The following is a 131,101-nucleotide window of genomic DNA, read 5'->3' as shown; positions in this document are numbered from 1 at the left end:
AGGAGCCAGGATTTGAACAGAGCAATATGCAAACGGCTACGGGGTTATTTTCAAGGACAATGACATTTCTTAAAAGAAGAGCTACCTTCCTGTGGGAACCAACCTTACAGGACTGAGATGGAGAAAAGAGAGGAGCCACACCAGTGTCAGGGAAGTCGACCTCACCACACCCTCTGCAGTTGAGTGTGGAACAGAGATATCTGCCCCTCTGGCTCCCTTCTTTTATATGAAAACATCACATTCATCTTGCAGTAATCATCTTCTCAGAAACACTTGCTCATCAAACTTTGTGCATCTCCTACTTGCTTCTTCCAACTCAGCAACAGCATTGCCTCTCCATCAGGGCAGCATTTCACAGATGGCCCTGGGGATGTATTCAGATGGTTCACAACCAACAGGCCAAAGGCATGTGTCTGAATGAGTCGGTTTAGTGGTACTGTTACAAAGCATCAGAACAACACTCCTCGAGAATGAACTCCCTTTTATTATTCATGGAACAGGGCCACAGTAGGCAACAGCAGAGCAATTAAAAAGATTCTGGGCCTGTCAGCCAACATGGTTATTTTCATTACACAGGACAGCAAGGGAAGAATCCAGGACATCCTGAATCCAGGACACCTGATTCCAAAAACACAGTGTCTGAGACAAATTCCAGCTCAGGTAGTTGCATCCTGCTTCCATTAAACAGTTTCGGTTGGAGATGCTGTTCCTCAATGCCTGTCTGAAGATATGTGATGCCACCTTGTGCTCTTAACCACGTTGCATCCAAAAAATAGCTGTGGTTTAGAAACATTTTTGGCAAGAGAGAGGTCGCAGAATGTCTCTGAATGCACAGACATATGCGAAACACATGCTTTTAAAGCAGATCCATTCTGTTCAGTAATTTTGGAGGCCTTACTATAGAGGAAGGCATTGTCATGATTGATAATTGAAACAAGAAGTCAGGTCTTAAAAGCTCTAGTCAAAGCCGCAGCTTTTTGCATTTATTGAAATACAGTCATTGTATTCCTTGCCCATCTCCCAGCAGGTGTCATACATAATGTCGGTTGAGATCCCACATGCAGAGAACATAAGGGCAGGTAAAAGGGGCATTTCTTTGTCTGAAGTTAGATACATACTGTTCTTTACCTGCTGCTCTTAGAGGCATCTTTGTGTGTCAGCAGCACATCTAACATGCAGGCAAGATCAGGAGGAAACTGGCAGTGCTGTAACCTGTGATAAAAAACATGAAACCACATGTTAGCCAACACAAGATGATTGCAGCACAAAAGCCAAATACAACATAATGGTCACTGTTGGGAGAAAATCTTGCCAGGGAGGAAGAAAAAACAAATGACTGTGAACCCTGGAGAAAATCATGGTTTATGTTGCTTACGAAACAAAGCAATTTGATTTGTGCTAGAAGTCAGCAGCTAGCAATTACGGGAGATGGAGCGCACTGGAAAAGAGCAGGGTACAAAGAGGATGCAGAAGCTTGCCAGGTCGCTTTTCTCAGTTCATAAGCAGACTGTGGAGATACATTGATAGAGTAAACAACAGCTAGGGGAAGAATTATTTAGGGTGGTACAAGTGCAGAATAACACTGGCCCCCGCTATCCCCCAGCTGTGGGATTTGCCACAAAATCCAGTCCTTGCTGCAGCAATCTCCGTTTCCTTTCAGCAAATTCTGCTAACAGCTGTGGTTCCAAAGGAAACCTTGAAAACACGACCCCAAGGGAACTGGTCCACATTTACCTTCCTGAGTCTGCAGGGAGCTTGAAGCACTAGTGCTGAGTGACATGAAAAGTCTGGCTCAAAAGGAAAGAATACGGGTGTGAGGGGGGCTGAGGGCTGATCTAATACCCACTGATGCTTCTGTTGGTTTTGTTTGACTTCAGCTCAAGCCTCAGATTCTCCTCTGCTTTACTGTAACATAATCCTATGAGAGGTACGTGAGGCATGTAGATAGATCCCTTTCTGGCTCAGGGTACTGACTTCCTTATAAGAAATGGATACAGGAAAAAGTGTTAAAAAAACCCCGAAGTATGATACACCCTGGGAATGCAAATAGTTCTCCAGCCTGATGCTGGCTGGCTGCAAGCAGAGAAGGGAGAAAACTGGAGAAGCTCCTGGGGGCCTGGGTAGAGAACAGGTTAAATAGCCAGTAGCTGGCTTCATGGGGCAGGTGCCTCCAGAAAAGAGGAAATGAGAGAGATGAATGACCCATTGATCTGCTTCCTGGTAGAGGGTAGTGCTCCGGATCTAAGTGACTCAGAGATAGTGCTCAGCTGAACCCTGCCCTTGCCTACGTCGCTGGCTGGGAGCCACGTCAAACCAGGAAGAGATACCTCGGAGTTTGATGAAAGGTCCCAATCTCGGCCACGTGGCATTAACTGAGCAAGGAAGATCCCCGCCCCCCCCAATCAAAGCAGTCACGCTGCATGCTTTCCTCCCTGACATCACGTGGACATATAGCTCTGGGCATGGGATCAGGAAGCACATTGCCTCAGGAATGGTATTTTATAATAGGGCAATAATATTCACCTCCCAGGATGTTGCCAGGCTTCATTAATCAGTGCACATGAAGCAAAGTATGAGGGTGCCTCTCTGGAGCATGTGGCCTTTGCATCACTTAAAACTCACACAGGCCTTGTTTGGTGGTACAGGGGATCAGATGATGCCCATACCCAGCAGGGAAGGCCTATTTTGCACTGAGAAGTCCTTGCAAAGAACGCATAACAAGCAAGGAAAGCTTGAAGGAGGGAATCTGTGCTGTGCCGTGCATCAGGGGATCCTGATACATGGCCTCATTATGACAGCTGGGTGTGTTTGAGCCTTTTTTCTGACTTTCTGATCCAGAATTATGAGTTATCAGAGTAGCAAGTATGATGAAGGGATCATTAGAGCAGTGTCATAGCAGTTTAGGGATGTCTGAGCAACTGGAAACAATGGAAAGCGTTAGAACAATGAGGGTGAATATAGTGAGCCGGCATGCTTACGGGCTTGACTCTTCCGAAAACGAGATCATTTTCTCCTCCCCAAGGTCCTGCTGCCTCTTTTGTGAGTTTTCATTGTGAGCGGAGCATGTGCTACAGTTCAGCCAGCTTCAAATACTGCATGGCCACCGCTAGAGAGCAGCGCAGCCCAGCCTTCCACGTACGGGGCCGGGAGCAGGCCAGTCTCGGCCCGTATTTAGCAACAGCGCAGAAGGCATCAGCTCATGCCAAGGCCTCTGAGACTCAAAAACTTAGAGCCCCGGAGGTGGATATTCATCAGGCTATGATAATGAATACCGTTGATCTCATGTCACAAGTCGTCGCTTCCTTCTTTTTTCTTTTTTGGACCATGGAGATTCAAAAAAAGGTGGGGAATGTGAAGGAGAAAGAGGTGGGACCCCATGAGTGACAACCCATCCCGTCCCCCCTCCCAGAATCCCCACCACTCCTGGCTTGACCTAGCGAAGTGGGCGGCTGCATTAAAATTGGCAAGGAGACGGCTGGAACAAGAGCTCTTCTGTTGTCAAAGCCAGCATGAAAACCCCCCTCCAGGCCTCTTCGCTAGGCGCAGCCTGGCAGCTCTGCACTCCGCAGCGCACAGTGTCTAGCTCTGAAACCAAACAAAGGCAGCTTCTTGGAAAGCCGGCTGATTAACGATCCCATCATCCCAATCTCAGGGGATAACTGCAATAATGCAGAAGCCAGCCCATCCACTCCGGCTGCTTTCTGCTGCCTTATTCAACCTACGTAGGAAGCGGCAGAGGGAGAGGGAAGGCCACGCGCTCAGTCCTGAAACCAACCTGCTTCCCGTTTCCACCCAGAGGAAAAACCTCTCCACGTGGCAGCTTTGCCCTGGAGGTTGCCTAGCACTGCCTGGCTGAACACCACAGTCATGGAAACAACTGATTCTTAATTATTATTGCTTTGCATTTCAGAAACACCCAGATGCTCCATCCAAGGTCAGGGCTCTTTTTCTGCTCTACAAATGCATAAGAGACTTGTAGTTTCACAGAGCTGCCAATCTCAATAGACCCGACAGATAAAGGCAGACAGAAAGGTAGGAGTATTAGCCCTATTTTCTAGCTGGGAAGCTGAGACAATAGAACAACTTGGTTCGCCCGGGGAGTCTGGGGCAGACGGCCCAGATTTCCCAGTGCCAGCAAAGTCTTTGACAAGAGACCTTCCTTCCCTTAAAACTGAAACTATTGTTTTTGTCATTCCTGAGTGGGTTAAAAGCAAGTGACTAATAACAGCTGTCAGCTGCGATAGCCACATCAACACAGCCTCAGCACAATGGTGCCAGCTGCAGTATTGCTACCAGCCGTGTACCCAACACTGAGCCCTGCCCCACCGCCAGCTGCACGGCCTGTCCGTGGAATGAGCCTCCAGGTTTGGGGATGTACCTGCAGGGACGCCCATTGCTCCTCTCCTGCAATTCAAGGAGCGCACAAAATACCAATCTCACAGAAGAGACGGAGGGTGGCAGCCAGAGTTGGGCACTTATTACCAGGCAGTAGGACTAAGAAAATGAAGAAAGGGCCATGAAAGCCGTGAGATATGTGGATGTGTTGAATGCACCCATGAGAATCTAAAGCAGCGGTTCTCAACCTTTTTAGACCCCAGGCACTCCTCGTTAGACTTAAGGCCCCCCTTGCAAAGTGCCAGTTCTTAATTTTCACTCATTTGTTTAACACCAGCTCTCCTGTTGCAAAGAACTCGGAAATACTACAACGGGGACACACTGTCTTTAACACTATGGATGCCTATTTGAAATCTCAGGATTTATCCTGTGAACCATGTTTGTGCCCATAACAGTGCTAACAGTGTATGGCACCCTGCGGCACCACTGAAAGGATTTCAGGGCAACCTAGGGTGCTGCAACACCCTGATCGAGCATCCCTGATCTAAAGTTACTTTTTGTTGCATCAGTCCATGGCACTGAAGGCCTAGATTTATTTTATAATTTTGCCAGCTTGGCAGCACTCCTTCCACATTTGTGGTTGAAGTCATTTTTTTTCCAGACTGTCTTGGACAAATATTACAAAAGCAATAGGAAAGGGAAAGAGAAAAGGAGAAGGAAACAAGCAGGGTGGGAAAGCTAATAGGAAACCATGCTATTTGTATGAGATGTAGTGGGTTGGGGAAGAGATGCACTCGTGACCCTGTTCACCCCCGGCAAATGAGCTGAGCTGAGCTCAATGTATCTCTGCTGGAGATCTGCAGGAGCAGTTCCCCAAAAAACTGGGTCTGACAGGATTTCTTTGAAAAATACTCCCCTAGGACCAGGCCCAGAGAAAATGTCTAACTTAGGTTTTGTTTTGCTTCTGCAGTTTTGCTAAGATGTTGGGGGCCAGGAGCAATATCAAACCTGGAGATGTTTGCACCTCAAGAATTACACCCAGAAAGCTCTTGGCCAGGGTGCTTTGTAAAGACAAGTTTTGATAGAGGGAAGAGGGGCTGATTCACAGGTGAGTTTAGGCACCTCGTAGCTGCAGCGAGTAAGCAGGATGTGTGCAGGAGCAGGCTGTGATCATCCCAGTCAGGGTGTGAGTTAGTAATAGGTCCTTGGGAAGCCCTTGATGCATTGCCTTCCCCAGTACAAGAAATAGGTGCAGGTAAGGAATTGTTCGGCACATAAGTTCTCTGCCGCCTGACTGGGGACAGTTTCAGTCCACTTTCTAGCATGTAGCTAGGTGGAGAATCTGGCCGAGAGGGAGGAACACAGAAAGATGGAGAGCGACTCAGAGAAATGAAGACAACTGGGTGCAGGCAGCAAGGCTCAGTCTTCTGCTGTCTGAGCCTCAGAGGTTTCAGTAGATACGATAGAAGCAGGCACAGAAGCTGTGCAGAAAGGAAAACCAAGCTGAACATAGCAGCGGGGCTGGTAGTGAAGAGGGGAGGCTGGATGCACTGGGACAGAGTCTAATCCTCTCTTCTGGTATTGAAATAGAAGGTAGAAACCCTGGGGCAATAATGGCCCTTTAGCAGGAGCTGGGATGACATGGTGGGTCCTAAACAGCCCGTGTGGTGCAAGCTAGTTCTAGGTCTTTGGGAACCTTATGCCAGTTCAAGATCACCTGTGACAGACCTCTGTGGTGTTGTGCCCCACATGTACACCCCATACGTGCAGATGTGACTGAGCAGCTGGGATGGCTAGGCAGCATGAGACAGGTGAGAAATTCAACCAGGGAAAGGCATGCAGGGAGAAAGGGTTAATTAATAGGGAGCTGGGTGAAGTGTGTGAGAAAAACAATCTCACTGAAGACAAGGGAGAGAGCAACTGAATCCGGGACAGTGAGAGCAAAAAAGAGCAAAGGGCAGTAAAAGAAAGCCAGGCAGTGCTAGGCATCCAAAAGTATGCCATGCTCCCAGCTATAAGAGGCTGTCTTACTGCGTTGAGGTTGTGTGAGTAATAGTAGCTCAGGTGCATGGATGGGACTGTACATTTACTTGTATTGTACAAACATTAACTACTGAGTGAAGGGTTTGTCCAAACAGCACATTCAGTATAGACCCATTTGCACATTGCTGATTGAAGCCAAGTGAGAGAAGCACAGAGATCTGGGATCTGTCACCTGCTGGCATCAAAGTTTCTCCTTTATGGGCTCTTTCCCCAGCTGCTTCTATTCAAGGGGTGCTTGTGGCAGAAAGCCACCTTGGTTTCTCCCCAAAAATCTCTGCCCTGTGACACTGTGACTAAAATCTCTGGGTTGCAACCATTTGATTAGGGTGGGCCCTGCACACAGGGGACCCCACCCTCAGCCTGTCTCTTTAGGTAACCTGAGCTGGCTGCAGTCCTGAGGGAGGGGGAACCTGCTCCCTCTGCCTAGGGGACTGGCATCAGCCACCTGGGTGAGGGGCATCTACCTGGGGAGCTGGAATCTGCCCGGTAACAGGTGATGTATTTCAAATTGGTTGGCTGACAGCCAACTGGGGCTGACCCCCACTGGCCCAGGTGAATGAGGTCATAGGGGTATATAGGTTGGGGGGGGGGGGGGGGGGGGAAGGAGGAGGGCTCTCTCTTCCGCCGTGAGGTGAAGTAGCAGCCATGCAGGGGACACAGAGGAGCTTTACCATCTGAAACTAGCTCTCTCTCACCCCAAAACTCATGAGCAAGGAACTGCCTGCCCCCAAAGGGAAACTTCACCTGCCTCTGGAAGATGCTTGTGAGTAAGCTACTCAATCTGCTTAGATATCTAGCTGGCAGTAACACAGATGCGTAATCAAAAGGCTACCTCAGCCACACTGTTTGTTCTTTAGGATTCCTAAGATATTGCTCAACCCTGTACCCTAGTTTCCCCTACCCCTTGTAATCAATAAAGTTCTCCTTTTTGACTGGTGTGGGAGACTTATTGAGGGGTGGGTCTAAATTATGCCTAAGAGACCCCTTAGGTCTGTGGACTAAGGGAGACTTTGCTTTTTGCCCCCTGACTGGGGGAAGTGCCCCAAGTGCCTGTACCGGGTCGAGTACCCGTCGGACTATTAGGCCTGTGTTTCCCTGAGGACACAGGGCCGAGACAGTCACTTCTCGGGGTGGTGGTGGCGACGTTACCCCCAGACTAGTGAGTGTGCTCCGGGAGACGGGTCGGCCGAGGGTAAGGCGCCCCTAGGGAGGCATTCAGAGCCTGGAAGGTAGTCAGGCGCAGAGAGGTGGGTGGCTTAACGCAGGAGCCCACCACAGTGCTCAACCCCTGGCCTGCCAGCCAAATCCAGCCCATAGACCTGTGACATCCTGCCTACAGGGATTTCTGCAGGTTGGAAAAAACTGGCAGCTGGGGAGTGAGGAAGCTTCATGCAGTGGGATCCAGCCTTGCCCAGGCCATTGCCGCACAGCAGGATCAGGGACACGCCTGCCCCTTGTGTATCTGGATCTGGCTGGGCTGCTCCCTGCCCCCTCCATGCATCCAAGTAGAGGCCATTCCACCCCACTGGCATCCAGATCATGGCTGGGCTGCTCCCCACTCCCACCCCCGATGTGTCTGGATCAGAACCAGGTTGCTCTCCATCCACCCCTCAACATATCCTGATCAGGACAGCTCCATCCAGCTCCCCCACACACACCCCCAGATGGGGACTAAGCTGCTCCCCACCCCCCTGCAGATGGATCTGGGTTAGGCTGTGCAGTCCCTGGGCTGGATGGAGTTGCTCCACCAGCCCCATGTGCTGGATGGGTCAAGCCCACCAGCCTGATCCAGCCTGCAGCCAGATATGGTACTGCCCATCTAGCCTGTGGGGTGAACATATTGGGCACCACTCATCTACTCCATGCTTTAGAGACCTGGCTGAAATATAGTTCAGTCCCAGCTACACCAACAAGACTCCTACCATGAAATCAGTCCTGCTATCAACAGAAGTCTTTTGGATTCAAACTCTGCCTGTATGCAATATGACAAGTGCAGGCTCTAAGGGGGCATGTCACTTAAGACATTCAGAGATCAAGAAACTTGCTTTCCTCAAATGAGCTATGTTCCCGTCACAAACTGATGGAAATAAAAATGTAGAAGATTCAGTCTCCCTGCTTTAGGACATAAACGGATCTATGTGTATACTACTTGTATACACTCTGGGACAATGAATTTAACCTATCACTTATTTTAACCTATCACTTATAGCAGCAGTTTCCAATCTGTGCTACGGGTACCACCAGCAGTACACAGAGAACCTGTCGGCGGCACGTGTTAACCATGGGCGACTGGTGCTGCCTGAGTCCGGGGAGGGGCACACGCAAGCATGGCCTGTCAGGGAGTGTACCCCATACGCATTGTCACTGGTGTTAACAGATTATATGACAAAAATTTGCTGCTGGTACTTAAGGTTGCATTGTTTTAAATTGATGGTGTGCTATCTGTCAAGAGCTTGGGAACCACTGACTTATAGGATAATTACTGCTGATGTTGACTTGGCTGCCAAGGTCAATGCCTGGTGGCCTTCCAAGTGAAGGTCAATCCTACAGAGCATCCCTTGGGGGAGCTTTCTGGGTGTAATCAAGATTTGCACCGAGTGATCCTCACATTAACCCGGCCCCCGGGGCTCCTGCACAATGCACGCACAGGGCGGATTTATAACCAGTGCACCCACATGCTTCGTGTGGCAGTATCAGCCATGGGAGGCTTGCATGTCAAATGTGCTGCAGGCTTTCTGGCAGGGGCTGGTTGAGCTCCCAGGCAAGCAAGGCCAGGCCTGCTAGTGCTCAGGAAGGGGAGCATGAAGCCAGGGCTGGGCTGCTTTGCTCCAAATATCACAGGGTCTAACACTTACCCCAAACCAGGGCTCCATGCCCCCCCATGCTGGCCAGGGCCAAGCCAGGCAAGGCCCCGCGCATGCGCACAGCGGCAGCCAGGCCATGCCCTGGGCCGGCAGAAGACGCACATGTGCGTCGAACGGCGGGGGAGGGGGAGGTGCTGTAAAGAGCATGCGTTGCAATCGCTCCCAGACGCTTTGTTCGCCCCAAGGCTGCGATTGCGCTTGCGCTGTGTAGCCCCTCCTCGTGGGCTAAGACTGTACGCATGCGCACTGGACCCCCTCGGTACTTTTGTTCTCGGCGGAACGAGGCAGGGCCGCTGCATCTCTGCGCAGGCGTAATAGGAGGGGGTGCTCCATCCTTTTTTGTGCCCTCCCGCTTACTGCGCATGCGTACTCGAAGGCCCTGCGCAGCGCTTCTCAGCCGGCGCTTTGTTCTCGGCAGGTGGCCGGAACCGCGCATGCGCTGTGGGGGGGCGGCGCAGGCGCGGTGTGCCCGGAGCGGCGACGGCGGCGGAGCGGGAGCGAGCGGCTAGCGCTTCCGGCCCCTTACTTCCGGTCCCGGCAGCCGCGGCCCTCGGTGTGGCAACGCTGTCCGCCCTGCGCCGCCCGCCGCGCTCCGCGCCCATGCAGCGCCGCGACGACCCCGCCGCCCGCCTGGGCCGGCCCCCAGGCCCCGGCGCCCGGCCGCAGGCGGCGCAGCCCCCGCGTCGGCCGCCCCGCGGCGGGGCCCGCGGCGCCGCCGCCGCCCACCCGCCGGGCTCGCAGCCGCCGCCGCTGCTGCCGCCCGCCGCCACTGCCGCCGCCTCGCAGGCGCCCGCCGCCGCGCCCACTCCGCTGTTGCCCGGCGCCGCCGCCGTCAAGATGGAGCCCGAGAACAAGTATCTGCCCGAGCTTATGGCCGAGAAGGACAGCCTCGACCCGTCCTTCACGCACGCCATGCAGCTCCTCACAGCAGGTACGGCCGGGGGGGAGGAGGGGCGGCCCCGCTCCCGTCCCCTCGGTTGGCTGCCATGGCAATGGCGCGGGGGGGAGGAGGTGGGAGCCCCCCTCCGTGTATGAAAACCCAACAGGATTAGGAGTCCCTCTCCCCCCACCCCACAGTGAGTCGGTGAAAGGCAGACGGAGAAGTTTCTCGGGGCACAGCCCCCTCCCAGGACCAACCCCTGGGCGAGATGGAGAAACGGCCGCCTTTGTTCTGCGCCTGGCGCGGTTGCGGGCTGCATGCTGGCTTGGCTGCCCCGGGGGCAAACCCCTGAGGTGGGGGGAGGGGAGATTCGTTAAGCATCTGGCAGGGATTTCACCCTTACACCTATTAATGAAAACAGCGCGCTTCTTGCGAGCTGCCTGATGACGCCCCAGTTCCTTTCACGCGACAATGCTGGTGCTGAGGCGGGGATGGGTGTATGACATTGCCTGCCGATTCTAAGGGAGTTGCTGCAGTGTATCAGTAATTGCTGGTGTACATCTGATTCCCGTATCGAATAACTTTAAAACCTTATTTTGATCCAAACTTGATTGCTTTTGCTCCCTGCCGTCTTCAGCCGCCTGATGTGCAGCTGCGCTCTGCTTGCTCTGTGGGGCAAAGGAAATGTTAGGAACTTCCTATTCTTCCTGGCAGATTGGTGTCCTCAGCCCACTCGGCAAAGATTCGGGTGCCGAGTGCTGAGGTTTTACATCAGATGTTTTCTTAATCCGAACAACCAGGCTTGTGAATTATATAGGTACACTTACCTGTGCAGTTAATCATTGCTTATCATTTAAGAATCCTTTGTTGTTTTTCCTGTGCTGCAAAATCAGTTTGCTTGTTTGGATTGCCTTGAAACGTGTGGCATCTAGGATGGCATTAGTCAAATTTTGAGGTCAGATGAGCAAAGAATTCTTGATGCAGCTGTTAAAAAATGAATTTTACAAGATCAATTTATAATTCTCCTTGTGGCCGCCTCCTCCCCTGCCCCACTGCTCTTTGGTCACTCAGCATATCTTGCTCAATCAAGAGGTGCTGTATAATATCAGTGTTGAAAAAGTTGTTAGCCTTAATTTGGAATTTTAGGTTGGGGCTAAAGAGACTGAAAAATGTAAATATGGCCAGAGCAGGTTTCTGAGGCAAAAGGGTTTTTCAAGCAGACTCTTAAAATAGCTGTGGTTACTGAACTAGAGCTGTGTCTGTACACTCTAAATTGGAGCCTTACAGCTAGCTGTTTTCAGACAATGCATGTTCTTGCCTCTGCTTGCATTTCCCAGAAACTCCCCTTGGAAGTTTTGTCCTGAAATGAGAACTGTTGGCTCAAGAGCAGTATTTTGAAGTACTCTAAAATGCACATGCAAACTCCAGTTTTACTTTAAAAATATTATCAAGAAAATCAGCAGATTTAGAGGACAAATGAATGGTCTATAATGTAATTGGTTTCCTGATCAATGGACAAGAGAGCTATTTTCTCTCCCCACATGAACATGGGGATCCTGATACATGGCTTAATCATGAGAGCTGGGTGTGTGTTAGCCCTTTTACTGACTTTATAATCCAGGATTATGGGTCATCAGAGCAGTGAGTGTGATGAAGGGATCATTAGAGCAGTGTCACAGCAGTTTAGGGATGTCTGAGCAACTGGAAACAATGGAAAACCTTAGAACAATGAGAAGGAATATAGGCAATAAAAAAGTTCACTGAAGAGTGGGATGGAAAGGAGGAGGGGTCAGAGCTTTGCAGTGGCAAATGTTGAGGAATAAGGTCTCTATTGATATCTTAAAAAAAGTCCCCACTGATACTGTCCTAGTCCCCGCACTGTTCTGTATCCTCTTCCCAGTTCCTCAGCCTATAGGTGGGTCCTGTGCTGATGGTGGTTGTTCTGTGTGAAGGAAACCTGTTTTGACATGCAGAGAAATAAATAAAGGGAACACAGTTTAGGAGAAGTAAACAGGATATCCCAAGCCAGGTTTCCCTATCTGCCACCTCCAGCTCTGTGGCAGTAGTTACCCCATAATTGGATGGAATAACTACTGTCAAGGACCAGAAGGGGAGTAGGTCAGTTGGAATGAAGTACATGGGAGCGATGAAAAGCTCATAGTGGAAGGGACAGCCCAAAACCTTTGTTAATGTAGCGGTACGGTTGCCTGGTACTGCCTTTTGCCCTTCCAGAATGTGGACAGTAGTAGCTAAATGTAAAACTTGGAGAACCAGGAAGGGAAGGACTTAAGGTATCCCTTCTTCCCTCCCCCCCCCAGCATGCGTTCTTTAAGACAAATCTTGGGTTTGTGTCGGGTGTAATGAATGGGAGCAGCCTAGATTCCATTGCAGATGTGGTTGTTGCCCGTCACTAAGCCCTGGAGACCATAGAAACATATGTCTCTGTGCAGCTGACAGTCCCCATGGCAAGAAGGCATCCTTATGTACTTCTGCAGAAATTGGCTGCCACATTCAGGACTGAAATGAGGCATGTTTGATCCCTCAAGGTAGGCATGTGCTGTTCCTTACAGCTCTGGTCCAGGCTGTATTGCTCCACTTCGCACTGTGAACACAGATGGGGTGTGTGCAGATAAATGCTGGAATTCAGCTCTGTAGAACACAGCACACTGGCACATTCTTAATCCTTCTGCTAATCGCTATTCATATATTCTGAGATTTTTAAGGCAGAAGGGGATCATGAGGTCATCTTATCTGACCTTCTAGATAACACAGGTCAGAACATTTCTCCCAATTACTCTCCTGCTTTACCTAATAATCTGTTTCTTTTCCTAAAGCATTTCTTTGAACATTGTTCAGTCTTAACTTGAACATAGAAATTACCACTTCCATCATTAGATGAATGTTTTGCACCATCTTTACTAAAAAGCCCCCCAGAGGCTCTTGCCAGCTTAGCCGGAGGCAGAGTAGAGGTGTTATTAAGGTGGCATGTATCTTAATTCATTTCCTGACTTTAAAGGGTTTAAGTTTAGCCCTGTTCTGTAAGGGTATGAACCACCTCTGGGTATCTTTAACTCTTATTGTTATCCTTTGGGCATTGACCATGTTATTTAAGAATAGACTTGCCAAATGAGCTAAGAATGTCTTGTTAAATATCTGCAGCTTTTGCAGAAATAAAATGCTTGAGTAGGAGTCCCACTGCCTCAGTAGAATCTCAATAGTTCCCCCTCTGTGTAACGTTCCTAAAGTAGAACTGTTTGTCACTTAATCCTGCAAATGAGACCGTACTGCTTTTCATGCCATCAGTGTAGTCCTTAGATGATTATATCTTATTTTCTTATGCAATTCAGTCAACTTCAAAAGCTACAAGTCTGGAAAGAACTAATATTTTTCCATAGTTTAAAAAAAAAGAAAATCAAGTTCTGTTGTGTTTTGACTGCTGGCCTTTTTTTATGAATCTGGCAGCCTTTTCTATAGTTGATTCAGTTATTGACCTACTATATAAAAGGGTGATCTATTATAGGTGGGAATTTCCTTTAATTTATCAGTTTTAAAAAAAGTGGGAGGGGCTGGCTCTTTAAAAGCTAGCCCCATTATCAAAAAAGTTGCTGTAATTCACAGGAAGAGTCATAAGTTATCTTCCAGAACTACTTCCTTGCTATCCTAAATAATCTGCATGATATGTCACTTCTTAATATCTGTATCCAGATAAAACTTTTCTTTTCTTATTAAGCTGATGGGTAGCTTTTTAACAAATTTGGCTATTTTGGAAAATGTTTTGCACTCGTACATCAAGGGGAAAATAGTTTTACACGTTGGAATGAATTTTTTAGCAGTATATACAGCCCAGAATTTCTAGGTCATACTCCTGAAATTCTGTTATGCTAGTGTAAAGAAGCCTGCTTAATCGGAGAAGTTGCTTTAATAATGCCATCATTACAGTTTGGTTTGCATTACAAAACCAGATTATTACTAGGTTGGATGATGTATAAATGGTATTGACGTCCTAGCTTGACAGAGTGACTAGTGTGGAAACTAAACTAAATCCTGCAGTGTTTCTTCTGACATGGGCTGAAGTCACTAGGAAAACTAAATATTGCAGCTGCCTTCCTGAAATCTCAATGGCAAATAAACAGAGGTATTAGGTTTCAGCACTGGCGTGCAACTTTCACAAGATTATATATATTCCTAACTGGATTAAAGTTATCTTCTGCTGTTGAGAGACGTGAGAGAGGAATGTGTGTTCAGAGTAGCTCTCACTTGGTGAGTCACTTTTATAATTTTCAGTATTATGCATGTATGATTTCATCCACCAGTATGAAATGAAAAGTGATCACTTTTTTGTGATGTCACCCAGCAAGCAACTGTCACATTGGTTTGTAATGTCAGCCTTTAAGTTCTTCAGATGAAGTAGGAAAAAGTTGCATCTTATATTTCCAGTGGTGGCAGGAGGAAGCGCGGAAAGAAATGCCACTGGACTCCGCTGTTCACTTCTTAGGGTCCTGTAAAAGAGGAGGACGACTCAGATTTGGGTTTGAGAGACAAACTGTCTTCAAAGAATTGTACAGAGTTCATTGATCCACGTAACAAAATTTTTCCAGGAGGTTTCCAAGGTTTCTGCTGGAAAGGGTTCTAGACCAAATTGTCAGGCGCAAAGCTCAGATTATCATCCTTCCCACCTCCCAAATTGTTTTGTATCAATTCTCCTTCTGCACTAAATGCCAGGAGGCCTGTAGTTCTTCTGGGTCTAAAGGTATTGCTGGGGTTTTTTTCCCTCACTCTCCCGCTAAGTAGGTAAAATTCTGCTGTAGCTTCATCACAAAGAGCCTGACTCAGGCAAAGAATATCTGCACCTTTCAGCATCCTCCTGGACTTCTCCCAGCTCTGAATTCAGTGTAGCATTTTCTCTACATGGGTTGATGCATCTTGTGATAAGAGTCAAAGGTTGTCTGTTTTCCATGCATTTATCGTCCTGTAATCCTGATAAGAGAGTTAACATTTCTGATACCTCTGCTGCTTCCAACTGATTTCTCAGAACTGAGGATGCTGTTTGATGTGGGGCTAATGAAAAGTACCCCTCATTCTGCATTGTCAGCTAACAAATGCTTTGAGTCTGTCCTCACTTCAGATGATGCAGGAGCCTTTGGGAGTTAGATAGGAACAAAAATATGACTGTTTTAGTTTTAATATCTGTTGCCTTTTGTGGGCCAAGATATAAACTTTTTGACTCCATGAAACTCAGGGAACAGAAAATATTTTCCATTATTGAAGTGTTGTTGGAAGTGGAGCAAAAGATTGGAATCTGTCCCAAAGGCTCTAAAGTATTTAAGACACAAGCAAATCTGGGATGCAAGTGAAAAGTTGAAGAGTTAAAATGTGACCCTTAATGGGAGTGTGCAAATATGTAGATGTCCTGTGGGAGGGTAAGAGTAAACGCTGCATTGAGTTTAGAGCTGAGAGAAGTCCAAGAGGATGCTGAAAGGTGCAGATACTCTGTGCTTTAAACCAGGCTCTTCATGGTAAAGCTACAGCAGGATCTCACTTACTTATCTGGAGAGTGAGAAGATGAGAGTAGTGCCTTTAGAGTCAGAGAAACTATGGGCCTCCTGGCATTCACTGCCGAAGAAAATGTAGCTCTGTCTCAAGGGGATGGTGAGAGAGTAAGGGTTCTTTCCCCCCCGGGATGCTTATGTGGTATATTTCGACCTTGACTTCCTGCAGCTGATAATATGGAAGCTGGTTTTCTAGGGCAGGTTGTTTTTTTTTTTTTTTTTTATGCTCATCTGATGAGATTGAGACAGTTCAGTAGGAGTCCAGAAAGCAATTCCTGGTGGAAAGCTATGTTGCTGCTTGGAAACAGACTTAAAAGGACTGCTTACATTAGAAACATGCGCCGGTTTTCTTGTCTATCATCAAAGCGATCTCTAGTAGCAAAGTATGTCTTTTGAATTGTAAGTTCTATCTCTCGTGAAAAGAACCATGTTTTAACATTCCCTTCTGAAAATTTTCTTTAAAAAAAATTTTAAATGTATTACCGTCCTTCACTTAGAAACCTGCCGATCCTTGAGACCCAAGGAAGAACCGTCTGAGCAGGTTTTCTGTTCTCGGATTCTCGGTGTTTCATTTCACTGGAAGTCTCACCACTGTCCACAACCAGGAGAGTCTAGAAGTTCTAGTTCCTACTTGTTCTGTTCATAGAAAAGCATGTTTCAGAGAAACTTGGGATTCAATCCAAATCTGTCTAAAACTTGAAACAGTTTCAGTGTCCCCCCTCAGTTCCCCACCCCCAACATATTTCTCTGTCTTTTTCCCAAGGCTGTGCATTTATAAAGTATAACAAGTAAAAATTAAACTGCGCTTGGTTAAGGTTGACAGCATGTTTCCACTCCCATTTTTTTTGTAGGCTCTTAACTTGTTAAACCGACACAACTAAAAGCTGTACTTCCATCTGTGCGCAGTATCTTGTGGGGGGCACTTGAATTTGGCTTGGTTTAACTGGATTAGGACTCCATTAAAGTTAAATTGGCACAGCCATTCTTAAGCTAAAATGGACCCATCCATGTGGGTTGACATCACTTGAACTAAACCATGGAAAAATGCAGCTTCATGTAAAATGGTGCAACTTTTTCATACAGGAGGCTGTAGACTAACTTTCTAATAAACTTGATTCTCATGTGGTTGCAACCCTGAAGTGGGGTTTGTAGAACCAGCAAGCTTGGGACTGGCTTCTTCTAGGTGCATTCAAGGTTTCAGGTGGGTGTTTTATTTGTCACAGAGACAGGTTGTATTTTAGTGGGTTTGTAGGTAATGGAGGATATTGCATAGATTTGTACTGCAGATATGGCCTGTAGGGAGCACTTTGTAGATTTATATTGTACTAATGCGTTGAATTTGAAGGGTTTGTGCTCTTTTCCTGCTGAGGGGTGCTTATAACATACTCCATCTCTTGCTTATTTTTATCTAACGATGTCCTGTGGTCTTGCCCTCTGGCCTGAGATTTTTAGAACAGATAAACTTAACCAGGATAGACCAGGTCAGCTGTCTTATTAACACTGTCCTAATCCAGTTGCTGCAGTTATCATTGTGAACATATTCACAGAGAATTTAGGGTGGCGTAGCCTGTCAAGACACAGCTGAGTGTAGCCTGTTGGTTCAGTTTGGAGAACATAAATTATGCTATTTTTATCTCATTTAGAAATTGAAAAAATTCAGAAGGGTGAAACGAAGAAGGATGAGGAGGAGAACTACCTGGATTTGTTTTCCCACAAGAACATGAAGCTGAAAGAACGAGTTCTGATACCTGTCAAACAGTACCCCAAGGTGAGGGCCAGAAAAGAACTGGCGTATCTTTGATTTTCACATAAGCACATCTTCCACATTGTGCCTAGCTTTTGTGGGTTGTACATCTGAATCCGTCAGCAGGTAGTGGCTTTGGGTCAACATAAGTTATGCTAGTCCCATGCTCTCTGTGGAATGCCTCCTATGCAAGCTTGGAGTATCTTATTTCTAATTTTTTGCATTCCTGAAACGTCTTTAGGATCAGCGTGTGAAAAGCAATGAGTAGTTATGATCTGTCGTAGCTAGAGTAGTGTTTCACCTGTAGATCTCTCTACATATTTTAAAATTAAGACAACCTCCAACTCCAATTTTGCTGCCCATAAAAGGGTGGCAGTATAGAAATGAGAACTAAATAGATTGAACTAATTTAGCACAAGTTTCTGGCAAAATTAATTTTCTCATTAAAAGAATATTGTGGTCAGTTGCAAATTTTTCCCATAAGACTTTTTTTTTTTCTTCATATCTTCTGCAATGTGAAGGCAAGTATGGCCTCGTTAAACTTCGTGTGTGTACTGCATTGGACATGTGCATGAAACCTGTGCTGTACTAGCAGCAGCCCTTAACTGCACTCAGCTTTAAGACTAAATTCTGCTTGTCCCCTGTTAGTTTAACTTTGTTGGGAAGATTTTGGGACCTCAAGGCAACACTATCAAGAGACTTCAGGAAGAAACTGGTGCAAAGATCTCTGTGCTTGGAAAAGGTTCAATGAGAGACAAAGCAAAGGTAAGGGCAGCAGACTTGGAACTAATATATTTGTGCACGTTGCCTTTCACTGAGGGGTCAAAGCATTTTACATGATTGGAAATGATTAGAAGTCCTGCGAGAGGGCTTTTTCCCTGATGGGAGGTCCTTGAAGAGCTAAAACAGATGTGTTTTTGAAGGGAGGAGACGTAGTTAAACTTCTTGCAGTAAATGTGACGTGTAGAAACCATTAATCTCTTATTGTTCTGTGTGTCTTTAGGGTGCACGACTGTTTCTTTTTGAAGATGAACTGCAAAGATAAAGTAATCAAATAAAATTCTAGTTATCTTTACTTGGTGCCCCCATTAACTGAGCGGTGGGAAGAAAGCTCACTGAAGAAGCAAATTATTTTTAAAAACGTGAGCACACAAGCAACTTTTCCCCTCTGAAATCCTCTGGATGTATGCCAGTTCACTGAAGATGTCAAAGACTGGTGCATTCTAAGTGATGTTTAGAGAATCAAAATGTCAGGGGAATTTCAGAAAAGAAAAATGAAAGGAATTCCTCTTCTGCTTGCCCCCAAAGTCTGGTTAATATGGGCTGTCAACATTGAATTAAATCACAGCTTCTATTTTAACACTCTGCAGGTCACCTCTACATTTTAGACTTTTTTTCCCCAACTTAGTGACTGCTGAGTGAATTTAGGCACTTAACAACAACGCCTATTTGGAAAACCGCAAGCATGTTTGATGTGACTACAGTTTTTCATTGCAAAGGCAGTGCCTAGGGGAAGAGTGTGGTACAGAAAGGAATAGTCATACCCACATGTGGCTATCTGCTGGAAAAAAAAGTGGTGCATCAGTGTATTAGAAGTATTACCACCACTTCTTTCAGGCTGATATGAAGTTGTAGACTTGTGGGTGAATAGATTAGCTGCTTGTGATAAAACTACTAGATAGGAATATTGTTGCTGATGTGACTTGAGCCCACCTGTGCATTTAAGATTGGTGACTGTATTGCAAAGATATAGAAAGCATTTTCCCCAAAGAAAATAGGAGTAGCTGTTAATGGTAAACCAAAGGGTAAAACCACTGACTAGTATAGCAAGCCCCACAAATCACGTTATACAGGAAGAAGCAATAAAGCTAACCCAGACTCAATTGGTGAAATCATGTATAGCCTTTTAAAATTTTATGAGCTGACTTTTCAGAGGTTCTGAGCACCCACAGCATACGCTGCAGTCAATGGGAGGAATAAATGTACAGCAGTCAAAAAGGTCTATTAGTGCCTTTGGGGAAGACGCTTTTTAAATGCTCATCTGTATTAAATTATCTGTTTTGTTGTGGGAAGCTAGTCCATTCTTGTTGTACCTCACATTGTCACTGGTATCTTCTGTTTGCCTAGCCTCTTTTACTTCATTCATGTACCATATGCCTTAATTTTCTCTAGCCCTGCTCTTAATACTAGAGTTTCAATAGGTCAGCAATTAATCAAATTCCTTGAATAGAAAATTTGTTTTAACTACTGTCCCACATCAGTAACTGTATAAAAGGGCTGGGGTGGGTGGGGAATTAACTGCAGCATCACACTAGATTCTTGGAATTTTCTCTTCACTCCTATGATCCTAAGATCGGGAAAATCAGCTCCTTTTACTTTACTGCTCAGATTAGAGCTTAGGAATTTGTTCTTCCTGTGCAGAACCAGGTAGAAGAACATGAAGTGGAGCAGAATTATTAATGACTACTTGGATAGGATGGTAAAGAGGTTGAAAGTCAGACTGTCTCTGAACTGGTACTATTAGAAATACAACTGACAGCATGCTGTGTGTCAAAGCAAGAACTCTGACTTATTCATCTGTAACATATTGATTATTATTGAATGGCTCGTTGCCGTTTATCTTATGCTTCCATACAGACTTTTCTGTCTTTTAACTGAAATATTCACCCAGGCTTGACAAGTGGCATTGCATAATCACACCCCCAAATCCAGTATGCAGTTATCTCATGGCTGTCAATTGTCTCATTGGAGACCAGAACACCTTGTTTATGTTTTTTTTAGTAGGAATAATACTTAGTGCTCAGTAAGCAGTAGGCCATTCATGGCAAGACACGCCTGAAAAATGTTCCTCTGGATGGTCATATACTGCTAGTCAGGGCCTAGTTAGCAGGTTTATAGAGAGAAGATCTTTTTGCATTTTATACAGCCTGATGAAATTGAAACATATTTTTTCCAGGAGGAAGATCTGCGCAAAGGGGGAGATCCCAAATATGCTCATTTAAATATGGATCTGCATGTTTTCATTGAAGTCTTTGGACCCCCTTGTGAGGCCTATGCACTCATGGCACATGCCATGGAAGAGGTCAAGAAATTCCTTGTTCCGGTATGTACAACTTGGCTCTTTTCAAAGTGGAAGCATGTTTTTGAGGGGAGGGGTTACGGTTTTTATTATTGTTTTGGTTTTTTTAAGCTGCCTCATGGATTTCATAGACATTAGGGCTGGAAGGGACCTCGGAAGATCATCGAATCCAGCCCCCTGCCCCAGGGGCAGGAAGTCAGCTGGGGTCATAGGATCCCAGCAAGAAAAACATCCAAGTTTCTCTTGAAGGCATTCAAAGTAGGTGCTTGAACCACCTCGGGCGGCAGGCCGTTCCAGACCTTGGGGGTTTGGACAGTAAAGAAGTTCTTCCTTATGTCCAGCCTGAAACATTCTTGCAGGAGTTTATAATCCTTCAACCTTGTAATCGCTTGGGGCGCCCTGGTGAACAAATATTCCCCCAGATCCTGGTGAACACCCCTTATAAACTTATAGGTGGCCATCAGATTGCCCCTGAGCCTGCACTTTTCCAGACTGAAAAGTCCCATGGCTCTCAGTTAAGAGGCTAGCTGTAAAGCTGGTATGTCTCTGGCTTCTGTGTAATGCCCTAACTACAGTGGATTGGAATATAGGTTTGGTAGAAGTTACTTCATAATTGGCTTCTTTGTGGTTTCTTGTTCTGTTTTTGGAAGCATAAAGGACCAATATTAGACTGGGTATTGCAGCAGATGGGCTACTCTCCTGACCCCATATGGTAATTTTACAAAGAGAACAGTCTTAGTTGTGACCTACAGAAGACAGACCTTCCAAGGGGCAGGATTAGGAGCACATGGCCTTGAACTGCAGCAGAGGAAATTTACACTGTAGATTAGGAAGAATTTTGTCACTACATGGGTGGTCAAGCACTGGAACAGGGTATCTAGTGAAGTCATGGACTATCCGACCGTGGAAGCTTTCAAGAGCAGGATGGACAGGTACTTGGCTGGGATGGCAGTCTAGGATGATGCTGCCTTGAGCAGGAGGGCTGGACTAGATGACCAAATGAGGTCCTTCCAGCCCCACATTCCCATGATTCTACAGGGAAAGAGGTTTCTTGGATGAGTACCACTCATCACTTGAAATTTCCAGGGAGATCTCTAGGTGAAGCTTCATTAGCTGGTCCCAGATGCACAGTATGTGGATGGGCTTGTAAGGAACTTCAAAGTTCTGGAAGAAGAGCTAGCAACCTGTTAGCTCTCACTAGTTTTGATCTGGACTTCACTTCGTAGGACAGAAGAACATCTTAATCTATTCTGACAAAGACACAAAAGAGTTTGGAGGGCAGTAAACTTAAAGACAAGTATAACTAGCATGGAAATCTGGTCAGATTTTAAATCCCAGTAGCTCTTAAGTCAACTCTTCTATCTTTTTTAATGGGTTTGACATAAGATGATTCATGGCAATTTATCGGGCATCTTATGAACATTTTTTATTCCTTTGGAGATGTTTCTTCCATTGCCTGAGCTTCCAAGACCCTTGCTTTCACTTTTGGCATTTTGTTGTTTGGATGTAACGTAGCAACTCTAAAGCTTCGGTTTTGACCAGTCCCACGCTTTTTGGGGATGGTCTGGGCATCTCGAGGCAAAACTGCGACTTTGGTAGAAACGAAAGAGGGGAGCAGGCATGTAGAGCTCATGACATTTGATTAGCAGAGCTAGAGGTTCGACCTTCTCTAATTCCCTGGATGAAAGACCCGAGTGATGGCAGAAACAAACACAGCTCTTTTCCTTATCCCCCTGTTCTGTGAAGACCCAACTGTAGGAGATTTTTTGCTTTGCAGTGTTGCCCTGGCAGCTGTAAGGGATGCCCTCAGACTGTTATTGGAAACTTGAACTATGTCTGGGGTCGGACAGGCACAACAGCTTCTGTTGGGTTAATAGACTCTTCTGCCAAATCCCAAAGTAGTATTCCCTGGGGAAAGGAATATGTTTGAAGCAGAGAAGCGCTGTGTTCACAGAAATGTGAGAAGGCACTATGGACGGTAGTGCCAATGGGAATTTCCTCTGCATCAGGCTGCATCTCATTCTGTCTGGAGCATAGCGGTGCATTTTCACACAGAAGCATTTTGCTGACAGTGAGCTGACATGGCTTTAAAATGGGACTGTAGACACTTCTGGACCTCTGCTGTGGCTCTCTGTAGCTCTCTGGTGAGGATGCTTGGAGATGGTAACCTGTGACCTTGTGCTGGAAGTTGACTTTCTCTTTCCCTGTTCTCCCCAGGATATGATGGATGATATCTGCCAGGAGCAGTTTCTGGAGCTGTCCTATCTGAATGGTGTGCCAGAGCCAGCACGTGGTCGAGGGGTCCCCGTGAGAGGAAGAGGAGCAGCTCCCCCTCCTCCTCCACCTGTTCCAAGGTAACTCTGGAAAGCACAAATGCTGGTAGTGGGAAGTCATGTTAACAATATTGCTGAACTAGGCTGATCTTTGTTGCTTATGAACTCCAGCTGTTGGACCTTTTTGTACTACAGGGCCTGCTTCTCTTAAATCAGGAGTTATGACCCTGCCTGTTCTAGCAATAGGTGTGCTGGGACGGAGGTTATAAGGTTTAATGAATGTTAATTGGGTTTTTTGGTATCTGAAATGAAGTAGCTTTACAGCAGCCTTGTGGAAATTGCATTTGCATCTGCTTTCTAAAACTGCGGGGAAGGTGAAGCCAAAGCTTAATTTTGAAGCCTATTGGATGGTTGTCTTCTGTCAGCTCCTATAATAGACTTAAATTGCAAATTCTGAGCATAACTCCCTTGGAAAGCAATATGCTGCTACTGTTTCTCTTCTCAAGGCACTGGACTAAATTGGTGGTGAAGTTGTGCTGTCACAGTGCCACTGTAGCTAGCATGTTTTTCCAAATGGAGCACAAGAGAAACAGCTGCTTCTGTCTAAATGTCTGGTGCTCTTACATAGTCAGCCATCTATCTCATCATTACATCTTTATGGCCCCATAGGTCCCTCCTGCTCTATCTGATGCGTCCGAAGAGGCTTATGGTACATTTTGAAGGAAGGTCCAGGGCTACTTTTCTAGGTGTCAGAATTAATTTTTAGTGCAAAGGCCACCTTGGGTTCTGTGCATTTATACGGCACCTGGGAACGTGGTTCTTGGCTGTGACTCTAGGGCGGTTAGGTGTTGTGATAACACAGGCCACGGTGCGGTGGGAGGGCGTACATGCACACAGGTGAACTGAGTTAGGGAGTCACCCCTGAGTCCTACAGCACATGACTGTTCCTGTTCCCTTTTTCTTTGCAGGGGGCGTGGTGTTGGTCCTCCTCCTCCTCCTCCTCGTGGTGCCCTGGTGCGAGGAGCCCCGGTGAGAGGTGCCATAGCCAGAGGAGCTACGGTGGCCCGGGGCGTACCCCCTCCACCAGCTGTAAGGGGTGCCCCTGCACCAAGGGCTCGTGCAGCAGGCATCCAGAGAATACCGCTGCCTCCTCCCCCGGCACCAGAAACCTACGAAGAATACGTAAGGAGCTGCCTACTCGTGCCAGACCTGCCGACAGGCAAAATAACCTCGTGTTGGATACTGCTGTTGTTATTATCAGGCCTTGTGGTCCTGCTTAGCAGCAAGCATGGGTGCCAGGCAGAGTGACCTTACTTCCCCCTTCAACCATTGTTTTCTTGCCTTCCTCCTAAATGCTCCCAGAGGAAAATCATTACAATTCGACTGAAGTGTGGCCAAGACGTGTATTTTAACATAAATACTATTGGTGGGGAGGGGAATCGGAATACCTCCGCAGGAAGCTTCTTGTATAAGCAGGGAGCCCTGGAGTCTTTGGAGTGCACAGCAAGAGCTTAAAAATGAGAATAAACTCTGATAAATCTCTGCCATCAGTATGGCCAGGCTTATAGCCCCAGCGTTTTGTTAACTGAATGTTGACTCTTGGCATTTTAAAGAGAGACTGACAGCCTTGCTTTAGGTGACGAACAGCAGATATTTGGGAACCCGTTTACAAAGGCTGAGATTTCTTTTAAAAATATCCCGCTTTCTCCTGGCTCTTGTTTCTCTGCCTAGGAGTTTCTCGTCTGATTTACCTTGCAACGGTGTTCTCTGCCACCGAGTTGTACAAGCCTTCTGGCATAACTTGAATTTGTAGTGTAGACAGGATGCAGCATGCAACATTTTGCCTGACTTCTGCATGCCTGATGGAATAGGACAGTATGGCTCAGTTCCTCCCACATCACAAAACTATAAACCAGGTTTCTGACACTCTGGGGTGGGTTGATCTTTTTGTTTGTGTGCTATTTTTTAAAGCAGTCTTAAATTGGCAGTTTTAATCTGTTTTAATCAGCTTTCTCATTTGAGTTCCAGGGCTTTTGGTAACAAACTTGTGCTCTGATTGGTTGTTACAATTGTTAAAAACCATGTAGATTTGAACTAAATGCACCCTTTACAGCAGATGTTGTAGCCTTTTGCTACGCATGAGGGGATGCTATAACTGGTGCCAGTGTCACATACCCTATGGCACAATCCTCACAGGATCACACTTTGATGTAGTATGTGACCTCTTGTACCATGCTTACAAAGCTTGACCTGAAATGTTTTCCCAGTGATTTTTCTTTTATACAAAGGGCCGCACAGCTTGTAACTCAGCTTATTGATAGTCTCCTGGATTAAGCATTTTTAGTGCCATTTTTTAACAAGATTGTGTTTAGGCCTGAACACACTGTGAATTAATACTGGTGTCCTTTTAAACAGGCTGATTTTTTTAAAAGCAATGAAAAATAATCCAGTTTAAAAAAAAAAATGTTTTGGGGTGAGATTGAGGGGGTGGTATATCAGTTTTCCTGGGCTCTTTCAGGTGCTGAGTCCCATTGGATGTGCCAGCAGTTCCAAGTTCTTGTAAAAAGCATTTCAGACTAAATTGCATTTTACTGTTCTCCTTGGGATGGATGAGACCCTCCACATGAATACTTCTATGTCACCATCTGTTTTCAGGGCTATGATGATGCTTATGCTGATCAGAGTTACGAGGGTTACGAAGGTTACTACAGCCAGGGCCAAGGGTAAGTTTGTCATCTGTCCCTTTAGTGACAGAATTGCATGACTTGCACAACTTGCAGGTAGAAAGGAAACGTGTCTACTTCCTCTCCCCTTTTGAGGCTGAGGGGAGTGACTTGTTCTTCTTGTTTCTAGTGTGTTGGAACGTGTCTTGAGCAGTGGATGCTTATCCACAGTAGTTGGGAGGCTTCAGCAGCTTCTATTGAGTCATTGCACAGTTTTGCAGCATGCTCAGGAGGGAGGTTCGCCTGAACTTGAATGCTCAAGCTGTTGGGCTGTAGAAATGTTTCCTTCCACGTAACGAATTTCCTTTTGTCTTTCAGGGATACAGAATACTATGATTATGGACACGGGGAGGCACAAGAATCTTATGAAGCTTACGGTATGTCTGGGAACAGTGAGATAAGGGGCTAAAATTCAATGGGAGTTGCTTTAAGGCAGAAACGGTGAAGGAAGTTCTGAGCAGAGCACAGGAAACTGCGGATGATGGAGATGTAGTGGGACGGGGGTAGGGAACCAGCCTTTGTGGGAAAATATTTGCATTCCAAAACCGTAGGTTGAAATGACAATTGCAGTGAGGCCACGCATCTTGGCTGTTATCTAGCCTCTCACAGAGGTGACCTTTTTCAAGTCCCACCGTCTTTCACTGGTAGGATGTCTTTTAATTTCCGCAGAAGTGCACTGTTTTTGGAATTTCTCTGTTCCAGGGAAGGCTCCATAACTGGAGACCTGGATTTGCACCTACAAGATGACTTTCATTGCATTTGGGTTTGCATGGTTCCTGTTTTATGGAGCTGTATGAATCCACAGCTCCATTTGTGCTTTATCCTCCAAAACCCCTACAGCTGACACTGACTGCAGTAAACGGTTGCTTGGAAGGTGGTTTTTAATTTAGTAGTAAGACTTCCCTTTAACTTGGTGCAGCACTGTTGGTCTCCGGTGGCTTCTGTACCCACGGCCTATGAAACCTGGCTAGTAGAAGTATGCTTGAGGTGAAGGACTGTGCCTTAAATCTGCACTCACTGACTAGAACAATGGCTGATCCTGCAAAATGAGAATTTAGTTGAACTGAAGTTCTTTTGGGGGTGGGGGGGTCAACCGTTTTGGCCGGTGTGCCACAAAGGAAGCCTCATGACCTCTGCAAATGCTGCTCCAATTCCCCTCTCCTGCCCAAGCTGCTGCTGCTCTGCTTTCTGCTCCCTCCCTGGTCTTTGACTTGCCACACAAAGGGTGCCCGTGCCACTCGTGATACCCCTGCTGCAAGCTGTCCACCCTTGTGCTAGGCTTCGTGAGCTGCTCTTGGCTGTAGGGCAAAAAGAGAGATACCTGGTCTCCTGTCTTGCTGTTCAAACCATCAGGAGCTAAAACCACTACACAAATCTCTTTTCTATATTAAAAGCAGCCTCCAGTCAGTGCAGAGGAAGTGAGTTCCAAGGGGGATGTATTTTAAATTAGGCTTTGAGTCTCAGGTATGTTCAAGGTGAGGAGAGAGATGGTTAGTTGAGTGTATTTCAGGGCTCAGAAGCAGAAGTAAGACTTTCCTGCTTCAGGAATGATCTGTGAGCAAGACTTGTCTCTAAATACCCTCTGGTCCATACTTTTGTGGAGCTTAAATTCAGATGCCAAAGCAAAGACTGTTTTCTGTTTTAAGGTAAATGTGAATAGATGGCTGCTGTCCAATATTGGGTATCTCTCATACCTTTTTTTTTTTAGAATGGCTGTTAAATGCTTTGGTTTGCTGCCTGAGTTGGTCACGCAGCACAAAGAGTTTTTTTGTGCTCCTACTTGGTAAAAGAGCAGTGTGTGGCATTTTGCCGGGGGCGGGGGGGTTCAGTCCGTGATAAAGAGGGCCAAACTGCACATAGTAGGCCTGGCACGAAGTTGCCACAGTTAATCTGTTTATCCACAGTGATTTCCTTTTGGTCTCTGCTTCCATGAAAACAAAATTAGAAAAATAAATTGTGTCTCTGGCATGGAGGCTGCTTCAAGGGAGATGGGAAGGTGTCCCACAAGAGTGGAAATGGAGCGCTGGGCTTGCCTGGTGGATATTTATTTCACCAGAACCAGTGACCCGCAGAGAGAATAGCAGACATGCAAATACAGATATCCCAAGCACAAGCTATCCTGAAATTGGAGCTTGGCTTTCTCAGGCTTCAGCTGCAGGTGAACTGGACTTGAACTGGTTTTTGCAGTTACTTATGCAGGAGAAGGATGTTTTGAAGGTATTCGTCTGTCTTACCAAAAGCTTTTTATCATCATCATTAATACGTGTCAGGGCACAGGCAGTGGTTCGGGAATAGTGCTCAATCTCAGGAACCAGGCTGTCAATTAGTAAAACCACGCTGGAGACGTTTCCTTGGTAGTAGAAGCAGCGTGATGGAGTGAGGAATATCTGGCAGAAAGCGGAGCAGTATCTGAACGTTTGGTGCAAGATTCCTGCCGTTGCTGGGAGCATTCGCAATCTGTTGTTTGTGTGGGCTCGTGCTTGCGTTAAAAGGGAGGGGGGTGTCTTGTAGCCCTGAAATTGGAGGTGGCGCATTCTAAAATGCCGCTGGAAGGGCTGTCATTTTTGTGACCTTAGATGAGGCCAACTGCCAGAGCTGCTTCAGGAACTGGACTCGGTTTCAAATACCTTGATAGGACATGGAATGCGTAAGCCAGAGATACTCAGCTTGTCCGGGGGCATTTATTCGACGACTCCCGAAGGGTGGCCCCACAAGCGATCTTTGCGAAACAGTTTTGGAAAACGGGAGGGTGCCCAGCGTGCAGCTAGCGTCCCTTGTAGCAGAACTTCCGGGCCAGCGTCCCCAGGGTTTGGAGCCGGGAGAGCCCTGGGAAGATGGATGCTCTTGGACGTCACGGCGCCGGCGGTATCAGCACCCCAGGCGGGTGCTCTGCCCAGCACGCCGCAGTGACATGCAGCTCTGCCGGGGAGTGTGCTGCGTGTTTTGACGTGTTGCTTTCTTTCCTGCAGGCCAAGATGACTGGAATGGGACAAGGCCCTCCTTGAAGGCCCCGCCGGCTAGGCCAGTGAAAGGGGCCTACAGAGAGCACCCCTACGGACGCTATTAAAACAAACATGAGGGAAAAATATCAGTTATGAGCAAACAGTTGTTACTGATTCTTGTATCTCCCAGGATTCCTGTTGCTTTGCCCACACCAGACAAGTAATTGTCTAACTGTTTTTCTTCGTGGCCCTCTTTTTCTCCCACTCCATCCTCACCCCGCATTCTGGCTTCTGTACGTAGTATTTTAAAATGAGTTAAATAGATTTAGAAGACCGACTTTAATTTTTTTTAAGTGTGTAGACTGCTTTTCTTTCTCTGTTGTTTAGATATTAAAAAAAAAACAAAAAAACTGTACTTTTTTTAATACAAAAAAGTTGAGTTAAAAAAAAAATGTTAGTTTCCAAAGTGACATGCTTGCTTAACAGTTATGAAGTTAAGGTTTTTGTTAACCTTTTAAGTTTGGTTTTTAAGCAACCCGTAAAAATTGTAGTTGCAGAATCCCAAAGTAGGCTACATTTCAAAATTCAGGGCTGTTTTTAAGAAGTTAAAATCATAATGTAACGGTAGTGGCTGCCACCGTTTAAAAATAAATTCAGATATCAAACTTTCCTTAAAAGCAGATGGCTGGTGACTCTATAAGTTTAAATTTTAATACAAAGGATCCTCATAACAAATTAAATAGCCTTTTTTTTTTTTAAGTTAATTGACTTAAAAGGAATTAGGTTTGTTAAATTGACTTTTCTTATGTGGGTTTTGAAATCTAGCCCCGAATGTGCAGTGTTGAGAGACGCTTGGGAATCAGGTTTTTCCAGTGAGGGGTTCTTACCTTGGTTCTGCATGGAGAACTTCTTAAGGAAAGAGCAAATTTTGACTCCACGGCTCTGTCTTAATTGCCCAGCGTTGGAAATTAGGAAGCAAAGTATTAAATGAATAGCTCCGAGTTCTGTAAAACTTACAGACTTCTCATCCTAGGGCGTTTGGGGCAGGTCGCACAGTGCAAGCTTTTTAAAATTGGCAGAGCTGTTGATATTTAGCAATCCCAGCTACTTGTTCAAGTGCATCTCAACACTAGCTTTACATAAAAAGGGACACTGCAGCTGAAAAATGAGGAAAAAGTTCACTTTGTACATAGGTTAAAGTCCTAATGGGATTTGTACACTGTCCTCCCACATTGTTCTTGAAGATTAAATGCTACATGTGTAAGTCTGCCTAAATAGGTAGCTAAAACTTGTCAAAATGTCTGCAGCAGTTTGTCAATAAAGTTTAGTCCTTTTTTAATCAAAGTAAATGTGATGAATTGTCATTTTTTGTCGAGCAATAAAATAGCTTTTCTCTTTCAAATAAAATTTAAATTAATGCTAAAGTTAATGGTCTTTTTTTAAAAACAAAAACATGGAGACTTCTAAAATGGTGTTTTTTACTTTTTTTTTTCTGTAACTTACCAAAAGTTCTCAAGCTCTCGTGAATGAGCTGTCTTTTTTTTTTTTTTTTTTTTAAAAAGGGAAAAAAACCCCAAAAAGTGTTTTTCACCCCCTGGAAGTTGTTGAAAGCAGTTTGAGCCAGCGCTCATGCAGAAATCTGACTTCTGTAAAACTGGCAGCTGGAAGAAATGTTTCTGGTTCGTGACTTGAGCTAATGACTTAGGTGGCCTCAGCATTCTTCAGACGGCCGACTCCACGTGGAGTCTGAAATAGATGCTCTAAAAGTAGAAGGATAAAGTGAATGCTGAAAAGTCCAGGGCCTAGCTACTGAGCAGAGGAAAGGGAGCTGATCCTTGGTTTTGTATTAACACAACTAACCCTTGCTTTAAGACGATGCTTTAAGTACTTGTGGTGGCCTTCACCTGGGAAGCCAGTTACAAACCCTTGGTGGTTTTGAGAAGTTATGCAAGCAACTGCTCTTAATCTCCTTCTGAGACGGTACAATAGGTTAAAGTAAACTGCTGTGTAGAAAAATGTAAGATGGTTTTATTTCCCTCCTCTGCAAAAAAAAAAAAAAAACAAACAAATCTGGCGTTTTTAAGGGGAAAAGAGACACAAACTGCTCGGGGGTGAAAAATTTATATTAGTACATTAGCATCCAAACTGCTTGTCGCAGCGCATGACTGAGGGGAATACTTTAAAAACAAAAAGTTGTATTTGTAGTTTGTTATTAAAGTGTAAATAACTGAATTTTCCACAATGGTTTGGAGTCAGCTTTCAGGGCATAATGTCTGTCTTGATGAAAAGATCACCCTATGCCCCCCTTTTAAAGGAAAATTATCGCAGGAGAATCAGGATGTGTAAAGCTAACATGCATCGCAAAACCCAAAAGGTAACCTAAATGTCTGATTTTAATAGCGCATTTCTCTTTTACATAAACTGTGACGGCAATTTGCATAAACGTTATTGAAGCAATTCTTCAAGTGTTAATTTTAATGTAAAATTTTGCAGCAACAAAAGATGTTTAAAAATAGACATTTAAAAAAAAACAACAACCACGTGCTTCTGCATAAATTAACGATAACTTTTAATATTGTGCCCTTTGTAATGCACTGTAATGTCATGTGGGCAAAAAGGAATGGAAAAAAGTTTCAAAAATGTAAAATGCCAATGACGGTAGAGAGTCCTGCTACTGCCCAAAAAATTCTGCTCAGTTATTTAAAATGTAAAAAAATAATAATAATAATAATAATGTCGGCCCATATAGACCCCAATACTGCTATTCACTGAGATGTTGAGAGCTCCGCTTGAGTTGCATGTTTTCCTTCCTGTGTAAATTGCATGCAGGGATCTTTTATTCTTGTGTGTGTTCTTCTTTGAATCCATTTCCGCTAAGATTTCTGACAGTCCTTTTCTCAACTTCCAGGCGTCGTACGTGGCTGCGAGTCACCTGAGTGAAGATGTGTGCGTGGTAAATGCCAGCGGGGTAGGTGACTTGGTTTATTTTTGGATCCTGGAGTGAGCTGCTAACATCTTCTGTGTAGGAAGCGAGGGGGTGGGAGGGTGGCACCATCTGAAGTGCTAAATAGAAGCAGTTCTTCATATGCCTACAGAAAAACTAGACTCCTTATTTTTTCCAAACGGCCACTTAGGGGGCTAAAGAGCTTGCCGAGATTGTGGCTGTAGTAGGCACATGTCTGAAGCTCTCCCATAGTGCCCTGGCCAGAGTGGATCTGGAGCGAGGCAGATCTCTGGAGCTGACTCGCTGCTCTCTGCAGATAGGATTCATTCCAATGCCAGCGTAAGGCAGCTTTGGCTGGATTTGCTATCCCACATAGTTGAGTGTGGTGGTGTTTGTAGGAAGGAACCCTTGCGTGACTCTGACAAGTAAATTATGGTCATCCAAATTTGGGACCCAGCTCTCCCTGTTTTAAATCTGAGCCATGGCCGCAGCTTGACACCGGTGGGATTCTGAGATGTACACTAGCTGCTGACTGGGATTTTTATGGGCTCTGCTTTTGTTAAAAATCCCACTGGCACAGGAGTTTCAGTCGCTGGTCTCCAAACCCAGCTGGAACTTGACTCGACCACCAGTCCTGGAGGACTGCACGTGCCCCGCAGCAGCAGGTGGAACCATTTGAGCCCACTGGGGTCGGATAACCTGCCACCACCTTTGGCTGTCAGTTATTTTCTGGACTGACAGTAGAGGAGCTCCCTCTGGCGGTTACTGTGGTCTTGGTGGCTTGTATACAACCATGTGGCACCTTTCATTGGACAGAAACCCAACCTTTCCCTCAAAGGCACCGGTGTCCAAACTGCAGGGTCAGGGCCCAGTCTCTAGCACCCAAACACAGTGGCTTAAATGCTCAGTTTTGGGATATCCAGCTACTTCCTTTGGTGACTTGAGACCATTGCAAATTCTCTGAGGTTCCCAAAGAAAAAGAATTCCAGGGTGATAGTTCCCTGTTAACTGCAGCACAAGTAAAGCACTAAAGTCTTGAAATACATGAGGACCTGGAAACACTTTTAAACAGATTTATCTTGCATGGTACTGTAGAGATAGAAAACAAGCATCTCTAATCTTATCGGCAAGAGGGGGAGGATGCTGATGGTCTGAAAATTCATCTATTGGTTTCCTGTCGTATTAAAAATGCATAATGATTTCAGTAGTCTGCTCAGTTAGAATTTGTTTGCAGTGCAGCTGTGTTAGGCCATCCATTTCCTTGTACCAATTCTTTTCCCATTTCTCTCTTAATAGGCACAACCTTTATTTCCTGCGGAAAAGATTTGATAGAGATCATCTATTATGATGCAATTTTTTTACCCAGTAGAAGTGGATCTTGTGACACTGCCATTTGGAGCATATACATTTCCTCTACATTTAGTTCCTACATATATTGGGTGATCTCTTGTGTAACAGATTGTTATGGAGGGGCGTACATTTTGTGCAATGCAAAGACGTGTATTTGCCTAAAGGGGCTTGGGAACATGTGCGGCTTCAAATCTCCTCCATTCATCTTGTAGTGTGGCTGTAAGGAGAGCCTTGGCCTGGTGAATGACAAACTGGCTTTAGGATGACCACAGAGTAATCCAGATTGGATTCTTTCTAAAATACCTGCTCTAATTCAGCCAGAAATCATGGGAGTGACACAGGACTCGCTGAATGAAATCCTTTGGCCCATTATGCTGGTGATTTAGAGGGGTCCATTCTAGTCACTATACATGTTATTTATTAAAAGTATCTTTCTCTTTTATACGCTAATGTTTTCTATGGAGCATGTTTCTACAGGCTTTATCAAATGCCTTATTTTTTACCTTTGAATTGGTATCCTAAAATTAAGCTGTGATAAGAGAAGCTCTTCCAAGGAGGCAGTAGGTTCTAGAGATCCCAGCACAAGTAGAGACTCTTCTGTGCCTACACATAGTGTAAAGCTGCTTGTCCCAGACAACACGCTGAGGGGGTGAAAGCGAGCTGAGCAGATGTCCCAGCACTAAGAGCATGTTTTCCCAAAGAATAACAGACTGCATCATTTCCCTTTCTGGAGACTGAATCGTTCTACGTCTGCTCCTTACGTTTTGGCTTCTGATTCCTGTTCAGATTTTTTAATAAAGCAAATAGCTGAGAGACAGCATCTTGTTTTACAGCCTTGCTATAACATCCTTGCCTCCTCTGAAACCTCATAGGGAGTACGGTCAGTAGGATGGAGGGAATCGCTGTCTTGCTATAGTTGTCTGGCACAGTATTTTGCTCTAGATCCAGATAGATTAAAGCTGTTACAAAGCAGCACATGTGAAGGCTGAGGCCAGCTTGGTTTTGAGCAAACTCAGGCTCATGAAAAAAGGCCTCATGTTTTAATGCAATAAACAATGGGGCTAGGCCATATGAGGGAATGGGTTGCAGAGCAGAGTTGGGGAGAAGTGGAAAGTGAGGATTATTTTATGCTCCCTGTCATTTTAAGATGCTGGGCTGTGTCTAAAACCTGCCGACGGTCTGGTGACATGGAGGCCTTATAAGGCTTCCAACAGGAGTCAGGGAACATTGTCCCAGGGTAAGAAATAGGCTGCTGCAACCGCAACACTGCCTGCCTCTTCAACTATCTGGGCTGGGACATGCAGGTGAGAAATATGAAGTACTATGAGCAAAAGGAAATGCTTCAGTAAGCTGGGCAAGCCACAAGCTACGAGCAGGGAGTACAGTCTGGAGAGGGAGAGAGATGACTGCAGATCTACAAATAAGACTGTGTTGTCGTATTTAAACAATACATTTACTTCCAGCAGCTTGCTTACATGTCTCTTCAGCCTGGAACCCAGTGATCAACCAGGGTCCTGCAGCACCCTGGGATGTCTGGAGATTTTTTCAGGGGTGCTGCGGGGTGCCATGCAATATTAGCACTGCTAGGTGTGCAAACATGATTCTCAAGATAAACCCAGTGCTGTGTTCAGACGAGTAGAGGTTTGGTTCCCTGGGGACAACTAGAAGCGGGACCCCTTGTGCCACTGCTAGTTGTGCGGGGAGTGCCCATGCCATGCACCCCCTGGTGTGCAACAGATTACCCCGGGTGAGGTAGGGGAAGTTGGGGCCAGCACAGATGGTGGCCCTAGCAACCTTACCTGTCAGTTGGGGAAGTTGCAAGTGTGTCGCGTCTGCAGCTTGGAGCCTGGCTGGCAGCTGGAATGTGGCTCCACCCTGCCAGGCTCCGGTTTTGGTTGGCACATGCTGTCCCTGCATGTGACGCTCTGCCTGTTTTCTGTGCTGGGGTTTTTGACCCCTGGATCTCAACTTCTTGCAAAACCATTGAGTTTCTTGGAAATGAGACTAGGATGGCTGAGCCTCCTTCCTCAAAGTTGGCTGGAACATGGAACCTCATTAGCTGACACACCTAATCTTTCAGAGCTGCAGGCATTTTGCGTGTATTAGAAGAACACGGGAGCCTGCTTCATCCACTTCAGAAGCTATATAAGGCAAGTGTGATTATTTTTTTTTTTGGTTTTGTTTCCCTGGTATTGAAATGCAAAGCATCTCTCGCAGCTCAGCTATGACTTCCCCAGCTAGCTACACAAATGCATTGTGAGGCTTGCTAAATAAATACACAGGTTGCACACTGAAACGCTGATGTTTGATGTGCCATCAGTAATTGCTACTTCCTGCCCTTCCAATGGCAAAGAATGTTAATGAGTTGAATCCATCCCTTGAAGCGGATGTCTGAGCATCTTTAGTGAGTATGACAGACGTGGTGCAGGTTGGCAAAGCCAATGCCCTTCACCTAATGCTGCCACGTTGAAATTCCCGTTTTATCAATCACGGCTGCCTCCAGCCTGAGTGGAGGTGGGCACACGGATTGTATAATGGCTTGTCTGCACTGTAGCATCAACTACCCATAGTGCAAGCTGCTGGAGAAGACAGTGGAGATTAGATGAAGGCAAGTCATAGCTTGCGAATGACTGCTGCACAGGAGCTAGCAAGAAACTACACAGGCTGATATATAGCAATAGGTGTTAGCCATAAGTTTAAGATGGTTCTAGTTCTTCCCTGGAGATGAAGGAATAAAGTCCTGACTGTGACTTGACACATTTTCAAAGGTGCGAGAGAGTTTTGTTAATGCTAATTTCTCCTGCAGTGGCATCGCTGTTCTTGCCTGAAGTCGCAATGGATGAAATCTGCAGTGGTAGATGAGATGGGGACGTTAGATGTACAGCAGCTTGTGTCCTCTACACACGTGACTACAGTACCTCCCTCCAGGTGCTGCACCCGATGCCACGATGCCTTGAAATGCCTCCTGCACACTTAGCACGTCTGACACCAGGAAAGCTCCATGCCTTGAAATCGCGAAGGGTCAGGCAGTAAACAAATGCAGTAGGACAGGAATAGCTTGACATCCGAAACCTGGCGGGTGCAAAGCCTGAAGGACTGTGTGGGGGTCAGAGCTCTCAACAGTGCTGAGAATCCTTCAGGCCTCTCCAGCTCAAGGAGCTTTGCAAAGGCTTGGACTAACTTGTTACGCCAGCAGCTCGTGGTGTCTTTCATCTTGGCTTTTAAATCTTTGATCAGTACAACTGACTCTGGTAAGAACTCCACACCAATCCATCTGAAAAGCAACTGCTTTTCCTAGGAAAAAAGGGAGCAAAAGGAGGCTTGTGCAGCCCAGCCTGCCTCTCAACTGTCTGTGAAAGGACTTTTAGGAGAGGGAGCGATACCCGGGGAGTTGGGGCTCACAAAGTGCCTAGAGACAGCAGTGCTGAGCTCTGCTGCTGCTGCTGGGGGTGCCAGACTTCCCTTTTTACCCGTGTCCAGGGAGCAGCACATTTTCCCTCTTCCTCTGCTGCAGTCAGAGCCCTGGAGTCTGGTCGTTTGCTGCTGGGGTCATAAGTAGATCCCAAAATGAGATGTCGACACAAAGGTGGGGGGAGGCAGTTGGTTACCTCGTCCTGTGCTCTGTAGTCTTGGGTACCCAGGTTGTCGCTGTATTGGTCTAGAGGCAAAAGGAATCAATTCGTAGTAGAGGTGATGTCTTTTATTAGACCAACTCGATTTTTGCCAAAAAAGTTATGGGGGGGCAAAAACCGAGTTGGTCTAATAAAAGACATCACCTCTACCGTGAGTTATGATTCCTGTAGTCTATGGGCATTTATACACATCTCTTTGTCGCGCAGTGTGCTGGAGATCTGGTGGGTCAGAGCAGACTCAATTAACCGAGTCTGCTCCGCACACAAGCTGACATGCAGTGTGCCGAGTCGTATGCAGTTGTGTAAGCAGTGCATCAGTGAACAGAAAATGGCTGCAGTGTGCTTTTCGAACTAAAACACCTCCGATATGTTTCAGTTCAAAACTGCCCCACCACCACTTTCTCAGCGCTGACGCACGTTTTGCTGCTTATTCAACTGCATGTGCCGCAGTCCCAGGTGCTTTTAAAGCCCGTGGGGCTGCAGTGCAAGTGTGGGCAAATGCCCTTAGAGCCCAACAGAGGGAGCAAGCATGTGGTGTGCACAAGCTCTGCAGATGTTTTGGATCCCAGATGTGCAGTGACCCTGATTATTGTTAATAGGAGGCCAGTGTCCTGCCAGGCTACCCGCACCAAACTGGTTTGTAAAAGGACAATATGGCAAGGGACAGACGGCAGTCATGAGCGTGCTGCTAACCAGGCGCTGCACAGCCCCTGACCTGAGCTGAGCTGGCCACCGTGTGGGCTCCAAGGTGGTTTGAGATGAAGCCCAATAAATTCAGCTTTCCTGCGTGCAGCTTCCCTGGGGAAGCCCCCTGCCTTCTCGCACCATCCCGGCTGCCTGCACGGTGCACCAGGGAGGAGTGGCCCAGTCACCCCCAGTTAAATACCACACTGCGTCCTGCCGCTTGACAGCAGGGCAGGTTAAATGTTGCGCCACTAAAACCCCAGGCACCAATAAGACAGGTCCCAGGGAAAGAGAGTGCTACAAGCTGTTAACCAGCCCTGGGCGGTCATGCTGGCACGCAGCACGGGCTGCCCGTAGCCCCGAGACGGCTGGTTTTGGACCTTCGAAACGACGTCTGGCATTACGGTGACGGTCGTCGGTGGTGTCCGCGCCAGGCCGGGGCGCCCTGCCGAGCCAGGGGAGAGCGTCTCGTGCGGGAAAGCCAGCGGGTCGGATGGGAGGGGCGTCCGGACCACCGGGGCTGCGCTGTGGCCCCGGTACGGCCCCAGACCATGGCCTCGCTACAGGGGTGGGGGGCAGCGGGGCCCAGGCTCCCATCTAGGCATGTGGGGGCCCGGGGCGAGGCTGGCTGTGGGGCCCCCTTGGGCCCGGGCCCTGCCCAGCACCGCCTAGCTCCAGTCGAGCACCTCTAGCTCCAGCTGAGCACCCTTATTTTCGAGGATAAACTCCCCCAGGCAAACCCTTCTTCCCCACCCCCCACCGGGCAGTGGGAGTTAGTGGTTAGAGCCGCCCCCCCCCCCCCAGTCGCGGCGCCTTTAAGAGGCGGCCCCGGCCGCGCGCTGAGGTTTGTCCGCTCCCGGCCGCCATCTCGGCCCCGCCCGCCATATTGTCTGCGCGCCGCCGCTGCCGCCGCCGCCGCAGGACATGGGTGAGGGGCGCGGGGTGCTGCGCGTGCGCGTCACCCCTCCCCCCGACCCCGACGCGGCCCGGGGGGGCGGGGCGGGCACGTGGCGGTGACTCGACGCGGTTCCGTTGCAGCGCGCGCGCAGTGAGTCCCGGGCCGGGCCCAGGCCGCGGGGATGGCCGGCGGGCGGCGCGGCCCCAACCGCACCAGCTACGGCCGTCCCCCCGCTGTGCGAGCCCGGTGCGGCTGGCGGCTCCAGCTCGTCCGTGTCCGTGCGCTCGCGGGCCAGGTAAGTACGAGCGGGGCGCGGGGCTCCCCCTCCCCCCGCCCCGGTCCGCCCCCGGTCCCCGCGCCGTGACCGCCGCTCGGCCCCGCAGGAGCAGCTCGGGCCCGGGCCTGTCCAGCCCGCCCCTGGCCGCGCAGACCGTGGTGCCTCTGCGGCACTGCAAGATCCCGGAGCTGCCGGTGGAGCGGAGCGTCCTGTTCGAGCTGCAGCTCTTCTTCTGCCACCTGGTCGCCCTCTTCGTGCACTACATCAACATCTACAAGACGGTGTGGTGGTACCCGCCCTCGCACCCGCCCTCGCACACCTCGCTGGTAAGGAGCCCGCCACACGCCTCGAGGAAACCGGCGTTGCTTTTCCTGCGCTCGCGGCCCTGGCGCCGCTGTCCCGTTGCGCCGCGGCGAGGCGTGCGCTTCGCGACTGTGGCAGGGGCGTGCTGGGGTCAGGCGCGTCCTGGCTTCTTACCCTGGCTGGGAAAATGCCGCGCAGCTGCGTCCAAGAAGGCAGCTTTCCTGACCTGCTCTCCCGGCACGGTTCGGTACCGGCCTTGCACCCAGTTCATCGAAACAGGAGTCTTCTCCCTTGTTTGCTCTGAGGGCTGTACAGCCGAGCGAGCAAAATGTGCGGCCGTTTGAACCCCGAGCCTCCAGGCATGGGCCTGCATGTAGGACGTCTGCCAAAGGATTTAGAAATACCTGAAGCCTTGGGTGCGGGTGGAGGATGTTTGCCAGTACGGTTCTGGACTTTTGAGTTTGGAACTAGTTTTGGCTGATTTGGCCTCAGATACAAATTTTAAATAAAAAAAAAATTGGAGAAGCGAGCTCTGTTGTGAGCATGGGGCCCATCTGGCTTCCCCCCAGCAGCCTGGCCACTGCGTGCATCATGACAGGGTTGCCTCCCGTTAAAGATGCAGGTGTCTGGAATTGGTCCCGTTTTATGCAGACCAGTCTGGTGGTGCTGGTAGATTTCTCAGTGAGTCTTAGGGCAAATTTTAGGCACCCTGACACCAGACATGTTGGGGAGGAAGGAGGAGGAATGGCTTGGGTGACTTGCCCATTGCCTGTGGATTTTCTGCTGCCTGTCAGAAAATAGCGAGGTTCCCCTTTGGTCATTGCAGAACTTCCATCTCATCGACTTCAATGTGCTGACGGTGACGACCATCGTCCTCGCGCGCCGGCTGATCGGTGCTATTGTGAAGGAGGTAAGGGCACAGACCGGTGAGCAGTGTCTCCGCTTGTCTCTGTATCTGGGGCACAGGAGGTAGATGAATGCAGCAAAGTGGGCACAGAGCAGCAGTTCTCAACCAGGGTAAAGCAGTGTCCGGGGGTGCCGGAAGATCTTTTTAAAGGGTGTCACAGATGTGGTGGAGTACTAGCACAGTTGGGTCTGCAAGCACCTACCTGTGTTTCACAAGCTAAACCTGGAGATTTCCAGTAGGCATCTACCATGTCATCCTGCCCTGCTGCTGGCTTTTTGAGTGCTGAAAAATTGCTGGGGTATTTTTATGCAGTCAAAAAACACATGAAAGCAAAGAGCTGGCATTTTGCAAAGGGGGTCTTAAGTCTAATGTCAGGCACCTTGAGTGTAAAAAGGCTGAGGCCCTCTGGCCTGGGGCCTTATTCAGGGCAACATAGCAGGCACCAGTAGTGGGAGCTGGTGCCAGGTGTTGAACCCAAAAAGTAGTGCTTGGCAACGAAAAGGTAGGGACTGTAAGTACCACTCCGTATCATTTTGGCCTGACCAGTTATAACCTCAGGAACAAAGGGAGGAGTGGAAAAGCAGAATGGAGGTGGTTGGTGAGACTGGGAGGATTTCTGTGCTGGTTTGTAAATTTGAAGGTGCAGTGAGGCCCAGGATTATAGTTCAGAGTGACTAGAAAGCTTGTGTGCCCCTGAAGCTTCTGCCTTTCTCTTGCCCTGTTCTCAAAGCCTATGAGCTCAAGCTGTAACAGAGCCCAGGCACCATCTCTTTCAGCATGTCTCAGTCCTTTCTTGCCATGTGTTCCCTTTCCAAATCCCAGTCTGTTTTGGACCGCAGTGACTCTGCTCTCTTCCTTAAGGAAAATTCGGTGTTTGGCTTCCTTCACCTTTTCCCTTGCTTCTAGTCAGAGGAAGCTGCCGAACTCAGCAGGGTATATTCACAGGTAGATTCTGCTTCAGAGTCTTTCTGCAGGAAGGCAGAAGCTGGAGACGGCGCTCTTTTCTCACTATATATAGGGGAACAGGCTGATCCTTGTCTTCAGGCTGATGTTGGTGACCTGTCAGGGTACCAGCCTGCACAGTTGTTTGGTTTTGGGCAAGCTCTGGGTAGATGCTGATCTACACTGGGCCTGTCCCACCCACCGGCAGTACCTTGAGGTCACTGCTTCTGCGATAGCTTGGTGCTGACTTGAGTGTCATGCTGAATCACTGCTTGGACCCTCCATTTCCAGAAGAAGGGGAGGTTGTTTGACCTGGGGTTGCAGTCTCCAGTGAGGTCACAGCGCTTCTCGGGGGGTGTGGGTCCCACTGACATTCCCTTGGAAGAGTTGGGCTTGCTGCAGAAGTGGGTGCAGTGGCTTCACTGGGACAGACTGGGAACCACTGGTAACTTCTGTCCTGCTCTGCCTCCTCTTCCCTGCAGGCTTCACAGAGTGGCAAGGTCTCTCTGCCACGCTCTGTCCTCCTGGTGATCACTCGTTTTGCTGTTCTCACCGGGACAGGCTGGAGCCTGTGCCAATCAATAATTCACCTCTTCCGGACCTACTCATTCCTCAATCTCCTGTTCCTGTGTTACCCGTGAGTATCTCATCCCCCCAGCTGAGCTTTGCTGATGAATCCTTAATGCCGCCTCTCCGATCAAACCATGTTCAGAGCCCACATGGGGCAAGATGAGGCTTGAAAGCAAATGAGCTCTTGACTGCCTTGCACTTAGTTTTCTCTTTCTTGACAGATCATAAGGACCACATGGAGTTAGCTTGAGGCTTGGGTCCTTCCCTGAATATCGCAGCCTTTCTAGGCATCGGCCAGAGTGTGCCCCTTGGCCAGGATCTCTGAAAAGGCCCTGCCTTGAGACTTCTTCTTGAGCTCTCCAAAAAGTCCCATTTCTCTCCAGCTTGCCCTGGGCTAGTGCATTTCCTCAGCTTCCCCCTCCTTGCGTTGATCAACTCAGGCACCTTTTCCCTGTCTTGTATTAACTACAACTCTGGAGCCAGCTCCCATTTCCATTCCAGGAGCAGAATTGCTTCCCCGGTCCATTTTCCTTGCCAGGTGGAGAGCAGGGGAGGGCTGAGTGCTGTGCGCAGATGTGGTTCGGGTGTAGAATGGCCCTGTGCCACCATAGTGAGAAGCATCTGCTGAAGGGCTGGGCCTTACCTCCACCACCTCTGAAGGGGTAAAAGGTCGGTGACAGTGATTGGAGGTCAGAGATCTGAGTTGTGGGGGACCTGCAGGTGACCCTGTGAGCATGGATAATGCAGAGATGGAAGAGTTTCACATGGCTGCTGGTGCAGATCATGAAGAACCATCTTTTTGGCTACTGGAACAGGTCCCAGCATTAAGCTGTAATATCATTTGGAGCTTGGTAGCACACATCCAGAATCTGCAGGGCATTTTAGGTGGACCTAACTGCATCCCTTGCCAGAAACCTCCAGTAGATCTGTGGCCTGGTTGGTTCCTTTTAGGAGTTGCACAGGAATCAGCCTTGAAAGTCCTAGACATCATGCAGTGTCTGGCTAATTCTTTCCACTGTAGGGAATGGCTTGGGACTGGTACTGCTGTCACAGTCTGTTCACCCATTCTGCTCTTCCAGGTTCGGCATGTACATTCCCTTCCTCCAGCTGAACTGTGACTTCCGGAAGACAGGCCTCTTCTCACAGGTGGCCAACATTGGCCCGCGAGAGACGGGAGACATGAGCTCCCGGGGCAAGGACTACCTGACAGTACTGAAGGAGACATGGAAGCAGCACACCAGACAGATGTACGGGATGGAGGCCATGCCCACCCATGCCTGCTGTCTCTCCCCGGACCTGATCCGCAACGAGGTGGAGTACCTGAAGATGGACTTCAACTGGAGGATGAAGGAAGTGTTGGTGAGCTCCATGCTCAGTGCCTACTACGTTGCCTTTGTGCCAGTCTGGTTTGTGAAGGTGAGTGAGGGCTGTGAACTCTGACTCCATGTGCTCCTCTTGGGGTTTCACTTGACTCCTTTTTGTAGCTGTGGCCAGACTGGATGCTAAAGCTATGGGAGATGTGAGGTTGTAACCAAGCAGGTCTCGCCCTCTGTCTGTAGAGCAGGTGAGATGACTCAAAGGGCTGTTCTGCGCACAGAGGGGGCTGGGGGACATGTCTTCTCAGGGAACTAGGCTTATTTAGTCCAGAGAAGAGGAGACTGAAGGGGGATTTAATAGCAGCCTTCAACTACCTGAAGAGGGGTTTGAAAGAGGATGGAACTGGACTGTTCTCAGTGGTAGCAGATGACAGAACAAGGAGCGGTGGTCTCAAGTTGCAGCAAGGGAAGTTTAGGTTGGATATTAGGAAGAATTTTCTCACTAGGAGGGTAGTAAAGCACTGAAACAGGTTACCCAGAGAGGTGGTAAACGCTTCATCATTGGAGGTCTTCAAAACCCAGCTAGACAAACTTTGGTTGGGATGATCTAGTTGGAATGGTCCTGTGTTGAGCCAGGGGGTTGGACTAGATGTGACCTCCTGCAGTCTCTTCCAACCCTCTTTCTGTGATTCTACGACTCTCTGCATTTTGCTGGCAGGATGTGGAGTGGAAGGCAGGTTGATTCCCCAAGAAATAAAAGCTGGGACCTAACAGACCCCACCAGGTCCTAGCATGCACAGTGCTTCCCTTGACTTGGGCAGTTGTGTGCATGTGTGTTCGTGGGCCAGTAATCACAGTCACGCTCCCTGGAGCTGAAGAAGGGAGGAGGCCATTTTGTTCATACCAGTGTTTGGTTAAGGAGTCTCTTGTGACCACTCCAGGATGGGGATGATGGGGACTATCTCCTGTCCTGCAGTCCTCTGGGAGGTGGATTTTAATAGAGCTCAGACCACTACAAAAGAAATACTGGCTCTGGAACCAAGAATGGAGCTAGGAGCAACACCCATGTGGGTGCAGCTCCTTGGCTGCTAGGATGAGGCCCAGGTTCATTTGGCCAGGTGCCCCGTGCCTCGACTGCCCTTTCACAGCAGGTCTGGCTGCTTCTCTCGCCCCCCAGAACACGCAGTACTATGACAAGCGGTGGTCATGCGAGCTCTTCCTCCTGGTCTCCATCAGCACCTCTGTGATTCTGATGCAGCATCTCCTGCCAGCCCGGTACTGCGACCTCCTCCACAAAGCCGCGGCTCACCTAGGCTGCTGGCAGAAGGTGGATCCGGCCCTCTGCTCCAATGTGCTCCAGCACCAGTAAGGAACTCCCCGGCTCGGGACAGGCAGGGGGTTGCTCTTGGTGTGCACTGCCTCAAATGGGGCTGAGGCAGGGAGTACATCTGCCATACACCCAGTGGAGAGATATTGTTTCCCTTTGCACTTTGCTTAGCAGCAGGTGAAAAGCAACCAGATCTGCCTCCTGTGTCTGCTTATAAACCTAAGTCCACAGGAGCAGGAGCTATCCTGGCCCCATCCAGCTGCCCTGAGCGGCCCCTTCCCTGCTGTGGTAGGTGTGCACTGGCTTAATGCAAATATTGTGCCATCAGAAATGACTGCCGTCCTGACTCTGGGTGTAGTGCCAGCATCCCCAGCTGAATGGGTGTGGGTGGCCACAGCCAGCCCTGGTCCAAGAAGGGGCTGAGAGAAGACCTGCTGGTTTCTCTTGCAGGTGGACGGAGGAGTGTATGTGGCCTCAGGGGGTGCTGGTGAAACACAGCAAGAACGTGTACAAGGCCGTGGGCCATTACAACGTGGCTGTGCCGTCTGACGTTTCGCACTTCCGCTTCCACGTAAGCTGGCCCCCTCCTTTATTCGAGTCGGTTACGGTTTCAGTATCATTGGTGTCCACAGCTTAAGCTAGATGAATAGAGAGTTGCTGAGTGGGGGCAGTTACTGCCAAGGTCAGACAGCCAGGGCTGAGACAGTGACAGTCTTGTACCTCTCCTCAAGCCCGCCATCTTGGGCAGCTTTCCAGAAAGGACCCAGGCATACTGGCCCTCAGTGTGAGAGCACCAAAGCCCTCCATTGAGAGAGCAGTGGAGATGTGCTGCTGTCTCTGGAGGCAAGAGCCTCCCAGGGCTGCGTCGTGCTATGTGTAGAGCACTCTAGGTGGAAAGCCTGGGTTGCCTGCCCTGCCTTACTGTGTTTTTTTTCCTCCCCCAGTTCTTTTTCAGCAAACCCCTGAGAATCCTGAACATCTTAATCGTGCTGGAAGGAGCCGTCATCTTCTACCAGCTCTACTCCCTGATTTCTTCGGAGAAGTGGCACCAGACCATCTCGTTGGCTCTGATCCTCTTCAGCAATTACTACGCCTTCTTCAAGCTGTTGCGGGACCGGCTGGTGCTGGGAAAAGCCTACTCATACTCGGCCAGCAGAGACTCAGAGCAGAAGCTAAACTGAAGCACTTGGTCTGCTCCAGCTTGTTACAAAAAAAAACAAAACCCCAAAACAACCAACCTCAGAGCTTTGTATTTTTGTTACCACTGCTTTTTTTTCTTTGATAACTGATGTAATTAAAAGGAAAAATCATATTTTTTTACTCCCAACCACTGTTTGCCTGGTTGCTGTGGCCAGATTCCAAAGCTTCACCCCTCTCCTTTGCTGTCCCTTTCATGACCACATGCCATCTGTCTGCGAGGCAACAGACTCGGGTGGCTGAGGCCTTGTCTACTGGAGGTTGTACTTGATTAAACCAGGCTTGGGCCCTTGAGGTGGGGCAGTGCTGTCATGCAGGTATTTCTTTCGGCTCCATTACCTGTCTCTGAGCTGCAACCTGACTAAATGCCCGTCAGCACTTCACCACCATGTCAGGGCAGTTCCTGTTTAATCAAGACTCAGCTTCACCTCATTAAAAAAACCCTGTAGCTCAAAATCCAGCCATGCCTGCTTGTCTCCCTTTGGGGCTCTGTTCATGCTGTGATTCCAGCCACTTTGCTCTGGTTCTTCTGCTGCCTTCTGCCTGGGCTGCAACCACTGTAGGTTGGAAATACTTGGGGAGAACAGGAGTATTCTGTAAAATACATCTTGATTTGAAAAACCATGGCTTGGACCCTCTGCAACACTCACTCGGGAGGAGCAGTGCCTGGAGCTGTGCAATAAGGCGTGTGTCAACTGGCTCAATGAGTTTGTGATTCCAACTCCATGTGGTTATACAGGAAGAGCTGCTAGGATTGGGGGGAAGTGGTTTGCACCCCAAGTTTCTAGGACAAGCAGGTTACTAATGAAAGAAGTGCTGCAAGTGCTTGTAATGTCAGCCAGTCTGGATACCAAACCTGTGTTTAGCCATGCCTAAACCCATCCTCTTTCCACAGGCAAGTGAGTGGAAGGTGAGCAGTGAGAGCTTTGAAACTGCATTCTGCTTCCAGTCACCTAAAAACCTGCAAGGGAAAAGTGTTACTAGTCTCTCGTGACCTTGGATGACAGTCTGCCATCTGGAACGGGAGTGAGCAGAAGAGTGGGGAGGGGGCTGTTCAGAGCCATTCAGTAGCAGGGACTAACCTGGAGATGGGAAAGCCTGGCCTTTTCAGTGACACCGCTCAAGGTACATGTTCCTGGGTGCTGTGCTGGCACAGCCCTCGCTCAGCAGTCATGGTAAACTGAAAAGCAGGTTCTCACCTCCCACAGCAGAAAAGGGAGCCCTGATATCTTCAAACCAGCCCCTGCAGGTCACCTTTAAAAGTCAGGTGGGCTTGCTGTCCTCGGCCCCCAAGGCTAGGAAGGGCTCTCCACTTTCAGCCACGTGGTTCAGAAGCAGCAGGAGGCTGCAGATGTAAGAGCCAAGGCAGGCCCAGGGTGCACCCCCATGAGCTCAGAAGAGTGGATCGCAGTTGCTGTAGCTACGGACTGTGATGTGCCCACTCCAGAGCAGGTTAGCCCTTCCTGGCCCCACGGTGTGGGCAGTTCAAGTCCTGCTGTTCTTATTGCCCTGAGAGATAAAGAGCTTGAGCAGAAGGAGGTGTTTCTGGGGATATAGATTTGGGGGGGGGGGGTGTCACAGGTTGGAGACGGTGGCAGGAGTGTGTTGAAAGGCTGTGTGGGGGGTGTAATAATGGGGGGCTGGGGCGTTTCTGGGAGATATACGTTGGGAGATGCACTGGAGGCAGCGGATGTGTTGGTCTTTCTGGGAGATATAAATGTGGGGGTGCTGGGTGTTTCTGGGATACATTTGGTGAGGCATGTTGCAGATGAGTTGGAGCAGGTGTGGGGGCATGTTGGGGTGCTTCTGGGAGACAGATGGGGGGTGTTGGAGATGTCTCAGGTATGGGGGGGCGGTATGTCTGTTTCTGGGCAGATGTTGGAGGGGGTGTGCTGGGGGCATGTCAGGGGTGGGGTGGGGTGGGGTGTGTCAGGGATGTGTTTGGGGTGGCATGTTGAGACTGGGAGATACAGATGGGGGGTGTCGGGATAGTAGGTGTGGGGGGGGCCTGTTGGAAGGGTGGTGGGGATGTGCCTCCCTGGGGGATACAACTGGTGGCAAAGGCGCATCTGGGGGGGTCTGGATGTTTGTGGGGAGCTGCCTGGGATGTGACAGCATTGAGGTCCAGCTGTGTGCAGCTGGAGGGAGGAGGGGCAGGTCTCGGGAGGGGGGTGCAGAGACAGGGGTCATATCTCTGGCAGGGTACGGATGTAGGAGGCGGGGGCATGTGGTTCCTGAGACTGTGGATGCATGTGGCGAGGGGGGGCAGGCAGGGAGGAGGCCCTGCAACCCAGTGCCCCGCTCCCGCTGCTGGGAGGCCCAGAAAGAGAGCAGAGCCTGAGCAGATGTCCCAGCTCTCGGGGGCAAGCTCCACTCCCACCCCTCTTCCAAGACCCCTGTCAAGCAGCAAAAACACAGAGCTGGCTATGACCCCCCCACAGGGCCTGGATCCCCGTGTGCTGGGCTAGACAACAGCCCAAAGGCAGGGAAGGGAAGGGGCCACAGCTCCCACTTCCTGGCGCATGGCCTGCGTGCGCTGCCTTTCCTTCTGCACCCATCTGTGCAGCGGTCGCACCCTGCCACTAGATGATGCTCCCGCCCTGCGCTCGCTTCACGCCATACTTGGTTTATCCAGCTGCTCTGCCTGGGGAGAAAATAACTCTGCAGCTGCCTGGCCCTGGCCCCAGCCCCAATGGGCTAGCAGAAAACTTGTGCCGCATGGCCAGGGGCCAAGCCATGTGTGGCTGGGGGATCTGACACCACATCTCATCCTGACAGGACTCAGGGCTGCTGGAGGGGGGCACATACCAGCGAAGCCTCCCTGCTGCTCCAGTGCACCAGGAGCTGACTCCTGTTGCAGGGCCTGTGGCCATCCTCAGGAGACCTGTGCTCTGCTCCCCTCCAGGGCACGAGGGATGAGTCTGTGCCCTGCTTGCCAACAGGGCCCAGGCGCAAGCCAGCCCTAGCAGGCAGCCGGGACCAGTGATCTCCTCCCGCCCACCTCGCAAGCCCAGCAGCAGAAAAGGACTAGCACCATTACGTCCCCCATCCCCAGGGGCCAGACATACTCTGTCCTGGCCTTGCCCAAACCCAGTACAGCCGGTTCCAACACTGGAGCCCCGGTGCTCCCAGTAAAGCCTGCACAGCAGCAACCCACGCACTACCAGGAGGCTGGGATGGAGCCCAGGTCTGCCGCCTGGCTCCCGGAGCACCGCAGGGGCCGGCAAAGCCTGGCTGCAGAGGGCTGTTAACCGCCGGCCCAGCACGCCTTACCCCTCCCCGCCGGCTCCGAGAGCTCCTGCCAACTATCTAGGCCAGCGGAGCACCATCTGTCCCAGCAAGATTATTGCCAACGGAATAAGAAAGGCCTGAGCCCAGAGATTAAATATTTAATAGCACGTCTGTGCCACGGGGAAGCATGTCCCTCCACGAGGGGAGGCAGCTGAGCAGATGTGGTACTTGCGGCGTGGCATGGCTGGTACACAGGGGGTCCCAGAGCCTCAGTCCTGACCTGTGCAGCTCAGCGGGGCTGAGAGAGCCCCGCTCTGGGGCCTGCAGCTGGGGCTGGGCTCAGCATGTTGGTGGCCACAGCTACTCTGGCAAAATGGCTGATTTCTCCTACCTGCTGCACACACACACGCGCAGCCCTCGATCTGCGCGTGCTCAGGGCACGCGTGGGAGCCGGGTGTGTGCATGGCCCTGGGAGGGGGGAGCGCAGATGCACACGACGGCTCCAGGCCAAGCTCTCAGCTTGCACCAGCCCCACAGCCCAGCTGCCCCATGCCGCTGGGAGGAGCAGAGCCACCGGTTCCTCCCCAGCTGCACTCAGCCCTGGCTCTCCTGCTTGCCCCATCCCACCCTGTCCCCGGGAGCATGCCTTGTGCCCAGTGCTTGCTGGACTCCTGGCCCAGCAGAGGGGCTTGGAGCCAGGGCTGGGATCTGCCTCTGGCCAGCGGCTGCCCCGTCCTCCAGGGCTGCACCAACATGCCCCACACTCCCCCCGAGAGCCTCCCGCGGCTCCTCTAAGGCTAATGAAATGGAGCAGTCAACGGCTGCTGGATGGTGCAAAGCCAAGCCTGGCTGTTTCCACAGCAACAGTCAGGCTCTGATTTATTTCCAGGGTAATTAAAACCGCCCAGAGCCGTGCACCAGCTCTGGGCCACCCCTGCCACACACACGCCCTAAGAGCCTCAGACGGCCGAGCCGGCTGCACCTCGCCAAGGTCTCGCAGGAGCCTCCGGCCCGCCCCAGCCTCCACAGACAGGGAGAAGTGGCAGTGGACCATGTCACCCCATCTCTGCTTCCCCCTCACCCGGCCCCTGGGTCTCCCTTGCCTCAGTGCCCCCGAGACAGGCTAAGCTGCACGCTGGGCTCAGTCCTTCTGACCCACCCTGCAGACCCAACAGGCCCTCGAAGGCCAATTAAACATGGCAAAGGAGAAATTCCCCCCCTTCCACCCCACAGATACCACCTGCCTCCGGCTGAGCACGCCACTGGGGGCTGAGCAAGGATGATGTCTAGGCTAGAGCTGTGGGTGCTGAGAAAAGGGGCCCCTGTCCTGGAGGGCACATTGGTTAAAGGACTAGATCAAGTCTCTGGTTTCTCCTGTGTCCAGGACGGGGACTAAGACCTCGCCCTCGGCCCCAGGCTCTACCATAAGCTGGAGTTTCACCCTGGCGCATGTGATGAACAGGTCTGCATGACCCAAGGGTGATGATAGATACCAAGCATATTCCCCCACCGAGCACTCGGAGAAGGGATGCAGGGTGTTGGGGCACTTCTTTGTGCACTCCTGGCTGGGCTGAGCGGCAGGAGACCAGCCCGTTCGCCCCTCAGCCGGAGGGAGGGAGATACGGGCCATGTGCCAGCAGGGTTCCCAGGCTGGAGAGCAAGGCAGCTGGGCTGGTGGGCACCACCGGTGCCCGGGCAGAGACCCCAGCACACAATCAAGGCCCACCCACTGCCCCAAGGGTGGCAGATCAAGCTCACGCTGGCCTTTGCCCAATAGAAGGTGGTACCTGGTTGGCAGCATCCAAGTGCATTGCACACCGGCTCCAAAGGGCTGTGCCAAGCCCCCCGGCCATGGGGGCAGGCAGGGGATGTGACAGGGGCAGGAGGTAACTGCACATTCCCAGAGGGCTCAGCTGTGCTATGAGGCACATAGAAAATGTTCTGGGGTCCATAAAGGCCCATCATGGTCAGGACCTCAGCTTTATGTCCCATTAATGGCCATGCTGGGAGACGAAGGTAAGGTGTCCCCAGCATGAATCACTAACAACAGGCTTTGACAGTCTCCATCACAGCCACCTCTGGGAAGGGGACCACTGCAGCTCACGCAGCAGGCCTGCAATGCTAGTCTTCAGGATTAGTGCCCAAGGCTTAGCCCCTGGGTATACGAATATGTGGAGGAGGGAAGAAAGGGCTGGAATTTCACACTAGAGTCCCCAAAAGGGCACACTGGGGTTTTGCAGTCCTATGCCAGTGGTTCTCAACCTTTTTAGACTCCAGGCACCCCTCGGACAACCCCAACTCATTGCTTTCACTGGCTTCTCAACTATAGGAAAATAATAGATATTTGCAAACGTGAATATAGATAATAATAATAATAATAGATATTTATACTAGATACATATATAGATATTTGCAACATTGCTGTTGCAAAAAACTCTGAATGCCTGGGGCACTCTGGGTTCCTATTCTCTGTCTGTGGCCTTACCTTGGGAGTCGCACGCATGTGTTTGCACACTTCACTGTGCTAATAGTGCACGGCACACTCAAAAGCTCATGAGACCCAAGGATGCTTAGAAAATCCCTCCTCTAAGCAAACCCCGGGCTACATGGGAGTCCCTGCTGCTGGCACTAGTGGGCAGCACTCTCCCAGTGCTCAGCACAAGGCCAGGGGCTCTGTCAAACCAGGCAGGGGAGAATCACTGGTGCTGCAAAGAAGGGCATGGAGGATGAGCATGGAGAGGAGGGGTGGAGGGACAGCGCAGGAATGCAAAGACCTCCAAGACAGGCCCAGGGACCAGCGCGGACAGACCCAGGGGCTGAAGATGCAGCTCAAGGTGGGCTGGCCCAGGGCCAGGTCTGAGCAGGGCAAGGGACTCCCTGCACGGGGTCATCAGCTGAAGACCCCAGGACCTGCCTGGAAGGAGGGACGAGGTGGAGCAGAACCCCTCTGGCCCCAGAGACACCAAGCACATGAGAAGCACAAGTGACAGAGCACAGCTTTCTCTGTCTCTGCCAGCCGGCAGGCAAAGAAAGCCTGAGCCCAGACTCTGCCCCGCAAACCTTTCCAGTGCGGGCTGAGGCGAAGCTGCAGACAGATGAGGTGGATGTAGCCAGCAGTGTGTGAATAAACAGCTTCAAGTGAGAGGAGGGAAGACACAGACTGCAGCCCCCGGTACGCGGCAGTGATCTGCCCACGTCAGCCTCCTCATCCCAGATCTGCCTACCTGTGCAGAGGATCCCACCCTGTTGCAACTCAGTCAGCTTGGTGCCTCCTGCTTGACAAGGACTGCCCCTTGCCAGTCCCCGGGAACAACCTGGAGGAGAGATGACGATGCAACAGATGAAGCCTTTGAGTGACCCCTCACAAGAAGAAAGTGAGGCGCAACCCGCGACCGCTCGATAAATGCAGCCCGCAGGCCACAAAGAGCTGCAAAAACCTGGCAAGAAAGCAGGGGGGGCCTCTAGGCTGCCAACAGGCTCTTGAACAGTAAACTGCCGGGGCTCAAATTCTGGGCTTGAGAGAAGGATCTAAGATCGGGGACTTCACACCCCAAACCTCCTAAGCAAGGGCTGGCCTGGATGGGACAATGTTTGCGGACAAGCGTCCCAGAGAACCTTGAACAAGATAAATGCTAGCAACAGCCCATGCAAAAAGGTGGGCATGATCATAGGAGCATAGGAAAGTGGGGCTGGATGGGACCTCAGGGGGTGACGCTAGTCTAGCCCCTGCTCCCTGTCTGAACCACCCCAGGTAAGGGGTTGTCTGACCTGCTTTAGAGCCTCTGGCACCTCTCTGGGCAGTCTGTGCCAGCGCTTCCTCACCGCCACCCTTAGAAAGCTCTTCCTAACGGCCAATTCGATCTCCCTTGTTGGCCTGGGCGGTCGCAAAGAATAGCCTGTCGCCACCCTCTCTGTAACCACCCTCCAGGTATTTGTGGACCCAGGACTGGGGTGGTGCAGGGGTTAAGGCACACGGTTGACAGCCCTGAGGTGGAAAGGTGGAGGCCATAAGCAAAGCCCTCACGGCACAGCTTGAGTCTGACAAATCTGCAAATTTGGCTAAACCCCTTGTCAGGAGGACACGTAAAAGGAAAGGAAGGATCAAATCTCAGGCTTCTTATCTCCAGACCAAATGACCCCCAGTCTTTCCTCCCATGCCCTCGAGTTCTCATCTTTTTTGATCCTTGACTCATGGTGGCCACCTAGTCTGTGCAGCACACGCCACCCTCCACCATGAAGCGCTAGAGGACCAGGTTTTAAAGCTAGACAAAAGCCTTCCCCACCCCACACAGCCCCACGCCAGGACACCCAGAGCAACCACAGCCCCACCTCAGCACGCAAACGTGCTGACAAGTCAATACTCTCACTACACAGGAAACCAGGAGGGTATTTCCCCCTGATCACGCAGCCTAGGTTGTGTTTGGGGACCTTCCAACTGCCTTGTGACAGCAAAGGATAAAGCATTGAAGAGCCCCTATCAGACACGGGAGCCACGACTGCCAGCTGGGAATAGGAAGCGGGTGATGCCCAAAGTGGGGGAAGGAGGACACCCCCAGAGGAAGGACCAGGGCACTGCGTGGTCTAAGAGGCAGCCACCCCAAAGGATAGGGTCTAAAACCCTGGGATGCTCCCTCAGTCTATCAGAGCTGGCAAGAGGAGCAACGGAGCTGCGGGACCCTGCTAGAAAGCAGGAAGAGCGCTTCTGGGGGCACCAAACCTGCCATCCCTGAGCCATGATGCCCTTGCGCGACTATGACTGGAGTCTTGTTATTTCGGCAGGAAGGCCTGTCCTGCCTGGGGCTCACCGCGAGCAGCTATGCCGTGTCATCGAAAAGCTAGCCTGTGTTTTGATTTTTGGAAGAAGGAAAATGGAAGAAGCCAGGGAGGGGGCTGGGGGAAGGGGAAGAGGCAGAGATGCAGCAAGGAAGAAGAGGCGAAGGGCTGGTGTGCTTTGGCTGGACCAAGCTTTAGATGGCAACAGGCAAGCACACCCCCCGCCCAACCACCCCCGCCAGCTTCCCGGCCCCCAGAGCACCTCTTACTGCTGCTCAGCGTGTCCCACGTGCACCAGCGAAGGCCAGGGCTCGGCAACGGGTTGGGACGGCCGTTCCCTTTGGCTGCTGACAGCGGCATCAGGAATTTCCTGAGAAGCAAACCCAGCGTTTGGTTTCTACAGCCCCCTGCGGTGCATAGGCTCGACCTCCAGCTGTGCTCCTCTCCTGGAGGGCAGAGTCTGGACAGCTCCGTGCCCGGTCAGAGCCAGGCCCCCATTCCCCCTCTGGTCCTCAGCGGGGTGCTTACCACCCTCCGGGGCCAACAGAGCGGCATGCTGAGGCCACCGTGCCACACAGGGCCCGGATGGATGACGTGGTACCGGGATGCAGCTCAGCAGTCTGGGCACTGAGGGGTCCCAACCCACCCAGGTTAGCACGACTGGCAGCTCCCACACAGGAAAACCTCGGGTTAGTTAGGGGGAGCACAGGAGGGTGGCAGGTCATGGCCTGCCGTGGTGTGGGACCACAGGTGGGAGGTGCAGAGGCACGGTGGTTCAGATGCAGAAGACCGAGCTCCCTGAAAGGGGCGACTGTGTCTCAACAGCACTTTCTGCAGGCTCCTCGGTCTGCCCAGAGCTGTTTCCAGCTCAGCAGGAGAGCGTTGCCCCTGGCTGGACTCAGCATCACAGCCAGGGCTCAGGGCACTCCCGAGCAGTGACCCGCAGCCCCGAGGCTTCCCTGCCCAATCCAGCCATCTGCAGCCCATGGGAACCAGGCTCCCAGCACCGCGGTGGTCTGGCCTCGCCCGCACTTGGCAGCCCGACCGGCCTTGCTCCAATGTGCAGCGAGCGGAGAAGCTGCTGCTTTCTTCCAGGGTCCCTCCAACCCCCCCGCCGGCTTCTCTCCCCAGACAGAAGTCGCTGAATTTGCAATTAGCTTTCCCAGAATGCTTGGCCCCGAGCCAAGGGTTTGGAGGAAACGGAGCTGCGTCCTGCAAACCGAGTAGGCAGGCCTGCTCTTCCCCTCCCCTCCGGCCCGTCTCCTGTGTGTGAACCTGCTCCGGCGCACACACTCGCTCGCACAGCGGGCGGGGACTGCTCTTGGGGAAGTCATTCCTTTGGCACCCCAGCTCCTCGGTGGAGGAGTCCCCTCCCCGGAGCCGAGCTGCAAGCCGCACACCCTGCCTAGATCGGCACAGAGGCTGCCACGGGATGCATTTTCCCACACTCCCACACATCCGTGCCGAGGGGCTCAGCCTTGGCCCCTCATTCCCAGAGCGCTGGGACAGAGGCCTACGAAGCCAGGGCTACCCCCCTGCTTCCTCCACCCTGCTGTGTCTGGAAATCAGGGCTATTTGCAGGCTTTGTTATGCATCCTTTCTCTTAACAGAAGAACAACTAGACAAGAAACCCTTTTCCTGGGCATGGGCACAGCCCCAAAGTGCCCTCGAGCCCTCTCCACTGCATCCCTCTGGCATCCAGTGCCCTCTTGCAGGAACCAGACATGTGCGAACCCAGGACAGGAGCCAGGTCCTGCCGTGCTGAAGTTCATTGCCGCAGTCCAGCCAGGGACTCTGATCTTTGCTCTGTAGCTTCTGGCAGGCCCCTGTCCCCCTGCTGCCAACACCGGGGTGCCACGAAGAGGAGCCCTGTAGGGCGAGAGCCAGCCTGGGAGCTGGGTGGCCGCCACAAGGAAGCATCCCTGAGCCTTCAAGGCTGAGAGATCCCCTTTCCCAGCGCCAGGATCTTTTCTGCACTGCTCACATCAGGCTGGCGCCTGCTTCCCAGGACCTCGAGCTTTCTTTTTCGTCCCGGGTTAGAATCAGAGAGAAGTGGGGCGGGAAGGCACCTCCAGAGGACATCTGGTCCAACCGCCCGCGGGGGCAGGATCAGCCCTATCCAAGCCATCCTGTACAAACCCACTGTGAAACTCCCTACACTGCATGGTCAACCCTGACACACGACACAAGACATAACACCCGAACCTGCCACCGGTACAGCAGCAGCCCGCAACGCCCAGTGTCCCGCTGCTCTAAATTGTTAATATATGCTCCAACTATCCCAGGAAGAAGGTGGCACCCCCCACTACAGAGGAAGGCAAAACCTCCCACTACCCAGACCCATCTGACCATGGGGTGCAATCCCTTCCTGACCCCCAAATGTGGCGATGGGTCTGACCCTGAGCACAGGAAAATCAGGGCCTCTCTCCAAGACAAGCCCAGCCAGCTGCTTCCCTCCGCGGACGCAGACATTGTTCCACTCGCAAAGGCACCCTGGAAAAACGCCTCTGCGCCGCGGCTCCCCCTCCCCATTTCCTCAGCGGACGTGAGGCCGGGTGCTGAAATGAAGCCTCCGAGCCTGATCTCAGGAAGGAGGACAAGTGTCAGAGCAACAGACTCCCCCTTCCCCGCCTGTCTGGCCTGCCCCTGCACTGAGACAGCTATATATAGATCAAAAGGCCTGCGATTAGCAAAGGGAAGGTGGGGGCAATGTTAATTTAGCTCTTTAGCTGCCTGGTAAATGAAAAGCCGGGGATCCCAGAGGCAGGGAGAGACCAGCTGCGCAGACGGCTCTGCCCTGGGGCAGAGAGGGGCTGCCAGAGGAGGCTGGCACGGGGTAGAGACCCTTTCTGGGAGGTGGATGGTGGGGTACCAGCGGCTCCTTCCGTCCACATCTTCCAGCCTCGCCGCAGCGCCCTCAACCTGCCCGTGGAGACTCCCCTCACCACGAGCCACCTTGCCCCAGCGCCCTGCTCCAAACCCCAGCGGCTGTGAGCTTCCTCACAGCGGTGTGGTGACGAAGACGAATCTGAGACGGGGATGAAAGCGCTGGAAAGGTGACGGGAGCGCGGGCACACAGTGCAAGCTCTGTAATGGGCACGTGAACCACAGTGGTCACTCGACAGGCTGTTAGCGGTCCAGTTATAGACATATTTGCAAAAAAACCGCAGTGCCCCGACGCTGTCAGCTGGAACGCCCGGCGCGTGGCGCACCACCACTGGTGTTTCCTGAACACGGCTCAGCAACCGAACCCGGGGGTTTTGCTACGGGGCCGCGCCTGGCCTGGGCGTGCAGGCTGCGTCTGAAGGCATGGCCCACGGGCAGGCTTCAGTGCACCCAGATCCGAGCAGAGCCGGGCACTGGGTACCCGCGGGGCGCGTCGTGCTTCCAAATGCCCCGGCTGGGCTCCGTCTAGACTCCCCGCCCTGCCCGGGAGGGGATTTCTCCTGCTCCCAGGAATTCCCCTTTGCTTCTGCAGCCCGAGGAAAACAAAGGAGTCCGGGCCTGCCCTTGTCCCCGCTCGGCTCCTGTTTCCATGTCAGGCTATTGACACCCGTTTGGGGGGCCGAGGAAACTTTCCAACCCCTGATTGGCTGCCATGGAAACCACAGGAGTGGCTGGCCCGTCCTCATGGGAACAGCTGTCGTCAGACCCCATCCCCCAGATTGGGGCTGGGGGGGAGGAGGGGGCGATGGGTGGGAAGCAAAATGAGTCCCTGTTTAAAAAAAGGGAGGGGGAAAAAAGGATGGAGGGTAGGATGGGAAGTGGGGGCTTTGCTCCAACACCCAGCCCCTTTGCAAGGGGGAGCCACCCCCGTGCAGGCGTGCGCAGCCCCGGGGCAGCAGGGGGGGGCTGCTGGGGTGCAGAGAGCTCAGACCCTAGCACTTGGCAGCGAGAGCGGCGGTGCCAGGCCTCCGGGGCCAAACCCCACTGCATTTGTTCATACTGGGGGCAGCAGGCCCAGCAGAGGAGGTGCGATGTGCAGATCGAGCTACCCCGGAGTGACAGGGGTGGAAGGGAGCAGGGCGGCTACGCAGACAGACCCCATTCCCCAGTCGCGGTGGCTTGCATCTTAGGGCAGCTCCGTGCATCTCAGGCCAGACACCCCCCGTGCTTCACCCTCCCTAGGGACAGGCACTGCCTCCCCTCGAGCCCCGGCTTCCCAGCCCAATGTGGGGTAAGGCCAGCCCTGGAGAAACGGGCAGGCCAGCCCAGAGTCCAACCAAGGCCCCAGCACCACGCTTCCTGCCCTAAGCATCTTTCCGGGGGAGCAGGAAAGAGAGCTCCTCAGGCTGCTCCAGGTGCCCCTAAAATACTCCAAGGCCAGGACTCAAAAGCCAAATGCCAAGAGCCGCAGCCCTTGGATGGCACCTGCTCCTCACGCTCGGAGGGATGATGGAGCCTTGTGAGCGCTTCAGGAAAGCAGAGCTACAGCCGGAGCATCCCTCCCACCCCCGAGAGATGGTGGACCAGACCCCTGCCCTACAGGACAGCAGTGCTCCAGGGACATCTCCATAAACCCACAGCTTCTCCAAGGTGAGAAGAGTGAAGGTAGGAGGCAATTTTCTTTTGTTTAAACGAGCCTGGACACGGAGGGAACGCTTTGGCTACCAGCCCGGCACAGATGAAGCCATTTGGCAACAGCTCCTCTAGGAGACTGGGCCCTTCCACACCAGCTTCCCTTCATGGCTCAGTTTGCTTTGGCTGTCCCCGTCTTAGGTCCCTTGCCAGACAATGCCAGGGATGCTTCAGGCCTGCCCCAGCTCCCTGTGGGTGCCAGGCCTGGGCAGAGAGCACGCTAGCTGCACTGTGTTTCGGAGCAAGCTGAGAATGGCAAGCTCGGTGCACGCTTCAGCTCCATTTGAAGCTTGGTCTGAAGAGGTGAGAGGCGACAGCAGCACCTCCCCTTTGCCCTGTGCTTGGCACTGAACAGCTTGTGCCCTTGGGCTCAAGCATTTGAAGCTGCAAGACGGGACAGGATCTAAAGGCAGGGTCCATTTTGGTCCTGGATCTCACTGCCCCACTCCAGAGCTGGCTGCCTGCATGGGCTCATCTGAGCTGAGCAAGGAGCCAGCAGTCCCTCCAGACCTGCTCTGTCTGGAGTAGGGCTCCGTGCAGCAGGGCCGGCAGCTGTCATGCACTTGCCCCCAGCCCCAAGCTGCCTCTCATTCCTTCCTGGGGGCGCAACGGTCCTCTCCCAGCCCCCAAAAGCCTGCAGCCGGCCCCCACCCAGACAGGCCTTGCAGCCAGGGTTTGTCAACACCAGTCTGCAGCTCTGGAAGGGCAGGAAGCCTAGGGAGCAGGGGTGGGTGTCAGAATGAGGCGCGGGAGATGCGGGACTCAGGCGTGGGATCTAGGGCAGACTCCCTGCTTGCCCTGCAGGCTCCTGGGACTGGGCCACGTAACTGGGGTCCCACTTGCTGGGGAACACGTAGGAGGAGGGGGCTTCTGTCGCATCCGGCTGGGATCCCACCAGTAGTCTTGCTGCAGCCTCCAGCAGGAACAACCACGGCAGCCCCGAAGCATCCAACGGGAACAATAAGACTAGCTCGCCCGGACCTGACCCTGGCTTTCTTCCCACCCTCACAAGACCAGGTGATGCACCTATGGGTTAAACCCAACCTCACTGACCCGACATGCCAGCACCACTCCCAGAGCAGCCATCAGGTGAGGACATGCCTCCTGGCTCATGCTGGAGGGAAAGCAGAGAGAAAGCAGGAAACATCCTAGTGACACCCCTGCTCCTTCCCCAGAGCCGCTCCCTCTCGTGAGCAGAAACGGGCCTCTCCCGTGTAGGGTACGCTGGATACCCAGCCCTGGCTTGGTGCTGTTCACTTGATCCCCATCAGGCATGTTTCAGTGGCTTTTATGAAAGGCCAGGTCACGTGATGAGCCGCCCCTCCTGGCACCAGCCCAGCCAGCCAAATCCGCTGGCAACCCAGCCCCGTGGCTGCGTTGTAAATACTGCAAGAGCGAGCCGTATGCAGGACAGAGAGCAGGAAGGGGAGTCGCGCCCTCCCACACACCAGCGGGTGCACCCGGCAGCTCTCCTTAAAGGATCAGCGACCTGTCTCCAACCCGAGACCGGACCGTTCAGGCAGGGCCCTTAGCGAGGGGCTTATGTTGCCATCCAAGTTATTAGCCAGACCTCCGCCTCTTGCACCCCCCAGGAGAACGGTAGAAACACAAGGTGGTTGGCAGCCTCCCGAGTTGCAAGGGCCTTCCTCCCCGCTCCATACAGCCAGCCACATCTCTCTGCAGCAGATACGTGGACACCCGCAACACTGGGAGAGCATCACCAGCAGAGCCAAAGTCCACCCTCCAGGCCTGCTGGTTCAGTAGCACTTGGCCTGTTATCTTATCTCCTTCGCTGGGGCGAACTGTTTATATTCAAACACCTGCTGAAGGGCGAGGAAGCCCAGTCCATCCTATCACAACCCCGGATGCTCTGGGGAAGATGGGTGGGGATGGAGGGGCAGCTAGGACTGAATCCTGAGTGAGCTGCTCTGACTCATCTCAGTCCCAGAGCCCTGGTGACTGCATTTCCCGCAGGAGGGGTCAATGAACGGGCCACCACCTTGGAGGTTAAAGCCCAACCTCCCCCCCCACTGCCCATACACACCCTCCATTGTGTCAGGATCCCAGTGCCAAGGACTTTGCATTGCACTGCAGTTCCACCCCCGCTCAACAGCAGCCAGTGAAGAGGTGTGTGCACATGCGAATGCACATGTGCATGCACATACATGTGTGCATGATGCTCCCCTCCACGGGCCCTGCTCATTCCTTCCCCTTTGCCCACTGGTCTCAGTTGGAGGGGGGTGGTAGCCTCTGGCTGAGGTCTCGGAGTGGGGGAGACATTGCCCCAGCAGGACCAGCTGAAGCACCAGGTCAGTGCACACCTACACGATGCGCTTGCTCGCACCCTCTGTCAGCGCCAGACACTTATCTACATAAGCTCCATGAGGATCCCGTGAGAGCCTCTCACCATCAGCTAAACCATCAAGCTGCTTTTCTCCCACCTCCTGCTTCATACAAAATCAGGGGTCCCCCTTCACTGCCGGGGCAGTTTTAGGGCTCCGGGGCTGCAAGCTTCCCTAGCAGTGCCCAATACATCTCATCTGCGGGGCAACTGCAGCACATCCACAGACAGAGAGAATTAACTGGAGAGGTCAGATTCAGGTTGTTCCAGTGGCAACTTCCTTCCCGGCAGGAATCCCTGATGAAGTGCTAACCCTCATCTCCAAACCAGTTTGTTTGCACAAGCATTAGCTGATCAACCTTGTGACCGAGTGCAAATAGCTGCAATTCCTGTCCCAAGCTCCTTTAGGCTGAAATGAAATAAAGCATCCTGTGGACACGCCTGTTGGCACATCCATCCTCTGACACCTGAGGATGAGCTAAGCCTTGGCTTCTGTAATCCCTGGAGACGCTGGGAATCAGACAATCGCTGCTGTCTGGGAGGCCCCGGCTAAACCTAGAGAGAGACATCAGTCACTGAGGCTGAGCAGGTTAAGAAGCTAGCTGGTTCTCACGCTGGGAAGGGTATCGACCACCATCTGTGGCCTGGACTGCCCAGCCAGCAGAACAAGACACTCATGATGCCAGCAGGAGGGGCGGAAATGGGTGTTAAACTGTGCGGAAAGTGGGGATGGCAGCGTGCATTGTAACACAGTCCCATCGCCTCCGTTCTGTAGGCACCGGACAGGGACATCAGGGACCTGGTTCTATTCCTAGACGTACTGTGGGATCTTGTGCAAGTTGCTGGCATTGCTATGACCCTCTGCCCTGCATACAGCGGGTACATGCCACCCTGGAATAACGCCCTCCCAGGCTTACAGGAGAAGAGGAAATGCATTCAAGCTCGTCAAAGGCTGTAGGATCGTGAGGTGGGGCTGCTGCTGCCAAACGTAGCCACCCAGGAGGAAGGGAATTTGCTAGTGGCATCCGACAGGGTGCAGTTAGACTCTGACCTCTGTCTAGCTTGTTACATCTGATGTGTTTTCAAAGTTGCTGCAGACAACCCAGTGGCTGCAATGGGTGTGTCGGCTGCAAGCTGGGAGGAAGAGAAAGGAAGGGAGAGGGGAAAGCTGAAGGCTGAATAGCAAGAGAATGAGCATCCGGACGTGAGGTCTGCCAGGCCATGAACAGGCTCCTTAAGGGAAGGGGGGAAAGCTCCCACCCTGGGATTAACCGTGGTCTAGTGAACATACTGCACAGAGCAATCCAAGCCCAGCTGAGCAAGACGGACTAGCTAAGGCTTAATGTAATGCCTTTCCTCTTCTGGGGTGCAGCAAGAAACAAGCTACCTCTCAGTCCCCGGGGAGCTGTGGGAGCAGGGGAAGAAGCCTTTAGCCTGCAGAGAAAGGAGCAAGATTTACGGAGAGGGGCTTTTTTGCTCTTAATGGAAGGATGTGTCTGGAGAGGGAATAAATCTTATCTCTGCAAATCATTTCTGAATCCAATCTCTGGCCAGATTTTTAATCTTTTCCTGCTGCGCTGGGCATGTTATCCCTGCTGATTACTGCAGTCTTGATTTGTTGGGTGGGGGCGGGGAGAGGAGAGATAAAGTCAGGGATGCTGCTGGAGCGTGCATGTGTGTGTATGTGTGCGCGCACGCACGCACACGTGTATATGTATGCATGGCTATGCGCATGTGCCTATGCGTGCGTATGTGCTTGCCTTCTGCTCAGCCCACTGCTGGAGGAAACCTGTAAATCTCCAGCTGCCTTTCCCAAGTGTTAGAATTTCCTTCCTTCCATTGAGAGAGGACCCCGAGGTTAGAGCCCAGGTGCTGGGTCATCAGCCCCCAAGCTGTCATGGCACAGATGCAGGAGAATCACTGAATCTTTTGGCGGAGAAGCTGCGGATACACAACTGGTGACATGTCCTCCAGAGACGGCGCCGCAGGACCGCAGCACCCAAGGGAGATTACTCTGCTGTGGGTGGGGGATGCACAAGGCTTAACTCACACTGGGCTGGGTTCCTGTCTAAGCTTCAGATCCTATGGGGCATCAAGTCTGAGCCCAGGGGGTTGGCAGCCGAGCTCTCACTGGACACCCCAATGGGTCATTCCAGTCCCTCATCCCTTTTGCACGTGCTTGTGTGCAAACCAGCCCTAAGAACCTCTGACACGTCCCCAGGGGCCAAATTCAGTCCTGACGCAGCCCACAGAATCCACTCTGTTTGCACCCACTTCTGCCAGCAGAGGAGGAGACATCTCATGGAGGTTGTGGCTGCTCTTTTCTCCCCTGCCCCCCTCAAGCAGGGCTGCCAGTCCCTCTCAGCGAGGCAGCACATGGTCTTGGCTGACTGGTAAGTGCTGTCATGACCCCTGTCTCCATCCTGCTCCTTGACCCCTGGAGGTCACCAGGCTGCCTGCATCCTATTACCCTGAAACAATGAGGCTCAGAGGGGCTGTAGCTAGCTGGTAGAAGGCAGCCAAGCAGCAGGAAGGAATGATCAGGAGAGAAAGCCCCTGATGGGACCCATGATGGCAGTAGCGTGGCAATGCCCAGAGGCAGACAGCAGGGCATCATGCTGCACAGGGCTCTGCATGGCTCCAGCTCTGTTTCTGGGGAAGGGAGGAGGGTCAGGGTGCCAGATGGATCATGCTGTGCCAAAGGGAGGACCTGCACACAACACCACATCTCCTCCCCCATCGTACCCAGGAGCCCGCAGCTGTGACAAGTCGTGCAAGCGGCTCTGCTGACCTTGGAGGCTGCAAGGTGATGGGTAGGGGCTGGGAGGCCCAGGCCGCCAGGGGCCTTCACAGGTCGATACCAACATCTCAAGTTCCACCTGGAAAGCTTCCTGGAGGCACCGCAGGCTGGGACGCACTAGCGTAACGCAGCCATGGCAGGGGCGCTCCTCCCAACCCACTGCGTTGGTCAAAGTCACAAGGAGGGACCCAGGCCCGTAGACACAAATGAACACCGCCGACATCCAGCCCCTGCTTCCCCCCGCCACACGTGAACGGAGCACCCCACAGGAAACTCAGGAGTTAGACTCAGTGAGCTAAGAGCAACTCAAAGGATGCAGAAATGCCACCCAATTTAAATGGATACTGGGGAGGGCTGAGGCTGGCCAGGACACCACAGCTCTGCGGGAGGATTCAAGCATGGACCCCTGGCAGAAATCACTGGGCTTGCCATATTCTGCAAGGATCACTCTCAGACAGAAGTTGTCTGGGCCTCAGAAGCCAGCAGCTCTGGAGATACGGGATGGGGTGTCTGGTCAGTCTTATTCTAGAAAGGCAGGACCCTTGAGGAGAAACGCGTGGGCATCCCTGGAGAAACAGCAGCTTCCTGCACCAGCTGCAGAAGTGCAAAGAGATACTGGGCCTTTCGTTCCATCCAGTCCAGAGTGCCGATTGGTTTGGGCTCTTGCAGAGGCGCACACAGCCTAGCATACACAATGGACACCACTGCTCCGGGCACTCACACACATGCAGTGTCTGTGCAAGACACACGCACACAACCTCAGGGAGGCCCGTTCCTTGCCGAGGAACCTCAGCAAGTGCTGCCGGTGCCAGGTCGTGCACACAGCAGGGCTACTTTCCCAGTGCTGAAGGCTGGCCTGTTCCTCAGTTCAACCAGCCCCAATAAAAAGAGCCATTAAAGGCTAGTAAATCTGTATCCACCACATGCCTTCCTCAGGGTGAAGCTGATTAACTGAGTGGAGAAATGACTGCCAGAGCCGAAGTGACAGTCTGCAGCCAAAAAGGGAACGGGCAGATGCGCCAGCTCCAAAATGCCCTGCACCAAGCAAACTCTTAACTCAGATTCCCCAGTAGCTCAGACTCTCCCCCTTGGGATATAGCCCCTTGAAGGTGAAAAGGAAAAATCACTGGGCAGTCTCATGGGTGTTCGTTAAATAATAACACACCTCCCACCCTGGGTAACGGCACAGCTTTTATACAGACGTACGGCCAACCAACGTGGCCTTCTACTTTCCATAAACCAGGGAAATGAAATGCAAATACCCTATGTGAGCACTGTATGATGGTGGAAAGTGTAAAAGGCTTGGGGACAAGGCTTGGGAGAGGCAAGGAGACAGTTTTACCTGCACCACAAAAGGAGTCACAGGCCCACATGATGGGAAAAAACCTTACTCCCAGCCAGGGCAGCTGAGAAGCACGGGCCACGGAAGACAGACCTCTCGGCGCCCAGGAAAATAAGGATGGAACAAACCCCATGGGGTTGGGGCCGGGAGGCTCTCAGGTCACAGACATCATGCCCTTGATGTTCACACAATATTGTAACAACCAATGTCATCATAAACCAGCTTGAAACTCCATCTGGTTAAAGTGCTGCTTTCGTTCCTGGGATGCATGTGTTGTGTGTTGGCAGGGGGTGGAAATCCATGCAATCACAGGGCTGGAAGAGACCTCAGGAGGTTCATCTAGTCCATCTCTCTGTTGAAGGTAGGTCGTTCCTATCTAACTTCTCCCAGATGATGTTTGCCTAAACCTGCCCTTAAAAAAGGCATCTAGTGATAGAGATGCCATGGTCTCACTAGAAAGCTGTTCTAGCACTTGAATCATAGAGGACTGGAAGGGACCTCAGGAGGTCACATCTAGCCCAAGCCCCTGCTTAAAGCAGGACCGGCCCCAACTAGACCATCCCAGCCAAGGCTTTGTCTAGCCAGGTCTTAAAACCTCCAAGGATGGAGAGTCCACCACCTCTCTGGGGAGCCTATTCCAGTGCTTTACTACCCTCCTTGTGATAAGGTTTTTCCTAATATCTAATCTAAACTTCCCTTCCTGCAACTTGAGCCCATTGCTCCTTGTTCTGTCATCTGCCACCGCTGAGAACAGCCCAGCTCCATCCTCTTTTGAACCCCTCTTCAGGGAGCTGAAGGCTGCTGTTAAATCCCCACTCAGTCTTTGCTTCTCAAGAAGGACTAAAGCTATGCGATCCCTTCTCCACACTAAGGCAGACCTTGCCTGCTGGGAAGTAGTGGCTCTCACCTCCTCCACATCCCAGATGCTGGGTCATTCTTTGCTTTGCCCTCTCCCCTCGCTTTTATAATCGCAGAACTCTCACAAACAAAAGGACAAGAGGCGCTTCCAGCCCCATTTCCCTGCTCTTCCTGGGCTGGGAAAATCCCATGTTTCTCATTCACCACCAATCTCGGGAGTTTGACCCAACGTGACTCCTTACCCCGCGTCTCGGCAATGTCTCTGCCGAGCTCCAGCTGCTCCTGGCCTTCCATTTACTGGTTCCACCATGGAAAGTCGCCCCTTTGGACCCACCGTTGTTAACTGCTTCCCAAATAGCCCTCTGCTTTCCCCTGTCCGTAAAATGCCCAGAAATGAAGTCATCTATACTCCTGAATTTCATCCCAGTCATGTTATTCCAGTCCTGGAAGCAACCCAGATCTGTCTGTCCGATAGCCCAAGTCTCCCTGGTTTCGGAGAAGCGTTCTAGCTCATGTCACCGACAGATGTTGGCAGCAGGCTCCTATTTCATTTACCAAGGTTATTAAAGAAGATATTATTAAGCAGGATGGGTTCCCAGGTTGATGGCCGAGCAACTCCGCTAGTAACCTTGGCCCAGTGCCATCTCCTCTTGAGCCAGCGCTTCGCCCACCTGAGAATTTCCCCGCTAATCCTCATCTTAGCTAAGAGCTTCTCAGAGGGCTCCACAGCAAATCCTTCACCGAAGTCTGGATTGAGGAGATTTACCACACCGCCTTTCTCTAGTCCTCCCTGTGTGGGGCTGGGGAGCCTGGAGAGCTGACAGAGCAACCCCAGGCCTGGCTGCCAGCATCTCCCCAGCTGATGAGGGTTTCACACCTGTCTCATTCATAAACCGCTCCCTGGGACCTTGGCTGCTGCTGTGCAGAACATGCGAGTGGGGGGCACGGGAAAGAGCAGAAATGCAAGCTCCCAGCAAGACCCGGACATACTCCCTGTGCCACGACACAGGAATCACTGGGTGGGACCCTCTGGCCAGTCTCCGTGCAATGAGCTTGGCAGGGCTCATTCCGGTTCCTGTGGAGACAGAGGTCAGTAGCAGTCTCTACAGAGGTCAGGCACCAAGTGGGCCCCGCTTTGGCCCAGGGAGAGGGGCCTCTTGGGCTGGCACCCTGTTGGCACTGGCACTACAGGCAGAAGCTCCCGGTCCCCAGGGCTCGCTCTCTTAGCACTCTCTGGAGACCCAAGACTCAGAAATTCATGAAAAAGAAACTCACGATACAGGGGAGGGGGAAGACGGTTGTGCCGGGGAAGCAGGGAGCCCCCCTCTCCTTGCCACCCCCGGGGAGAACAGAATGAGGCAGCCACGGCCAGGCCAGGAGAGCAGCTCTCGCTGCCAGCACCAATCCCTGTAGCAAGCCCATGCTTGAGCCAGCACAGAGCCATTCTCCCATCCCAAAGGGAAGCCCAGACCACGGGGTCACTTTGGCCTTTTTAGGGAGGAGGAGTTGGGATCAACTCCACTGAAGCCCATGCCAGCATGGCCCTGCTTCCAGCACAGCTGGGCTGACTCCATTTTTAAGTAAGCCCAGTATAAAGCACAAGGCCACTTGCTGGCCTCAGAAGCAAGGAGCAGAAGAGACTGGGAGGAGTGGGTGAGAGTCCTCTGAAGACTGGGACCAGAACTAGCCCTCGCCACAGACACACACACACCCCGACACAGACACAGTTAGCACTTACAGAGCACACACACATGCAAAACTAGTGCTTACAGAGCACATAAGCACACACACAAAAACTAGTGCTTACAGAGAACGTGCACAAATACATACACATGCGTGTGAACCTAATGCTTACAGAGTATATGCACTCAAAGCTAGCACTTACAGCACACGCATATGCACACACAAAGCTAGCATTTACGGAGTGCAGACACACACAAAGCTAGTGCTTACAGAGCACACACATGTGAAACTAGCACTTACAGAACACAAACACACACAAAGCTAGTGCTGAGAGCGCACACACACACAAAGCTAGCACTTACAGCACACATGCGTGCACACAGAAAGCTAGCATAGCACACATGCACATTTAAAAAGCTAGCACTTACAGAGCGTATTCACACATACAAAGCTAGTGCTTAGCGCACACACACATACACATGAAACTAGCACTTACTGAGAGCACACACACACCAAGTTAGTGCTTACAGAGCACATGTACAGAAAGCTAACATTTACAGAACACGCATGCACACACACACACACACACACACACACAAAGCTAGTGCTTACAGAGCACATGTACACCCACACACAACTCGTGCTTACACAGCACATGCACACACACACAGCTAGCTCTCACGGACCACCCCAGGCACTTGCAGAGAGCAGGGCCAAGCCATGCAGCAGGGCTGTGTCACACATTTCTGTGCTGTGAGTCTGCACTCTGCATTTGTGTGCCTGCCTCTTGGGAGGCAAGGGCACAGAGCCTGGGGGTGAGTGAGCCGAGCTGCTCACCCTTCAGGAATGGCAATAATGGGCTGAGATAAAAAGGGAGAGATTAGAGCCAGTGAGTCAACTGTCTGTCCCTTGACAGGGCTGGGCTAGACTCCCAGGCTCTCTCTCTCCCCCCATCCAGGTTACAACAGAGACGCTGGGGAACCGCCTGACTCTGACACTGACCCTGGCCTTCTCTCTGTGCCTCCTTCCCACTTTTTGTCTGCCGAGGCCACAGGCTCTGTAGAGCCGGGGTTGCCTTACGGAGACGCACTGCACCTGGCTTGGCAGAGCCCTGCTCCCAGCCACAGGCACTACCGGACCCACACGAGAACCACTGCCGGGGTCATCCTCCATTATTAGAGCGCCTTAAGACCAGACAAGGCAGCCGTGGTCTAATGAGCAGGGCGCTCTGCCGGGTGCCAGGGGAGGTGGGGTCCATTCCCAGCGCCGATCTGGGGCACGCGGTCACAGCCCGCTCGCTGTGCTTGGGCTATGAAAGGCAGCTCAAAGTTAAAGGCAGGCCTTTGTTCCACCCCTCGTGTGCCAGGAGAGCGGGTCGTCCTGGAGGCGCCTTGCAGAGCCAAGGAAATCATTTTCTCCCTCTCAGGCAAGCTGCGACCCCACTAAGCGGTTCCAATTTGCTAAGCTGCAGCTGTTGCTCCTAATAATTTGGGGATGCATTATTCAGCGAGTGCTGGCAGCGCTTAGAAGAGCTCTTCCCCAGAGTGTTTTACACGTGGCTTTGCAGCACAAGGAACGGATAAATTCTACCCGCTGCCTTTGCTCAGCCGAAGAGCCTTCCCGCGGCAGCCCTCGTGCAGCTCCTCCCGAGCTGGGGCTGCCAGCGGAGCATCACGGCTGTCCCCTCAGGGGTTTGCTGTGCAGTTTCCCAACCCCAGCTTCATCATCTCCTTGCAGAGAATCCTGCGGGTGGTCAGCTTCATGCCCGAGACAGACCTGCTCCCTTCCAATTTATTTTTTAAAATATATTTCTATACACACACACACCATCTTGCAAAACCTTTTGTTCACCAGCTTAACTCACATTAAAAACCCACGTGCCCATTACAATAAAAGCACCCGCAGACCCACACTCCCGTCCGCAGTCCTTTCCCTAACCCAGTCGCACTGTGACGATGGAGAAATGCAGAGCCAGGGCTGGGTTTAGACCTCTAGCATCAGGAAAGCTGGGTGCCATTTTACCGACACCGCCAAAGCTCGAGGGTGGGGAAGGGTCTGGACATACGGCTGGGCTTCCACCCTAGCAGTTGGCCCTGCATATTGGAGGGGCTGGGAATAGGGGGAGTAGGCAGAGGTTTTCTGGGTCAGTGTTTCCTGCTGTTTCCCTCTCCCCAGCCCCTTATTTCCCAGGCCTGGGCCCTGATGCATTTTTCATGGTATGAGCAACGAATTAAAGAGAGCAAGGAGATGCGAGACAGATGCTCCAGCCCCAGTCCTGGGAGCAAAGAGGCGGGGGCAGGTGAGGCAGACTCCCTTGCGAGAAAGGTTTTACGGGTGGGACGCGGGGCAGCGGTGCTCTGACTGGCTGCGAGCTGCCGCCTCCGCATTGGATGAGGCCAGCCACCTATTTTAGGCTCCTGCATTTATTCTCCATCCACGGTGGGTAGATTTGAATGTCACTAGCGCTGCCTGGATGCAATCTGATTGGAGCTGGCACGGCGCACTGCACGAGAGGCGCACGGCACACACTCCCGGTCACCAGTCCCTCCTTGTCCCATTGGCCGCCTGCTCCCAGGGGACTGTTGCATCCGTCTGCTTCACGCTCCCGCTCTGGCTGCGGAGGAACAGACTCCCCCTGCTCTGGGCTCATTTGTCAGGCTGGGCACATCCTCCTGTGCAGCAGAGCGGAGAGAGGAATGTCTGAAGCGAAGGAGATGCTGAGAGAAGGCAGCGCTGAGCTCCGGCGATGGAGATACCCCCAGCCCTCGGCTGGCCTTGTTGATATTCTGGGCAGGCGCCGCTTTAGCTGCAGAAACCATGGTTATGGGAGACTGAAGCGGTGCGTGCGTGCACACGTGGGCAGGATCCCCCTCTCCGCATCCCGTTCAGGGCACATGCTTGCTGGGCTGGGGCTGCCTGGTAAATACTGAAGCATCCAACTTCATTGCCTGGGCAACCGTGCACCTGTCTTGCCCCAGCTCCACAGGGAAAGAGCTGAAATCCTAGCAGCTGAGCAAGGCGCCTAAACTTGCAGCTTCCCTTTAGGCTACAACAGCCTCAGAGACAAGCCAAGATCAAGGCTGAGTCATTGACCATGGGATGGCCTGGCGGAGGGGTATTTTCAGAGCCTGCATAGGCAGGGAGGCTGGCTCAGGCCATCTCCAGCTCATCAACTCAGCCCAGGAGCCAAGACCTCTCGCCCAGTTCAGAGCAGAGAGGGACCATTTCCTCCCAGTGACGCCACCTGACTCTGATCCAGTGCTGGCCACGTGTACTTGAACCAGCGCCATATGAAGCATGTGCTCGGCCAGGGCTCGGAGGTGGCCAAGAACAATACCAGACCAGCAGGCAAAGGCAAGCATATGTACATGCACACACACACCACGCGATGCTGCGTTAGCAGGGAGGAGCTAACTGGGAGGATGCAAACTGCATCTTGGCCATGTGTGAAGACGCACATGCAAACCTCAGGGCCCCTTGCTCACTGCCGGCAGACCCAGCGTCTAACGCCACGCGGAGCTGGCAGCCCCTTCTCAGCGTGGCTTGCTCTGCTCTGTGCTGCTTTGTTTACAACCCCGGCCTGTCTTCATTAACCTGGCAGCTTTACGCAGCACTGGGGACTGGAGCGGCCTGGGGATACACACTGATTGTGATTTATGCTCCTCCTTTCTCCTCCCGCAGTTGCCCTCCCTGGTCGTCAGCTCTCCGGGGACCATCTCCTCCCTGGTCCCAGCGAGAGGCTGAGCCCTCTCAGCGTCTGAGCAGCAGCCACATCTCACCGCAACCGGCCCGGAGCAAACCGTTTAGGACAGGGCAATGTCGACCTGTAAACTCTGAGATCCGATAAAGCTCAGCAGAGCATATCAGCTAGCAGCTCAAGTCCAACGGAAGGGCCTGCACGCTGTATCCACATCCCAGAGCGTGCCAAAGGGCACGGGTGTCTTCGGCGTGCTCTTTGGGACGCTCCGGCTTGGGCAGTGCAAACCAGCAGGCCGCAAGGCACAGAGCCCGGAGGACTGGGACGGGGATCTGTCCCCTGCCAGAAGGATGAGATGCCTTGTAACTGTTTGCTCCCTGCGGGGAAAACCGAACCCAGGCAGCTGCTCCCTGGAAGCAGAGTGCTTGGGCCTGAATGCACCGCTCGCTCCTGTGGCATTCCCTCTCTCTGATGCCTCCGTCTTTTTCTGGGGTGGGAAGAGGCTCCTTGGGCTGTCTGGCACGATGTCGTGGCAGCTGATCCCAGCACAGAGAGCACCAGCCAAAGGGCTGCTAGGGACACAGGCGGCGGCTCCCCCCAACTCTCCGGTATTGCTAGAGAGGCAGGAATCGCAGGCTGCCCAGGGAGAATCGCACCTGCCTCCTGGGGATCCCAGCCTGGGCTAACGCCAGCCTTGGCTTCTCCAGTCATTCAGCAGAAATCAAACCAGTTTCAAGGACCATCTCTCCAGTTCGGCAGCACTGCACACCAGCCTCTCTATGCGAGCTGACCCATCGGAGACCCCCAGACGTGGGTGCGCAGAAGGGAATTTCCATTTCCTTACCATTTTAAGCAAGTCCTTGCATCCCATCCCCCTCTCAAACACAACCCAAGAGCTCAGCCCTGGGACATTAGGGAAGAAGGTAAGGTCTACACCTGGCTGAAAACTATTCCCAGAGCAAGGCCAAGGCAAGCACCCAAGGAAAACCCTCCTCCTCCAGCGTCGAAGCACAACCCCAGCACAATGCCCCATCCACCGCCTCCTCTTCCACGGTCCCTGAGGCCCATCGTACGGACCAATGCTGTCCTTTGGGCCAAACAAAGACCAGCATCAGACAAAGCCTAAGTGCTGCCATGTTGCCACCCAGGGGAGCCACATCCGTACTGCCGCTCATCGGCTGCTCCGCCGGGTGGGCCTCCTCCAACTGGAGGCTTCGCGGGAGCTACCTGTGGGATAAGCCGAGTCACAGGACATCAGGCACCAAATTAGAGGTGCCCTTTAACGAAGGTGGGGAGGACAGTTCCCCCAGTCGGTTGGCCCCAAACGTCATTGTTAGAGCCTCACGGTTTCTTTCCGCTTCTCTGCAGCACCCCAAAAACTGTGGATTTCTGAGCATCCGCGGCAAGAGCCCTGCCTGCCTGGACCCGATACAGCCTTGTGGTCCACAAAGTATGCCTGACTCTACAGTGCAGAGACCCTCCTCCGCACACAGAGAGGGGACCGCAAGGTGCAAGGTCCCTTCAGCAGCTCTGTGCCCTGTAGCTCTCAAGGACCACAGGCTGCAGCGGCGGGTGGGGGACCAGCTCACTGGATTCCCAGAAGGCTCCTTCCCTCTCTTTGCAGGGAGGTTTGGTTTCCATTTCCCTTAGCAGCCATTCTTCTGCATGCCAGGGGCTTTCCCCAGGCATCTTGCAGGCTGCTGGAAATCAGCTGGGTTCTCTCCAGTGCCACAGTGTGCAGCTGGGAGATCCCAGGGCAGGAGTTCCCCTGGTCACAGAGTTTTTCCAGGGGGAGTCTTAAGGAGACCTTGGGAGAACGGATGAGTGGAGCAGTCTGTGACATACAGATGCTCGCGGCGTGGCTGCAGGCAGGGGACCATCGGCCCATTCATGATTTGATCCTCGGTTTGGGACTGTCCACATTCTGCCCCCTTCTCACAAGCAAACACATGCATCACGGGCATCCCGGCTTGATAGGGTACTGCTGGGAGGAAGCTCGCTGCCAGAGAAGTGCTTGCAGCATAGACATCCTGCCTGGGTTCAGTGGAAGGGGATGAGAGGGACAGGCCAGCAAGGTCCTGGAGTGTAAATCCAAAAGAAACCAGAGTCACAGCAGGTCACAGGAGAGCCCCTGCCCCTCAGGAGAGACTGCAGCATGGAGCCAGCTCCCAGAGAGGGGTGGCTCCAGGGGTGTGGACTGGCTGGAGGGCATTAGCTGCTGGTGAACTGAGCCACGTGGAACCCCTAGCCAGGCTCCATCTGTCCCCAGCCTCTCTAATCCTAGGGATTAGCAACCAGATGCTGGGCACAAGTTTGCTGCAGGTAATGGAATATCCTTCTGGGAGCAGACTATGGACATCAAAGCACGGGCAATTACGGCTAATCCTGCACCTGTGCCTAATGAGGTGCGGAGCCGCATCCCAGCACAGCGCTGGGAGAACGGAGGGCTTGGAGCAGGGCTCGGAGCAGGGCAGCTGCTTGGAGGAACCCGGAGAAAAACAAGCTGCCCTGCTAAGGAAGGAAGCAGGGAGGCTGCTTTGACCAGGGACAAAACCTGCCCACGCTGCGTCTTCAATCTCCCCCAGAGAAAGAGAAGTGAAGCCCATTTCCCCTTTTCCTGCCTTCTTCACTACGAAGCAAAACTGCTGCCCACTCCTTCCTCTCTCCAGACACCCTGGCCTTGGGCTTTGCAGCCCCTTTTTGGTGGAGTCAGAGAACAGCTATCTCGGCTGCAGCTGCCCAGGTGGGCACAGGCCTGTGGAAGTGATGGGATCCCCGGGATCCGGGCAGCTCCTGCTGGGCCCCAAACTTGCTGCGGACAATCTTATTTGAGCACTCAGCTGTTTCGAAGTTCAACCCTCGCCGTCCTGGCTGGGGGAAGGGCAGCAGAATCATCCCCCCTCTCACAGCCAAGGGGAAACTCGGCACAGAACTGCTTAGAGCAACATCTTCCAAGGCCACAGCTGATTTTGCGCTGCCCGATACAAGACGTCTGGGCCTCAGGTCACTGCCAGGGGTGCCGAATGCTCACAGCAACTGCAGTGGGAGCTGTGGGTGCTCCATACCGCCGAAAACCAGTCCCAGCCCTTCTCAGTATGGGCATCCAAAGCTGGTGGGCCACTCTCTGCTCCAAGCCTGCCCAAAGCCCCAGTGCCAGGACTCAGAGCTTTTGGCCCTCAAAAGCCAATGGGCTACGTGACTAAGGTACTGGTCCACCAGGACATTTCTAGGGCAGCCCCGTGCCCTCACAAGCAGGGCTACAGCCCCCGTGCCCTCCGCGAGGGCAGGCTGGCTCCAGGAAGGGGAGGTGGCTTGGCAGGTGAACGCCGGCCCCGCGACGTCGGGCTGTCTGCACGTGCAAACGCTGCATCCCCTCACGTGTCCCAGCCGCACAGCAGGGTTATTCTGATTCAACAGGCCTGAGGGAGTATAACTTTTCAGGGAACAGGAGCTCTGGCAGACGTAAGCCTGGGGCCCCAGGGGCTGCGGTCACCCCGAACGCATTCGCCATTTAAAGATCAGTCTGAGGCACAGGGCAGGCAGAGGCACAGCCAGCCCACTCGAGCCCCAGCAGCAGCTGCCCGGACAAAAGAAAATGTTCCTCGAGACAGCTAACTTTGTGGCGAACTACCTTCTCTCTCGGTACGTGCGACTGCTTTGCTTTCACAGGGATACAGGACCATGGTGCCTAGAGATCTGTGAGCTGGAGACAGCGTCTCACCTCCCGGAGAGGGAACAAGGGCTTTGCAGCCATGTGCAACCCAGTCATTCCCCACCCCCAGATTTGCTTTAGGTCTCGGTTCCTCAGAGAGCGGTATCCGCCCCTCCACCGGCCGCTCGCTGAGGCACAAGAGAAGTGCAGATCAGGTTGTGCTCTCGCCTCAGTCTCAGGCGCTCACAGCCTCTGCTGCCTGGGAGCAGGATGCATCCCCTCGAGAGGAAGGCTTCCCAGGATGTCTGTGATCACTATACCCCTACACCCCCATGCTAGCAGGGTACTTCTTCACGGAGACGGACAGTGAGGAAGGATTCATTTGTGCTAAAGCAATTGGACAGCACTGATCTCAAGAGAAAACGTCTCGGCTAGATTCTGTCCTGGGTGGCTGGGTTTTACTTCCCCAGACTTTCCACGCAGATTCAATCTGGTAGACAAACCTTGGTTTTCACCTCTATGGGACTGCTGCTACTCCCCAGAAGTAGCTGCATTTCACCACCAGCTGAAGCCACACTTCTCTAAATAGGCTTGCAAAGTGCTTTGGAAAGACAAGCACTATGGACATGCAAGATGCTAGGAGCTGGCTGGCCTCAGTTTGAGACAGTCAAGGAGGAGTCTGGATCCAATCCACACTGCTCCATGAAACCGGTGCCCAGGCAGGAGTGCAACGTGGTTGGGGCAGCAGCCATTCTACACCCAGGGGCAGCAAGAGCTCAATGGCAGTGAGCTAGAGGGTGATTCCCCTGCAGAAACTTCCCTATAGAAATGCCATGGGTTTCTCTCTCCTTGCAGGAGGCCAAGGGCCCTGACACCCTACAGAGCTGACCTGGAGATGCCGTTTGTCAGCAGCAAAAGCAGGATTGTCCTGCACCCTCTTTACTCCAGCCACCGGGGTCTGAAGGATTATTGGGTCAGCCCACAGAGGCGGTACCCAGCTGGCAGCACGTGGCGCACCCCCAGCCAGCGACTGCTCATCCTCCCAGGGAACACCGGTGTGTCCGAGGTGGAGTCCGTCCACTGGCCGAGCTGCTGCCAGTACAAGCACAAGCTGGTGTAAGTATAGGCCCTGTAGGGCAGGGTGTGGGCCAGGGGTAGAGACGCAGGGAGGAAGCAACCAGATCCTGAGCAGCAGAGAGACTTGGAGCAGAGTGGCAGCACTTAGCCTGCGGCTGCTGTGGGCAGCTGGTCCATGAGCATCTGCGGGGCCTTCGGCCCGGCAGAACTGCATGCTGAGGACCAGGCTGGGACCCCAATCGGTTGGTCACGAGAGCGCTTGGAGATAGAGCCGTGTGCTGGGCTAGTTCTCAGGGCAGGAGGCTGAGACAGGGGTCCCAGGCTCAGGCTGTGACGGTGACGTAGCTTCAGGCCTGGGTGTCCCTTCGGAGGGGTGTGAGGGGTTCTCAGCATCCCCGCCAGTGCGGACGTGAGGACAGACTCATCAGCACTGGTCCAGCACTCGAGGCATTGCAGCTGTGCCCCGTCCCAGGAGGATGCCGTGCGACTCGGGGACAAAGGGGCAGCTGGGCTTGTCCCGCTCACGCTGCGGGTGCCCCGATTCAGAACAGGCGCTGCGGAGCCGCCTGCCCAGACAGCCCCATGCAGCCGCCAGGTGCAAGGGGCTTGGCCAGAGGAGAGCAGCAGCGGGTGGAAAAGGCTGGGCAGGCCCCAACTGAGGAAGAGGAGGGAGTCAGCAAATGGTGGGGGCCAAGAGGCCCCCCCAAAACAGACAGGGTGCCTTCCTGAGCACGGCTGGGCTGGTAATGGCCCCGGACCTGGAGGCTGCGAGCTTTAATTCTTCCCTAACAACCTTTTATCCCACTAATAAAGCCCAAACCCTGAAGCAGCTAATTAAGGGCTTCTTTGCCCTCCCGGCGTCTCACACCGAGGCAGGTTTCGCCCTGCTCCAAGGAGGCTCGCACAGGGCCCGGCGGCCTTCGCTTGTGCACACTGTCCCTCGTCTCGCTGTCCCCCACTCCCCGCTCCCGCGGTTGCCCTCCAGGATCCCCACGGAGCAAGCTGCCAGGCCTTGAGCCCTACGGCCAAGCCGCCGTGGGAAGCAATCTGCCATTCTCGCTGCTGCACATGCCACGGCCACCGAGGGGTTAATTCGGTCTCGGCAGTTGCTGGGTAACGGTGCCCTGTCCTCCAAGCATTGTCCATCCAATGAGTGAGTGCCCTGATGAGGTAATGCTCCGCCGCCGCGTGTCATTGGCTGGGCCGGTTTGTCCCCCGATAGTCTGCCAGGGAAAGCGAGGCCCAAATCGGAGGGGTGCTCAGGGGTGCAGGTTGTAGCCGTGGCGGCTTAAGGACGTGGGCAGATGTCCTTTGGGTAAATGCGGTATCTTTTATTAGACGAACTCAAGTAGTTGGGACAATTCTTCGTTGCAAGCTTTCGGTTACAAACGCCCATCGTCCGGCTGAGAAAAAGCGTCTGAAGTTGGTCTGGGTGCTCAGGCACTTGTCCTCAGCTCCCTCTCCAGCTCGCCTGCAGACTCTAATAGCGCCATGACCTCAGCCAGCCAGGCTGCCGGGTGCTATCTGGGGCATGTCCAAATATAAAGGACAGCACATCCAAGGAGCCCAGGCATCCAGGGAGCTCTAGGGAATGGGGTTAAATTTAAAAGGGTGTGTGCGTGTGTAAGTGTAAACACACACATGCTTGGATGGGGAGGGGAGGTTGCGCACCGAATCAGCCAGAAATAAGGCTCATGTCACACAAACCAAGCACCCGGTTAAAAGCGGAGGCAGCGCCTCTACTTTTAGCAGGTGATTCTGGTGACCGCAAACCAAGAACCACATGCTGTCCAAGCCTAAATCTCCTTGCAAAGCCAAGGAAACACGTAGCAGGGTTGGGGTGTCATTGCCAAAATGGGCCAGGACACACAGGAGAAGCAACGGGGCTGGGGGGATACTTTAATGGACCAGCTGCAGAGACAGGAGAAATGTTAAATAAAAAACTTTCAAGCGCAAAGTGCCCTTGTGACCCAAGGAAGCCCATCTGTCATCTCTCCCAGCAGTGCCTTGATCCAATAAAAGATAATCAGCACAAATAAAAGTCCTTGCTTCTTCAAGGAAAAGTGTGACGGGTTGACCTTGCCTGCCTGTTCTCTCTGCTGCAGCCTAGGGCTTGCCCCCTCTCCTTGAAGCACGCACAGAGCTACGCAGCCAGAAGAGCATTTCCATCTTTTTCTCCCCTCTAGGAATCATTTTGCTTTTATTATAGATTACAGAGGCCCTGGAGAGCATCAAGTGTGAACCAGGGTCTCACTGCACTAGGCACTGCATAAACAGGGAAGCAGTTCTTGCCCCTCAAAACTTACAGTCCAAGCATGAAGCGTCAGTTCCCCCCAAAACACTTCCTGAGTTTTCCTCTCCCATGGACTTTCTCTCCATGCTCCGTCAGTGCCCAGCAGCTTGTAGACAGGGAAAATATAACTCTCTCTGGCTTTTCCATCTTTCTAAATGCCTTCATACCAAAAAAACCCAATTCTCCGCAGTGGAGCTGGCTGTGAAGAGACCGGTGCTCCAAATCCTAGCTCTTCTACAAGCTTGCTCTGCCTGTTTAGGTCACATCAGCTTCTGCCTCAGTTTCCCTATTACTGAAGTGAGGATAAGTGTACTCGCCCTTCTCTGCGAACTGTTCTGGGTTCTGCAGTTGAAAGAGGGCCAGGTTTGTCAGTGGTCATCACTGATCAGTCAAGGAGGGACCTATTTAGCCAGAGTTGTAGTGGACACAGATGGCTAAAGAGATTTACAAGGCATATCCTGTTCACTCAGGCCAAGAATGCAGCAATATTTATTCCCAGGTGTCCCTGGCCATCTGACAGCAAGGAGCCTTCTCAGGTTGAAGAACATATCTTCTGAGCTTTCTCATCCCTTGTGCCTTTGCCTATGGAGAAAAGCATGGAAAACTGCAGCAACTGGTATCTTTTTTCCAGGACCGCACTGGCTCTTTCTTCGGTATTCTGCCTCTGCAAGGTCCTTAGATGACACCTGCATCGGGAACCTCATGTCTCAGACAGAACAGGACCCCAACTATACCCTCAGATGCAAAGATCATGCCCGGGCTTTGGCATCAATGAGCTCCCTTTCTGAATCTAAGCTTTGCATCTCAGGTCCTGAGTGGTTCCAGATAAAGGATGCAGCCTATGCTTGATTTCCCTGGGCAAGAACAAAATCACTTGTCTTATGGGGCGATGTCACAGTCCTGCCCTGAACAGGCACCAAGTATGCCTTACACACGCTTAGCCTGGGGACTAAACACAAAACCACAGAAAGCTGCCTGCTTACTCAAACTCCAAGTAAGCACATCTCTGTACGAAGCAGCCTAGCTAAGCTTTTCACAGCCCCGAGTCCCCCATGCCTCTCATAGCAGCTTCAAAACTGACAGAACCTTGCTTTAAAATTCCCCAAATTGGCAGCTTTGCACTAATTCTGCAATTAAACACAGCATTTCCCTTACAAAGTAGACAGAGGCTGAGAGTCCCTATGCACTGAAGCAACGCGTAGATCACCAGAGTCTATTACGGCAAGTTGGGACCGGTATCCCGTTACGCTGTAAAGCAGAATTATGCCCTTACCCCATATGCAGTTAAGTTGAGTGCAGAATACATCGCACGCCTTTGCTCAAAAAGCTCTGGAAGTTGAAGCAAGCGCTACACAAGTCCCCTTATTCACTGCCGGGGATATAGGACATATGACACACAGCTGAATAGTGCCTATTCCACCCAGCAGGGGGCACTGCCATACCCCCCCCCCCCAAATACAAGCACACCAGAGTATTACACTGTCTAGAACCGAATGCCCTTCTCAGTTAGACTTTGCAGTCTGAAGAAACCTGGGCAAGAGCCTTTCACTGCAGTAAAAAAAAAAAAAAAAAAAAGAGCAGAATTTGGCCCATAAATTCCCATTGCAGGTTCATTTCATATTCCTTAATCGGCAGCACCATGTAGCTGCCAAAAACTAAATGAGCATATGCAGATCCTCATTGGTAATTACACACACACACAGATACATACTTTGTCATCTAAACAAATTCATTTTACAAGAAGGGGGAGGAAATAAAACCAATTAGAATAGTTTCATAATAATTTGTGTCGAGTGCCTTTGCTCCTGGAGATTAACAGCTTTTGGGACAGACCCAGCCACCCCTCCTGCACAGGGAGAAACACAGCGAAACAGCTGGCTTTAACAGCAGATTCAGAGAGGAGGGCTTTTTCTTCCAAACGGCACACCAGAATTAGACAATCAGCAAGAAGAAAAGCTAATAATAAAGCAATCAAACAGGTGTGGGGCTGACTGACACCACGGAGCAAGGGGAGGGGGAAGTGAGAAGGGAGAGCAAGGCTGGAATGAAGATGAAGGAGATCCGCGCGCTTTGCATTTCCCTCGATCCATCGAGCTTCGTTGCCCCCCCATCCCCCTGCAGCCGATTCCCTTCACTCCCTTGCCCCCTCTTAATCTGGCTCTTCTTTCTGCCATGGCCCCTTCTCCTCCCCTTTCATTCCCACCCTCACCCCCTCTTCCTAACCCACCCCTCCGCCCTTTCTGTTTCTCTCTGTAACACGAGCCTCAGCCCATTCTCTGCCATTTCCATGCTTTCTGGTCCCAGCTGAGGCCTGCGCTGCTCTCTCCATCTGTCTCTGCTTTCATTGAGATGGGAGGAGCTGCCAGGCTGGGCAGAGGATGGAGCACCTGGGAGGACGCTCACCCTGCCACGCTCCAGCGGGGACACAGACCCCTCCTTCTTTGCCAAGCCCCAAGAGGGAGGCAGCTGTGCCTCAGTAGTCCCCGAAGCTCAAAGGAGCATCCAAAGCCCCAGTGGAGCAGTGCCAGGCAGCTTAAGGGCATGGTATCATCCTAACTCTAAACTGTGATCCCCCTTTTTAATCCCCATGCCCTCAAGTGTAACTTGCCCCAGCTGGGCTAGCTCTGGTCTCTCATGGCAGAAGGAATGGATTCTGTGCTCAGCTTTGCCAATGCTGCATTGACCAGCACCTGCCCCAGCTCCCCCTACTCTGAGGCACCCGAGATGTCCTGGCTTGGGTCTCCTTTGGGGAGAATTTGCCAGCACTCTCCAGTTCTTTCTTGCTAGCCAGCCAACGTCACCAATCTCCTGGCACATGCGAGAAAGAGACCTGCCGGTGCCCAAGCTTGGGATGCGAGCCCTGCCGTGTTGCTCAGCTTACACAGCTCGCTCATCAGCTCCTTGCCAGCCTGAAGGGATCGGGATCGCTGGACCTCCACCTCCACAGCACAGCAGCCAGCCCTTCCTCCAAATCACTGAGCCTCCCATAGCAAAGCCAGGCTGCTACAGCCTGTGGGACCTGCTTCGGGGAGCAGGCCTAAGTGGAGATGTGCTTGCTAGATTATCCCAGGCCTGGCCTGGGATAATCCCTCGAGGTGAGGGAGCAGGAGCGCTCGCGCACGGCAGAGAAACAACACACTTCGCCTTTAAGAGCAGATGGCGACTTATAGACCGACAGGGCGAGGTGCAGCCCAAGGAGGCCAGATGGACTGAGAAAGAGAGAAGGAAGAAAATACAAGAGTAAATAGAGAGGGGCCTTTACCAGCCAGCTCCTATCAATTATTAACAGCCTCCATCCCCCCCGCATGAAATCCAAGGCGGTGACTGTCGGCAGCTCCCCCCAATCACCCTTCCCCTTGGGGGGAAAAGAAAAAACAAAAAAAATCAGGCTTCATCTGTAGCCAGGGGCATTCCCAAACCAAGATGTGATTTGGGAAGCAAGCTGGGATGTCCAAGGAAGCCGGAACCGACACTAGAATCAACAGCATCTGGTGGAGGCAACGTGCCTGCCCCGCAGCCTGAGATCCCCGCACCAGGTAGATATCAGCAGGCTTACTCCATCTCAGTTAACATATCCAAGTCTCCGGAGCTTGGACTGCTCTATAGAGAACCCCAGCAAGCTGCAGAAAATAACCCACACAATGCTCCAGCTGTGGAGCCGTCCGAGGGCAGCAGGGAAACAAGCACGCTACCAGGATCCTCTTTGTTCCCAGCTAGGATGGTTTAGTGCTTTATTTTCTCCGCAGTGAGAAGTACCCATCCTGTGTGTCCCCCCCCCCCCCGCCCCGCCGCCATCCCCAAACACATATTCAAGCCCTGCTGTCACCTCCTCCCTCCAATCCGTTCAGCTTGTTGGCCTCCAGCATGCATTTTACCTCATTGTGTGGCCAGCTGCTTGGTCTGGAGCCCAGATCTGCGTGTCGGGTGTGGTGGGGCATTCCAGCCGGGGCTCAAACGCTCAGGAACAGCCGCTCGCTGCGGTGGAGGCATTGAGGACACTAGGTCAGGCGGCAACTGGCTGGGGATCCAGGGTGACCAGCACATCTGGGGTAGCTGCAATGGGAAGAGGCAGGTCAGGGCTAACTCGCTAGGAGCCACAGGATGTGGCAACCAAAAAAGATGCACCAAGTGGTTCTGCATAGCCTAGGAATCAACAATAAAATCCCCAGCCTGGATTATCTCCCCAACAGTCAAGCTTCTCTCCACAAACCCTCCTGCCCTTCCTAAGTCCCACCTGTATATTTAATGTCTCCGGGAGGGTTAATTAAATATGTTCCCTCCTGATCCTGATCACTTCTCAGTGGCTGTGCTGCAGCAGGCCTCCTGGACACCTGTCTAGCTGATGACCTGGGAGTTAAGCCCTGCTTGCTGACACCAAGGGGAAGCCCTAGGCTCCATCACTCCCCCTCCAGCTGCTGTGATGACACCAATGGCTTTCTGCCATTGTGGTAACTTGAGCTGAGCTAGGAAGGAAAGTGGGGCAGTTAGGACCTCCAGCTGTGCAGGCTGGGCTGGGTGGGGGTCTGGGGCCAGGCTGGGACTCAGTAATGCCAGGGTCAGACCTCTCTTAAGGCTGAAAGCAGCATTTTCCCTCTCTGTTCACTGCAAGACTTGGCTCTGATGCCCAGGGGTGGTGCATTCACAGTGCACCAGAGAGGCAGCATCACCCCAAGGGAAGGATAAAGAGGGGTGACACCACGTATCGCTTGTTCTTACGGTGCTCAGAGCCGCTGGGGTGCAGTAACGGGGCAGCTCAATGCAGCTGCATGAGCAGGAGAGCACACCACGGGCACATGCTCCTCCCGTGAGACATGAGTGAGGGCCACGGCAGCACCACAACCCTCCTTAGCTGGCCCAGGCTCGGTGGTGGGAAGCTAGCAACAGCAGGTTCACCCCTTAATGAGAGTCACGGACATCCCAGCTCCCCTCCCATCCTCTTGGGAAAGGGAAGCCAGTGCATTCTTTGATGGGCTTATTATACCATGGGACTCCAACCAGTCCTCCCCAGTCTCACTAGCATGCTCCCCTCACCCCTCAGCCTGTGACTTACTTCCCATGGCCTCCTCTCTCCCTCCTTCCTTCTGCAGATGGAAAAACCGTTGGCAGCATCTCGACTATTATTACCTGGGCAAGAGAGCTCGCCATTTCCGGGTCTCAACCATTCACCTGTGAGGGGATCACCCATCCCACCAGTCTTGGTAAGTGGAGAAGTCCCTGAAGTGTTGGGCATTAGGGTCTGCTGTCTACCACTCCTTCGAGGACCACTGGAGTCAGAGGAACCCCCTGAACACACTTCAAAAGTGCCCCCGGCTACAGCCAGACCTCAGGGATAGCAGGAACTTGCTCATGATGTATTCATCCCTGTGACATGTGGCCACTTGTAGAAGATGGGGGTCCTCTTTCTTCCTATTATTTATTATTTCTATTTTTTACTATTGCAACAGTGCAGCCTTGCCTCTCCACACCTACTGCAACCCTCCCCCTCCACTCATGCCACAACCCTCCCCATACACCTTCCTCCAGCACACTCACAGACCCCCACAAACCACATACCCACTTACACCCACACATCCACACACATACACCCACATCCCGCACCCACCCAGCGCCTGCTCCACTGTGCCAGGACCTGGATATAGTAAGAAAGGGGGGTGCAGTAGATGCAGGGGGGGCTGGACCCGATGATCTGTAAGGTCCCTTCCAGCCCCTAACGTCTAGGACACTATGAAACACCAGCCTCCACCTCAAAGAGCTTGCAACCTAAACTCTTCTTCACCTGTCCCCTATGTCTATTGAGAACTCATGTCCCCTTCTGCCCCAGCCCCGTGACTAGAGGCTGGGCCCTTTTTGACAGGGTCAGTGTTATTTGTCCTGAGTGAGGAATTCAGGATCAGCCCAGCGACAGATTTCCCACCCACGCCTCCGCCTCCACTCTAGTTTCAGCATCTCAGAAAGAGGAATTCCCCACCATGATCGTCTATAGCTACTGCCCGTACAGTCCCCACCCTCTTTGCCCACAGCAGCATGTCAGACCTTCTAATTTGACCAAAATGGGGGCGTGATGGAAACAAGCCCGCAGGAAACTCTGCCCCTGTGATTTCCTCAGACTGCCACCCGCCCCCCAAGAGGTTCCTCCAGCTGGTTTCAGGACCTGATATTTCTAAAGTTGGCCAACTTCGGCCCTTGGAGGAGGAAGTGAGTTGCCGAAGGGAGGCATACGGCCAATGCACGTATTCCTTCCCTACACTTCGAGATTCATGCATGTAATGCTGATCTGCAGCAGGTGACAGCTGGCTGCCAGGCCTGCCGCTAGCTGGAAAAGGCTCACTGCTTTTAATTCACCAAGAGCCAACAGGCTGCCTCTGCAGGATAGCAGCTGCCTCACACTGAAGCCTGTCAAGGCTGCAGGTGGTACGACGGGCGCACTGCACTTTGAGACTTGCAGTCTCAGTGGGTTGGATATCCCTATGGACAATGACTGCGGCTACTGGGGTCCTGCGGGCTGCGCTTGCCCTCAAGCAGATCAACCCCCTTGTGAGGGTACACGTGATCGGGGAAGCAGCTCCCACAACGTCCAGAACGGGTGCGCACGCATGGTCCTTCTTAACACGCTGCCTGGACCCCAGAGCAGCTCCCCAATATCCTAATGCAGCTCACAAGAGGAACCCCCTGCATCTGCAAGCAGGAAGGAGTAGTCCACACACGACCCAGCCAGAATGCAAACACCTTGGCCACGAGGCACCATCAGTCTCCTGCAGCTCCCTCCATGGGAAGGCAGGACCTGCCAGGCTGGAGGAGACCCACCCTTCATCTTGTCCAGGGGCCCATCTGCAACGGAGGCCAAAACCAGCTGTTTTCGACGACGGGACAGGAACCACACAGTAGCCATGTGTAAGATCATCTAAAACCGTGGCAAGTCTCGGGCAGATCTCTGAGACACACACTGGTTGAAGCCCTGCAGCAGGAAGTTTTTTCTCTCCCAAACACCGTATCCAAACTTCGAATTCTGGAAATGCCTGTTGCATGTGCAGATGTTGGGTCCTTCTATGACTCTTCCTAGATTCTCAGCCTTGGTGAGAGCTTGAGGCAGTGAGTCCCTCAGTCTAACTGCACACTGAGCAAGCTGAATGGAACGGCCCCCTCGCTCTTGCATTTGTGGACCATGAACTCCCTTCGTTGCACTATTTGACCTTGTGCAGAACCTTCCTATGCCAACCTTCATCTCGCCCATGTCTCTTCATAAAAGAGATTTCCCCAGATCTTTGATCCTTCTCAGTGCCCTTCTCTGAACACTCTCAACCTCTGTAATATCCCAGTCATGCAGCCATACACACCCAGAGAACTGTAGATGAGTGTGTAACACTGATTTACACCCAGGGTTTCAGTCCAGTTCTTCTGCAGTCCAATATCTTGCTTGCACTGCTGGCAGCGTTTGAAGAAAGGCTGACATAGGACAGCACCCTCCCCTGAGCCCTTCCTGCCCCCAGCTTCTCCAGCCCACTTGCCAGGTAATATTTTTATCACCCAGTTCTCTGTAAGCTTCCTACACAGTGACTCACAAAGGCTCCCTGCACCTGACTGAAGTTGCAATGAAGGATGAAGCTCATCCTTCCTGCTCCCATGTGTTTCTCATACTGGCCAGGCACACCCTGAAAGACAATAGTTAAACTGAGACCTCAGATTCCCCCCCTGCACCTCGCCCTTGTCTTGTACCTGAGGCTAACAGAGATTGGATCTGGGTATTTGCTTTCCCTGGAATCCATGCGCCTATGCAAATGCACATAAAGACATGCACAGAGCAAATATCAGGGCACGCACTGGCATACAGACACCCACAGACAGGGGTCCGTGGGCAGTGATGTGGGAGAAGGGAAGTGTGTGGGCCTCTGCAGAAGGAGCCCGTCCCCCAACACAGCTAGGGTATTTCTGCTGAGCTTTTGCAATGGATCTCGCACCCTCCTACAACTCCTCTGCAGTCCCCTCCACCCCGCTTCCTCTCTGGGTACAAGCTGCCCTGGCCTGGGAAATCCCTTGTGGTTTCTTGCAGGCTGGAGCAGTCCTGTATACCATGTGCTGGGCACCATCAGGGCCTGCATTCTTGCAGTCACAGCCCTGAATATCTCCATTATATTTGGCTTCTCCCCACCCCCAAGCCCAACTCTGCTGGGCTGTTATTTTACACTGGTGTGACTGCCACCCTGTTTGATTGTTTCTGTGAAGCAGCTGCACCTGCCGTGAGCCGCAGCAAAGGGTTGGGGAGGGAGAGATGGCAGGTGCTTGGCTCCGGGCTCCATCCTCCAAGTGGGTGAACTGCTAGCACAACAGCAGGACTCACCCCAGTGCAAGGAAGGGATCCTGGCTCCCAGTGCCCCCCTTGGGGAACTCCGGAGTCAGAGACAAAGGGCACAGCTAAGAGCCTGAAGTGAAACCCCAGCTCCCAACTCTCTGCTCCTGCTTAGCTCTAACCCTGAATGCAGACTATGGGAAGTGCCACATGGAAGAAATCATCCCCATGCCACCCCCCGGCATCGCCCACCATCTTCACTCTTGACTGTGCCACCTACATTAACCCCAGTATGGTGGGAGCGTTGGTGGGGATGCCAATACCTGCATACAGAGAGCTGTTTGCAGGAACCCCCACTGAAATGCAGCCACTTCTGGGGTGGAACGTGACAGCTGTTTTAATAGCCCCACAACAGGAGGAGATGCTTTGGGGACAGCAAGTGAAGCAGCGGGTTTCCTTAGCTCTAGACATGTTTCTGTCTGCGCAAACAAAGGAACATAATAGTGGAAAGGGCCTCTCGGGCCTCTGGTTCATCCGTGTGCATTTACACAAACAGCATCCAAAGAGACTGTTTCCACAGAGCAAGATGACAGATCCCAGTGAGATCAGTCTGAGACTGAGCATGAATCAGGGTTGGATCTAACAGGTGGGGGAAGCGTTGCCTTGTGGTGGGTATGGTGCAGGCCCGAGAGCCAGGAGACTTGGAGAGGGGGATCTGTTCTCTACTTTGCCAATGACTTGGTGTGCAGGTCCAGGGAGCTCCCTTCCCCTCACTGTGCCTCAGTTTCCCTTTTTTGCCAGGGATGGCACTGGCTCTGCATTTTGAGGTCCACAGGAAGGCTATGGACAGTGTTGGGAACAGACAGAACCATCGGCCTTTGAAACGCTCCTACCTGCAGAGGGGAGCAGGCAGGTCATTGCAGGGCCACCTCTCAAAGCTGGGAGGCTCATGGCCCCCGATCTGCCCAGGGGAGGACAGGTCAATGGGACCACCGAGACGTGGCCCGGATGATGCCTCAGGAAGCTGTAACTAACCCCCTGACCGAATTCCAGTGGTCTCAGTCCCGCCCTGGCCTGGGAGCACGTGTGGCCTGGAGAGATAACAGCCACCTCCCCCCAGGCCCTGCTCATTTCAGGGCTTCGGCTTCCTGTCCCGCGTCACTCCAAGGGGCTCGTCTTGCCCCAGTTCCCAGGCCCTGCATCCGACGGTCTTCCTGCTGACCCTGGAAATCGCAGGCTGCCTTCCTGTCCCAGATCTGCGTGTCTTTGCTCCACTCCCCACTTACGGCTTCCTGCCTGCGAGTGGCCAGTGCCAGCACAGGTCTGATTCACTCGCTGCTTCCTCTGGCCTGGCCCCATCCACCAGGCCGGGGCACCCAGCTACGTCACCATTACCCAGGCCCCTTCCTCTCTACATCCTCTCCCCCAGCTCCCGGTTGCCAAAGCCTCAGCCAAGGGACAGCATGTAGTTAACATCCTGTCTGCAGGAGGGATGCTTGACTCCAGCATGGTGGTGCTGGGGGGGATGCAAAGAGCATCCAAGTCCCTGCCCCTGTGGGACTAACCAGGACAGCCTGAAATCATGGAACCAGGGAGAAAGCTTGCCCTCTCCCCTTGAATCCCACTGATCCCTGCCCTGGCCCGGACACCAGAGCCTCAGCCACTCCCAACAAAGAAGCATGCTCTTCATCATGCAGGCTCCTACAAGGGCACTGTTTGCTGCCCATGACCCAGCTGCCGGTGGAGTCAGACCCCCAGCAGGCATGTCCCATGGCCAACAGAGCTACCAAGCAGGCTGGAAGCAGAGCCAGGGACTGCTCTGCAAACTGCTGGGAGCTGCCTGGAGAGGAGCCAAGCACCAAGAGCACTGGAGGGAGTTAACACAGATATCACAGCCTTGAACGGTTTGGGTTTTTAACTCAGTGCCCAGAGGTTCAGGGGCTGATCTGGGTCTGGGAGACCCTTATGCCCATACAGCCAGCATTCATTCATGTACCCCGAGTCTTCATCTGGACCATCCTTTGGATCTGCGTTCTTTGTTCCTCGGTGCCTGCCTGACCTTTGCAATTGGCCGAGTTATGTGCACACCATTCATGGAAGCCTGCCTTACCAACCCACCCAAGCCAGGCTGTATAGCTGACCTGACCCCACCAATACTGACTGCTGTGTATGTAGCCCACAGCTTTGATCAGCTGGGATTTAATTTTGTTCTCCAAACCATTGATACAGAAACTGAAGAGTGCTGGCACCAAGAAGAGGTCCCCACAAGACCCCTCTAGAAATCCCCATGGGCGTCCAACAAGTCACCATTTACATTGCTTTTTGCATTCTACCAGTGAACTACTTTTCAATCCATTTAATCCGGGCCGCGCTGATTTTGTACAGTGCTGATTTTTTTTTTTATCAGACTGTCATGTCAGAGTAAGTCAACTGCCTTCCCAAAGTCAATTACTTCCTAGTCTAAATTCTAGTCCTGTCTCGAGGACTCTGCATTACCTACTGATTAAAACACAGGAGACCTAGGGAGAAGATCCCTGGCTTCTATGCTTGACTTAGCTACAGATTTGCTCTATGAGCTTGGCATATCCCTGCTCAGTGCCTCAGTTTCCTTGTCCCTACAATACAGAGAAGGGTGCTGAGATGGGGGGCAGAGGACGTGTAATGAATGGTAGAAGGCTTTGAGATGCTGGGGTGAAGAAGGTGGATGGCAGATCAGTCCTGACCCCATCATCATCACACTGACAACACAAAGCAGGCTATGTGCCACAGGATCTCTCCCAGAGCTGGTTCAGGATGCTGAGCTCTGCTGAGGTCAGTAGGTTCCTGCAGAGAGTGAAAAGGCTTGTGATAAACCAGCTTTGCCTGTGAGGAGTCCATTACTCAGCCAGTGAGTCACGACACAAACCTGGGAGACAGGGGAGGCACTTAGCCGCCTGCGCGGACTTGCCCTGGAGATGAGGAGCCGGCAAAAGGCACTCGACTTGCTCACCTATTCTGGTCAGGAAGGTGACTCAAAGGGACGCGATCTGCAAAAGAGCCAGAGGGGAAAATGCTTCTGGGTCAGCAAGGCCAGAGCACTGAGCAAAGAGGGAAGCATGAAGTCTCAATTTCCTTCCTCCAAGCCGGCAGTGTGGGGAGGCAGTCAAGAAGGCCAACCGTACCCTGTCATGCATCCACAGATGCATCTCGAGCAGGTCCAGGGAGGTGATCCTCCCCCTCTATGCGGCACTGGTCAGGCCGCAGCTGGAGTACTGCGTCCAGTTCTGGGCGCCACACTTCAAGAGGGACGTGGACAATATGGAAAGAGTTCAGAGGAGGGCCACTCGTATGATCAGGGGTCAGCAGGGCAGGCCTTATGAGGAGAGGCTACGGGACCTGAACCTGTTTAGCCTCCACAAGAGAAGGTTAAGGGGGGACCTTGTGGCCTGCTACAAACTGGTCAGGGGGGATCAGCGGGTATTGGGGGAGTCCCTGTTCCCCCGTGCGCTGCCAGGAGTGACCAGGAATAACGGTCACAAACTGGCGGAGGGTAAGTTTAGATTAGATATTAGGAGGCGCTACTTCACAGTCAGGGTGGCTAGGGCCTGGAACCAGCTTCCAGGGGAAGTGGTGCAGGCTCCTAGCCTGGGGATTTTTAAAAGGAAGTTAGATGAGCACCTTGCCGGGGTCATCTGACCCCGGTGCTCTTTCCTGCTAAGGCAGGGGGTCGGACTAGATGATCTACCTAGGTCCCTTCCGACTCTAGCTACTATGAAACTATGAAACTATCACAGGCAAAAGGTGAGGCCTCCTCCCCCTAGCCAGGGCCAGGAAAGCCTCTCACCACGAGATGCTCACTCCCCTCCCCACAGCCTCCCTGCGCAGCAGTTCTGAGAAAGAAACACACATTTTTGAGGAAAGAAGGGGAACAGTAAGCACTTGAATACACCCAGCTTTTGATCCCCTTTGCCTGTACTGGTGTGATGCACTTTCACAGATTCATAGTTGGTAGGGACCGCGATAGATCATCGAGTCCGACCCCCTGCCTGGCCAGGAAAGGGTGCTGGGGCCAGATGACCCCAGCCAGGTGCCTATCCAGCCTTCTCTTAAAGCCCCCCAGCTTTATAACTCGTATAACTGTGCACAGTAACTGTGCTTGGATTACGCTACAAAAGGACCAGACCAGTCACTGCACTAACTAAACTAACATCACCGTGGAGCAAACCAGGCCACAATGCACAGAGATGTCAGGCACGCTGGTGCTGCTTGTCCTCAGCTCACTTCAATTTCCCGCATCCCTCCCCTGGGGAGTGGGTATGACGGTTCTGTGTTACAGAAGGGGAAACTGAGGCCTGGAGCCAGAACGTGGCTGGCCCAGGCTTGCCCTGCGAGCACGGACCAGAGTCCTTTGGATTCCTTGTGCCTGCAGCTCCCCAGCCTGTGCTTCGGCTACACCCCTCTGGCTACTCCCGCTCCTGGTGACTGCAGGAGTCATTATGGGGGTGGGGGGGTTGCTAATGTCCGGAGGCCAGGAGAGATCAGTATCGCAGCATCAGGAATTCCAGGCCTCTGGAGGGGTAAAGGCTTTCTGGAGGGCTCAGGTAACAGAGCTCAGCCCCCCATCAGGAGCCTGGTGTCAGCTTACCTTCGCCATGCGCTAGCCCAGGTGAAGGGAGGCAAGCCAGGCTATTACACATGGAAGTGTCAGTGTTCCCTAACCAGGGAACAGGCATGCTACACACATGACACTACTGGCCTGTGACCTCCCCTCCCAACAACTTCTGCCCCGATGCGTGTTACATCCTCCAAGTCCCTCGTGATAGGACAAAGGTTGTACATGCCAAATCCAGCCTGTGTGAAAGACAGGGCAACTGCTTGCTCTGTTACCTGCTGGCTCTCAGACCCCCCCCAAAACTCCCCCTTCGTCTTGTGCGAGGAAGAGAGGCTGATGTGCACACGCTGGGGGCCACCTCACTCCTGTGCTCCAAGCAGAGCTCATCTGTGCCAGACACAGGAGCTTTCTCAGGGGCTGAAGAGGAGGGGAAGAGAGAAAACAAACCATGGGTGGTAGATGCTGGTAACAAGGCTGAAAGCATTACTGGAAGGTGTTCAGGGTCCACCGGAGATGGGGACAATGTGGGGAGAATTGACTAGAAAACAGAACCCCGAACACCCCCACCTCTCCCTCCGAGACCGACGGAGAGTGGAGCCGTGCACTGTCCTAATCCATGCACACATCCCCTCGTGCATGCATGGAAGAGGGGAAGATGCACAATTGCACATAAGCACACCCCATCAGCTGCCCAGACCCATCCTGGGCAGCTCGGCGCCAGCTAGCATGTCCCCACAGCACAAAGGGGGAGTTTCAGACGGGCTCTCCTCTGAGCAGAGCAGCTGCCACCAGCTCAGTCAATTCCCCATTCATCTGAGCACTGCTGGCATGTCTATGGGGTCTTAAAGGGACACTGCATGTTTGTTGTCCCTTGTCCCCCACCCCACCTAAAGGGATCATCCTTGCTCCAGAGCTGCCCTGCCTGGATTTTATGGCCCAGCATGGGGATAACAACCCACAGCTTGAATGAGTCAGGCTGCTCTTGAGAAAACCTTTCCTTCGCTTTGTAAAGACCAAGAACAAAAGACATAACCCTCATCCCTACGTAGCCCACCCCATGGTCACTGCTCCACAGGGTCTCATCACAAATCATACGTGCCCGAGAGCCATGCCACAGAGCACAGTGGCTCCCCTTCACTGGACGGACCTTGGCAAGGTTAAACCAGGAAACCCAAGCCAGGACTCAAAGTCTCTCTCCGCACCCCAGGCTAGCAGAGTGTCCCCTGCACTCTGCCCTGGCAATGAGACTCGGGGTGGTGGTGACACAGGACAAGGTGGGTTTTTCTCTGAAGGGGCTGAACAAAGTAGGAGGCCTAAGTCCCAGAGGAAGTTATCTTTCAGCTGGCATGCTACTGCGCCCAGAGCTGTTAGGAGTGAATAGGCACAGGGCACCCAGGGAGCCTTGCTAGGACTGGGCACCAGTGAGAACTGAATGCGTGTCTTTCCATCTCCAGGGATGGTTTGCAGTATCGCCTGCTTGATCCCCAAGACGAAGCGGAAAGACCCGAGCCGTTCTGTTCCCTGGCCTCCCCGATAGCAGCCCTCTCACTGGGACTGAAGCTCCCTGCTGCAACACGCGTGCAATAAAGTGGTTGGAGTGGAAAGCCCCTGTGTCTTGTGCCTGATGCCTGGCCCTAGAGACGACCCACATACGAACATAAGAAATGCCACCAATGGTCCAGCTAGCCCAGTGCCCCACAGAGCTCCCCGCCACACCATCTCAGCGGGCTGAGGGATACCAAGCCAGTCTGCTTCCAAACTACCCATCGTCACCAGCATGCTCATGATCCACACCCTCCACCATCCCATCCTCATCCTCACGTCCCGCCCAGACACCAAGCTGTGGAACATCCTTGGTGAGGATGAAGGTCCCCAGTGGATAGATCTGTACTCCACCTTGATCCCACAAGCCACCAGGGACCTCAGTTGGTGGCTGCTCCACAGAGCCTTCACCCTGGGCATGTATCTGGCACAGTTCATGGACACCCCTCTATGAACAGAGGGAGACACTGTTGCTTGCCAACCTAGGGTGCCAGGCTGCAGCCCCTTCACCGCCTCCTCCAGAACCTCTTGCTGAGGTCCTGGCTGCACTACTCCCCTCCCCTGTTTATTCGTGCACTCCCCATCCAACTCCCCACCAAGTCCTGGGACCTCCTGGTCAACCTCCTCCTGGCTCTGGCTCAACTCACCATCTGCCTCACCAGGAGGGATGCTCTGGCTGGGAGGACCCCAAGGACTGCAGGGCCACTTTCCTGTCCCTAGTGCAATCCCATCTCTGAGTGGAGCTTCACTGGGCAGTGCCCACTGGATCCCTGGACTCATTTGAGGGTCAGAGGGCACTGGCCCGTGTGTTCTGCTCAGTACCCCCCCTTGGTGCATTCATGCTAAACCTCTGACCTCCCCTCCCGTCCCTGTTATATTTTCAGTTGCCCCAAGCACTCAGTCTCCACTTTCCCGGTAGCCTCCCCTTCTGAGGGAGGCTTATAGTTTCACTCAGTGGGCTGTTGGCCCATGACCCATTAACGTGGCAAATAGACCTGTCTCTGAAAGTGGCAGGAGTGGAGGCTATGCAGGGAAAGCACTGAACTAGATCTCTCTTGAGTGATCCATCTCCTACTCAATACCCTCCTTTGCACCCACCATTTATTGGGTTAGAGATGCCAGAGGAAACATATCTGGCCATTCTGCTCAATAGCCATTAATAGATTTATCATCCATGAATTTATCCAGTCCCTTTTTGAAGCTGGCGGTGCTCCCTGCCTCCATCACGTCCTGTGGCAATGAATTCCATGAGTTACTGACATGCGGGAAAATGTACTTTCTCTTGTTAGTTTTAAATTTGTCACCTGCTCCTTTCAGTGGGTGCCCCCTGATTCTAGTGTTCTGGGATTTAGTGAACAACAGTACCGTTTCTTTGATCCACACCCGGCATGATCTTATAGACCTTTACCATATCCCCCCATCATTCTTCTCCTATCCAAACTGAAGAGTCCTGGCCGTTTTAGGCTCTCCTGGTACGGCAGTGAAAATTGGTGTCCGAAAGGGGAACCATCATGCTAGTGCTTCACAGAAGCCGCTTGAGGAGTCCTTCTCTGGCCTGGTGTGCCTGACTCGGATGGGCACCAAGCTAATCTATGAGATCAAGTGTGAGATCCCCTCCTGCCCATCCCCGCCCTTCCAGTTGCCCTCTCATGCTAAAGAAAATGCTTTGGTGCAAGGCCTGGCTCCCTGCAGCCCCAAGGGCATGCAACCTATCAGCAGGATCCCCCTTCAGATGCTCAGCCTGTGAGCAGCAGGGTGCAGCACGGAGCTGGCTGCACAACTCCGCTCCGTGCCCCCCTTCCCCCCCCCCGATCTGGGGAATTCAGCCTGACTGGCAGAAGCAGCTATTTGAGAAGCATGGGCCACAATCCTGCTCCCCCTAGAAGTCCTGCCCTGGGCAAGATGCGGGCCTGGGATCTCTACTTCCATATGGCACAAGCAGATGGGAAATAAGCATGAACCCAATGACCTCTGCCCCCAGAGCCCAACACCTGGACCCCAAACTGCCCTCATGAAGGTCACCGGGCTCTCCCTGGCTCACGTTTGCTCAGGCTTCAGGAGGTTGTGGGACTGGTGCGATGCCTAAGGAAGTGCTGCTCTCGGGAGCCCCCAAATTGCGCTCAGCACCCTGAGTGCAGAACAAGAAACTGGTGTCCCTGGGACTCTGCTCCCAGTCGTGACTCAGTGACTCAAAGGCTGTGGACACATCACTTCCCCTCTCCAGTTCCCCACTGGGAAATGGCTTCTGCTTCCCCTCCCACGGGCTTCTGAGGGTGGATCAGGTGAGTGTCTATGCAGTGCTGGTTTCCTGCCTTGAAGCCCACTCAAAGCTAAAACTCCCCAGGAGACATGGGATGAACCCAGCTACGAAGATTAGCTCCAGGCCTGATCCAAAGCAGATGGGTGTTTGGGCCAAGGGCTAGATTATTGTTTGCCCTGTTACCTGGGGGGTCAGGGCTAGAAGAGCTATTTCCTGGGAAGACTCTTTGTGAACTTCAGCATCCCTCCTGGGTCTGTGCACGGAGGGGAATTTCATCCATCCTGCCCAGATCAGCACACAGGGTCATTCAGCCCTGAACTTGATGAAGACCTTCTGGGAGATGAGATGAGAACTCCTGCCTCCTAGATACATGCTCAGACAGGTAGATCAAAGTGTGTTTGTTCCTCATGCTGGCGATGCAGCATTTTGCAAGGTTTCCCCTTGATGGAAAGTGCTGCCCCAGGTCAATTCAGCTGCCCGGTGGGTTTTCTCAGGTTGTTTTCCCAAGTCAGCTGTGACTGTTGCTGCATGTCTCACAGCAAAGCTCTAAGTGCTGTGTCACTTCCTCATTCACACACGCAGAAAGTAAGCGTGAGCAGGCAATGCTGCCAATTAGGGACCTTCTCCGGAGCTGCAAATGAGCCCCGGGGAAATTCCCTCTGCTCTTATGTAATGAGAACTTCCCTGAACTGCCGCAGGCAGTGCTCACCGATCCGTGCAACACATGGTGGGAGAGAAAAGGGCACCCAGGGTTGTCACCCACAGGCCTGACCTGAAGTCCCTTCCTTCTGTTGGTACCTGGGCCTGAGTTCCTACTCTCAAATAGCGATATATAAACCAAGTCACTCCGTTCTCCAGGGTAAAGGTGCTTTATACGGGCAGAGTTTCATCCTCTGCCGGTGTAGAAACAGCCTTGCCAGTGTAAGCACTTCTGAACCCATATCACGGCATCACACTAGAAAGGTCATGTTGACTGGACTAGACCAGGATAGTTCAAGTAGTCCTGCCTGTGTGCACACGAGGCCTTTGCAGCACACCATCCAGGAGACACTTATCAGTGCAGCTTTCCCCAGTTTCTACATGCTCACAGATTATATATAAGGCCAGACGGATTCATTGCGATTGCCCACTCGGAGGTCCTGAATAACTAGGACTTCCCTGGATTCTCCACCAGCCGACCAGCATGCGACTGTTTCTAGTAACAGAAGAGCCGCAAACCTCGACACATTACAGTGGTGAACTACCCTCCCTCTTTACAACCTGCCCTTATTTCTAGTCTGATTTGGTTGGTGTGGGCTCCAATTCCAGCGTTGGGCTTGTTAGGCCATGGCCTAGCCAGCAAAAGAGCCCGCTACTGTCGAATTGCTCTTCCCTGTGAGCGTGTATAGGCAGTGGTTGCATCACCCGTGCCCTTCTCTTAGTGACTCTCGGCAGACAACTCACCCGTCTTTCTGAGCACGGAAAAACCTCTCTGAGCCCAGGATAGCAGGACTCCTAAGGGGCGGGTATGGTCAGTATAACTAGATCAGTATAAATCCAGACCCCGGGGTATATCAAAAGGTCTCTCCCATGTAGATACCCTTCTAGCGATTTAGCATCAGGAACTGATGTCAGCCAAATCACTACCGGACAAACGAACTCTCGGCCGTCCAGACACGGGGCCTGCCGAGCCAAATCCTAATCCAGTTTTAGTTAGCTCAATGCAATCCTGCCATGGAGACAAACCCTGACTCAACCCCGCAGGTTCTGCAGCCAAGACGAGTGCCCTTCCCAAAGCTCCCAGCCCGGGGCTGTGACGCTTCCTGGTCCAGGCTCGAACCGGCTCTTAGCAGGTAGCCAGGCCTGGTGAGAGCCCAGACAGCAACTGAACAGTGGGTAGCGAACTGGCAAATTAGAGGATCTATAGTAACACTTTCTATTGTGGTGGCATTAGCACATGGTGGAGCAAACGCACAGCCGAGCATGCTCGGAGCCAGGCACCTGTTCTTGCCTCCTGAGGGCAGAACTGGAGAGGATGGCACAAGCCTTCCACGCGTGCCAGTGCCCAGGGGAGCTAGGAGGTGGTCCCTGACGCCGGTGCCTCTCTCCCAGTGTGGATACAGGTCCCCTCCTCTCCCCACTGCCAGTACCGTGCCCCTCCCATGGGCCAGCGAGTTCTTCCCCATCGCCCCTTGATCTGGGGCTCCCTCTACCCCAGCTGCCCCATCTCTTGCCCCACAGTTGCGGTGCCTCTGGCCTGCACTTCACACTCTTCACCCTGCCTTCAGGGGGCCCTTTGCCCTTGTGCCCTCACCCTGCCCGCCGGCGCTCGGGGGGGAATCACAGAGCTGGGGTCACAGCCCCAGTGCCAATTCCAATCATTTCTCCCTTTAAGAGCAAAGGAAGGGGAAGAATGACGGTCTGTGTCTGGGCCGGGCACCCTGCTCCCCAGTCAGCGCTGGGACAGATTCCAGAGATTGCAGAAAGGGGAATTCTTCACATCTCCACTGACCCCCGACCCGCCGCGAACAAGTGTCCCCATGTCCTGGCAGCGGGCTGGCGAGCCAAGGAAACACAGGCCGACTGTTTACAGGCCTCACAAGACAACTGCACCAGCTCCGTTTCCAATTTCAACTCCAATAGCAGTGTCTTTCTTTAGTTCCCTCTCCGTGTCTCCTGCACCCTGGCTCTGCCTTGCATCTGCAGGGGCTGTGATCTGGGGTGGGGGGAGGAATGGAAGCGATCACTGTGCAATGTACCGGATGGTGGGGTCTGTCACCAGCGCCCAGCAAGGGAAAGACAGGACCAAACCCTGCAGAAAACAGCCCTCCTCTAACACAATGCCCTGCCACTGCCTCATGGGCACGTCCCTCTGCTGCCGAGATCAGAAGTAGAGGAATCCCACAAACGTCTCCAGACGCCCAGAGCCCAGCCGTTCTCCGGTGATACACGCAGACAGGTTTGTTCTGGGTTGCTGCAGCAACCATGCTAATCCAGTGAGCAGAGATGCCTCCAACAGCCTTTGTGCTGTATGCGGGCTGCTGGTTCCCAGGGTGTCTTCACAGAGGGGCTCAAACACTCGGGTTAAACATAAAGGGGCAGCATGCCTCAAAGCTGTGCGGACGGCGTGGGCTCCTTGTGCAAGTGAGCCGCACACGGGCATTCACACAGAGAAGAGACCATGCTGGGATGCAAGACCCAGAGGCTATTACCCCGGCAAACCCGATGGAGGGTCACTAAAGCAGAATAAGGAGAGACAGCAGAGATGGGACCCCAATCTGGAGAGTCTCAACATTCAGGCTGGGGATTCAGGCCAGGCTCATCTGAGAACACAGGCAGCTGGATCCAGATATGGACTTCCCCAGAGGGTGGATCCAGCCCTGGTATATAAATAACAATACAGTAATACTTCCACCACAGAAGTGCAAGGTGCAGGCAGAGATGGGGAAACTGAGGCACAGCATGGCACAGTGATTTGGCCAGAGTCAAAGAGCCAGAGCCAGGAAGCAAACTCAGGCATCCAGAGCCCCAAGCCTCCCCAGTAAGCAGAAGCCTCCCCATAGAAGATGGGATGGTGGAGTTGTATCTCTGCCCCTTTTGGCTCCATCTGCTACTCTGCCTTGGGCTCTAGCCCTACGCTGATCCCGCAGCTGCTCTGTAGCAATCAGCTGGAACAGGGAAAGCCTGGGTTTGCTGCTAAAACCCTGAATGCTTTCCACAGATCCTCCAAAGGGTGAAGTAACAGGCTCAGAGCATGTGTTTGAAGGGCGGGGGCTTTCTCCAGGCTCCGTGGGATGGGCTAGAAAGCAGACCCGGAGCTGTACAGCAGGCTCAGAACAGCAGCAAAGACATCAGGGGCTCTTCTAACATGACTCTCCCCCTTTTGTTTATCACAAAAGATAAAGCCCAAAGTTGCCTGACAGGTTCTGCCAGAAACTGGCAGGGAGATCTCATGGCCCCAAGGGCTGTTAAAAGAAACAAAACCTTCTGAGTGAACGTTATGCTGCTCAGGGAAGGTGCACACAGCACAGGTACAGCAAGGGCAGCAGCGTGGCTCCCTGCCATGAGGGGCTTCCACTGGGAGCAAGAGGGGAATTCAGTCCCCATAGCCTGGTCCAGGCAGGGTCATCATCATCCTCAGGCTCAGACCCAGACAAGTGGTTCTCAACCTTTTTAGACTCAGAGCACCCACCAGAAAACGCCAGCGCTTCACTTCCGCTCATTTTTGGACTAAAAAAAGTAACAGAGCGATTCTTCTGTTGCAAAGGACCACTGTGGGGCAGGACGGTTTTGACACTGTGGATTCCTATTGAGGTTAGCATGTGAATCATCAGGTGTTTGAAGACATCACTGTGCTGATATGCAGAGGATCTTGCAGCCTTTCCTGGTGCCACAGCACCTTGGTCGAGCACCACCAATGTTGACAGTTCAGAGCTCCCATGGGAGAAAAGACCAGAGAAACTAAACTGCCTAGAGCCACAGGGCTGTTTGCACAACACAGAGACACCCTCAACCACCTGGGAACAATCAAACAACTGGTTAGAAAACACAGCTTTATTGCAGGTTTAACCATAACCTGTTCCGTGTGAACCTGAGTACTGCAAGGGAGGGTGGAGGTAACCGGATGTCATTCCCTTAGTTCTCCTGCAGTGAATCAAAGGCTTTGCAACATCTCCCAAAAAGTGTGGTAATTCAATTACCCAATGTCCCACAATGTATCACAAGCCTTGCAGACTCCCCAGGATGTGCCCCTAATGGGAACAGAGCTGCAGACTGTGGGAAGATACCCAGAGGGCATTGCCCCTGCCCTGGCTTAAGGAAGCACTGAAGTGCTATCGCTAGAACACAACTACCACCAAGTTCGTACAGGCACACAGAAACAGCCACACTCATGCCCAGCTCAATTCTCCAATGCAAGTAAGGCCCAAATCCCCCCAGAGGTCTTCCTCTACAAAGCCGCACAAGAGAATCTGTTGCAGGAGCTCTCAGGTGCTGGCGCACAGCCCATCCATAGTAGCATCAACGTGGTTTTGAAGGGGTCAGCCTACACTGGCAACTGCACACGTGCAAACTTCCCTGTGCGGACAAGGCCTCAAAGCCACTTACTTCTGCCAATGAGGGTGTCAGTGAATGCCAATTAGGATGGTGGATTTTGTGTGGTAGGCACTAGCCCAGGAGGAACTGGACTGAGACCAACAGCCTGTTTCAGACAGGCCAGCGCAACAACAGATGGCGAGGATGCCTGGTCACTGCCAAGTGAGGCTGAAGTCGAGCTGGCAGCTTGGAGGTGAAAGGCCCCGCATCCCCTCCGTGCTCCACGAGCCAGCCAGTCACCCCACTTCAGAACCGGACCCGTGACCCTCCCACATCAGCTGCTGCAGGGACTGTTGCTAGCTCTTCTCCCTTCCCAGCCTCTCGACATCCAGATGGACATTGAAGGGGGTCAGCGTGACTCATCACAGCCAACCTCTTCCTTGCACATGGGGCTCAGTGTCCCTCCAGCCAGGGCAGCTGTGCTGGTAACTTTGTGGGCGGGCAAAGACTTCCCCCACACTTCAGCGGCCTGGCTTCCTCCCCCTTCACTTTCCCTTCTTTCCACCCCAGACTCTTGCCACCAAACCAAGATTTTTGAAGGCCTCTTTCATCAGGTCAGCACCAGGTGACATCTGCCCTGACACAGTAGGTGAGAGAAACAGGCAGGACGAGGGTCCTATTTCCAGACTGCCGGAGGCTCTGCAATCTGAGCAAGCCAGATCCCTGCCAGAGGCATCCTCCTAGAGCTGGGACAAGGAGGAAGAAGTCACATTGCTCAACAGCAACCCCATTTCTCTAGTTAAGCTACTGGATCGGATGGTCTGAGAAGAGCTGTCCACACGATCTGCATCAGCCATGATGGCTGGGATGCTGGGGAATAGAAAGGAGGCATACCGGGGAAAATTTAGCAACAGGGGAGATGTTAAAAAGGGGTGGATCAATTTAGCAATGGTAATGAGGGGCCAAGGGGTTCAGGGTGGGAGCCTTGGGTTGGGCCTGTTACTAATGCACGTATTACCTTGGCATTTGGCAGACCTCTGTCTCGAGCCTGGACTCCACAGGAAAAATCAAATGGCTGCAGTCCCACAGAAGGCTTTGTCCATGCCTGCACACATGCAGCTACTAAAGGCTCACAACTGGTCAGAGCGGGTGGCCTTTCAAGTGAGATTATGGCCTGGTTGAAGCTTAACTGGCTCAGGCAGAAACCGTCCGGCCTGAGCATGGGCACAGACAGAAAGCAACGCTCCAGCGAGCCCTCCCTCCTCCAACCACACGAGCTGTGGGAGTGGTACCCTGAAAGCACTGCAACCACAGTGATTTAGGATCCTGCCTGCGTGGACACCCAGCAAGGCTATTGTGGGGACCCAGCATGATCTGTGCCCAGAACAGTTCCTTTCTTTGCACAGCTTCAGGCTCTCTAAGGTATCTGGCCCCTTAGTATTTAGGCACCTATCTGTGAGGAGTCTCATGCCACGTGTCATTTGCCCTGTAACATTTACCACAAAGCTTCCTGTGGTTCTCACTGCTGTAGCATGGGGGCATCCTGTGAGCCTTCCAGATCTGTCCGCCAAACATCCCCGTTCTTGTCTTCCATTTAGCTGATGGGGCCTGACCCGCGGCCCAGCCCTCCTCTCTTGTAACAAGGGGACACTGAGGCACAGCCCACTAAGCAACTGGTCCACAGTTGCACAGAAAAACTGGGCTCCAGGCTCTGAAAACCCAGACCTGTGATTACTGCCCAGCACTGCTTCTCTTCCATGCGAGCAGGAGCCAAGAGCATTTCTTCCCTCTTCTCCTGCCCTCTGTTACCCTGCTTGCTGTCCCTGTACTGCATATAGCCTGCTTTATTTTGCTCTCCTCTTGCCTCCCTGCCGAAACACCGAACACCCCCCACAGAGGAGAGGAACCAGGGCAAAGCCCGCCTACGAGTGAACCGCACCTGGGGACGTTCAAACCAGGCGACCACAAGAGCTCCTGCCAATGGATTAGGCACCAATTTTATTCTCTTTCTTAATAGCCTCCCCATAGCTGTAGTGGCAGGGCCGGAGAGACAAGAGAGCGGGACGGAGAAGGGATAGAAAGGGGTGAGGAGGAGGATATGCCCAGGTGAGGCAGAGAGAGGAGGAAGTGTCTGGAGAGGCAGCAGAGGGAGAACAAAGACACTGGCCCCACTCCGCTGCCTGCTGTTTCCTCGCACAGCACCTGAGCCTTAATGAGCTGGAACAGTTAATTAGTCAGTGTCAATTTATGTTAATTAGTCCAAGGAGTTGAGAGGCTCTGATTCCTCTGCCACCTGGCTGGCACCAGGAAAGGCTAAGCCAGGCCAAGGTGTCTGCACCTCCCTAGCTGGAGGATGCACAGAGCAATACAGCAGGGAGCAGAGCCAGCTAGAGACCCAGCTGTGCCAGCAGCCACAGAAAGGGGTACCTGGGCAGAATGTGGGTTAGACCCTATCCCCATAGGGTTGTTGGTTGTAGCCATGTTGGTCTAAGGACATAGGCAGGCAAGGTTCTTTGGGTGGACGTGATCTCTTGTATTAGACCAACTAAACGTTTAGTTGATGTAATACAAGAAGTCACATCTACCCAAACACCGTGTCACCCTAGCCCTGTTGCAGCTACCTGATCATGGGAGTGTTATACACAGAGGGGTGGGGAGATACTACTGTCTCCCCCAGGCTTCAACACAATCAGGCCTCCACACAGTCATGACATTGATTTAATCATGAGACTTTTTAAACAAATTAGGGGCTTGTTGCATTTAGTTGCTGATTTCAGCACTTCCTTGGGAACCCCAGGTCATGTCTGCAAGCTTTCTCCTGCAATTGGGCTAGCAACATTTTTTTTCCAGTGAAAAACAATGTTCTTGCCTAATCGCATGAATCCAAGAACAGAGGCTTTGAGAAACACAGCGGTTCTCCCTGGAGACACGACATGATCTCTAGCACCATCGAAAACCAGGTCTCACTCCCAGGAAGGAGACTGTGGAGGATTCTCCAAAGGGTAACAAAGATGGTCTGACAAGCCAAGAGATAACACCTCTCACAGGACGGGCTGGGGATGAAAGAGCAGGAGAAGTAAATAGTTGCCATGGATGATTCAGTCTCTGCCTGAATCAGCACGCAGGAAAACGTGTGGATTATTGCAAAAGCCCAAAAGAATCCCCCATTTAGTCTCCCCATTTCCCATCTGCACAAAGGCCTCGGCTTCCAGGCTCAGCCCCAGGGTAAGAACTGGAGCATCAAGCTCGGATGCTGAGAGTCTCTATTAAAGGGGTTGGACCATTTTTTCACCCCACAAGGCCTTCAGACAGGGAGCTCAATTCATCCAGAGGACACTCGGGTCCATATTAGCTCATGTCTTTCCAAGGACTGTAGCTCACATCTGCAGTCGCTCTGAGCACAGCATTCTGCTGATTTAAAACATCCGCTTCTAGTTATGGGGCTGTTGTTTTTTTTAATTCCAGTACTTGCTATCAGAAAAAAAAAAAAGCTGCCCTGGCAGCTTGATTTTAACATCACTCAACAGAGCCATAAATAAGGCCGTTAACAATAATTAACGGCCATGATTTATTTTATAGACTGTTGCACCTTGCAGCTAAAGAACTCAGAGATCAAAATACATACAGCTCAACAAGCATCTCATCAGTTTTAAAGAGTTAGTGTAAAACAGGGTTAGTTATTATCACTTCAGTCCCAAAGTCCCCCTGTCAGTGCTTGTGGTTTCTCACTTAAACCTTCCTGTTTTTCTAGAGGTTTTTCATTCCCTCTTAGCAACGTGAAAATCTCACCCAAAATGACTGACTGCATGCAATGCAGTCAGATATCCAGAACAAACAAACCAGAAGGGAAGGCAGAAAAAAGCTGTCACCAAGACTAGGCAGAGATGCGCTGTAAGTTATAATCGTATACCAAAGGCCTGGGTAAGATGCTTGTTAAAATGCAGCCGCCTCTAGGGTGGAACTCAACTCGGGAGCTGTTTTAAGAGCTCAGAGCAACGCGGTGTGCAGCAAGGCGAGGAGCGAAATTCTGAAGTCGCAGCAATATGATTCAAGCTGTTATAGAAACTTTAACATGGTCTGAGCAATAGCACTGGAAATCATGAATTCTTCAATCCCAGTCATGACTCTTAGCTCCAGCTCTCTTTGGGGTTTGGGGGGGAATCGCTTCATTTTGCTCTTCCCGCCATAAAATGGGACCTGGATACCAACACAGGATGGAGGGAAGAGACGAGAGGGATTCGTGATTCCTGACCCATGGACTTCAATCCCTTTCATTTGTAGGCGACTAGTTATCCAGAGGCATGTCAGGACATCCCCATCCACCCAGGTAAAGAGCAGGGCTCATTTGGGAGGACTCAATTAGCTCATGTCTGCACTTTGATCATAGACGCATTAAGTTTTATTACAGACACATGCTACAGCAATTACATGCCCCTCATCTGTATACTCAGGTTCTTAAACCCCATTAACAGTTTTTCCCTTATTTTACTCAGACAAATGGGCATTGCTTACTTTTTCCTTTTAAATAAAAGCCTCAATTGTTTTAACAAATGAATCTCTTTCTCCCCACACCCCCTTCCCCCACAAAGTGTTACCAACAAAACAATCTGCTGCCTGTGGAAAGATTTAGACAACATTGTTACAGCAGAATCAACCAGCAGGGAAGGATGAGCATGTTCTGTGCTGCAGGGCCACTCGTGACTTCAACCTCTCCGAGATCAGCCTGGAAAGAGTTTGATTCTTCCCATAAAATCAGCCGTGTAACCCTTGCAGTCCTGCAGCTCTCCCAGAGTCTCTCTGGCTCCTAGCTCAGACCCCTTCCCTTTTCTCAGGTTGCTACAGGATTTTTGTGTAGCCCATTTCAATCCCCAGGGATGGTAAGCAAAGCTCCCAAGGACCGAAAGAAAAAAAAAAGACTCACCCTTTTAGGTGAGAGAGGACCCCCACGGCCCCAGTGGGGATGATGGGGACAGGGAATGTAACCCAGGATGGGGGACAGGTTATAGGGTCAACCCCGGGAGGTCAAAGGGGGTCCCTGAGCACAGAAGGCTGATGATGATGATGAGTCAGGTGAGATCCCCCCATACACTCGCTGAGGGATGTGTGCGTGGATGAAGAAACTGCAAAAAGACCCTCAGCCAGCCTCCTCTAGGACGGATAGAGGGATCTCTTGGCCAGTGACAGGATGGGGCAGCGAGGAAGCCTCAGGCAACCGCAACCCTCGGTGCCGAAGTCTTGTGTGTATGTGCCAAAGCCAGACAGCCAGGAGCAAGCGCAGCACAGGCATCCGCAACCCAAATAAATATCTCAGCCCTAGGCTAAAGGTATCGTGTGAGGAGGGAAGAGCGGAGCTGCCTGTCCTTGGCACTCGCTGTATTTGTCTTCCCTGGAGAGCCTGGCAGCTCATCTGAGCTGGCTTGTGGGGGTTTGCTTTGTCAAGTGAACCTCAGCGGGACACCAGAGTCCCAACAAATTCATGCCACATGTTAAAAGCCTTGTTGTGAGAGTGGCATTAACATCTACATGGGCTTGAACACAAGACTCAAACACTGGCCCCTGGGCTCCTATGCACAGGTGCCTTGCAAACACACTTAGTCACACAGCTTCTCACATGCATGCACCTGTTACCTATGCCCCAGGTATATTAGCATGAGATGCCCCTCCTGGGTGAGGCCTGCAAGGTAGACAAGCAAAGGTGACTCAGTTGCAGCGTGAGGCTTTCACCCTGTCACCTCTCCTGGGGTCAGGACTGAAGGGAAAATGTTCCTCTCCCCTGTTGCAGATAATCATGATGGGAGAGGGATGTTCCTGGGATGGGCTGACTAGAGACTCCTTCCATAAAGGAAAGATGTCTGCATGAAGCTGCCATGTTTGCAAGGCAGATTCACTGCCCTATAATGGCAAAGCATGATGCCACTGTCTGTGGGAAACACCCATGTGCTGCCATGCGGCAGAACGATGCCCGGATGGCAGCAGATGCTACAGCAAAGGGCTCAGTATGGAAGAGAGGAACCACAGTGCCACATCACAATGGGACCGTGTTGCGACATCCCAAAGCGTCACCTCCAAGCACAGCATGTGCCAACATGACCAGGCCTGAAGCATCAGCTGACCTTTGTAGCATGGCCTGCAGGAGGAAGGCAGGTGCCCAGGTGAACCAATCCCCCCCGCGTCTCTGCAGCTCACCGGCGGAGGTGGAGGGCCATGTCCAGCTGCAACCTCAAAGCTTTGTGAGGCCAAAACTCGTTTCACTTATCAAAGGATGTCTGATTTAAGAAGCTCGACTGGAGGCAGAGCTCTAACTTGGTGACAGCAGGAAGCTTCCGGCGCTGTGCTGGTGAGCGCAGGGAGTCTAAAAATAGTGCCTGTCTCTTTAACACTCCAGATGAGGTGTTACATCAGCTTCTTTTGACTAAATCAGTTATGCAAATTAAACCAAAATTAAATTAGCAGAAGGAGAAAACATGTTAACTCTTGCAGCGCCAGGACCAATGGCTGTTCCCAACCTGGGTGTGGGAATCAGGAGGCGGTGCAGGCTGGTCAGTCCCTCGCAGTGCAGCACAGGGAGCACCTTCCTGCAGCCTGGGCATGGGTTGCGCACCTCCACCCCCTGCCCAAGACACCTCCCAGCCTCCTGTGAGCTGCATACAGGATTTAACCCGCAGAATGAGAGACTCCTTCCCCCTCACCTCCTCTCTAGATTTAAGGATCTGATTTTGGGATTCTGGAAATCTTCCCCCTCCCTTTGGCTTCAGTTCCAAGTCAGCCACGGGTCCCTGGACTGTGCAGCCACCTGCCCTGCATTTTGTCCCTTGGCACCATAATCTGCTTCTAGCAAAGCTCTCAACCCCTGTTGCTTCCTGTAGGCGAGGCCTGACCTTTCTCAGCTCAATCTTGCCCTCAGATGTACCGCTGAGCGCCCTCCTCCCCAAAAACGAGCAGTGTGGCAAGCCCTGTCCCTCCAATTCCTCAGCATTAAGGAAGACTCTGAATACTCTCTCTTTTGTATGGCCTCAGATCTCAACTTCCACATTTAGGAGCCACTGTCTGGTATTGTCCTTGGATGTGTGGATCCCATCTACCCTGTCTGGGCATTTGAATACAATGATGGAGCAATGCCAGAGACCATCGCCACCCTCAGTGCAAGCACAGCTCAGACTCAGAGAGAGCTTTGCCCAGGCAAACCTAAACAGTTTCTGGGATCGGCTGCACCAGCAACAACCAGGTGCTATAACTGCATCACAACTAGGGCCATCGCCAGTGTGGCCCGAGGCAGGCTGATCTCTTCACATTCTTCATCAGTGTGCTCGTTTGAGCAAAACCTTTCTGATGTAGCTCTAACATCAGCAGAATGAGCCCCCTCCCCAGCAAATACATGTTGGGTTCCCAAGAGTCTGGATCCAAGCAGAAAGAGAGAAGAGGAAGGAAGAGTGGGGGGAACACCCCTGACGAATGTCAGCTCCCTGGAAAGCTGGGAGAGCCCTGCAGGACAGCGGGCTGGGCTGGGGTGCCTGTGTGCAAGCTACAGACCAGCCTCAGGCGGGGGCCAGGATGTCTGTAGCCAGGAAAAGGGTGCAGCAGCTAGTTGCTGCCAGCTGAGTCAGGCTGGGCTCTCTCCCTTGGGAGACTAGAATCAGGGACTTGCGAGCAAAAAGCTCTGACCTTGGGGCTGGGAGGGAGAGCATGTGTATGGGAGCCTCAAGGACTTCAGATCCCGGTTTGATCTAATCCCACGCCGCAGTCAGTGCATCCTATTTGGACAGCATGTTCCTGCCCATGCTGATGAATTCAAGAGACGTGGGCCAGAGGGAAAGCGGTCCCCTCCCTGGCCGCCTGACCTTTCCGGGTGCTGCTGGAGAGAGGGGTAGTGGAGGCCACCCCTTACCAGGGCTCTGCCCAGCTGGCCCAGCATCCTTTGGGCCCCAGGGGCAGCTTCTGCTGGCATGGCTGTCTGCAAAGCAAGGAGGTGCCCATGATGAGAGCTCCAGAGAGATTAAAGGCAGCACAAGGCAGCAAAGGGAGAGCAGACAAGGCCTCCAGGGCTGGCATTCAGAGCCTGATGGGGGAGGGGGAGGCTTCTCCCCGCCAGAGCACAGTGGGGATGGCAGGGTGCACAGCGCTGGAGCTTAATTAAACAGGATACATCACAGAGATCAGGCCTCTGGGCAGCATCAGTCTGCGCCTGCACAACCTGGTGCAGCGGCGTTGAGCTGAAAAGCTCACATCTCCCCCCAGCACCCACCTCATCAACCCATCTCTCTCTTCTCCCTGGCCCCACCGCCCTCCTGTGAGCCCTCCTGGGATTACGAGCTGATCCCACCTCATGCTGGGATATTTCTGGGGTGGTTTGGGGCAGCTGCTGGGTGTGCAGGATGCGCCTGGGATGGCAACTGCCTGGCTGGAGTGTATTAAAAATGCTGAGAAGCTGAAGAGAAATGAGGTCAGCTCTGCGAGCCTGGCAGACATAGGCCTGCTGTCAGCAAGGCATCCACGGGACGAGAAGGAGACGGCGGTGGAATAACCAGAGACAATTACTGCACAGGCGGCGGCAGGGAGCAAAGGCACCGCATCCTCCCTCTGCCTCTTCTTTTCTTTGCTGAAGATACCTATATATATACCCCAAGTCTCCACCTGATCCCTGCCACAGCGATGGCTGCAAAGGGCAATCATACTGCTCTCTGTTTCCAGGTATATTTAAAATGCAGACAGACCAAGCAAAGTGCTAGAGACAGACAGCTTCCAGGGCCCGGGGATGCTTGGATCCAGCTGCGAATTCTGCAGCTGGCTCCTCTAGGAAACCTCAGAGCCTCTCTGGAGTGTGCGAAGATGCGTGTGAATATATATGCACCAGGTGCTGTGCTGGGCCTCGCAGGGAGGTCAGCCTGGGGTGAGAAAAGGAATGGCAAAGGGATCTGCACCCCATATGGCTACCCAGGCATTCTGGACCAACCAGGCTAGCCAGAGCCCATGCATTTCTGCTATTCCCCCTTCTGCTTCTAACAGTCCTCCTCAGTCCTCCTGCAAGGCACATCCCTGTGCTGGAGACTGCAGAGGACGGTTGACCCTACAGCATCCCTGCACTGTGCTGGGAGCCTTTTGAACTGCCCCTTTAAGGGCCCAGCTCTGGAATCAGGGCTCCCGTGTCAGCGAGCGCATGGATCTGAGTCCGCACAACCCCACGTGTGTGCGAGTGTGCAGCTGCGGGGGGGGGGAGGGAAAGGCGAACGTGACTCTGTGTGTGCGCGCATGCATGTCCACATGTGTGAGAGCGTGCACCAGCCCCTATAGGCTGGAGCCTGCATTTTATGCATTTTTAAGGAGAACAAGGTTAGTGGGTCACTTGAGTGCCTGAGGCTTTTCTCCAGCTGAGCTGCTTTCCTGCCAAAGCCATCAGCACAGAGAGCTCCCTCACTGCGAGTGCAGGAGTAGGCACACGGGAACCGGGGGATGAGGGGAAGGGGGCAGGCATCACATGCAGGACAGGGCACAGGGGGGCAGGCCTGCGGAGATAGGAGACCATCGAGCCTGGACCCAGCAAGCAGAGAACAGGGCAGTGCCTGCTCGCGAGCGAATGGCTTCTCCCCAGTCTGCTCTTTCACTGGGTGTCACACCTAGGACAGTCCCATCCCTGGTGTCCCAGCAGCCCGGAGTCCCAAACCCCTTTGAAACTGGCTTTCCATCTTCCACCCCCCCTGCTTTGTCAGGAGGAACATTTCCTATGGGGATTTTGTCTAAGGAACGTGGCTCTTGCTGACTGTGCAGCTGCTGAAACGGACCAGCCTTCCCCCCTGCAGCCTGCAGAGACAGGAGCCATCAGGGAAGAAGCCAGGAGCTCCTACAGCACCTGAGGACAAATGAGAAAGAGAGAAGCCAACAAGGCTGAGATCCAGCCCACCCAGTCTCCAGAAGCAACACCTGCCTGAGAAACCAGTTTTCAGGACCCATTCATAGCAATAAGAGAGCAATCGGGCTGGAAGGGACCTCCAGAGGTCATCTACTCCAACCCCACCTGCCTGAAGCAGGGTCATTCAGAAAAGCTACAGCTTGCCCAGACCAGCCCAAGCACCTTGGAGCTGCCAGAATGAGCTGCTGCTCCTGTAACATGAATACCAGACCTGGAGGTCCACAGTACCAGGCATGTTAAGGCTTTTGGGTTTCAACAGGACCTACTGAGATCTACCTCTGCCCTAGCTGTAACAGAGACCACCTGGGGTGACACAGGCAGTCCCACACGAGAAAGGGGATTTTGCTACTTGGAGAGATGGGGCAAGAACATCCCCTGGAGGCTTTGACCACCACTTGTTACACCCCTGCTGGGTGCCTCCCTGAGCTGGATGCTGCCAGGCACTGAAAGCCATCAATACCCACTGACATGAATAGGGTCCAGGCTGCTCAGCAGCTCCCAGGAGCAGGCTCCCCCACCCCAGGCATAGCCCTTTGCAAGCTTTCCAGCCCTGGGGCCATATTCCATGCCCAGGACCCAGATCAACCCAGGCAGCCTTGGCAGAGGGTGGCAGGGCCAGGTCTATGGAGCACAAGAAAGGGAACCCTTGGTTAAAAGTTAACCTGCACACAATGGGCGTTGGGATGGCAACCCTTTGTGAGCAAACAGGCCTGATTTTATGGCACTGCCCAACCCCTGGTAAAGGAGACAAACAAGGTGCAAATCAGCTCTAGTCTATCACCTGTGACACTTCTCTTCCCCACTTCCCAGCAGCTCTGCTGCCCTTTGGAGCAAGAAAGGCAGGAAACTTCCCCATCCCTTAATGCCAGCAGGTTCCCGAGTTCTCTGCCTCCTTCCCCCACATTCTCTCACTCTGCTCACAGACCTCCCGCCGTGTGCACACATGTGTACGCACAGCATCGGAAGAGCACAGACACCCCTGTGCATACGTGCATGCCTGTTTAAGTGTGGATCTGCCTCTCTGGGGGAGCGCACGTGTGCACAAACCTGCCTCTGGCCGTGCATATAAATGCCTGCACGCAGGTATATGTGCGTACTCCATTCCAGCAGGAGCATAGGGCGTATGTGTCATCTGCAGGTGTGTTTGCACACAATGGATCTGTGTGCTGTACCTTTGCCAGGGGCTTATAATGCCTGAAACATGGTGAACTGCAGCAATCAGACAGATTAACCTTTCAGGCTAGTGATACACTCTTCCAGCCAGCCCTCAGCCCATCCCGTGTGGTTTGTATTCTTCACAACATGCTGTCCGGCTCCTACTGTATTTCCTGCTATAAATCCCAGCATCCTGCTCTCACTCCCATGCCTCTGAGCTCCCATCTGGGCCCAGCGGTGAAGGGGTGGGAGGTACCATTGTCCTGCTGACAAACAGATGAGCCAGCTGATGGTCACTGGGAGCAGACTGAATAGCTTGCCATTCATGGTCTCTGTCTCTGTCACCCTCTGTCCCCCCCACCCCCTCCAATCTCCTCCTCTCTTTCTCTCCCTGCCTCTTTTTTCCTCTCTCTCCTGTTCACCCTTCTCTCCTTTTGGCATCCTGTAGTCTGAGCAGCTGTTTCCATGGCTACGGACATGCAAGTCTTGTCGAAGATGCATCTGTCACTGAAGTTTGCAGAGCGGATGGGGGGGGTGCAAAAGGAGTCTGCAATTTATAAGCCTGCTTTCAGCCTTGATTTATAAAGAGAAGCTGAGCTAGGGCTTCCTCTTCTTGGAGAGGGAGGAACCCAAGGCTAGAACCTGGATGCAGGAGAGGCAGCCTTCCCACCCAAAGGAAACCGAAGACTAGATCTCTCCAGGGAGAGAAACGCGGTTGCCCCTGCGGCGGAGACTTTCGGCCTCCCCGAGCTGTGCTGGACTCCAGGGTTTCTCACTGCTGCTCCTGCCCAGCAGCACCAGTATAGGCAAGACTGGGCAGATGCTGGCGCAGTAAGCGCCGTGTTCATTAAACCCGCTCGGAACGGATTCGCCTGGCACACGGGTGAGCTGGCTGGCAGCCACCTACAGCCATCCAATCCCAAATTTGCCATGATCAGTGAAGCTGAATAGGACGGCCACAGCAGGAACTTCCTTCTGTACCCAAGGCTCGAGGCTGGCCCATTGCTGTGAAGAGCTGACCAGGTAGGCAGTGTAGGCACATGCACGGTACAACACAGTCATACCCCAGTCCTCCTGACTGGGCAACATTACTGTCCAGTTAACAAGGTGGGGGGGGGGGACTTCCTAGTGCCCCAGCTCTTCTGCACTAACTCCCTGTGCGGGCACGCAAACCCGTAAAGCTCACAGGCTGCTGGCCACCGCATAGGAATCGCCGTATGCATGCCCTCGCCCCATGCTGAGGGAGGTTACCCCATTTTCACTGAGGGCCCAGTGCATTTATCACTGGGTCAGAGCGTGAACATAGGCAGCTATTGCAGAGCAACTGGCTGTGCTGCAAGTTCACGGCCAGGCTTATCTCACGGCAGCTCTTCACATGCCAAGGCCCTCTGAAGGCACAAAGGCCATTTTCCGAGTGGAGGGAACTGCCTTGTACAATGATACTTTTAATGCACATTGAGAACATCCACACTGGTAACCAGTGGGCCATAACTCCACACACAGATGGACCATAAGCTCACTCCCCCGTCCAGAAAAGCCAAGTCTCTCTTTTTTTTTTTTTACTTTCTGGGCCCCTAGAGCAGAAATCCATGGGAACTGTGGCAAGGTCTCTACAGACCCTCTCGTCCTCTGCTGCACTTCTGGGTTGAGCGTCTTTGATTTCTATCCCACTTAGACACATTCAACTCTTTGGTCCAAATGTCATGATAAAACCCCTGCCAAAGTTCATGGCATTTGTAAAGAAACACCCATCACTGCCCAAACTGTAAGGCGCACACTACCCTACAAATCTTGGCTGGGTTTGTAGCCAAGCTGATGCCACAGATAGCTCACGTTCACATATCCAAAATTTCCAGCAATAACGGGGAAGTCGACAGGAGGAGGCAATCCCATGCTCCACCTATGTCACAGGCCGGAGCCACCTTGTAACCAAGTGAGTTGTAACCAGAAGGACCCACAAAAACCTGATGCAGTCCTGAAGGCCATTTGACCTCCCATTTCTGCTCAGTGTCAGAACAAAAAGGACCCTCCTGCCCCAGAACATCATCAGGCACCTCCATTGCTTGACTAATCAAAAGAGACTGATGAAGTAAGCAACTATTTGAATATTCAAAGCACTGGGAGGCTCCTCTCACGCAATGGCAATGTCCTTTCAAACTATGAAAAGGTATTTGAGGAAAATCAGGAGTGGAAAGGTGAGATGATGACATTACCATCTGAATGCAATAAGTGGATGGTACAGTCAATGCCTTGTTGTGATACAGGGAGGAGTCAAGTCATTTACTTGCATAGGTGACTGGTAACTGCATTATCTTCCCAGTATCTTGGACTTTGTCTGCATTATTTTAAAGAGATCCGGTTAAACCCCTGCACCCTCCCAATGGAAAACCTTTTCATCCTTGCCAAAGCACACCCAATTGAAAGCAGGAGTGAAACCAGTTTAGCTGAGTCTATGTGAAAGGGTTATACCGGCTAATAAAATCTACTTGAAAATCTACTTGAAACTGTTGAACTGGCACAGCTTTTCCAGGGTGATCCAAACCCCAGCAACATCCACAGATATCATAGAAACCATGGGGAAGTAGGGCTGGAAGGGACCTCCAGAGGTCATCTAGTCTAACCTCCTGCCTGAGGCAGGATCTTCCCTATCCAAACCATCCTATACAAATCATAATCTAAAGTCTTCGTTAAACTACCCTCAACCCTGACATAATGCAAGGCATAACACCCTAATCTGCCACAGGTAAAGCTGGGGAGCCATGGCAGCGATCCTCCTCCTCCTATAAAAAGATGTTACTATACACTCAAGAGATCCCAGGTAGAAGGCCATGCTTCCCGCGATAGAGGAAGGCAAAAAAAGCCACAGTCCATACCATGGGGTAAAACTGACCCCAGATATAGTGACCAGTATGACCGTGAGCAGAGGGGCAAGACCATCTAGCCAGGAACCTCTGGCTTTGGTCCCAGCAGGAGCACTAGCACGGCCCAGTCAAAATCCTCAGCCTTGGCTGTAGCTAACGCCCAGAGCCTCTGAGGAAGTCTTAAAAACTCCCCAGTGCATGTAGCCGAAGGGGTGGGGGGGCAACCATCAAAGCCCAGAAGCGTGGGAAATACCCCTAGCAGAACACAGACATAGCTATGCCTAGGTCATCCCCGACCAGCGGCTCTCCAACCTCTTCTTGAACGCCTCCAGAAAAACGACAGGACCAAGCCTGAATGTCTCCGAATTCGGGAAGCTGCCTGCATCACCTGCGGCTTGATGCCACCTCTCAGTTCAACAGTGTCTCCAGGATGCTGTCTGACCCTGCTCGGAGCAAACCCGCCCCACAGCACTGCTGGGTCTAAACCGGCTTCCCTGTTGTTGCAATGGTGGGGTATTTTTCAAACCAGTGTTGCAAAGTCTCCGTGGGCCCTCTTGGGTTAGAAACTAGGGCCAGCCTGGTGCTTCTAAAGCCCAGCCTCCATGGGGAAGGCTCTAGGGAGGGATGGGGATACGTGCCAGCTGCAGTGCTGGGACAGGAAAGGTTTTTCTGGATGCTTACTCAGGTGTGGGTCTTGGAGCACAGCCACCAGCCGGCCAGCAGTCCACTGCCCACGACCCACCCCTGTTTGGCATGCCTGCTGCCTCTGGCCAAGCCATCACGCCCCAACAGCTCCTGGCCAAGGTACACAACCCCAGGGGCTCTCCTTGGGCAGCCCTACAGGAGCAGCCAGAAAGTGGGCCCAGTGCAGTGTCCCTAGAAGTCTACCCTGCCCTCGCCTGAGCCTACGGGCTTACCCTGTCACTCCTGGCTACGCTCCCTAACCCTAATCCTAACCCTAACCCTGAACAACTTCACACAGGTAACTCAAGGCAAAACAATCTCTGCTCCCGGCAGAAAGAAGTCAGAGTTAGCACAGCACAATCTAAGCCCAGGTGCCAGCATGACTTGCCAACCTTAGGGACGTTGCAGCATTCCCACCTCTCCTGCTTCTCACTTGAGGGCACCAGAAGCCCTATGGTGCCAGGCAAGAAAAAGCCCTGTCAGAGCCCATTTTCCAGTGAAGAGCTGCAGTGACACCCACCCAACAGAGCCCGCAACTGGGAAGCTCAGGACTCTTGACTTGCCCCTTCTGTCCTGGCCACCCCTGGATGCAGTGCACAGGGGAGCAAAGCGCGGGTCAGAGCGGCCCTTGGGGCTTCTCCAACTCAGTCCGTGGCCGCTGCAGTGGCGGGGAAGATAGTCCCCCGTGGCACAAACCAGGGACATGTGTGTGCAGGGGGCCTCATTTCCATGGTGACTGACACAATGGTCACATTAGGCTCTGATTTGTTTTAAAAGGGAAGTGCTTTTGTGGCTCTGATTTGTCCCTAATCACAGGCAGTTTCATTTCTCTTTGGGGGTGAAAGAGGTTGATGATGGCAATAAAAGATCTGCCTGCATGTGGTGGGGCTGGGCCGGGGGAGGGGGGTGGGGGAGGAGTGATCTGCATGGCTTGTTTGCACCCGTGCGCGTTTGGGAGTACCCAAATGCCATCTAAATACCCAAAGGCAACCCCCAGTTCACAGTGTGCCGGAGATGTGCATGTGCAAATGCACGCAACTGAGAGGGAGACTCAAGAGACTCGTACGATACTCCCTGTGCCTGCCTTGCAGTGCAGCACACACGCCAAACCTCTCAGTCAAGGGCTGCATCAAAAGGGGTCCGAGCAAGATGTACTGGTACTACGGGAAGATGGTAGAAGATGAGGGGTGAGAGATAGGGAACATCATATGGAACAGGGGGGCCTGGCATAGACTGTTCAAAGGCAGGCCCCCTGAAGAGAACAGGAATGATAATGATGAGGATGATGATGGTGACCAAGAGGACAACAATACAATAACAAGCGAAAGGGCTGGGCAAATGGGCAGGGGAGCTCTGAGGGGTGAGGAGGGGAGAGGGCACTAAGGTGGTCCTTTGTGTAACTGCGACCGCTAAAGGTGTTGGGAAAACAGGAGCTCAGGCATGCAGGAGTGTAGGGGCATGGGCGCATGGTGCGGTTTTGTAACGGGGATAAGAATGGTGTAGCTGTAAAGGTGTATTTTGGACTGCCAAGTGAACCAGTGGTCACAAGACAGGTTAGCAGAGGGATGGATTGATGGATGGACGAATGGACAGATAGATAGATTTTTTTGTTTTTGCAGGGGGAAAAACACAACCCCCCCCTCCAAAAAAAACCAAACATGCCCCTGTGTATTCCAGATGAGGCAGGGAGGATACATCAAGGTGGTTTTCCATGATGATAGTTTTGGCCCAGATGGTTTTACTGACCTGGCAAGGGAGATCCCTTTCTTCTCACCCTTGAATGGCTTGGTATAGTTGCAGGCTGGCCCTGGGGAAAATCTGCTTCCCAATGGGAGGATCTCAGCTATACAATGTATGGTGATGGGGGGGTTGCCCTTGAGGTTTCCCTTTAGCTTGCTTCTATGGCCTGTTGGTTAGGGGCAAGTGAGACTAGGGGCGGATCTGAACCCTAAGGCCTCTGGGCTTGGGGTTTGCACGTAGGATGCCTGCCATGGATTTGGGAGTATTTCAAGCCCCAGGATGAAGAGTCTTGGAGACAGGATATTTGCTGATGGTAGCACCATACAGACTTTGGAACTGATTTGGTCAGACAAACAATATTTAAAAATTCCCTATGCATTTCAGACGAGGTGTTAGCACATGCTCATGGAAACTTCATGAGGACACACGTATTCTTGTGTGCAAGTGTGAGGGTTTGTGCACATATGTCAGTGTGGGTTTGTTAGCCTTTGCATTTAAGCACCTGTGGGTGTGCACAATATTTTCCCCATGCCTGGGTGTTTACAGGCATGCATGAGCAAGTGTCTGCGGATGGTCTGTGCATGATCATGGGCTTCCATGTGCATAAAGATGAGCGTCTGCGCATGTGTGGTTGCCGTTAGGCTGCATGGCTATGTCCATGGTCGTGAGAGAGTAGGGGTGTGTTTCAGCTCTACATGCATGTATGTGCTCTATGTCTAGCCCAAGCGTTTTCCCTCTAAGCTAACAAAAGTCACTGTCTTCTGATTTCTCGTGGCAGAGTCCAGCTCACCACCACTGTGGGCTCAGCACCTGGAACTGGTTTATGCTCTTTTGACTGGAGTTTCCCAGAGGCCCCGACAAGCAGCTCCTGATTATCTTGCTGGCATCCTATGACCCCAGCTGACTTCCTGCCCTTCAGGCGGGGGGCTGGACTCGATGATCTCCCGAGGTCCCTTCCAGCCCTGATGTCTATGAAAGCGGATGGCCTTATGCTAAGCCTTTGCCTGAGAAGGGAGCCTCAGCGAGGTTTCAGCAAACAACATATTTCAGATCCAGGCTACTGAGCTGGTAAGGCTAGAGAAGGGGATGGGGGCTGGACTCACCTGATGCTCCTCCTTGATTTATGGCAGGACCCCTGGTACCCCAGCCTCATTGTTCCTCGGGTCCTAGGATCCCTCCACCTCTCTGGCTTGCTCCTGGGGTCACCCAACACAGCTCTGACTAAAGCACATCAGTCTTGATCCTTCATCATCAGGACTACCCCGCCCTGCCCAGCCCCAGGGAGAGCTCTGCTACAGCCCCTTGGGCCTGACATACCCTCAGCCCCTGCTTTGCCAGGCCATGACAGTCTGCCACTGTCTCAATGATCCGATGGCTCTGTAATCTGGATTTATGTCCATGAGGTACTACGATGAAATCCCATCCTCCCACAACCAGCCACGCTTCTCTGGGACCCAATTCAAATGCAGAGCTTCTGAGGAAGTCTACAACAGCTTTGCTCTGGCACCTGCACCACAGACCCGCACCTCATCCCAGAGAGACGGAAGAATAGGGGTGAAATGGAGCCAGGGCTGAGCTGCTGTCAGCTAGGTTATTCTCTTAAGGTAGAAATCCCTTCCCCTGGCTACTGATCCCCTTCCCCTACGGCCTGCTAGGAGCATGGAGCAGGACTGTGCTCTGACGCACCACTGGTAACAGCATAGATCAAGGAGCAGGGTCACGGAGCCAGAAGGGCAAAAATGCAGCTAGGCTGGCTAGCCCAGCAAAGACTGAATCACCGGCATGTTTTCAGGGCAAATCAACCCAAAGGTGTTGAGCAACCCAAGAGCATAATGTGAGAAGCAAGAACACCATTCGTAGGGTTTTAAAAGTGCCCATCACCAGGGGAATTAGGCACTAGTCTTTGCATGAGTCTGGGCCTGGAGCAGCAGATGCCCAGCCCATCTAGCAGAGTGCCCCTGGATCCATGCCAGGGCAGAGGCAGCACTTACTATAATAGCACTTTTGGTTTTGTTTTGTGAGAAGGGGAATTTTGCTCCTGGTAACGAAGCAATCACCACCAGAGAGGTAAGGAGGGGGGATTTTTGCTGGAAAGTTGTAAACAATCCAGAAAGAAGGACGTGCAGTTCCCCAGCAGCCCTCATGAACAGCTGTGCCGCTGGTCACACCTTTACTGCTCAACTCTGCCCTCCAGACCCCAGTCCACACTGTGACTAATAAACACAGGACTGACTTGCAGAGAGAAAGCCCTGCCATGAACTGGGTTTTACAGGGAGAACGTGGGGCCTTCCACAGCATTCGAGTAATGGCATATTACAGTCAAGGGACTCGCTGAATCGGGTTCCCTAGGACTCCACAGTGGCTCCCTGCAGGCACTAGGAATGGAGCCGGTCAGGAATTTTCTGCTACTGGGATTTCCATGAGTCAGACTGAGGTATGCACCGGAGGGCTGGCATTTTTGGGTCAGACAAGAGGGGAAAGCCCCAAAACAGCTGGGCTCCAAGTCAGGCAGAACAGGAGTCTTGAGCCTGAGCCTCCCACCATCCAGTTGAGTGCTCTAACTGCTAAGCCATCCCACTTTTCCCCTCCCCCCTGTTTTTCTATGACAGGGTACAAAGGTCTCAGCTTCACAAGGAAGCTGCCTAAAGCACTGGAAGGGCTAGTGCATGGACTCTTCTGTGAAATATGAACTTTCATTTCTACCCAGAAGAATTTTTACCATCTTTTCTCCAATGCCTGATGAAGGGCGTTTGTGCCCGAAAGCTTGCAATTTTATTTTATTCTTTTTTGCAAAAATCTTGTTGGTCTAATAAAGGCTATCATCTCTACTGTGAGTCCTGACTGAATAATGCAGGGAACTTTGAGGCGCTACTGTCCTGGCCTAGACACAGGCTGGCGCAGAGAGAGAGAGAGAGGGTTTCCAGGCCTTCATGCATGAATACATGTGGGCTACCCTGGAATTGCCTTTCCCAGTAATAGTGAACCATCCTTTCTACCTATATGATAGTTCTCATCCACCTGCGTGAGAGGGCTTCATATAATATCCCATATCGCCACTCCTAGTCCGGAGACGGGGATGCCAAGGTGCAAACATATGAAGCCACACGTCCAAGGTCACTCAGTGAAGCCCCTTCCCTTCCCCAGTATCTAGGGCCATGCTCTCTCAGATTAATTAAACTTCAGAAACCTCCCTGCTGCAGAGGCAAAGGCAGGGGAGCTGGGATCTTCTGGTAGAGGGAGCAGCAGTGAAAAGGTTAATGGTGTTGACATTTCAGGGTTTCTAATGAGGCTTTAAAGTTAACAGTCCATTCTGATGAATGGGGGAAGTTTGCACCTCTCAGTGCTGTTGTCTCAGCCTGCTGGGGCAGAGGCTGCAAAAAGACAACAGCACGTGGCCTGCCATCCATTTATTGTGCTCACTGCCACTCCTGGGAAAAGAGGCAACCCCAGAGAGACCTCAGGCCCCCACTGGACTCTGCAGACAGGAAACCCCAGCCCCACAGCCCCCAGCATGTCACCTGGGCACCCTGCCCACTGACCTCACCAAGGAGAGCCACCAAAGCCAAGGGAGTCCAGGTGGTGACTGGGACTAGAGGCCAAAGCCCACAGCCTGCAGAGCCAAGGGAGCTTGTGCCCAAGAAAGGGCTGTAGAGTTCACCCCTCAGTCGCCATCAGCCCCTTCCTGGCTAGCACCAGCTGTAGGCTCTGGGCTGCAAGGATGTTCATGCCCCTGTAGACATCCCACATGGGCTTGGAAGTATGTCTGTCCCCCAGTTCTCCTGGCTCTGCAGCTTCCAGGAACCAAAAGGAAACCATGAGCCAATACAAAAACACCTTAACAGTAATGCGACATCCTTCCTTCTACTTCAGCCTTTTGCCTAGTAATCTTAAAGTTGTTATCAAGCTTTCACACAAGGGTAGACGCCAGACTGACACCCCTCAAAACTGAAGGACTTTGCTGTCCACCTCAGAGATGCAACGTGCAGTGCATGCCCCGCTGCCAGGCTTCCCTGGAGAGATGTCCCGAGGTACTCAGTCTCCAACCAAAGAACCAGCCAGCAGCACCCAGAATGGCTCTGTGCTGCGGACGTTTGTCACACCACACACAGAGCATCCGGGCTGGGAAGAACGGGCGTAAAGCGACCGCGATGGAACGTGGTTTAGGCATCCACGGATCCCGGACAGCTCCCAGCTTGCATCTTCCACTCCGCGCGGGTTTCGATAGCCAGCTCCTCGCTGCAGCATCCACGCACCTTCCATCAGAGCACAAACCACCACCACAGACCTCTGTCGTGTGTTCCTCACCCCGCTGTTTATTCTCTACGCGCTTCTTGTCCATTATCCTGCAAGCATCCTGCAAGCTTGTCCATCCATCATCCTGCAAGCTTCTTCTGGCTTGGGGAAACCAACAGCTCAGGACAAACTGTTGCATCCACCCCACCCCCAAGCACCAGCCTCTCTTTACCCAAGTTTTGGATCTGAGGCTTGGTTCAGAGCCACTGGGCAAAGAACCCCCCTGGACAATGAACCAGGTGCGGCAGCGAGCAGAAAGAGCCCCTAGGCTGGAAACTACGAGGCTGCTGCAGTTCAGGTCTGGAATTTCCTCTTCCCCCTGCCTTCCCTGCTTCATCCAAAGACTCACTCCCCCTTGACCCTCCTGGATGGCTGAGTTGATAGGGTGGCTGGAGCCACCCCACACCAGGCAAAGGGCAGAGCGTGGAAGGATTTACCCACCATGGAGGGAGGTGAGACCAGCTAGCTCCAATTCCCAGCAAGGGGAAAAAACACAGGATGGCCCCAGTGGGTTCTCCTGTACCAGCAGGTGATTTCAGAACAGTTCTCAAAAGACAAAGCCACGGAGAGGACCTGCCTCAACACCCCAGGGCCCCCCCGGCACTCAGCTCACCCCAGACACAACACGCCGCTTCCTTGCAATGGAGATCAACGGCTATTTTTTGGCTCTGACTTCATTGGGGCAGCCCCTACAGAGTCTTCCTGGGGCTGGATTTCCCCACAATGCCTCCCCCTCCTCTCCCCCCGGCAGGTCACACTGGAGCCCAGGCCTCTGCCTGTGTCACTGGCTCTTTTCTGATCCCGAGCCTGTCCCAGTCCCATCCCCCATCTCCGTCCTCTCTGCACACACTGGTGCTCTCTCTCTCTCACTCCCGGACCGTCAGATGTTGCTGAAAGGGAACAATGCCACGTATTGTCTCTCCCTGCTCACAGGCATCAAAACCCAGCAGCCCAACAAAAAGACACATTGACTCGCAGGGAGAAAGAGGCCCATACATTGCAGAGCTGCCTTTGAGGGAGGTGGGGGGGAGAGAAGAAAAAGGACCCAGAGTGCCAGAGAGAGCATCAGCAAACCATTTTCCTGTGCCCCAATCAGCGGAGCCCGCGCACCCAGGGGCAGATGACGGGAACTGTTTTGCCTCATCCGGGAAGGGCCCCGTCCAATGACTGTGGCCCAAGTTCAACTCTGGACGGCTCAGGTTCACCCAGGCTGGAGGGGGTGGCAGGTCTGCCATTGCCCCAGAGCGGGGGATTCAGTCCCAGGGGCTCAGCAGCTTTCTCTGTGGTTATTACCAAGGGAGGCTGGAGGGGTTTGCAATTGGATAACAGGATGCAAGCGCAGAGCAGCAGAAAGCAAGGGGGCTTTCCTGGTGAGCTTGTTCAAGCCTTGACAGTCTCAGATGCAACCCGAAGTGGGACCACGGCCTGGGCAGCACAGACTGCAGGGCAGACAGGGTAGCACAGACTCCAGCCAGAGGCCCTGGTGAATGCCCAGGCTGGTATAATACACTGAAGTCCATACTGCCACATGTTCACTGCTGTTGGCAACCCACACTGGCTATATTAAAGCCTGCACAGATGTGCTCACATGTGTTGTAAGTCACACCTCCAACAGCAGCATGTTCATGCCCCCAAGGAGCGGCCCACCAATGCTGGTGAGGAAAGGAGAGCCAGCACAGACAGGGCACCTGGCTCACCAACGTTTTGAAACCAGCGCCTGTTGCTTCCAGTAAGCAGGGTAGGAGTGAGGCTGCCATGTTCCTACCCCTAGTTCATCTGGGTTAGGGCAAAGAGAAGAGATTTACACAGAGGGTTTATCACAGGCACTAATCAGAGGCTGGTTGATGATGGTCCCCATATAGAGTCCCAATGCAGCAGTCCTCAGTCGCACAAAACTCCCACTGACTTCAACAGGGGTTCTGCCTAAGTAAGCAGGGTGGCATAAGGAGACCCCAAGATCCTTTCCAACAGGAGGCATTCACCATCTATTCTGTAAGTCACCAGCTGGTCCTACATCCACCTGATGGCACCGCCCAGGAGCACCGTGGCCTGCACGGGGTAGGAAGCAAACCAGAAAACACCCCAGGATACATAGGGCCAGCACCATGCACACGTGAGTGAGTGCAACACCTTCCTTCAACTCCTCCTGCCTCTAGACCAATATGGTTACAACCTGAACATCTCACCCCATGTCTGTGATTCACTTAGGATATTCACCCAGGGCTTTCACACCACAGGCTCTCCAGGGAAGGGACCTTTGCACCGCAATGGGACATTGTGCATCTTGGCACCACAAGACGGGGCAGGAGTTTTGCTGTAGTGCTTCACAGGGCACAGACAGGCCGGAGCGTCCATGGAGGTGCAGGTCCGGGAGGAAGCAGATTGGGAAAAGTTCCATTTGGACTGAAAGTCACTTTTGTTTTCATTATAAACTTTCCTCCTAAAGAGGAAGGAGGCTCTGAAAATGAGCTCCCTTCTCAGCCCCCATCCCCAGAGTGCCCTCCAGGAACCGACGGAGCAGCAGCCTGGCCTGAGCTGGGCTGGGGAAAGAGCACTGTGCAACGCTCGGTAGCATCCAGCCGCCTTCCCACACCACCCTCCTGTCCCCCGTTGCCAGCTGGAAGCTGCAGCCCCCTTTCTCTCTGGAGAAACCTTGGCCGCTGGCCTGCTGCCATAATGTGACCCAACTGGCACTGGACTGGCTGCTCTAGGTCAGGGAGCTCATTACCGGAACTGAAGCGCAGCCTCCAGCAAGGCTGAAGGAGATAAAGCATGTGGCGAGAGCATCCTGCACTGAGGATAGCATGCGATGAGCTACTGCTCTTTCAGCTGGAGCTGAAAGGGGCAAAGTGGGCTGGATGAGAAGGCAGGAAGCCTTTTACCCCATGGGTGCTGGGTCAAACCTGGCCAGTCTGAACTAAGACTGAGGGCTGGCAGCACATCATGAGGGGTGGCCTGAGGGTAATACATTGGGCAGATCTCAGTCTAACTCCTGAGTGAGTCTTGGTATCACGCAAACGGGCCACATGCTGGCAGCCTCGGCAGAGAAATCACAGCTTGAAATCGGCTCCAGCACCTTACTTCTCCCTGCACATCTAGCAGGGATCCCTGTAGGGCAGTGCTGCTAGAGGTAGGATGGGCATGAGGGATGCTGGTGTCCTGGTCCCATGCCATCTTCTATGAGGGAAAGACAATCCCGGGCTCCCTGAGCTGCCAACTTAGCACTGCCCCCGGGCATGGAGGGCAGAGGAGAAGATACGGAGTGCAGCCTCCTCCCCTGCCTGCCTCAGCTCCAGCTGGCAGCTGATGGGGCTTGAGGCTTTTGTTAACATTCAAACCCTTGGCCAAAAGGAGGGCAAATGGCCTTGGAGATAAGAAACAAAGTGGCTCCCACTTTCTTGCCTCCCTTGTTGACTCACGGTTGCTAATCTCTCCTGACTCAATTCTTCTCTCAGGCTTGTGTAAACCAGGAGTGACTTCATTCAAGTCAATGGAGGTGCTTTGATGGAGAGGCAAATGAGGAAATCAGGCCCTTGGCCTCTATCTCTTAGGACCCGCAGCAACATTTATCATCATCACAAGGCCCCGAGGGCCAGAACGGACCATGGCTCAATCCTGCCTGCATACACAGGGCGACTGATGTGATAAGCCTGCTCCAGAAGGCAATGACAAGCCACGCAAACAGCAGCAATGTGACCCAAGATCCTGACCGCTATGGGGGTCTTCCCTACCAAGAGCAATGGGTGCTTGGGATTCAGCTCTGCTGTGTAAGGCCCCTGTTCCTTAGTCTGGGTGGCTCAGGCATGAACACGAGAGTTAGCTGAGCCATTTAATGTGATTGAACGAAAGTGAAAGTGTGGAGTCACAGCCATCTTGCTGGAAACCCCAGGCACAGGGGATTTCCTAGTAAAGGGACTCCTGGCACCTCTGCTAAGGAAGACGTGTCCTCTGCGTCTGGGTCCAGCGAAGAGACACGCCAAGCCTGTCTTCCGCTCCCCTGCTCGGCTTCGTGGAAGAAGGGAGGCAGACCCTTCCTGGAGTTCTGCTACAACTCAGTTCTTCCACAGACTTTCAGAGATCCCAGATTCAGAGATCTACTAGATCAGATTACACGCACACTTGGACTCATCCTCTTTGAAGTCTGGTGATGGGCATCTACACAAATGCCATCGCTAGAGACATCTAAGATTAACATGAGATAATCCAGATCAAGCTCAGCTGCTGCTTTCCAGCCAGTAGTGACAACAGGATGATACAAATGAAATTAAATAAACAGACAAGAGCAACGCCGCACTTTTTTTTTTTCTCCTTCTCCTAAAGGAAGCCACAAAGAGCTGTACACGCAAAAGCCTCCTTCCCCCACCGTGAAGCAGCAGCCACGTCTGGAGAGGGACAAGATCCTGGCACAGCATGCTAGGAAAATGCTGGCAGCAACGTTCCTCCACAGAGTCCATGCTGATTGCGTCACCTGGCAAAAACAGGAAAAGTTGCCTCCCAAAGCCACCTCCTATCTTGAAAGCCTCCAATACTCAGCTGCTATCATATTCTACGGAAACCAAACCAGCCTCCCACCCAGGTGCATTTCAAAAGCGTGGACAATCCAGCCATTGTGGGATATGCTGTAGTCTCTTCTGTATGACAGGAGAGAGTGAATTTGGATCGTACAATTCTCAGCGCTCTTGATGTCCCCCTCCCCTCCCCTCCACCTTTAGCCCATTATTTTCCTTGGCAGCTGCACAGAAAGTAAAGGTCACTGATGATTCCCTCTACCAGATACCAGCGTCAAAGCAGAACGGACTCCCAAGCCCCTTGGCACAAAGCTGCTGTCTCTAGTGAAAGTGCCTGGGCAGCACGGAGTAACCCAACACTAGGGTAGAGATGGATGAAACCGGGGCTGGTGTAGCCAGACCCCTACAGTCAGTCTTGGCACCAGGGCTGGTGTTAATCTAGGCCGTGTTTTCAGGCAGGCACCAGACAACCACCTAGACCATCTCTGCCATAATCTCAGCCAATTCCCATGTGTATACCTGCGTGCCCTCTTGGTCTAAAGGCTATTGCTCATGGCTTTAGCTCCAAATAGTGTCCCATCTGATGATCCTGCCCAAGCCACTTGGTAGCCATGCACATGCAGCTGGCCTGGTGTGCACTGTCATATACCCAGTGTCTGCATCTAGCCCCAAGTTCCTGAAGTGGGAAAGTTTTAGTGTGCTGGTCAACAGTCTCTTCTACTCTGGTGGGGCATCTGCATCCAAGTCAGTGAGTGGCCTCACAGGGCACATCTGCATGAGGACACATCAGAAGGAAAAGCTAAATTAATCTAGACCAAGAGCCTTAGTACATTTCCTCCCCCCACCCCCAGCATATCCACCCTAGTTCTTTTTGGAAGTGAATTAAACTCACAGAAACAAAGGCCACTTCTGCAAAAGGATTTCACTGAGTCCGTGGACAAGTCACTTTCCCATCCTGGGTTTCTCCAAACAGCAAGTGACATGCACACACCCTTGCAAAATGCTTTGAGGTTCTTGGCTGCACAGGCATCAGTCACCAATTATTGCAATAGTCTCCTGACTGCTTTCTCCACTTACTCCATCCTCACGCTACTTCCTGATCTACCGCCCTCGTTACTCATGCTATTACCCTGCTTTTTCATTCATCAGCAAGGACAGTGGAAATAGGGCTTGTTGGACTTAACCAGAGGGGTTAAGTCCTTATGTCCATTATATTAGGAACACTAGTAGAGGAACAGCTGTATAATACGGCTACTGGCAAAGGCACGGGGTAGCCTGATATCATAAAACCTAGGCTAGGAGAAGAATGGTTTTGCCAACATAATGACATCTATGCCAAGGGCTTCTGGCTGCACAGCTGTCAGTCAGGGATCACACCTTTTCTAACCCCAAAATAGAGGGATGCAAGAAGATGCCTGTAGTGCGGACACGGCTGAGCACATCTGAACACCAAGCTAACTGTCCATGTGTTCAGACGACTATGCTTTCTGGTATTCATAGAGTTGGAACTATGCAGAGGCCACTGACAGCTACATCAGTGCAACAGTACCAGTGCTTAGTTTTTAGATAGCCATTTTGCGGAAATCACCTTTGCATGGTGTCAACAGGAGCCTGTCTCTGTTAATATAACTGCATCCACGCGTTGCACTGCTTGAACCACGCACAGGTACATTTAAAGTGGTACAATCTCTGCCCATCACAAAGGCCTAGGTGTGGATTGAGGAGCCAACTCTGAACACCAAGGTTTCAGCCCCGTCTCTAAAGAGCCCCGAGTATTTCCACACTTGAGCTATGCCGATGCTAGGATGTTCCAGTTCACGCTTTCCCTTCTGCACATTCAAAGGAGCGCAGCTTTGGCCCGTGTTCTTCCTGCTGGAATTCTCTCCCCAGAGAGATCTAATTAGCTAATTCCGTTGCTATTTTTAAAGCAAAATGGAAAGCCTTCTCCTTTATGCCGAGTGGCATTGTCTATCCTGGTGGGGCTGCCTCCAACGCAGTTAAGATCCACTAGCAGATGAGAAGACACTTGTGAAAGACTCCATATAAATGAATAAATAATCACGTTAATTCTTAAATGCAAGCTGGATGAATAACAAAGGAGACAGGGTCAGGGTGTGAGGCTGCAAATGGTGCTCTCCTTCTAGCTGGAGTCTAAGCTCCTCAGGCAGGAACAATGTTTGCGTCTGTCTCCTGCAGGCTGTCAGCACTTAACACGGAATAAATTAATAATCTTTGGTGCTTTAACTAGGCTCTAAAAACAGAAAGTAACATCAGCACAGACATCTCCTCCAGGAGGACTTTTAGGCATGAGCATCACATGGAAAAAACAGGTAGACTTGCCTGTGTCTGCTGCACCATGCGACTTTTGGCACTTGCCCAAAGCCCATTCAAAGCAGCGAAAGGATGGTAGTGACATCAGTGAGTTTGACTCTCCTGCAGGGTGCTGCCTTGCTGAAAGCAGGCTGCAGCCCCGCACCCCAGAGCTAGCTGCATTTCAGAGACCCTTTGATTATTAGTGCAGAGTTTTGCCATGCCATCTAGCAATGTGCTCTGCCCCATACAAAACAAAAAGAAAGCAGCCCCTGCCCCTCTCTGTCAGAAAAGGGCCAAAATTTGCAATCAGAGCTACCCAGGCAGACCACAGTTCCCAGGGTCCCAGGCGTATCTCAGGTGAAGATCAGAGCACTGACACTGCAGCAAGATTTCCTACTGCAAGCAGAAAAAAGCCCCAGTCCTAGCGAACTCCAGCATCAACGATATACAAAGAATGGACAGAGTAGACAAGATGATGGGACACAGTGGGAAATCCAGGGGAAACGCATTCCTTTTTGGCTTCACAGAAGAAGAGGAGATTTAAAGTCCTTTCTAAAAGGAGAGCGACTTGGTGGTCAGCGATCTTTTGCGATGAAAGCTTCTGTCAAAATGTAAGCAAGATCTAGTGTATCCATGATGACGATGATGATGATGAAAGGGGCCATTTCCCCCCTCCCCAGCAGGGCTGCATCTTGACCTCGCTAATCATGCTAAAGTTTGCCCTTTAGAAACATCACATCTGCCTCCCATCACTTTAGCTCTGGCCCATGATCACTGTGGCAGGGGCGCAGCGGGGTGTAAAGCACTTTCTCCCCTGGAGCAAAATGAAAAAGGGATCTGGGTTCTGCATGGGGGGAGGGGGGACACAGATGGAGAAAAACCTGTGAGCAGCGCTCCAGCCAGCAAGCAGCACCAGTGAAGCTTACACAATTCCCCAGGGACACAGCTCTCAGAATGGGGTTCCCCCCCTCATTTCCAATAAATCCCTTCCTTCTGCTAAACAAGCCCTGTCACTCAGACATTGCCAGCCTATTGCTTCATTGAGGAAAATCCCTTCCTAGCAAACAGCTACCAGGGAGAGGAACGGCTGGATTGTGTTTGGTAAGGCACAGGCAATACTCCTGCTCCACTGACTCCCCGTTCCATTCCAGTCATTAAGGCATTATGCAGCAAAGCCCCTGCTCCGACAGACTGGCACAGACAGACCAGGACTTTCGCTGGGATAGACGAGATGTAATAGAGAACACAAAGCAGCAGCAGAGAATGGCGTCTAGGAGACACCAGGACAGCTCCTTAGATCTCACTTTCAGAGGATGACGCCCCTCCACAGCAAAACACAAACACATACAGCACTCAACACAGGCAAGGCAAACTACAGGACACAGCTTTATCTCCACCCACACCGAAGGAGGACAGCTCTTGCCCACGCAAGGAAATGTCAGCAAGATTGAGAGACATTTCACTGTCAATCTTGTTTCCAGCCCTGGTTTTGATTCTTCTGGCTGTCATTTCATTTCTAGGGCCCCGCTACGTGTTCAAATGAAAGCTCGATAGAAACCACCGACAGAATTGCTACACATATTAAGCACTAACTTGATAGCTGGTTGGCTCTTTTTGTAGCTGGACAGTCATTTTTAGTGTGATAATTACTTTGCCAGTGTGGCTGGTCTAAATTTATTGCATGCTTAACCACTTAATTAATTGAGTGATATATCTAAGGCAGGGGTGGGCAAAATGCAGCTCGGGGGCCAGATGCGGCCCACCAGGCCATCCTATCCAGCCCGTAGAGCCCCTAAAAAAAATTTAGAAAATTAATATTAATCTGACCTGGGCTGCCTGTCATGCAGCCCTTGACAGCTTGCCAAAACTCAGTAAGTGGCCCTCTGCCCAAAATAATTGCCCACCCCAATTGAAGATGTAGCAGGGGCTCTAGAGTGCCAAATTCTTCACCAGGACTTCAGGTGGAGCCAGGCATATGCACACACTTTGCATGATAATCAACAGGAGTGACACTCAAGTCAGGTGAACATAATATTCATGTGCCAGAACAACAAACAGGCACAAGGGGAAAGTGGATTGCTCAAGACTGGTAAAAAGCTTTCATTTTTGTGCCGCAGTTTCAAAGCCAGCTAAGCTTAGCAGCAACTCCAAAAGCTGCTCTGCTCCGACCACTGTGACGGAGGTTACAGCTGTTACCAATCAGTGCCCCCAGACAACTAAAGGATCCTGCATTTTGACCTTGCCTGAAGACTGGGTTCTCATTAACATAACAATCAGGCTGCATGTGGGATCTGACATGTCCTGCCACTGCTGCCTATCCCGCCTATTTACTCATGTCTTTGAATTCAGGCTGGCCAGTCCTCTCATCTCTCAGATGTCTGTGCCAGGGTACACTGAGGGGTGCCTTGGAGAACACTCTGCAGCTTTCTACCCCTTTATATTGCCAGCTAAAGCAATCAACATGGGAGAGCTGCCCTCCATTTCTCAGAAGGCAACAATAGCAACAGAGCAGGCAGCAGGTCTAGACAGGCCATAAAGGCTGATACATTTTTTAGATGGAATATTGAACGGTTGGCTGTAAATGCCGCCTGGCTGTGCAGGTCTGACTATAGTTACGCTTACCATAGCTTGAGGTGCAGTGAAGACTAGACCATCTCGTGACTGTTTGATGGCTTCTGCAAACTGATGGCATCAGTCCCATTCCACAAAGCCTGGGCCTGCAGCGTGCTTCAGCATCTGTCCCAGCAACACAGAGGACTGAATGGATTGAATTCTCTCTTTAGTCCAGGTGCTCTCTCCAGGTAAGGGGACAGATACGTAGGGTGATGCAGCGTGGGAGAAACTCGCACTGCATCTGTCCATGCTGTGTCCATTCTGTGGGGGAGACAGAAGAAAATGAATCCTCCTGGCAGTAAACTCACCCATGTTTGTGAACACGGTTGTGAACATGCTCCGAAAGTTTTGGAAAAATGAATTAGCAATGGGGAGGATTGCACAGGAACGGGCCCAACCCAGAAATCAGGGCAGACCTGACACTCCTGCTACAGTGAGAAGAGGCACCCATAACACCATATTCCCTGGCTGTTTTCTTTTTGTGTGCATGTGTCCCAGCATGTAAAGCAAGTGAGCTTTGCACCCACATTCCTCCTTTAAGAATAAAATATTTTGTGGTGCTGAACTAAAAAGAAAAAGAAAAGAAAAGGCAGTGTTTTTATCTGATGCTGCCTAAGGGATTCAGTGAAACCCACCCTTCAGCTCTCTGGAGCTCACAAGGGCTTGAGAATTTAGAATTCTAAACAGAGGCATTCAGTTAAGTCCTATAAATCCTCAATGGCCCCTTCACTGCCCTTATGGCCCATTGGGCAACTCCAGATTTTAACATATGGATTAAAGATCAGGAGGACAAATGAAAAGACACATGGCACCCATTCAAAGGCTTTATCAACTGACAACCAAGAGTCAATAAGGAAGATGAGGTCTATTTTAATTAACACAGATATTTTGCTCCAGCAGTGGGGGGCGGGGGAAGGGAAGACAAAACATGACCTTGTTGGTAAAACAAATACAACGTGCCATTGTTTTCCAGCCCAGATGCTGGCCTTGATCCTACCCCTTTATTGCAGCAGCACACAGCTGGTTGCACTAGGTTGTCCTGCTCCTGGAAGCTAAAGCTACACGTAGGGCCAAGTAAGGCTAAGCATTAACTCCTTGCAGGGAGACACCGATCTTGTTCCTTTGCTGGCCAAAGCCAGGATAACTATGAGGCTAGGGAGGAATGAGGCACACAAGTAGAAGATCAGTGTCCCTGATAAGCGAGATGGGAGCACCTCACTCCTGCAGGAATGCAAAGCTGCTGTGCAGTTGCTAAATGACCCCCACAGGAAGCATGACGGCAGAGTAGCAAGGCCCAGTAGCTGAGCAACCTGTTGGGACCATGATACTCTAACCTCAACTCTTCAGACTTACCTATTCTCTACCCATACGCCGTGCTTTTTATAAGGCAGGAGACGCATGGGGCCTACCTCACTTTGTTGGATGCCTGGGAAACAGCCTTCACTGGAGCATGACACCCTGAGCCTCCCGTGGGAGGGCTGGTAGCATCAACTGTGGCTGTTTTAAACCAGATGGGGCCAATTTGAACCCGACTCCTAGCCTGATTGGCAGAAGTGCTGAGCATAATCTGTTCCAGCTGAGGGACACCAGAGGCTCAGCACCCCCGGAAACAAAGCCCCTGGTCCGGTTTCCTTCACCAAGTTCTAACCTTGCTTGCCAGTGATGGCAGAGGCCGCGTCAATGGGAAACTTCAGCAAATGCAAATGAAAAAGTTCCATGTAGGTTCACCTGCAGCCCTCAGCCCTGGATGTTTTGGGGGCTGGTTTTCTACTCTGACATCTTGCTAGTTTGCTCAATGCCTTTTTTCTCTCTCATCTTGCCCTATGAAAGATCCACTCAAGAAAGAGCAAAAAAAAAAAAAGTCTGGCTCAACTGGGGCTAAGAGATGTATGTGCATGGAGAGGGGGAAACTACGAAACAAAACAGATGCCAGGTGCCCTCAACTGCACAAAAGCAGACATGAGGGGGGAGAAAAAGGACTCTTCTTAGAGGCCCCAAAGGAAGGTCTTGCATGGGAAAGGTCAGCTAACTTCATCCCAGCTACATAGTCCAACAAAAGAGATCACCCTCAGAAATCCTTGCCCTGGCATAGCTTCCAGGCCACGGGGGCTACAACCAGTGGCAGCCTTAGGGGAGGGCAAACCAGGCAAGCACCCAGGACCCCAAAGTTTTGGGGCAAACATCCGACTTGCTTACAGGTCATCAAAATTAAGCCTCGAAGGGGCCCCAAACGACC

The 131,101-nt window shown here is 52.4% G+C and overlaps 3 protein-coding genes and 1 long non-coding RNA gene across 5 annotated transcripts; 3 read left to right on the top strand and 1 right to left on the bottom strand.

Moving 5' to 3' along the window:
- Positions 1–9,698: 9,698 nt before the first annotated feature.
- On the top strand, positions 9,699–33,166 carry KHDRBS1 (KH RNA binding domain containing, signal transduction associated 1). Its single transcript, XM_090058771.1, has 10 exons — positions 9,699–10,173; positions 17,315–17,439; positions 18,064–18,180; positions 20,372–20,518; positions 22,712–22,848; positions 23,736–23,949; positions 25,423–25,490; positions 25,809–25,867; positions 28,460–31,400; positions 32,673–33,166. The coding sequence occupies exons 1-9, from the start codon at positions 9,843–9,845 to the stop codon at positions 28,555–28,557; spliced, it is 1,296 nt and encodes a 431-aa protein (XP_089914897.1). The 5' UTR covers positions 9,699–9,842; the 3' UTR covers positions 28,558–31,400; positions 32,673–33,166.
- A 5,157-nt stretch (positions 33,167–38,323) lies between these two features.
- Positions 38,324–44,909, top strand: TMEM39B (transmembrane protein 39B). Of its 2 annotated transcripts, XM_090058769.1 has the most exons (7): positions 38,324–38,543; positions 39,347–39,430; positions 40,852–41,006; positions 42,019–42,355; positions 43,433–43,620; positions 44,033–44,153; positions 44,527–44,909. In XM_090058769.1, exons 4-7 carry the CDS (start codon positions 42,026–42,028, stop codon positions 44,761–44,763), a joined length of 876 nt encoding a protein of 291 aa, XP_089914895.1. In that variant the 5' UTR covers positions 38,324–38,543; positions 39,347–39,430; positions 40,852–41,006; positions 42,019–42,025; the 3' UTR covers positions 44,764–44,909. The 2 variants fall into 2 exon arrangements, with proteins under 2 accessions (XP_089914895.1, XP_089914896.1); XM_090058770.1 differs by lacking the exon at positions 40,852–41,006 and having other exon boundaries at positions 38,511–38,543.
- A 6,154-nt stretch (positions 44,910–51,063) lies between these two features.
- On the bottom strand, positions 51,064–129,115 carry LOC149859406 (uncharacterized). Its single transcript, XR_016443583.1, has 3 exons — positions 128,875–129,115; positions 80,980–81,157; positions 51,064–51,324 (listed from the first exon to the last, which is right to left on the bottom strand). It is a non-coding gene; the product is annotated as an uncharacterized LOC149859406 (long non-coding RNA).
- LOC149859407 (uncharacterized) lies at positions 73,477–91,583 on the top strand. Its single transcript, XM_090058130.1, has 4 exons — positions 73,477–73,724; positions 74,590–74,850; positions 82,192–82,302; positions 91,434–91,583. The coding sequence occupies exons 1-3, from the start codon at positions 73,678–73,680 to the stop codon at positions 82,274–82,276; spliced, it is 393 nt and encodes a 130-aa protein (XP_089914256.1). The 5' UTR covers positions 73,477–73,677; the 3' UTR covers positions 82,277–82,302; positions 91,434–91,583.
- Positions 129,116–131,101: the final 1,986 nt, after the last annotated feature.

Source organism: Crocodylus siamensis, chromosome 7 (genome assembly GCF_052110815.1).
Source record: "Crocodylus siamensis isolate JL-2025a chromosome 7, ASM5211081v1, whole genome shotgun sequence".
In the NCBI taxonomy this organism is placed as follows: Eukaryota; Metazoa; Chordata; order Crocodylia; family Crocodylidae; genus Crocodylus; species Crocodylus siamensis.
Note: the sequence above shows the minus strand (reverse complement) of the source record. Positions and strands in the feature narration are given on the sequence as shown.

Excerpts from the sequence above, each read along its gene's own strand:
- KHDRBS1 (XM_090058771.1), top strand. The coding sequence starts at position 9,843 with ATGCAGCGCCGCGACGACCCCGCCGCCCGCCTGGGCCGGCCCCCAGGC. Across the intron at positions 22,849-23,735 it reads CCTCCTCCACCTGTTCCAAG|GGGGCGTGGTGTTGGTCCTC; the intron begins GTAACTCTGGAA and ends TTTTCTTTGCAG. Across the intron at positions 25,868-28,459 it reads AGAATCTTATGAAGCTTACG|GCCAAGATGACTGGAATGGG; the intron begins GTATGTCTGGGA and ends TCTTTCCTGCAG.
- TMEM39B (XM_090058769.1), top strand. The coding sequence starts at position 42,026 with ATGTACATTCCCTTCCTCCAGCTGAACTGTGACTTCCGGAAGACAGGC. Across the intron at positions 42,356-43,432 it reads TGCCAGTCTGGTTTGTGAAG|AACACGCAGTACTATGACAA; the intron begins GTGAGTGAGGGC and ends CTCGCCCCCCAG. Across the intron at positions 44,154-44,526 it reads TTTCGCACTTCCGCTTCCAC|TTCTTTTTCAGCAAACCCCT; the intron begins GTAAGCTGGCCC and ends TTCCTCCCCCAG.
- LOC149859407 (XM_090058130.1), top strand. The coding sequence starts at position 73,678 with ATGTTCCTCGAGACAGCTAACTTTGTGGCGAACTACCTTCTCTCTCG. Across the intron at positions 73,725-74,589 it reads GCGAACTACCTTCTCTCTCG|GAGGCCAAGGGCCCTGACAC; the intron begins GTACGTGCGACT and ends CTCTCCTTGCAG. Across the intron at positions 74,851-82,191 it reads CAGTACAAGCACAAGCTGGT|ATGGAAAAACCGTTGGCAGC; the intron begins GTAAGTATAGGC and ends TTCCTTCTGCAG.